The sequence below is a fragment of the Tasmannia lanceolata genome, unplaced genomic scaffold (genome assembly GCF_043159265.1).
Source record: "Tasmannia lanceolata isolate RefF3 unplaced genomic scaffold, GAP_Taslan_0.1 ptg000013l, whole genome shotgun sequence".
Lineage (NCBI taxonomy): Eukaryota > Viridiplantae > Streptophyta > Magnoliopsida > Canellales > Winteraceae > Tasmannia > Tasmannia lanceolata.
The window spans coordinates 31,847,121-31,991,299 of NW_027518690.1; the positions used below are offsets into that span (position 1 = coordinate 31,847,121).

The 144,179-nt window shown below is 39.9% G+C and overlaps 3 protein-coding genes across 3 annotated transcripts in view; 1 reads left to right on the top strand and 2 right to left on the bottom strand.

Moving 5' to 3' along the window:
- LOC143891167 (uncharacterized) overlaps positions 1 to 3,708 on the bottom strand; it is a 3,836-nt gene extending 128 nt beyond the window's left edge. The window contains exons 1-4 of the mRNA XM_077395803.1: positions 1,034 to 3,708; positions 649 to 932; positions 152 to 195; positions 1 to 19 (exon numbers count right to left, since the gene is read on the bottom strand). The exon at positions 1 to 19 is cut by the window's left edge and continues 128 nt beyond it. Of these exons, the coding sequence (XP_077251918.1) occupies positions 1 to 19; positions 152 to 195; positions 649 to 932; positions 1,034 to 3,708 (3,022 nt within the window). The remainder of the gene's footprint in view (positions 20 to 151; positions 196 to 648; positions 933 to 1,033) is intronic.
- Positions 3,709 to 21,748: 18,040 nt separating this feature from the next.
- Positions 21,749 to 48,568, bottom strand: LOC143891168 (uncharacterized). Its single transcript, XM_077395805.1, has 3 exons — positions 48,156 to 48,568; positions 46,744 to 46,925; positions 21,749 to 22,356 (listed from the first exon to the last, which is right to left on the bottom strand). Exons 1-3 carry the CDS (start codon positions 48,566 to 48,568, stop codon positions 21,749 to 21,751), a joined length of 1,203 nt encoding a protein of 400 aa, XP_077251920.1.
- Positions 48,569 to 51,983: 3,415 nt separating this feature from the next.
- Positions 51,984 to 79,089, top strand: LOC143890017 (large ribosomal subunit protein eL14z-like). The gene is made up of 5 exons (XM_077394514.1): positions 51,984 to 52,123; positions 52,227 to 52,328; positions 77,928 to 78,057; positions 78,140 to 78,252; positions 78,852 to 79,089. Exons 1-5 carry the CDS (start codon positions 52,121 to 52,123, stop codon positions 78,906 to 78,908), a joined length of 405 nt encoding a protein of 134 aa, XP_077250629.1. The 5' UTR covers positions 51,984 to 52,120; the 3' UTR covers positions 78,909 to 79,089.
- The last annotated feature ends 65,090 nt before the right edge of the window (positions 79,090 to 144,179 follow it).

Genomic DNA, 144,179 nt, shown 5'->3' on the forward strand with positions numbered 1-144,179 from the left:
TCCTAATCTGATTGTATCCCTAAAACCCATCCATAAAAGATAACAGAGCATGACTAGCTATATTGTCCACCAGAAGATCAATGTTCAGAAGCGGGAAATCGTCCTTCGGACTCGCCCTGTTGAGGTCCCTGAAGTTCACACACATCCTGACCTTTCCGTCCTTTTTGGGCACCGGCACTATATTCGCTAGCCATTCTGGATATTCAACAACTTGAATGAATTTTACTTCTAATAGCTTTTTAACTTCGTCATGAACTTTTAACTCTCATTCTGTTTTAAGTTTTCAGAGTTTTTGCTTCTTTGGCTTCGCGCCAGGGATTAGAGGCAATCGATGCTGGACAATGTCTTCGCTCAATCCCGGCATGTCATCATAAGACCAAGCAAAAACCTCCTTGAACTCCTTAAGTAAAGTGATTAATTCCTCACGCTCTTCGGGAGATAAAGTTTTGCCAATTCATATTTCCCGAATTAAGGTTTCGTCACCAATATTTACGGTTTTAATTTCCTCTTCGAGCGGTCTTGCTCGGCGACTCTCCTCTTGTTGAATCATATGTTTGATTTCAAGGGGAGTTTCGTCGGCATCCTCATCAGAGGGGGAATCTTGATTATCAGTATTAATATTATCAGTTTTAAGAGCAGATTCAGTACTTGAAATGGAAACAGGAGAAACAGAAACAGGAATGTATGTAAAAGAGTCTTTCATTTCATTCATAGAATTGGTTACATCAAGAATAGGATAGCCCACAGCAGGCATTGTATTGGACTCTAACGATGTATTCACAGACTCAACAGACAACTCAACATTGAACTCAGCCAACTGTGGCATATGTGCAGTTGAAGAAATAAACTCATCATCTAAAGTATTCTTGGACTCGACCTTATTAGAAAGAGACTCGTCACCGACTCCGGAACCAAATCGACTTCTACGGTACCTACATCAAAAGAATCGTTAGAATAAAAAAACTCAATATCAGACTGGGAAGTAGACGTGTACTTAGAGACTACTGACTCTTTTGAGGAAACGGGACTATACTGAAAGACTACTCGAGGTAAAACCTGAGAGGTCCAGTTGGTCAAGGGTCCCTCGGCTGGGGTGATTAACTCTACAGGGTTCAGAATGAATGCATCTCTGCCTATCACTGCCACCTCTGATGCTTCGGTCTCACTGCCAACCACTGCTGCCACTGGATATTCAATCTGAAACATGCCATTCAGACAACCTGGCTCTAAAACATCGGCCCAATCAGTTTCCGGTGCTTCCTTAGTAATCCGCACACTCATTGGCGCTTCTGATAACTCCAGGTCAAAGAAAATTTCGAAGCCTGGAAACCTCTGCCCTGTCACATCATCGGTCCATGGCTCAGCAAACCCGCAAAATGAAAAATCTGCCCCCTCTTTTCTGAAAATGCCGTTTCTGATCAGACTGATTGGCCCCATAGGCAATTCTAATCCCCGGCGGCGACACTCAGCCCATTTCAGCATGTATTTTTTCATTTCTTTGACCTCCTGCTCGGTCGGCTCATATCTTAGGCCAAAGAGACCATTGAAAGTTCTGAACACAGGCCACTCAGTAGAGCCTTGATGATATTTGCCCAGCCCTGCGCCTGCAATATAACCCTGTTTACTGATCATCCTGACTACATTCGAGTTGATGCTAGTCAAGAAGAAAACTTCTTCGCCCATGGCTTCTTTCATGGATATGACCGACACCTCCAGTGAAAAACCTGTCAAACTGACATCGGCTTCCTTCCCAACTACGAGCTCCTCCGAAATCTGTCCAATTTCTAAATCTGGGTCACCCTTTACAGTCACTACCCTGTTGTTATGAACAAACTTCAACTTTTGATGAAGGGTAGAAGGGATAACTCCGACCTTATGCAGCCAAGGTCGACCCAATAACAGCAAGAAAGAAGCTTTAATGTCCAATACTTGAAATTCGATGTCAAAGTCTTCTCCCCCAATCTGGATTTCAGTGGCCAGGGTTCCGTTGACATCTTGCAGGGTGCCATCATACGCTAATATACCCTGCTCTGAAGGAATGAAATCCCCGGGCCCAAAGCCCAAAGTTGCGGCAGTACTCAGAGGACAAATATTCAGAGCAGACCCATTGTCGACTAACACTTCGGGTTCCCTCTTCTTGTTGCAGATTACAGTAATTTTGAGTGAACGGGCGTGATCTCTTCCTTCAGGAGGTAAATCATCATCTGTGAAAGATACTGCCTTGGAGGTCCTAGTTACAGCGACTAGGCTTACTAACTCATCGGGAGTGATCTCAGTTGGCACCTGAGCAGCATTCAACTCCTTGAGTACAACCTTCCTGTGCTTAGACGAAGACATAAGTAGGCCCCAAATGGAAACGTTTGCTTGGGTCTTCTTCAGCTGCTTCAACAAATTATCTTCTTCCTCATCTGCACTCGGCCTATTCTGCCCCTGATTCTCAGCTGCTCTTACTGCTGCTGCAGGGTTTTCTGCTCTCAATTCTGCTGGCTTAAACACTCGGCCACCCCGGGTAACATGACGAAGCTCGTCACACTGATCTTTCAATAGAAGTAAATCATCTGCATCCATTCTCAAAACATATAGAATTTCATTCATCTCTTCTTCCTCGAATTCATCCATCCTTAGAACATAAGGAGTTTCCTCTTCCGCCTCAATATCCTCACATCGAAGGACATATGGAGAGGACGCCTCTGCCAAACTAGTGCTGCCCCTCCAGATGGCATAAGACCTTTCTCTTTCCATCTCTTCGATCTCTTCAGGGTCAAACCTTAGGATATAAGGTTCATCAGGAGTGATTGCACAAATGAGAATGGATGGATCAAGAAATGGCTCCTCGACAAAAATGGCGTTCGTCGCAGGAGGAGGAATTGCACGATGATTAGGAAGGGGATTCTGAGTTACATTGGGCCTTTCCACCTCAAGCTTTCCCTTCTCTAACATAGTCTGGAGCGCATGCTTTAAGGCCAGACATCTTTCAGTGAGATGACCCGAATTTCTGTGGTATTCACAATACTGGTCTAATCTCCAATATGGAGGCAACAGGTTAGTTACTGGCCTAATATCAGGTAGTCTGATTTTATTATCCCTTATCAACTTTTTCAGAATCATAGGTAAAGGGTATGGGAGTGGATCAAAGTCCCTCTGAGGTTTCTGCTCTACTGGTGCTGGCGCTGGTCTCGCCACCTCTGTTACAGTCCTGGCCGCTGGGCGAACATAGTTTACGTGGTCAACTTCTTTCTGTACGACCACGGGCCTCTTTCCTTCCCTGATGTCTGATGGAAGTCTGGCCCTCAGACCCTTAGCTATTGCATCCTCAGTCCTCGTCCCGGTCTTAATCAGATGGTCAAAATCGGTGTAAAGCTGAGGGGACATAAAATGGAAATACTGGGGCGACAAACCCTTGATCACTAGCTTGATCTGATCTTCTTCTGATAGCCTCTCGCTTAGCTGGGCAGACTTTCGACGCCAACGATGGATGAAAAAGGTAAAGGTCTCCAGCGGACCTTGCTTTAACTGCTTGAGGTCCCTCTTGGTAACCTCTATTCCTTCCTCCATTGAAAACTGCTCTACAAATTTGTTGGAGATGCTTTGCAAGGTCTTCACCTCTTCGGGCTTTCGACGCAGAAACCACTTCTTCGCCACCCCAGTAAGAGACATTGGAAAGACCCTGGCCATTTGCTCAGGAGCTAGCCCATACTGCTGTGACATCTCAATAAACCACCTCATATGATTCCGGGGATACCCAGTCCCATCATATTTGTCATAATCGGGGGTTTTGAATTTAGGGGGTAAGGTGACTCCGGAGACATTATCAGCTCGGATATATCGAACTGCTTTGGGCCTTGCTGCTTCAAACTTTCCATGTCTTTTGTCAGCATCTCCAATTGATCAGCCACCTGCTTCTCTTTATTATACCGGGCCATATCCCAGGTAAGATTCACCATCATCTCTTAAATTTTAGCTAGCGCATCATTGGGTTCAGCCATTTGGACAGATTCTAGGGATTCAGATGAAGAGGATGCAGATTGCTCAGGTAGGGTTAGCGGTTCAAACTGACGAATGAGTCTAGACGTGGTTGACTGTCTAGACCACGCAGGTTAACTGACACTTGAGGGAGCGATGTTTGCTCAATTTTAGAATCCTGTGCTGAAAATTAACATACTTGATTAAAACGGTAACAATTGAGATAAAGTATTCTGAACCAATAAAGATAAGAGAAAATCATGAATACTATTCCATTGATCAATAGTCAAATTGTAGTTACAATCAAAACATTAATCTTTGTTAACAATTGGATGAAAGTAACTATTTACAATGAAATTTGAAGAAATTAAAATGACAACTTCATGAAAAGGAATCTTCAAAGCTCTCCAATTCGAGTTCTCCGGTTTGTAGGCTCCTCCAGTATTTCTCCCTTCCGAAGTTTAGACGCGAAAGCAGATCTCCTCTGCGTGATTTTGTCTCTCCAAGCAGCTACTATGGATGCAATGAGATCAGGAGTAAGGTTTTCACAGCTAGGTGGTGTGATAACCTTAGGAGTACAAGAGTTTGCAGTAATCTGACGAGGGAAACACAAAGGTGCATAGAAAGATGATTTTTCTAAACCCATAAGATAAACAAATGAGTATGGGTAGGTGCTGGTGATAATTTGTGGACAGGATTGACTCACCCAATGAAATTGGTCTTCCCTTACATTCTGCAGCCAATGGTGCCATTCATTAAGCTGAAGTTGCTTAACCTTTGTCTTCCAAGAATGAAAACTCTTAAGAGTGTACTCAATACTGTTTTGTGGCTGAAGGATAGTGAGTTTCTCACATAGCCACACATATAACAGCTTAGCACAGCCGAAAAAATTATCCTGCACCTTTTTACTAGCAATAAGGTCTAAGCCATAAAAGGTTTCGGCTAGCATTGTAGGGACAGGATTTCTCCCCTCATTTATCTGATCTACTATGGTCAACAAAGTGAAAGGGGCGGCACTAGAGTCTCTGCGAAGGACATGGCGTGCAAAGACAGCAAAGACTAAGGTATTACGTCGACACTCCTGAAAACGGGAGTCAGTAGGATTGACGTTTTTGGAAAACAACTCAATGAGGGTCTGAAATTGCACATTTTTCTCTGTTAAGCAATGCAAAGCTTTCACAACCTTATTTTCGAATAATCTGCGAAAAAGATCATGAGGAGAGTCTATGCTCGAAGGTAGGATCCAAAGTCCCTCAGGAGGAAGCTCTAGCAAGGCACACCAATCTTCAAATACAGGACAAAGTTCAAAAGACCCAAATCGAAAGACATGAAAAACAGGGTCCCAAAATCCAGCAGCTGCTTGAAGAAAATTCCAATTTATATCGCGACTATTCAGATGGGTAAAAGAACTGATGAAACGCTCAGCCACACTCCTTTCTTCACATCTTAACGGAAAAGATTTAACAGTCTCAGCTATCCATTTGTCTAACAAATTATTCGCCATGATCAGACCTAAAATTCAGATATGACAAAGATCAGGAGACAATGGGGGATAACCTTGCATAGACAAATTGTAAGCCCAAGGGTTCCCCATGGGTTCAGTCAATCACCTTGTTTTGATGATTAACAAATACAAATTGATTAGTCGTTTATGGACTGATCAGTTGCCTTGAGTGTTGTGTCTTAGACAGGAACTTGACATGCTTGACATGTCATATCGCCATTACACAATGCAACACAACACATGCTTGAGGATCAACATGCAAAGGAGCTTGAACACATTGGTGGCATCATCCTTGGAAGATGTTAAAGCAAGGAGCTCAAGTGAAGATCCCACAAGCAATCCAAGAACCACATTGAAGATCAAATGAAGATTGGCTCAAGAGTTCATTCAAGAGAGTGTTCAAAAGGGTAGTATGTATCACCTTTCTCTCTTGTGTTTTCTCTTGATCAAGGCACATCTTAAAACCCCTAAAATATGTTTTTCAAAGAGACTAACACACCCTTTAAGGACTTAAATGGATAAGTGAATGGCCATGGTGGTGTACCAACATGTTGGGACCCATATGGCATTCAACACAAGAAAGAACAAAACAGAGTTCCGAAGCAACAACCTGGACCAGCAACTAAATCCTATCAAAACTTATTTAAAACATTTTCAAATATTTTTGAAAATATTTTTAACAGATAGCTCTCATTTTTCTCATATCCGTAGAGTATAAGAACATCAAAATCCGACGAGAAATGAGGGAGATATGAATTTTACAAGTTCAACACTGTTTGCTGGAAACCAGTCTCGGAACTCCGAGAATTATTCTCGGAGCTCCGAGCTCGGAACTCCGAGAAAATTCTCGGAGCTCCGAGAAATGCACCAGGTTCTTAAACTTAAATCTCTGTTTGGTTTCTCGGAACTCCGAGAAACCCTCGGAGCTCCGAGCTCGGAACTCCGAGAAAACTCTCGGAACTCCGAGAAGTGTATTTTCTCAAAAAATTATAGCCGTTGGAGGCCCAACGGCTAGTTGATTTTTTGACCCAGTTTTGACTGTTTTACCCCCCAAACGGTCACATGGAGTTGGGACTTTATATATACCCATTCAAGGGTTTAAAATACAAGATGAACATGTTCCAACCTTAACAAACCCTAGAAACTTATTTGCAACCATTTTTGGGTTAATTTTTCTCACCAATCCATTGTGCCTTGATTTTGGGAAAATCATTTGAGATTGGTTTAGGCTTTCATTTGCAAATTATTTTTTGAGAAAGTGTGTGAGCTACAACTTGTAATCAAGCCTAGTAAGAGGCTAATACTTCTTCTTCTTCTTTATTCGATCGGTGGCAAGGGCATCCGTGTTTAATTCCCTTGGGAGAAAGCGCTTAGAACTCGGCGGAGAAGGAGAGTCATTGTAAAGGTGGAAGGGCATCCTTATCTAATTCCCTTGGAGTGTAAAAGCCTCGGAGCCGGGCGTCGTGGAGGTCTCAATAGTGGAAATCCTCAAGTGCGACCTTGAGTAGAGTGGAGTAGGCCGTTTGCCGAACCACTATAAATCTTTGTGTCACTTGTGTTGGTATTTCTCTATCTTTCTCTCCCTCTCACTTTCTTATTTATTTGTGCTTGCATTCTTACATATTTGGAATTGAGTGAGTAGTTAGCATTTTGGTTTTGATTGAATATTGGTACCTTTGCTAACTAGGCTATAAATCACCTAATTAAGTTTGCTAATCAACAAGGGCTTTTGAACTTATATTAATTTGTAATATTGTTTAAGTTCAACTATTTCAAACTCAATTAAACAAGGGATAAGTCTTGGGTGAAATTTTAGTAAAAGTTTTCAAAAGGTAAAAATTTTATAAACATCCTATTCATCCCCCTCTAGGTTGCCAAACCAAGTCACTACTTGGATTTCAATTGGTATCAGAGCTTGGGCTCTTGATTAAGACCCTAACCGGTTAAGAGTTAAGCGATCTAGTTTTTTGGCAACTTAAAAGATGGGATCTAGACTTCCTATTTTGGATGGTTCGGATTATGGATCGTGGTTGATCCATATGAAGACATACTTAAAAGGTCTAGATAAAGATATGGTAAAGATAATTGAAAATGGATTTATGTTAAATGCTAAATCTAAAGGATTAAATGAATATAATAAAAAATTATCTTTACTAAATACAAAAGCCCTAATTGCAACATGTTGTGCATTACCACCACACGTTTATGAGAAAGTATCCTCTTGTAAAAATGCTAAAAATGTTTTGGACTCTATTGAAAATCTTCAAAATCAAAACATGTGCTTAATGGGATTATCTAATGTAGACCCCGTGGATAATGCCGAATTCACACTTGAAGAACTTGTTGAAAATGTCCAAGAATTACATAAGAAACTTGAAGATCAACTAGCTAAGAATTCAAACTTGAAAAACAATTTAGCTAGTATTCACAAGGAGTTTAGGTCACTGGAAATAGATCATGCACATCTTAGTGAAGAAAATGAAATTTTTAAAAAAGATTTTATTGAACTAAGTAATACCATTGCTTCACTAAGAGAGGAAAATCAACTCCTTAAAGAAGAAGAAGAGAAAATCAAAATGTTTTCATCTCTTGAATCAATGAATTTTAAAACGGAAATCAATGATTTGATAATTAAGAATGAAACATTAAAGTTGGAAAATTACAAACTACAAGAAAGTGTAAAACATAATTGCCATCATGACCATTCTTGTAGATCATCATGTTCATCCCGTCCATCTACCTACTCATATATGTCTTGTGATTTTTGTGGTAGATTTGGACATTACAAATCTAAATGTATGTTTAGATTTGTAAAAAGCAGTAAGTTTGTTTGGGTTAAAAAGGACTTATCACCTAGAGCAAACTTGCTTGGAACCAAGATGGTTTGGGTTCCAAAATCCCCTACTTGAATCACATCATATGATTAGTAGATTTAGGGGTAATGAGCTTAAAATGAAATATCTTTTGATAGATTTGTTTGTGTAGATACCATGTACTTATTCTTGTTTGATTCTCATGTATCTATACGTTCTACTCTAAGTGCACACACTATGATTTAGATCTTATTGCACTTAGTATTCATCCACATTCATGCCACTATAGAATTTAATGTGAAAACCATAATTTGATCCTAATAGAATATACAACCACATCACTTGCCCATGTGTTCAAATTAAATCTACAAGTATATCCTTAGCATTTGAACCCATATTGGTAGTTGCTAGTAATTACATTAAATGATCACATCTTTCTAGCAAAACCAAAGGAAACCCATAGGTTTAAGACTTGAACCTAAATGGTTTTAAAATCCTTGGTCTCTTCCCAAAATTCATAAAAGGATATAATTTGTAAGGAAGTTGAAAATATGCCTAGATTCAATGTATCACTTGAAATGAAAATATCATAGGAATCTAGAATCATATTTGGGCATTTACTCACTTGAGTAAAATTAAAATTCATTAAGGTGGTTGTATACATTAGATTGTGATGGGAATATGTGCCTCCCACACATTTTTGGTTTTCAAGAGGGCTTATGCACCTTGTGCCTAATGCCTTGTCATTTTACATGTGGTTGTGGATGTAGATGTAATGTTTGGACCATGCACATTATGTGTTATGCCCTTTGTGTCCAAACATGGTAGATTATCCATGGAAACCTTGATGATCATATCTTTCTCATAAGGTATACTCTCACCTTCATGAATCATGGATGTCTCTCTAAGACATGGTATTTTATTGACCATTCTCACTATGTCTTAGTCCTATAGAATTGAACTCAAATTGGTATATATATATATATTCTATAGTTATCACCCCTTGTTTGATAATATCTACACGTATGAGATGTTAAACCATTAATTTTAAAAGTCACTCAATTGGTGCCCTTAGCCTTCTTAGATTCTAAGAGGGAGATGGTACATTCACCTTAATTAAAATATCTAATAAATTGGCCTTGTGCCAACATCTCAAACATGAATAGGTATACATTTATATGTGATCTCCCTAGCTAGTTATGTATGTTACATACTTAAGGAAGTAAAGCGTGAATTTGAAAATATGATATCACATTTAGGGGGAGCATGAGCCAAAGATTGAAAATCTTTTGTGCTATGCATGTTTATCATGATGAGCTAAACTATGTCTATCATTTTATCATGATAAACCGACACTTGGAGAGTAAGTGTCATTGTAGCCCAAGGGTTGAGTTTAACTTGGTATCTTTTAGAAAATATATCCAAAAACCTTTGGAGTCTATGCAAGGACATCCCTTTGGATTCATGCATTGCATGATTCATTTTCAAAGGGGGAGCTTAAAGGTCAAGATTTGTCCTTAGTGGCTTATCATATGATACTCAATGTATATATCATTTGGATTATGATAAGTACACCCATTAGGAGCCATGATTGCTCCATATGTGGTTAGTTCGGGCTTGTCTTATGCTCCTAAATTGGTATCATCTAGCATGTGACTGTTTTAAGACAAAAAGCCCATAGCCTAGGACTTAAAGTCATATCTTTTAGGCTTTTAGACTTATCTTGGATGATCTAGATTGGTATCATCTATTCCAAGAATAAGTTTTGATGGCCAAGCATTCAATTGTCATATCTTTGGCCTATTGTGTAATGTCATACCTTGTTTTTATATAAGGCAAATGACAAATACAAAGGGGAGAGATTACCTTTGCTATATTCATGTTTAAAATGACTATAATGACTTGCTTATATAGTTCATTTTTTCATTCCCCACCTATACGTGCTTATATGTTCATACTTTAACAAAAAAAAAAAAACAAAAAAAAAAAGGCTTAAATGTTCATCTTTTTGAATTTTGTGCTCAATCTTGAATATCTTTCTTGTTTCCCATTCATAGGAGAAAATTATACTTTGTAATCTTAATCTCTATGAATTTGATTGCTTATCATGTGTACTTTCACTTGAAAATTTGTATTTTCATGATAAGTTTCACTGTCATGCCATATATCCTAATAGTTGGCCATATTAGGATCAAATGTCCATTTCTATGCATGACAATTTAAGAATATATTTTTAACTTGAAATATATATATTCTTGCTTATCATGATGAGTCTATACTTACACATCACCTCATGATAAGATTCTAATAGGAATTTTAAAAACAAAAGGGGGGCTTATCATGCTAAGTCTAAAACTTGCTTAATTTCTTTCATGATAAGTAAAATATAAGCTTTAACTTGCTAATCTATTACTATATTTTGGGTCATAGGGTAGATTTATATTGGAATTATATATATACTAAGATATACCCTAAAAAGTTGTGCTAAATTTGGAATGTCTCTTTGTTTTTCCAACATAGGCTTGATTTGTTTTGTGTCATTCCTTTCCTATGTTGATTATATCTTATCATGCCATATATACATTAATTTAATTGGTAAATCATGATAAGAAACTAGGGGGAGCATCATATTCTCATTGTATATCTTGATGCTTTATGTATTGTGCTTAAGTGCTTAATTCTTCCTTTTTGCTTATGCCAAAAGGGGGAGAATTTGTATAATTGATTAGATCCATTATCATATGCATTCTTGTATTATACCTTGTTGAATATATCTCATGCATATGTTGAGGGGGAGTAGTCATGATTAAATTGTCCATCTAATCCTCATAAGAGGTTCCTCCCACCTATCTAATCAATTTGGTTTGTCATCATCAAAAAGGGGGAGATTGTAAGCCCAAGGGTTCCCCATGGGTTCAGTCAATCACCTTGTTTTGATGATTAACAAATACAAATTGATTAGTCGTTTATGGACTGATCAGTTGCCTTGAGTGTTGTGTCTTAGACAGGAACTTGACATGCTTGACATGTCATATCGCCATTACACAATGCAACACAACACATGCTTGAGGATCAACATGCAAAGGAGCTTGAACACATTGGTGGCATCATCCTTGGAAGATGTTAAAGCAAGGAGCTCAAGTGAAGATCCCACAAGCAATCCAAGAACCACATTGAAGATCAAATGAAGATTGGCTCAAGAGTTCATTCAAGAGAGTGTTCAAAAGGGTAGTATGTATCACCTTTCTCTCTTGTGTTTTCTCTTGATCAAGGCACATCTTAAAACCCCTAAAATATGTTTTTCAAAGAGACTAACACACCCTTTAAGGACTTAAATGGATAAGTGAATGGCCATGGTGGTGTACCAACATGTTGGGACCCATATGGCATTCAACACAAGAAAGAACAAAACAGAGTTCCGAAGCAACAACCTGGACCAGCAACTAAATCCTATCAAAACTTATTTAAAACATTTTCAAATATTTTTGAAAATATTTTTAACAGATAGCTCTCATTTTTCTCATATCCGTAGAGTATAAGAACATCAAAATCCGACGAGAAATGAGGGAGATATGAATTTTACAAGTTCAACACTGTTTGCTGGAAACCAGTCTCGGAACTCCGAGAATTATTCTCGGAGCTCCGAGCTCGGAACTCCGAGAAAATTCTCGGAGCTCCGAGAAATGCACCAGGTTCTTAAACTTAAATCTCTGTTTGGTTTCTCGGAACTCCGAGAAACCCTCGGAGCTCCGAGCTCGGAACTCCGAGAAAACTCTCAGAACTCCGAGAAGTGTATTTTCTCAAAAAATTATAGCCGTTGGAGGCCCAACGGCTAGTTGATTTTTTGACCCAGTTTTGACTGTTTTACCCCCCAAACGGTCACATGGAGTTGGGACTTTATATATACCCATTCAAGGGTTTAAAATACAAGATGAACATGTTCCAACCTTAACAAACCCTAGAAACTTATTTGCAACCATTTTTGGGTTAATTTTTCTCACCAATCCATTGTGCCTTGATTTTGGGAAAATCATTTGAGATTGGTTTAGGCTTTCATTTGCAAATTATTTTTTGAGAAAGTGTGTGAGCTACAACTTGTAATCAAGCCTAGTAAGAGGCTAATACTTCTTCTTCTTCTTTATTCGATCGGTGGCAAGGGCATCCGTGTTTAATTCCCTTGGGAGAAAGCGCTTAGAACTCGGCGGAGAAGGAGAGTCATTGTAAAGGTGGAAGGGCATCCTTATCTAATTCCCTTGGAGTGTAAAAGCCTCGGAGCCGGGCGTCGTGGAGGTCTCAATAGTGGAAATCCTCAAGTGCGACCTTGAGTAGAGTGGAGTAGGCCGTTTGCCGAACCACTATAAATCTTTGTGTCACTTGTGTTGGTATTTCTCTATCTTTCTCTCCCTCTCACTTTCTTATTTATTTGTGCTTGCATTCTTACATATTTGGAATTGAGTGAGTAGTTAGCATTTTGGTTTTGATTGAATATTGGTACCTTTGCTAACTAGGCTATAAATCACCTAATTAAGTTTGCTAATCAACAAGGGCTTTTGAACTTATATTAATTTGTAATATTGTTTAAGTTCAACTATTTCAAACTCAATTAAACAAGGGATAAGTCTTGGGTGAAATTTTAGTAAAAGTTTTCAAAAGGTAAAAATTTTATAAACATCCTATTCACCCCCCTCTAGGTTGCCAAACCAAGTCACTACTTGGATTTCACAAATGACCAGGGTAATCTGAAAATCAATTACATGAAAAGGATAAAATCTGTGATAATGAATTTTTCATCAAAGATGAGAGGTAGCCCATAGATCAGAAAAATAGACCACGACCATAAGATGACAGAAGTAGGTCATAAACCGGATCTAAATCTGGTGATGAATACCAACAATTGTATGATCAAGAAGATCAGAATGGTAGACCATGGCTATAAGGATAGCGAATGAGCTATTGGCCAGATCTCAAGGAGAAACAGGTATACAGATAAACATATCCTAATGAATAATAGATATACAAATTGAATCTATGACACAACAAAAGAATAGATATACAATCAAAGGGTAACGAATAAATTGTGACCACAAGAGCGACACGTACATGCCACTAGCCTAGTGAGACTAAAAGGATGTAAACACAACTGATCAAACCAGAAGTTCTCACTAAAAATGGGTTCTAAGCTAAATCAAGGCTATATATGGGAATCAAGACAAGGAAAACTGACTCCAAAGAATAGTCATTATGCTCAAAATATGTTGCGAAAAATTCAACAGCATAACGGCTAGACAAGAAAGTCAAGATAAGGTAAACTCATGGTTTAACTAGCAATCATGTTTAACATGTTATGTGAAAAATTCGGCAGCATAACGGCTACACAAGAAAGTCAAGGTAAGGTAAACTCATGGTTTAACTGAGTCTAAAGAATAGCGGTCGTGCTCAAAATATTCTGGATAAAATCCAGCAGCATGACGACGCTAGAAAGGATTCCCACAACTCAACCGAAGGTATATGAATAATGGTGGTAAAATCAATTCATAATCGGTAAACGAAATAGGTTGCCAAAGAAAGGTAAGCAAATGAAGGACTGACCATAGGTGAGAACATATGACAGCGGGTCAAATCCTATAACCAACAGATCAAAGGACAGATCATGGCCAAGGTAATGGCGATCAAAAACCACTGACTAGGTCTAGATCTGAATAACGAATGGATAGAACTGATTGAAAAGAATAAGGAACTCTAACTAAGAGGAGAACCCTAATATATATAATCAATACATATACATATACATGTATATATACACCCTAACCAGGGGCACCAGCCCTAATCTAATCTAACGGAGTCGAGAAAGTCTTGACTCATGACAGACTCGTGAGTGTACTAGGACCGTGCTGTAGCCATATAAAATGAGCTACTCTAGTCTATAAGTAGGACAAAGCTCCTAACTCTAGGCTTCACATGTGTAAGCAACACATGTTCGACCCTATATGAATGCAATATACTTATATAAACACAGGTACTTCCTAGTTGGGTTTCACTAGGTCAGTAAGTATATACATAATATATAAAACAAAGTAGGGCTCCTAACTCAATCTATCGGGTACTATGCGTATGAACTATACTTAATATGTATCACACAAGTACGCCCCATGTTATACATAGTATGCTTCATTGCTCATCGGCTGCTATAGACAAAAGTACGCCCAATGTCTACGGCTGCAGCACCGGCGCATAGCTTGGAAATAGATTCAACAGTACCAACAGGGTGTAATAACATCCCAGTCGGGCACGCATTGAATCTATCCCGTGGAGCCAATAATGAAAAATAATGAAAGACAATGAAAATAAAAAATATGACAATGCATACTGTGCAGTGTGTGAATCCCTTGTTTTAATTGTGCACCTATCTGGTGCCCCTGGATTCTAACGATAGAATTCCCATTTAAAATGATTTTAGCTCAAATTTCACCAAAGTTAATAAAAATGGCATTTTTAAAGAGTTAGGAATTGTTTCAAGAACTCCCCAGCAGAATCGCCAGCCTGTAGACCCCGATCCGAGGACGGTGAGGGAACAAGTCCCTACATCCTCTAGATCTCCACATGTGAAGGAGAGCTCTACCAAGGAACTCTCAAATAGGTGCCACTCTCACAGCATAGCATGAATGGCGATACAAAACGAATGAGATACATCCTGATCCGGAGCCAGGGCTCGAATCCAAGATGTACCTGAAAATAACTCAGAGTCGCCATCCATGGACACGCCATGGAACCAAAAACAAATGCTCTGCTTGAAACAGATAACCACAGATACAGAAGGTCCGTGCCAAATGACGAATGGAGAAGGTCCGAAGAGCACCCCCAATTCGCCCGAGTGTGAACACTTGGTCTCTTATGCCATTTATTTATTAACTTCAAAGAGTTTTAGGAGAAAATCATGTGAAATGGTAACACGCATCTCCGAGAAAAAGCCTATCTGATCATGCATGTCTCGGAGATAAAAATAAGCACACAAAAGAACCGAAATAAATGTCACCTAATGACAGCTAGGTTATGAGTGACATGCCTAACAGGTGTCTAAGTTCTGGTGGACGAACACATGCATGCTACAACTACAGGTATAAGGTCTGCACAAGAAAGTAAGAAAACATAACAAAATATACAACATAACAACACAACGAATCCTAAGACTCTAAACGATTTAGCCAGAGTCCTTCGATGGTCTGATGTTCATCCAAAGAAGCCTACGTATCCCCGCCTCCACGAGAATCAAGGCAACGTAGTTCTTCGCACCTATTCTAAACTATGATGCCTAAGACACCTAGACATCTATCTTAGACTCGATCTAAAAGACCGGACTAGATCTTAAAGCTTCTTCTGTGATTGTTTAAATTCCAATGGATTGTAGATTTTAGGACACCCTATATGCCCTAACTGAATGTAGGTTAGCCCTAACCTAATGCAGGTGGTTCCTACAACCTACGTGTAACTAGGCTGTATGCCCTAAGGAAAACAATAAGATTGCTAACGCATCTTAAACCTAGTCATCAGTCGGCGATCTGAATCGCCAACTGACCGGACGGAAGCGCAACAAACCCTAACTCTAACACAAACACACACAAGCACACAACAAATCAAAGACAAACCCGTTAACTCTAAAAGAAACTCTCTATCTAGGAGAAACTCCTAACTCTAGAGGAAGAGCTTTTTGAAAACAAGGTTTTAAAGAAAAATGGTTAAAGCATTTATTTACAAAGTTTGGCTGGACTTGGGATGAAGATCCCAAGCTGCACTACGTACCTCGTGGAAGAGGATCAAGCCAACGTAGTTCGAAAAGAACTCTCCTAATATGCTCCTAAAACTTTAACACTTTAGATTTTTTAAGGTTTTCAAATGTTTTGTATTTAAAGATATTTCAATGCTTTTTTGGATTTTAAAGCTTTTCCAATGTTTCGGACCTTTAAATGTTTTCACTCTTAAAGGGAATACGCAAGTACAACCACAAACTAGGGCAAAGCCCTAAAGCTAAAGGGGAAAACCCGAACAAGCAACTAGTGTCTCAAAGAGACAATCCACAACAAGAAAGTTAGTGCCCCAAGAACAGAGAAAATAATCTAAGATCCCAAGCAGGGAAGGCTCTATATGACTGAGTTAGTCTCTAATGGAAAAACTCTTAACTAATAACACTAGGGAGGGAGTACAAATGAGTCAGAGACTCTCTAATAACACTACCAAGTCAAAGACTCGCTCTAAAAGAGGAGGCCACTCTAACATGAGGCTAGGTAAGCCTCCTAAAGGGGAAACTCTCTATATGAGACAAGGCTTGTCTCCAAGACACAAATGACGTAAACAAGGGTTCTGATGAGACTGGGCAAGTCTCCTATATACAAAGGAGGGCTCAAAGTATCTCTATCATCGTCCTCACTGCCCTTTCGAGAGAAAGAGCCTTCTAAGACTTAAAGGCACCTGAAAGGAGAAGAAGAGAAAAAGGGTACTATCACAACCAGGTAAGACCCTCTAATGATGGGCTTGGGCTAACGCCTTCATCGCCCCCCACAATGAGGATAAAAAAAGGACACGACCTGAAGTACACTATTAAGAGACTGGGCGAGTCCCTAATAAAAGGGAAGAAGATACAAGGGAACAACTAGCAATTTTATCACATGAAGTAGCGGTAGCAAGGGTATGAACACTTTCCTTCAAGCAAGATAACTTCAACATCATACTTTCATAAGACTCTACGCACAATGGTCTTTTACTGTTATTTCTGAGGTTCTAAAAGAAAATCGCACTAGTTGCATGCTCTAAGTTAAAACCTTACATGCACTTGCTTGCCTCCACGGCTTGATCTTCAACTGGCTTTCTCAAGTACTTTAATCAAATACTTTAATCAAATACTTTCCACTCAAAATTTGCTTTTGAAATCTTAACTTCCAATGGTTGCAATGGTCATAAATTGAAATTACACAGGGCAAAAAGAACTTCAGAAAGAATTTCAGCCCAAAGGCTGTTACAGACCAAGAAAAGAATTTCAGCTCAAAGATTGTTACAGACAAAAAGGTTTTAAAGCAAATGTCATCATGGAAATCACATTCTAATGATAATGAGAGCACCAAATTATTATAACATTCTAATAACAATTAGATTCTCACAATTTCGGCAACAACATCTATCAAATTATTCAACTGGATGAATCTTTTGTACATAAGGAACTGATACAAGGATTCGGGTAAATCACAACATAAAGCATTCCATCAAAAGAAAATGATGGCCTTCTAAACACAAAGAAATGGTAGAATTTCATTAACCTTCCAAAAATGACAACCGAAGCTCATGGCTCACTTCCAGAAATTGCAACCATAGGAGTACAGAGAAACTCAGAATGGAGCCACTCAACTTCTGACTTCTCTAAATTCTAATAAGTATGAAGAAGAAACTGATATAAATGCAGCCCATACAATTCCAGTGGACCAAATACTCTTGAATCCATATAAAACCATCCAAAATATATGCTAAAATACAAGCATGTAGCAGCATCTAATTCGCCTTTCATCAGTAAGGACAAAAATCATTTTCCTCATGTTAAATTTCAAGATAAACATATAATTAACATAGAAAGTAAAGAATAATAACCATAGAACCAAAGGAAAAGATCATATTAGAGTTACCTCCTTGGAATTTAACTCTCTGAGTTATCTCCCTTTCTTTCCTCTGCAATTTTTCCTTGGCTGCAGATCATACATTTCGAATTTGACGAAACTTGCTGATGAAGATCCGATTAAAATCTAACCAGAGAATGGCCAAAATGCAGTCGGAGCTTCAATAGAGGAGGTTGAGGGTTTCGGGTTCGAAATGAAGAAGATAGTAGGCTGATAGCGGATGTGGGGGATTTGGAGAAGATGGTTTGATGGTGGCTGTGAGAGAAGATTTATGGGTTTGGGTAGTAGGGAGATCGAAGTGGGTTTTGGGTGCTTGGGTATGAGAAATGAAGAGAATGGGATCTGTTAGTATGGGTTTCAAAGAGAGTTTCAAAGGGATTGAAGAAAATGGTGAAGATGAATAGAGATGATGGTGGCTGTGATGGTGGTTCGGATTTGCAGAGAAGATGGTGGAATATGTAGGGAGAAGGACGATGGGGATGATCGGAATTAATGGGAGTTGTGACCGGATTCCGGTGAGATTCCCGGAATTAGAAAAAGTTGGTGGTGAGTTTGATAGAGATGGGGTTTTGCCATGGGTGAAGGAGGGTTTAATAGGGATTTAATGGAGGAGGGTTTCAATAGAGGTTGATGAGGAAAATGGAATGGGTTTGAAGGTGGAGGTTTAGGGTTGAATATGGGTTTGATGGTGGACCGAGAGAGAGGGTTTGATGGTGGTGGCCGGCCGGAGTTAATGGAGGTGGGTTTGGAGAAATGGAAATGGTGATTGGAGGTGGTGGTAGAAGGAGGTAGTGATGATGGTCTTTGACTGGAGGGAAGGCGGTTGGATTCCGGTGCGGTTTGGCCGGGGAAGATAGGGGTTTGGCCGGAGATGGTGGCCGGTTAAACGGAGATGGTGGTTGGAATTGGAGCTCCAACAATGGCTGAGAAGAGAGATGAAGTGGCGATGGAGATGGGATTAGGTGGCTGAGATGGAGAAGAAGAGGAAGACGATCGGAGGTGGATGAAGGAGATGGGATGCGGTTTGGATATTAGGGATGCTGTTTTTCCTCCTCCTCTCTCTCTCTTTCTCTGTTAGCCAAAATCAGCCTCTCCTAAAACCCAAGCTCGACGGGCTTTTGTAAGAAAAGGGAAGTGTTAAATCCGACCCCCCCCCCATTTCCTCCAGGACAGCCCATTCGAGTGTATATATAACTGATTCTTTGCACAAGGAGGGGGCGGCCATGTAAAACATACCCAAGGTTAAATGATATATTCGGCTCCCCTTTCATTGCCTCGGACAACCCTTATGGAGTATTTATCACTACCATTTTCGAAGACAAATGTGGTCTTGGGCAATAGCAAGGGGGGAAACATTATGGAAAATATCTCTTTAGAAACTTGATCTCAACCCTTCAAATTCCCTTTATGTTCAAGGGTGGGGATTTAAGGCTCTTTAACCACCTAGGAAGCTTCCTAATATTCCCTTATAACTAATCCTAGTCCTAAACCTCCCTTAAACTAGATTAGGTTTTAATCATTTCTTGAAAAGGAAGAAAGGAATCTTTCTTATTTACGAAATTGCCCTGCCCTCGGATAATACACCCCTAAATTATGTTGTACACTAATCTGCATACCCACATATCCTCCTGGACAGCCCAAAATGGCAAATTTGAACTGGTTTTCCAAATTCCAGCACAACCCCCTTTCTGGCTAAATCTCCACCCTTCTAAACTTGTACCACGACACTTTCTGAGGTTTGATCGCTGGGCAAATTAGCTCAGATTTTGACGAAATTTTATGGGGATTCTAGTGGGACCCTAAGCTAACCTAGAGCACAATTTGGGACCTTAGAACACTAGTTTATTAGGGCAATTATTTAAAACAAAACATGAAAGGGTTCGATCAAAATGGGGTGTCTACAGCCGTCTACATAGAGTTCCCAACTGTTGTCTGGATCTTGCCGGTCGTCTTTGTTTGGATCCATTGGTCCTTCAGGATTCAGGGTCCTTTCCTCATGCTCTTGCCCTCCAAGAGTAGTTGTATTATCCCCTCCTGGAGGAGGTTGAGTGCTTTTTGTGTTGTTCCCGCTTTCCTGTCCCTCGGGCGTAGTTGTATTATCCCCACCCGAGAGTTGTTGAGGGCTTTCCTGTTGTTCTTCTGATCGCATGGGTTGAGTGCATTCCACTACGAAATCGGCCAGGATTTGTGCTTTTATCGCAGGTCGAGGTAAGTACCTGATATCAAATTCACTGAGTTTTACTGCCCATTTGACTAGTCATCCGGAGGTGTCGGGCTTGTGTAGGATTTGCCTCAGTGGTTGGTCGGTCAGCACTTTGATAGTGTGCGCCTGGAAATACGGCCTTAGCTTTCTTACTGCCCTTACCAGTGCATATGCCAGCTTTTCCATTCGGGTATACCTTGTCTCGGTATCGTTCAATACTTTGCTGACGTAGTATACTGGTTTCTGCTGCCTAAGATCTTCTCGAATCAAGACTGCTGACAAGGCTATAGGGCTCACGGACAAGTATACTATCAACTCCTCTCCAAGTTCGGGCTTTGTGAGCAACGGAGGTGAAGAAAGGTACTGCTTTAGCTCTTCGAATGTTGTTTGACATCGGTCGTCCAAGGGGCGGTTTTTATTCCTTCGATAGCCTGAAAGAAAGGAAGGCATCTCTCTGCTGATTTTGACACGAATCTTCCCAATGTTGCAACCATTCCAGTTAGCTTTTGTATTTCTCGGATAGTAGCAGGAGGAGCCAAATCTATAACAGCTTGAACCTTTTCTGGATTGACTTCGATCCCTCTCTGACTGACCATAAATTCGAGGAACTTGCCGGCCGTAACTCCAAAGCCACATTTGGTTGGGTTCAACTTCATTTTATATTCTTTTAAGACCCAAAATGTCTCTTCGAGATCTGAAATGTGATCGACTTTCTTCCTGCTCTTGACGAGCATATCATCTATATATACCTCCATGTTTCTGCCGATCTGGTTTCGAAAAAGCTTGTTGACTAACCTCTGATATGTGGCCCCAGCATTTTTAAGGCTGAAGGGCATGACTCAGTAGCAATATAACCCCTGATCGGTGACGAAGGATGTCCTTGGGATGTCTGCTTCGTACATTCTGATCTGGTTGTATCCTGAAAAGGCATCCATAAATGTTAATAGCTCGTGGCCTGATGTGGAGTCAATAAGCTGGTCAATCCTGGGGAGTGGAAAAATGTCTTTTGGACAAGCCTTATTTAGATCAGTGAAATCTATGCAGATTCTCCACTTTCCGTTGGATTTCTTCACCATCACCACATTAGCTAGCCAATCAGGATATTTGATCTCCTGAATAAACTCCGCACGGGGAAGTTTTCAACCTCTTCTCTGATAGCTTGTCGCTCGGGGGCGAAGTGTCTTTTCTTCTGTTTGATTGGCTTACAAGTTGGGTCCACACTGAGTTTATGGGCACTGACCTCTGGGTCAATACCTGGCATATCCTCCGGAGTCCATGCAAAAACATTGGCGTTGCTTCTGAGAAATTGAATCAACTGACTTTTGACTTCTTCATCTAGCAACGATCCTATTTGCACAGTTTTCTCAGCCTGATCCTTGTACAACTGGATTTGAACAAGTTCTTCCACGGGCTTGTTGACAACAACTTGGGCTTCATCTCGCAAGTTCAGCATTTCAATGGGCATCGCTTCTGGCGACTTTTTCCCCTTAAGAGCAGTGACATAGCATTCTCTAGAGCAAATCTGGTCACCTTTTACTTCACCAAGCCCTCTTGGGGTGATGAATTTCATCTTTTGGTGATAGGCTGAAGGTATCGCTTTCAACAAGTTCTACCCAGGTCTCCCAAGAATTGTGTTATACATTGAAGGCGTGTTTACTTCCAAGAAGTCGACCATTGCGGTAGCTCGCAGCGGCGCGCTCCCTATGAGGACCGGCAGCTCTATAGATCCTACTACCCTGACGACCTCTCCTTCGAACCCATACAATTTCGTGGAGGAAGGCTTCAGGAGGTCATCTTTGATGCCCAGCTGCTTGAAGGTGTGGTAGTATAAGATATCAGCAGAACTTCCATTGTCGACCAGGATTCTTGGCATCTCGAAGTTGGCGATCAACATGGTGATGACGAGGGCGTCATTATGCGGTAAGATCGCATCATTCAGATCAGCATCGGAGAATGAAATTGTGTTATCCGCTTTCAATTTCTTGTCAGGAATGTGCACTAAATTGACTTGGCAAGCATAAGCTCTGCGAGCAACTGAGGAAGTTCCTCCAGCAGCCGGCCTCCCACTATGGTCGTAATGACCCCAGTTGGTTCGAAGGATGGCTCTATTGCTGGAGGACTCGCCCGGGCTGGAGATTTGGCTCGGCTTCCCCGCGACGGCGACCTTTGCAGACTCTTTCTTCTGCCCAGACAGGGAATTCGGGGTTCTCTCCTTTCCTGGCCTCCATTCTCAACATACTTTCTCATATGCCCCCACTTAATGAGTAGTTCAATTTCCTCTTTTAAGTGTCGACACTCGTTGTGGACCCCGATCCGGGAGAGAGGCGGGGAACGAGCCCCCAGCGGCCTCTTGGATCATCCGCGTGAAGGAGAGCTCTACCAAGGAACTCTCAAAACAAAACAAAACTCAGAGTTGCCATCCATGGTATACGGCCATGGATCCTAAAAAAATAAGCTCTGTATGCCATGGATAACCAGAAATGAATGAGTTCGTGCCTAATTACGAATGGAGAAGGTCTGAAGAGCACCCCCAATTCGTCCGAGTGCAAGCACTTGATCTCTTATGTCATTTATTATTAGCTCTAAAGAATTTTAGGTAAAATCATAAGAAATGGGAACAAATATCCCCGAGTGAACATCTACCTAATCATGCATGACTCGGGGATGAAATAATAAGCACACATAAAATAAGATAAAAAATGTGTCACCTAATGACAACTACGTTGTGAGTGACATGCCTAACTGGTGTCTAAGTTCTAGTGGACATACACATGCAAGCTACAGCTAAAGGTATAGGATCAGTACAAGAAAGTAAGAAAACACATCAAAAGATACAATAACAACACAACAAATCCTAAGACTCTAAACGATTTGACCCGAGTCTTTGGATGGTCTGATGTTCATCCAAAGAAGCCTAAGTATCCCCACCTCCACAAGAATCAGAGTCACGTAGTTCTTCGCGCCTATTCTAAGCTAGATGCCTAAGACGCCTAGACCTCTATCCTAGACTCGATCTAAAAGACCGTACTAGTTATTAAAGTTTCTTGTACGATTATTTAAATTCTAGTGAATTGTGAATTTTATGACACCCTATATGCCCTGACTAAATGCAGATTAGCCATAAGCTAATGCAGGTGGTTCTTACAACCTATGTGTAACTAGGCTGTGTTTCCTAAGGAAAATAAATGGTGGACTAGCGTATCCTATTCTAGTCATCAGTCGGCGATGTGGATCGCCAGCTGACCGGACGGAGGCCTTCCTATAACTCTAGGACAGACCCCTAACTCTAAAACAAGCACACAACAAATAAACAATCAAACATCCTATCAAAAAGAAAATCCTAACTCTCAAACTCTTCATCTAGGAGAAACTCCTAACTTTAGAGGAAGATATTTTGAAAACATGGTTTTAAAGGTTTTTGAAGAAGGTTTAAAACATTATTTACAAAAAGTTTGGCTGGACTTGGGATATGGATCCCAAGCTGCACTACGTACCTCGTGGAAGAGGATCAAGCCAACGTAGTTCGAAACACATTCCGAGATAAAGACACTAAACAAGCAAACATGCATGATTCACAAACAAGTAAACTAGCGTGCTCACAAACAGGTACACCAGCGTGGTCACAAACAAGTAAACTAATGTGATCACAAACAAGTACACCAGCGTGGTCACAGACAAGTAAACTAGCATGATCACAAACAAGTGAAACGACAGTCAGATAAAATATGTCTAAAAGGGGTATCTGAAAGACTTGGAAAGTCTTCTAAAATGAAAAGAAAGAAATACTACACAGGATTTAAACAAGATCTCCTAAAAGATGGGCTAGGGATGACTCCTTCATCGCCCTTGCAATGATAACCAGGGTAAGAGTATCCAAAACTTGGTTAATCTTTCTTTAATAAAGGGGGTACAACTTATTAATGGGACCAAGAAGGTCTCCTAAAAGGAAAATTTTTCTAAACAAGACAAAGCTTGCCTTCTGAAGAGGGAAACAAACTATTGAGACAAAGTATGTCTCCTAAAAGGGGAGGCTCCAGCTAGCGCCATCATATCCTTTTGCCATGAATTTCTCACAAATCATGATTAAAACCTTGTACATATCCAATTCAAACCCTTAATACCCAAAAGAGAAAAATAACATCTCCATGACGATTCTCATAAAGGTTGCTAAAATAAGCCAGACCCTATTACAGCTATAATTTAAATTATAGTAACTATTCAGTTACCATTCGAATGAATAAAAGAATAATATATTGAATAGCCATAAAGAATATTATAAAACTAAAGAAACATTATCTTTCTAAAAAAAAAAAATTCGTTAGTCAAAGAAAAAATGGCATGTTTGGCCTACTGATATATGTACTATCAAGCTTTGAAAAGCTCATTAACATATCCTAAAAAAATGATGATAACATCAGACAGAGTAATGCCATTCAAAATAATGGGTTTTACCATTCCATGGGGTTTTGAGAAAAGACCATTTCCTATAAATAAATCGAACCTCTATCCAACAGAACTAAGTATAATTTCTACTATTTTGTAATGACTTTACTAAACTTTTCCAAATAGTTCAGAAGGGAAATAAAATTTAAAATATCTATAAATCAAAACAGTTTATGCAATGAAGTTGAAATAAGGTGATTTTAATGTCATTACTAGAACATCTACATTGTGGCATTAGCTCCACCTTGTTTATTAACTTCCATTTTGTTCACCGCTTATAAAGAGCTAATTTGTCACCTATCAGATAAGGATAATTTGATGCTATCATACTTCTATACAAACTATCATAAACTATCCTGAAGCAAAGGAATGACAAGCTAGCCTTATAAAATTCAAGGAAAATAGAATAAACAATAAAACCAGTAATAACAATAAGATTGGCAATCACTGTAGACCTCCTATTTTACAGCTCATAAGAAATATTTTGAAATTGGCATTTAGAAAATTATAGGAAATCTCATGAACTGAAGGTACAAAAAGAAGAAAAAATCCTAAGATAAGCATTGATTTTCAAAGAAGAATGCAACTCCATTCCATATTATAGCTGAAACTATGTGATTTTAAAAGAATCAACACTACGAAAAAAAACATGTGTAGCGATTTAAATGGACTGTAAATCTAAAAAGAAAATCATTTTCTTCTGTACAAAATTATCTCTGACATTTTGTACTGGACCTATAAATATTATAGTACGATTACTCTATCATAGCTATCCATAAAAAAAATCTTTTAAACTGATGGTATAAACTTTTCTCATTTCACTCATCATATCAATTTCTCTACCATAACATGAAGTAACTGAAGAAAGCATTACAGATGCATTTAATTTTCTGAAAATAACATTGTACAGAACCTAAATAGAGAAGATACACACTACATTCATACTTTAGGCAATCAACAAAAATAAAAGAACAGACCTAAAGCTGAGAGAAATGATTAACCCAATAACCCTGATCTAGGCTATCATTGAAGCCCAAACTTCTTTTAACATAAAAAGAAATAATGACTCTAGAGATAGAGGTACAAATAAATTGATTTTTGTGTTCCTTGACTTTAATAACAGTACTAACTCATATATTAAGTCTCAACAAATAGCATCATATTCATCAAAACTAACCGGACTACGAAGGAATTAAAAACTTGGATATGGGCAGCCATTATCAAAAGGGTGTGATGACTGTCCATGTCAAAAGGGCATGGGGGCTTTCCATATCAAAAATGAGATAGGGGCTTTCCATATCAAAAATGAGATGGGGCTGCTAGTATCAAAATGGAGAGATGACTGCTAATCAAAGTCTACTTTTCATTCTCTTTTGTCATTAAATGTAGGGCAATAAAAATCACAGAAGAAATGTTAAATGCAGAGCACACGAACATTATGCTAGGAATGTAGACATATGAAGCTCCTGACTACTGGTTAAATTATATGGCTTGAACTATAGAAACCTGATCAATGCGAAATAAAATATAAGCAATTAAACAAGGTGAACCAAATAACAGCTATAGGATATACAACTAAATACTACCTTAATCAATGAACACAAGAAATCTCATCAAGCAAATAAAAACACACTTTAATCCCTGATTAAATGAAAACTAAGAAATTTGAAGACAACTTCTACAAAATTTCTTTTATTCTCACAATAACCTTAAACACTTTCAAACTGCAGTTGCTATTTTGTGTTGACAACATCAGAGTTCAGATACATAATTTCGGAATTGCATGTCAACATAATGCAAACTATAGAGAGGGACCTTTCAAAGCAAATTTTGTATTATCATATAAACTAAATAATACTAATATTCCAAATGAGGGAAGATTCTACACCATTATCCAAAACTAATGATGTAGAAATACCCAAAACCTATATTAAATACCCAAAACCTATAACATCAGTGTCCGACATGAGAACAGGTTATATCTAGCTCCTCAAATATAGCAACACTAATTTCATATTAAAATTAAATGATATTATCTTTAATGACATACAAAAAGAAAACATTGATCAACAACCAACTGGGAAAAAGAGGACGAATGTCTGTTATAAACTGATAGAATCCCTTTTTTTTATTACCAGCAAAACAGTTAGATTTCAATATGACTTTTCAATTCAATAGACAAAACTGCAAAATGGCACAATTTTTTTAGGCATAGTCATAAAAAATCTCTTCCTGACCCCCTAGTTGAATCACTCTGATACTCTTCCTTTTTACAATTTCAAACCAGTTTTTTTCTTTTTTTTATGAAACGATATTGAAGAGGTCCTAAAATTTGTAACATCTAAAAACCAAACAAGGAAAACTCTTCTTCCCTATTCCATCTCACACCATTAAAGAGTAACATACTACTCAAATTCAAGAAGTAAAGGCAATGAATGAATAGAGGATAGAAATAGATTCTTACCCAAACGAGTGTTTTTGTTCCGACTGAACTGATCTTGATGTAACTTTCTATGACTATTAATTGAATTGGTGGAGACAGAGCTTGCAATGAGCAAATCTGAGCTTGAAGTGTACAGATCCAAGCTCTTCTTCTTCAAAATCCTTCTCTTTTCTGCAACTATTCTCCAAATCTGGCTTTCTTCTCTTAACACATAATGTTTTAGGTCACAGTTCAAATCAAACAGTTACATATCTCTACTCAATCACAAAGGAGCTCTGAAAATGCTGATTTTGATAGAATCTGAAAATTCTGCTTGGGCAAGGACAAGGTACAAGGCTAAAATTAGCTGGATCTATAGTTCAGAGGTTAAAGAGAAGTGGAGCAATAGTTCTTGAGTTAGAAAGTTAGGGTTTAAAAGGTTGAAGATGAAGTTTGAGTGTCTAACAAGGTGCTTCTTGCTGAACAACAGCCGTGAGAGTTGATGAGATAATAAAGAAAGTAAGATCTGATCGAAGGTTAAACGACCGAAGCTCTGATGAGTTCACCGGAGAAGAAGAAAGGAAGAAAAATAAGGTTTCAGATTTAAGGATTTTCTTCCCTAATTTGTTTTGCTCTGCTAGGGTTTGGGAAAATGAAAGGAGAGTATAGCAGAAAGATACGAAGAACAATTGATAGACCTATAGGAGAATAAGGTGGAAGATAGCAAGAAAATGTCGACCGGAGTCTTGCCGGAGGTGAGAAATTCGCCGGAAAAGGTTAGGGTATGAAGACGAGATCTATTCTCTCTCTCTAAAATCGTCACTCTTTCTCTCTCTAAAAATATCTAACAAACCCTTATTTTCTTTCTTAATGAGAAAGGTTAGCTCTTATTTATAGACTTATTCCCTAATTTTTATGCCCCTTTGATTGACTGGACAACCCTCCCATGCGTATTGGCTCGTGCTTTGATGAATAAAGGGCGGCTCCTGGGTAAAAGCTTTAATGAGATAAATATATATATATATATATATATGTATATAAATCCGTGCTTCTCTGGTTATCCAGGAACACCTTTTTGCAGCAAATTACGCACGTTTTATTCCTCCCAAGCCACTCTCTAGTCTGGATAATACGCTCCCCTTATTCCTACACTATCACACTATACTACCTACTACACTCGTTGACGAAGCAAAAACCGTCGGATTTCAACAAAATTTTAAAGGGATTTAATTGGGATCTTAACCTACACTAGGGTATGATTTGGGACATTAGATCATCTATTTGAAAGATTTTCTAATCAAACTAGGTTCTTAGGGTTCGGTCAAAATGGGGTGTCTACAGATGCCCCTCTTTGGCAGAGCGTGTGTAACGCGCGAATGTCAAAGCTGAACAGACAACACATTTTGATCGACCCGAAAACAAATTTTTGGGTTTTCGATTCAAAATGGTATTCACAAAGGTAATTGTGGACCTCGATCCGAGAGAGGCGGAGGGACGGGCCCCACACTAGTCTCAAGATCATCCACGTGAATGGAGAGTTCTACCAAGGAACTCTCGAAAGAATGTGCCTCTCATAGCATGAGTGGCGATAAAAGGTAAGATACCTCTTGATTCGGGGACTAGCCCAGATTCGAGGCGTACCTTAAACAAAGAAGAGTCGACATCAAAGGAAGTGGGCCAAGGATCCCATACTATGCTCTGTTGCAATGGATAACCAGAGATATAAAAAGAAGGTTCGTGCCTGATTACGAATTTGGAAGGTCCGAAGAACACCTCGTTCGCCCAAGTGCTAGCACCTGGTCTCTTATGCCATTTACTTAATGATTTTGAAGAGTTTTGGGCAAAAGTCATATGAAATGGGAACCAATATCTCCGAGAAGACGTCTATCTAATCATGCATGTGTCGGAGATGAATAATAACCACACATAAAGGAAACGAAATAAATGTCACCTAGGAGTAGCTAGATTCTGAGTGACAAGCCTAAAGAGCTAAGTTATGAGTGTCATACCTAATTGGTGTCTGAGTTCTGATGTGCAAACACATGCATGCTACCGCTAAAGGTATAGAATCAGTACATGAAAGTAAGAAAACACAGCTAAACACACAACACAAATCAATTCTAAACACGACTCGACAAGGTGAATCCTAAAACTCTAATGCAGGACTTGACTCGGACCAAGATGGCCGTCCATCCCAGTTGCTCTACGTATCCCGGCCTCGGGAAGAATCGGAGTCAACGTAGTTAGATGACCTATTCTAAACTAGGATGCCTAACCATCCAGAACCGCTATCCTAGACTCGATCCACTAGACTCGACTGATTTTTAAAGCTTTTTGTACAATTGCTTAAATTCAAGTGAATTGTAATTTTTTTAGGACTCTATATGCCTTAACTAATGCAAGTTGATTAGACTTAAGCTAATGCAGGTGGGCCATACATCCTATGTGTAACTAGGCTGTGCATCCTAAGGAAAACCATGGGCTGGCTATATGCTTCCTAGTTTAGCCATCGGTTCGACTAAATGTCTAACCGATTGACTCGAGGCCTCCTAACTCTAGGGACACTCACACGACAGGACACACCATATCAATACAAATCAGGACAACCTCCTAACTCTAAAACATCCCAAACAACTAGGACAGACTCCTAACTCTAGGGGAAGATCTTTTTGAAAAAGTTTTGAAGATTTTTGTAATTTTGAAAGGTTTGAAATGTTTTATATATATATATATATATATATATATATATATATATTTTAGGTTTGGCTGGACTTGGGATGTGTATCCCAAGCTGCACTACGTACCCTGTGGAAAGGGATCAAGCCAACGTAGTTCGGAACAGAATTCCTAACTACTCTCCTAATGACTCAAGATTTTTGAGATTTTTTATTTTTGAAATGTTTTTCAAGTGTTTTTGAATTTTTGACACAAGAAGACAAATTCCTATCATCATAAGAGTAGGATAGACTCCTGATATCCCGCAAAGATTGGACAGCATCCTATGCTTTGCGGGGCAAATGACAGAATAACAACTTTGCAAGGGTTGGACAGCATCCTATACCTTGCAGGAGTGGATAAAATCACATGACTTGATAAGAGGTTGGACGAAAATCTAACCCCTATGATGATAGGACTGACTCCTGAAAGAAGGACTGACTCTCTAGCTAAGGACAGATTCCTATGCTAAGGACTGACTCTGAAATTAGAAGTTTTAAGAAGGAGGTGCTAATGAGACAAAGTCTGTCTCCAAATGATTTGACTTTTTTTTACTGAGACATAGCTTGTCTCTTTAAAAATTGGTGGGCTCTAGATAACTCTTTCGATCAACTTTTTCCAAATCTCATCAATAGATACGGCCTTATCTAATTCACATTTCATCTCTTTTCTAGCTCCTTCAAACCCCATCTTCTCGTATTCTAATGGACAGCAAGCAGGTATTCTCGCAAATAAGAAATGAAGCATAAAGCTATGGTTATCAGTTATATGAAATTAACATGCCCCAAGCCTTGCAACCAAAGTAAATGACCAAATATACTAGATGAATATACCATTTAGTTCCCATACACTATGGTTTCAATAGCTCAACGAACAAGGCCTTAAATCATGATCAATATGTCTTAAGAGCTATAAGATTGTGTGTATGGAGTCTCGGGATAAAATGAAACTAGAAATGAAGTCTCAACTTTGGCAATGCTTATGATTATAGTGGAGGGGTGCCCATATACGTAGGATATTTGAAAGATAAAAACAACTAAGATTTACTACCCGAAACAAAACTGCAAATATGTTCCCTGTCATTGCTCTACTAAAATGAGTATTCCTTTAAACAAAAAAAACAAATTATAATCAAAGAATGTAATAACCTGCAAGAACAACAACTATGTACTTTTAAACACATAAATTATAAATGAGGCGTGTAGAAACCTACAAAGACATCAATTTTATGACCTTGAACAAACATAAATCATGACTAGAAAGCATAGAAATATACAAAGGCAACAGCTATATGGCTCTAAACAAACATACATCATAGCTGTAAAAAAAAAATCTACAGGACAATCTATTTAAGAGGAAAAAACTGAACTTGTGTAACCTATAGTGTGAACTGTGAAGATGAAAACTGATTTTAGATAATTTGTAGTGTCACAAGTGAAGTGAAGAACCAACTTTGGGCAACTTATAGTGCCACAGGTGATGTAAAAACTGATTTTGGACAACTCAATCCATTTTTACATAGAGATCAAGATGATCTAAATAACTTTAATACTTATACGAACAAGAATAATTGTAACATATCCAATTATGACCAAAGTCATGATAAAGCAAATATCGTCAATCTTGATGTTAAATAATAAGAAACAAACACAGGTTTTTTACTGAATCTATCTCTCAATAAATTGTCCATTCAAAACATTTATAAAATCATTTTCTATACATTCAATAGCTTACAAGCTCAAAACCTCACAATAAGCTTAACTAATTCAGTGTGAACCCCTTTTGATAAAAATAAAAACAATAATAATAATAAAATAAACTAAAAATAAAGAGGCAAACCCTTTAACCATGTGTAAAAGACCTAATAATACTCACTATTGTCTACAAACTTCATTTCTCAATACATCAGCACATATCTATTTGCATCTCAATTCAAACTATTTCATTTATAATTTGCACCAGACACAATAATATCTATCCAAATCAATGATGCATCTAACAGACAGTAGGTGTGTGTATACTCAGAAGTAGTAGGGATACTACTAAGTTCACAAGTTAATTAGAGATCAATGACAAGGTATAAGTTGTAATTTCTAGGTTAACAATACAAATATCAGAACACGGAACAGAGAAGAAAGGAAAAATAAACGTCTTTATGAGCTCTACATATTCCGACCAATCCTATCTCCCATGAACAGAATCTCCACCATTTAACCAAAATAAACTTATCAACATTCCCCTGAATCTAACTTATCCTTTCATTTGGAATAAGCATTTCCAAATCCCTCTACCACAAATACTTACAAATAGTAAACAGTAATGATGAAAAATCTACGCAACTAGTAAACCCATGACGATAAAATACTCCGGTATAAACTACACTCTCATGTCGAATACAATTTTCATCCAAGCTTTTGATTCAAAAGAAAGAATGAATTTAACAGATATTCACATAGATGTGTCCTTGTTCATCATTTTCATTCTTTTTAACACAAAATATGGCTGACTTTGATATTGTTTAAGCATAAGTTAAAACAGTACAGGAGAAGTGAGAACAAAAGGACATTAAAAAATGATAGCGAAATGTCTACTATCTAAGGAAAGCAGATTCTACATGAAGAAAATGACTTTGAACTAACTTTGAAAGAAAGACAGGTTAAACTATCATAATTACGAAGGGCAAGGTGGTTTATTAGAACAATGAGGTGTAATTATCGAGGTGCCTTTTAAGAAAAATGTAACAGCTTCATAGAATCAAAACAAAAAATACTGAATTAAAGAGCAATGTAATTTATTCATTAAACATTCATTACATCATCAAAGAAATTGTATCTAATAATCAAACTAAACATTTCTATAATTTTCCAGAGAGAATCTCAGCACAAGAAGTAAAACAGAGACACAAATCAAGTTTCTGATCATGCTTCAAAAATTATCATGTTATTTTCTGAAAACTTTTTTTAACAGGATCTATAGATTTTAGTTATTGCTAGATCTATAAGTTTAAGAAGAAAAGGAACAAAACTTATTCTATTTTAAATCCACTTGACTATCTTCAGGTAGATGATATAAATCAAGAAAAGAAAATAACAAATAAAAAATAAAAAATTAAGTATTCTGAGGATTAAATTATTCATAAGAACTAAAGAAATACCTCTTTCAATGAAATTTATAAAAGGAAAATGAATCGCTCCTTCTTTAACTTGTCTTGCCTCACCGAAAGCAAAAGAAATGACTAGATCGGAGGCAGATAAGTATAGATCTAAACTTTTCCTTCTTTTCCTCTTATGATTCTTCAATTCTCTTTATCAACAGAGTTAAGATTGTAAAATTCCAGTAGAGTTGCGGAGTTCGATCAGAGAGGATGAAGAACGATCGGAAAAATAATAATAATAAAAAAAACAAATCTAATTTCTCTTTCTGGACTTTCTCTCTCTCTCTCTCTCTCTCTCTCTCTCTCTCTCTCTCAGCAGCTTTTTTTTTTTAGATCTGAAAGTTTCTAACCACTAACAGGTTGAATCTTTAATTTCTATGAAGAAATAACACATAGATCTTAGGTTATCCATAGATTTTGCTTTAGATCGAAAGATTTAGAAGCCTAAGCTAGGTTTATTCAAGACTCAAGGAAGAAAATCGGAAATGAAGATCGGAGAAGAAGAAGGGAGTCAGGGTTCCAGATCTGAAGGATTTAGAATAACAATAGAAAATCGGCAACTTACAATAAGAGGAAAAAAAGGAGAAGCTCTCAGCCGGAACTCCAGCAATCTCACCGGAGAAGGTGATCGGAGAAAACGAACAAAGTTAGGGTTTACACAGAGGAACAGAGGAATGTAAGAGTTTCGAAGTGAAAAGATGAAGGAGATATGCCGATGATAGATTATTCCTACCGGAGAATGTGAACGGCCAGAAAACCTTACCGGAAAATGATCGGGATTTGGAAGAAAATGATCAAAAAAAAACCAGATTTATTCTCTCTCTCTATCTCTGCAAATTTTCTCCCTTTTCTTTTTTTTTAATATGAGAAGACAGATATTTATATCAAAAATCAGATGCGGATATTGGCACTCCTATTTGATGGGAGCGCGGAAAGTTGATATGGTGCGCCCGCATTTTTTTTGTCCTATTCGGCCTAGGTTTGGTCCCATCCAGGATAATCCACCCCCCTTTTGGTTTACATTACGGACACTCTCCCATCTCGTTTGCTAGGCAAACGCGCTCGAAATTCGACGAAATTTTACAGGGACCTTGGTGAGACCCTAACCTACCTTGGGGCAAAATTTGGGGTCTTAAAGCATTGATTTGATAGGGTTTTGCTCAAACAAGAGAGGTTTAGGGTACAGTCAAAATGGGGTGTCTACAGTAGCACAACAAAGATAACACTTAACAAGACTTCTAAGACTGCAGGCAATAAGGAGATGACCTCTCACTGACTCTTGACATGACAACCAATGACATCTCAAAAAGATAACCTCTCTGTAATCCCTTAATTGTGTGATCCACAACAGTTAACAAGGACTTTTATTGAAAACAAATATGCATAAAACACTTCTCCCTCTTCTTCTTTTTTTACTGGTAAATCAAACATCTGGTAAAACACAAATCGAATCACGCAAAGAATAGAATCACACTACAACACACACTTGTATCGATGAATATGGGTTTTTGCTGACAATCAGACCAAATATCATTCAGTCAATTGCCAAAAATGATATCATTAAAAGGGGATGAGCAAGTCTTAACGATCAGACCAAATACTGCTTGGTCAGTCGTCAAAACTAGCTCAAAACAAAAAAAAATAATAACTACACAGACCATTACTAAAAATCCGTCTGTTTAGCCATCCAGATAATCTTGACTCCTCTCTTTCAAGGTAGCGAGTCATCTAAGATTGATATGGTCCTGTGAAAAGGGTTCCATATAAATCCACGCAGATATACCTGACTCCCACTCTCAGTAGGTAGTGGTACATTGCGAAGTGACAATTAGACAGGCCAAAATTTGGCATTTCACTGTAAATTGTCACGGGCGAAGAAGAAAAGACCAGACTCCAAACACACGGAGCTCAATTTTACTGGTAGTTTCTTACTTCTAAAAACTCTCCATGGTTAAAGAAAAGCTCAGACTCCAAACATGCGGAGCTACTTCACCGGAAATTCCTTTAAGAAGAAATCATTTTCAAATAATTTGAGAAAAGACCGGACTCCAAACTTGCAGAGCTGCCTCACCGGAAATTCCTTTCTTCATTAAAACCTTCAAATGAGTAAAGAAAAGACCAGACTCCAAACACACGTAGCTACTGACAATTTCTTCTTAAAACCTTTCAAATGATGGGAAAAATTGCTAAACTCCAAATCACAGAGCCATTGGCGAAAACATTTTTAAAATCTTTCAAAAGGTGAAAGAAAAGACCAACTCCAAATCACAGAGCCATTGGCGAACACATTTTTCAAATCTTTCAAATGGTGAATAAAAGACCAAACTCCAAATCACGGAGCCATTGGCGAAAATAATTTTTTAAATCTTTCAAATGGTGAAAGAAAAGACCAATCTCCAAATCACGGAGCCATTGACGAAAATATTTTTTTAAATCTTTCAAATGGTGAAAGAAAAGACCAATCTCCAAATCACGGAGCCATTGGCGGAAATATTTTTAAAATCTTTCAAATGGTGAAAGAAAAAACCAATCTCTAAATCACGGAGCCATTGACGGAAACATTTTTTAAATCTTTCAAATGGTGAAAGAAAAGACCAAACTCCAAATCAAGGAGCCATTGGCAATATTTTTTTTAAAACCTTCTCAGATGGTGAGAGAAAAGGACCAAACTCCAAATCACGGAGCCATTAGCGAAAATATATACAACATGATGAAAGAAAATACCAAACTCCAAAACACGGAGCCATTGGCAGAAATTTACAAAATGATAAAAGAAAATACCAAACTCCAAAACAGGGAGCCATTGGCAGAAATTTACAAAATGATAAAAGAAAATATCAAACTCCAAAACAGGGAGTCATTGATAGAAATTTACAAAATGATAAAAGAAAATGCCAAACTCCAAATCACGAAGCCATTGGCAGAAATTTACAAAATAATGAAAGAAAATGCCGAACTCCAAATCACGGAGCCAATGGCGAAAATATTTTACCTTATTAAAGGAAAATTCATTGAAGTGATTGAAAAAAGATGACCAACTTTGATCGATTTCACAAGATGAATAAGTCATCCCTTGCAGAGAATGATTGAAAATGCATGATCTTTGCTGAAGATAAAACTCAAGAAACTTGAAGAAATTTTTTGGTATTGACCCTTTTAAAACGAGTGAAAAGCATTTTACTGGGGGTTTGAAGATTGCATGAGCAAATTCTAGACTCCGCTAGGGATAAGATTTTCTGAAAACTTGACTCCAAAAGAAAACAATTTGATTGAAGAGATTGGCCCAAAGATTGTGCTCAAGCTTCTCTAGTTTCCATTTGCTGAGAATACTTATCCCAGTTATCTTTGTGTGTTTGATATCTTTTATGACGCAAGTCATAAAAGATGCCCCTAGTATGATGTGCTTCCATGATAAAAGTCTTAAGAAAGCAAAACCAAGATGAGTAGGAAACTTTTGAATTTATACAGGTTATTTGGTATAGTGGTAAAACCATCTTCACAAAGGCTGAATCTGGAAATTCTCTTTATGTTTCAAGCAGGTCTGAATAAGAAGCTTCATGCCTTTCTTTGATTCCTAAACCAGGATCTACTTCGGATTTTACTTTTCACTTTGGAAGGTGTACACCCATTCTTTCCAGTGCCAAACACTTTAAACTTCAAAAAGAGAACAAATATTGACAAGGAACAGACTCCTAAAGACTTTTTCAAAGAAGAGTTACGATATTCAAGGGACTTGACTCAATTTTGATTCACCTTAGATCAAATGTGTCATCTTTTTATGGTAAGGTTAGCCACCCTCGGAGTAATTTCAAAAATCATGTCAAGAGGTTCTAATTTCCTCCATCAGGATTTCTGTCGTGGTTATTACCCCCTTCGGATTGCTCAGTCTTAATGCCCCTAGTTTAGAAAAATATCAACGTAAGTCTCACTGACACTACTCGGATTCCAAGATCCTACCCTGTTCGGAAACAATTTCTCCATCTAATCAACTTCTCTCTTTGCAAGAAGTTACAACTAATGCCTTACATTTTTCTGGTCTAATAGACCACTCATCTCAACTTTCACCTCGAAAAATCACAACTCAAAACTTTGGAATTCTTCATGACAGAGAAACTCCTTCAGTATCTTATCAACTCACTCTTTGTGGGAAATCTTTGCCCCTGACTGGATTCCTTTCTCAGTTTTTTTTTCAATCCCGTAAACCGCTGCCCTTGCCTTTGCATAAGCCAACACCTTTGGTTATTGACTTAGCAAGTACATGTATCTATCTAGGCCGCCTTTTCAGGTTTTCAACCTAGTGGGTCTTCAGACTCTTATTTTTCTCATTTCTTTCTGTTTTTATTTTCATTTGCCTTGAACCTTTGCTTGTTACACCAGAAGAACTCTCTAAGTAGGCTTGGGTTCAAAATGGTTAGATATCTAAAGTTCTAAGGATTTGGAACGAATTTGGTCTAGCCAGATTACCTACGTACCCCAAAAATGGAGGATCAGGTCCGCGTAGTTCGCTTTGGGGTTTATCAAAGAATGGTTTAGCTTTTAGCTTCAAATTTTGTAAGAGAATAATTGACATTTATTCCAAAGGTTGACCGAACCTGAATAAATCAGGCTACCTACGTACCCCTGAAGAGATGGGGATCAGGTCATAACGTAGTTCAAACTCATAAAAAAAATGGCCCTGGTTCATAATGTGGTTAGAAAAAAAAATTGTTTGATTTGAATTTTTGGCCCAAAGGGTTTACAAACGAATTTTTAAATGTTAGGATTTTGGCTATAAAGGCTCAAACGTCTAAGGATGACCTCCTAGTGTTTTGGCGCACAAGCTCTTTTGCTTAAGGTTCAAAGACTTTGAATATTTTTATCGAGGAGTCTGGCGGTTTTCTGGCAAGACTTTAACCATGGTGCTCCATTCTCTTCTCGAGATCTTGAATTCATGCTCAAGATTCTTCAACTTTCATTTGTCTCCAAATAGTAAAGACGATTCTCAAATGCGATCTATCTAGGGGTGTAAACGAGCCGAGCCGAGCCGAGCTTGGCCAGGCTCGGCTCGACTCGTTAAGCTCAAAGGCTCGGCTCGGGCTCGGCTCGAGCTCGAACAAGGCTCGGGCTGGGCGAGGCTCGCGAGCCGCTCGCGAGCTTTATCGAGCTTGGGTTTATCGAGCTTGCGTTATAAAGTTTAGCACTCGGCAACTGTCGCTAGCAAAAGCAAATTTAAAAAAAGGTAATCATTACAAACAGAAAGTAAACCGAGCTTGCGTTATAAAGTTTAGCACTTGGCAACTGTCGCTAGCAAAAGCAAATAAAAAGAAAAAGTAATCATTACAGACGGAAAGTAAAAGAGCTGAATTATAAAGTTTAAAATGAAAAATTACGAATAAAAGGTTTAAAGTTATTACAATTAAGAAAAAAATACCAAAAAAGGTTAAAAGTTATGACAACTACGGGAAAAAATTAATTTCGATTTTCCACCGCCGTTTGATACGCACCCTCATTACGTTTTTGCAGACGCACCCCAGTACGTTTTTGCAATGATGTTGACACATTTTTGCAATGATGTGACATGACGAGCCTTAACGAGCCGAGCCTGGCCTAACTCGGGCTCGGCTCGTTAAGCTTAACGAGCCGGCTCGGCTCGGCTCGGTAAGGATTCGAGCCGAGCTCGAGCGAGCTTCCGAGCCCGAGCCAAAATTGACACCCTTAGATCTATCTCATTGACTCCATCATCTAGGTCTTTGATATTCCAAAAGAATTGCCATATGGACACATTCCCTTCTCTGTCTTTCTCTCATATTCTAAACATTAAAAATGTTATTTTTCTTGAAATATTCCACCTCAGAATCATAATGAAAATACACAGCCCAATTGTTCTTTTAGGGCTCAAATCTATGACTTCATTTTGAGAAAGTCTTCTCTCACTTCTTCATCAGCTCCATAGGATGTCTGATGTCCATCTCTCTTGAATTTTGCTCTTTGACCCGATGTCTCAAACAAATGGAGTCTTGCTTTGCACCATACCCTGGCATTCACCCGGTTTATCCTTATAGGATCAAGTAAGACTACTATGAACCCCTCTAAATAGGTTTATCAATTCTTCACGCTCCTCGGGACATAAAGTTTTGCCAATCCATCTTTCCTGAGTTTCGGTTTCGATACCACTATCAATAGCTTCGATTTTCTCTTTAAGTAGCTATGCTAGACGCTCTTTCTCTCGTTTGATCATTTTTTAGATCTCAAGGGAAATTTCGTCTACATTCTCATCCGAGAAGGGTGTCTTTGTTTATTTAAACATTAGATCTAAGAATGAATCATAACAATACAGATAACGATGTAATCAAGTATTTATTGAATTGGAAACTTCAAATACATTGATGACTTTAGACGCGCCTCAACGGGCTCTACATCAGACTTAACAGAAGACTGGACATTAACTCAATAAGAAGACTGACAAACACTATATATTCCGAATTATTGATGACACGACTAGACTTACCAACTTTGACACAAGAATTGGTATAAACTCAACAAAAGACAAACTCTGAAAACTGGACACTTCTTCATGAGCAAGAGAGTGGCACTGAAAGTTCTTGGGCGATACACCCTCCTCCATGATAAAGGTATCTACTGAGTTTGATCATGAAGTAGGAATCTCAGAAAGGGTAACCCTACAAGGCCAGGGTTAAGTAAGACAATAAAAGGCTATGTTGGCAATGTAGGGGAAGCAATAGACTGCCTGGATCAAATGTGTCTAGAAATGATTAGTCATTTGAAAGGAAGGTCATTTGCTGAACTTAGACTTTCAAATTGGAAGCACACACTAGATGAATAATCATATGATAAAGATTCTCAACAAATCGATATAAGAGCGCAACCTTAAGCATATCAATTGGTATTTTGAGTCGGAATGTTGGAAAGAGACTGTCTATGAAGGTAAAGGAAGATAGACAGTGATAATATGACCTACACCCATAGGGTCTCAAGGAATTCTCATTCACTCCTTTAAGTCTTCTTTGGTTATGACTGCTCTCTTTTGGACTTGAAAGAATAGGAACAATAAACACTCATAATCTAAATAAGTTTTTGATCTCAGCAATAATCATGCACTCATAGGAAAGATAGACAAGATTTAACCAATCCATTAGCGATCACGATATAAGAATGGTGAATCCGTGATAGAAAATACGGATCAATTCCATGTACAACAAACCAAGGAATAGATTATGGATAAAGAATCAATAATCTAATGATACTCCATAGAATGGATAGATAGGAACAAACAAAAGAATCATGGTAAGGTGAACTCATAGTTTATCACTGCCTTTGAATGATGGCGGTCATACTCAAAAATATTTTAGGTAAAATCTGGCAGCATGACGGCCTTACAAAAGGAATCTCAAAGCTCAACATGAGGGTGGACGAATAGAAGCACAGTATTGTAAGACTCTTAACAAGAGTACTCTCACTCAAATAATGGTGGTAAAATAAGCTCACAATCGGTAAACGGAATATGGTCACTGAAGAAAGGTAATCAAGGAAAAACTAATCATAGTTGATGACATGTGACAATGGGTCGGATCTGACCATCGAAAGATTGAAGAATTGATCATGGCTATTAGAATGATGACTTGAAGGCCATCGATCTGATCATAATTTGAAAAAATGAATAAATTTATTGAATTGAATTAGATAAAGAACCCTAAGTAAAAGGAGATCCCTATAGACATATATACATATATATACCTTAACCAGGGGCATCAACCCTAGTCTAATCTAACGGAGTCAAGGAAGTCTTGACTTAAGACAGATATGTAAGTGTACTAAGACTGCGTTGTAGCCACATAAAGTGAGCTACCCTATTCTATAGAGAGGACAAGGTTTCTAAATCTAGGCTCTACATGTGTAAGCAACACGGTCGTCCTTATATGACTGCAGTACATATATAGCCACATGCGACTCCTAATTGGGTTTTACTAAATCAGCAAATATATTCATGTACATAATATATGTAAAATAAAAATAGGGCTCCAGACTCAATATATAGGGTACTATGCTTATGATCCATACTTTAAATGTATAACACAAGTACGCCTAGTGTTATACATAGTATGCTTCATTGCTCATCGGCTGCTGTAAACACAAGTACGCCTAGTGTTTACGGCTGCAGCACCGGCGCATAGCTTGGAAATAAATACAACAATCCCATCAGGGTAATGACATCCCATCTAGTATGTGCTGTATCTATCTCATTGAGCCAATAAAATCAATGAAAGAAAAAAATAAAAATAAAATAAAGAATATAATAATGCATCCAGTGCAGTGTGTGAATCCCTTGTTTTAAACACCTATTTGGTGCCCCTGGATTCTAAGCGAAAAAAATCTCATTTATAATGATTTTCACCCAAATTTCTTAAAAATAATAAAAATGGCATTTTTATTAGAGTTAGGTAATGTTCTAAGAACTCCCCAGCAGAGTCGCCAGCCTGTGGACCCCGATCCGGGAGAGAGGCGGGGAATGAGCCCCCAGCGGCCTCTTGGATCATCCGCGTGAAGGAGAGCTCTACCAAGGAACTCTCAAAACAAAACAAAACATAGCGTCGCCATCCATGGTATACGGCCATGGATCCTAAAAAAAATATGCTCTGTATGCCATGGATAACCAGAAATGAATGAGTTCGTGCCTAATTACGAATGGAGAAGGTCCGAAGAGCACCCGCAATTCGTCCGAGTGCAAGCACTTGGTCTCTTATGCCATTTATTATTAGCTCTAAAGAATTTTAGGTAAAATCATATGAAATGGGAACAAATATCCCCGAGTGAACATCTACCTAATCATGCATGACTCGGAGATGAAATAATAAGCACACATAAAATAAGATAAAAGATGTGTCACCTAATGACAACTACGTTGTGAGTGACATGCCTAACTGGTGTCTAAGTTCTAGTGGACATACACATGCAAGCTACAGCTAAAGGTATAGGATCAGTACAAGAAAGTAAGAAAACACATCAAAACATACAATAACAACACAACAAATCCTAAGACTCTAAACGATTTGACCCGAGTCTTCGGATGGTCTGATGTTCATCCAAAGAAGCCTACGTATCCCCACCTCCACAAGAATCAGAGTCACGTAGTTCTTCGCGCCTATTCTAAGCTAGATGCCTAAGACGCCTAGACCTCTATCCTAGACTCGATCTAAAAGACCAGACTAGTTATTAAAGTTTCTTGTACGATTATTTAAATTCTAGTGAATTGTGGATTTTATGACACCCTATATGCCCTGACTAAATGCAGATTAGCCCTAAGCTAATGCAGGTGGTTCTTACAACCTATGTGTAACTAGGCTGTGTTTCCTAAGGAAAATAAATGGTGGACTAGCGTATCCTATTCTAGTCATCAGTCGGCGATGTGGATCGCCAGCTGACCGGACGGAGGCGTACCTATAACTCTAGGACAGACCCCTAACTCTAAAACAAGCACACAACAAATAAACAATCAAACATCCTATCAAAAAGAAAATCCTAACTCTCAAACTCTTCATCTAGGAGATACTCCTAACTTTAGAGGAAGATCTTTTGAAAACATGGTTTTAAAGGTTTTTGAAGAAGGTTTAAAATATTATTTACAAAAAGTTTGGCTGGACTTGGGATATGGATCCCAAGCTGCACTACGTACCTCGTGGAAGAGGATCAAGCCAACGTAGTTCGAAACACATTCCGAGATAAAGACACTAAACAAGCAAACATGCATGATTCACAAACAAGTAAACTAGCGTGCTCACAAACAGGTACACCAGCGTGGTCACAAACAAGTAAACTAATGTGATCACAAACAAGTACACCAGCGTGGTCACAGACAAGTAAACTAGCATGATCACAAACAAGTGAAACGGCAGTCAGATAAAATATGTCTAAAAGGGGTATCTGAAAGACTTGGAAAGTCTTCTAAAATGAAGAGAAAGAAATACTACACATGATTTAAACAAGATCTCCTAAAAGATAGGCTAGGGATGACTCCTTCATCGCCCTTGCAATGATAACCAGGGTAAGAGTATCCAAAACTTGGTTAATCTTTTTTTAATAAAGGGGGTACAACTTATTAATGAGACCAAGAAGGTCTCCTAAAAGGAAAATTTTTCTAAACAAGACAAAGCTTGCCTTCTGAAGAAGGAAACAAACTATTGAGACAAAGTATGTCTCCTAAAAGGGGAGGCTCCAGCTAGCGCCATCATATCCTTTTGCCATGAATTTCTCACAAATCATGATTAAAACCTTGTACATCCAATTCAAACCCTTAATACCCAAAAGAGAAAAATAACATCTCCATGAAGATTCTCACAAAGGTTGCTAAAATAAGCCAGACCCTATTACAGCTATAATTTAAATCATAGTAACTATTCAGTTACCATTCGAATGAATAAAAGAACAATATATTGAATAGCCATAAAGAATATTATAAAACGAAAGAAACATTATCTTTCTAAAAAAAAAAAAAAGTCGTTAGTCAAAGGGAAAATGCCATATTTGGCCTACTGATATATGTACTATCAAGCTTTGAAAAGCTCATTAACATATACTAAAAAAATGATAACATCAGACAGAGTACTGTCATTCAAAATAATGGGTTTTACCATTCCATGGAGTTTTGAGAAAAGGCCATTTCCTATAAATAAATCGAACCTCTATCCAACAGAACTAAGTATAATTTCTACTATTTTGTAATGACTTTACTAAACTTTTCCAAATATTTCAGAAGGGAAATAAAATTTAAAATATCTATAAATCAAAACAGTTTATGCAATGAATTTCAAATAAGGTGATTTTAATGTCATTACTAGAACATATACATGGTGGCATTTGCTCCACCTTGTTTATTAAGTTCCATTTTGTTCACCGCTTGTAAAGAGCTAATTTGTCACCTATCAGATAAGGATAATTTGATGCTATCATACTTCTATACAAACTATCATAAACTATCCTGAAGTAAAGGAATGACAAGCTAGCCTTATAAAATTCAAGAAAAACAGAATAAACAATAAAACCAGTAATAACAATAAGATTGGCAATCACTGTAGACCTCCTATTTTACAGCTCATAAGAAATTTTTTGAAATTGGCATTTGGAAAATTATAGGAAATCTCATGAACTGAAGGTACAAAAAGAAGAAGAAATCCTAAGATAAGCATTGATTTTCAAAGAAGAATGCAACTCCATTCCATATTATAGCTGAAACTATGTGATTTTAAAAGAATCAACACTAAGAAAAAAAACCTGTGTAGCGATTAAATGGACTGTAAATCTAAAAAAAAAATTATTTTCTTCTGTACAAAATTATCTCTGACATTTTGTACTGGACCTATAAATATTATAGTATGATTACTCTATCATAGCTATCCATAAAAAAAATCTTTTAAACTGATGGTATAAACTTTTCTCATTTCACTCATCATATCAATTTCTCTACCATAACATGAAGTAACTGAAGAAAGCATTACAGATGCATTTAATTTTCTGAAAATAACATTGTACAGAACCTAAATAGAGAAGATACACACTACATTCATATATTCCATCCTCATTAGCTTTGATAAGTGAATAATAATAAATAAAAAAACTTTGTGTAAACACGTGTGCAGACTTTGAAAGACATGAGCATGGCATCCCTGATATACTGAATGTATTATGACATACAATTGTGCAACCAAGGGAAACATTTTTCCTAATCCGGTTAACAGAAATATATGCTTTAATAAAGCATGCAAGGACCCAACAGAAATAATCTTACAGCTCCCATAGAAGCCACATAACCTTTTCAAAATCAAATCAAATCTTACACTACTCTATTTATCAGTAGTGTAACTCCCTTGAAACAACTACATCAATTTTCATTTCATGCACAATGAAAAAGAACTATAATAATATTCAATTTAGACACAATGAAAAGTAACCACAATAGTTAGTTCAGGATAATGAAAATGAGGCGTAGCATTTTTGTTTTTAGTTCAACACATAGTAAATAACAAATTAAGGACACATATAGTGTCTGAAACATGAAACAATCATTCAATTTTTGATAAGCATTGTAATGAGAAAGCAATTCTATTTGAATATGATAAAAGACATGTTAATGGTCTATGTAAACTTAAATATATGTAAAATACTATCAAAGATATAAATCATTTTCAAAATAATCTTTCAATGACCTTGACTTGGGTGCCCAATCTCAGAAGGAGGGGCTACATTCGAGAATGAATCTCAACTATCCATTTTCAATAGACCAAAAAGTGTAAAACCAAAGGTAAACCAAAGAAAACCAAATTATAACTCATGAACTTGCATGCTTCCAAACTGATGAGTACTTTAGGCAATCAACAAAAATAAAAGAACAGACCTAAAGCTGAGAGAAATGATTAACCCAATAACCCTGATCTAGGCTATCATTGAAGCCCAAACTTCTTTTAACATAAAAGGAAATAATGACTCTAGAGATAGAGGTACAAATAAATGATTTTTTGTGTTCCTTGACTTTAATAACAGTACTAACTCATATATTAAGTCTCAACAAATAGCATCATATTCATCAAAACTAACCGGACTACGAAGGAATTAAAAACTTGGATATGGGCAGCCATTATCAAAAGGGTGTGATGGCTGTCCATGTCAAAAGGGCATGAGGGCTGTCCATATCAAAAATGAGATGGGGGCTTTCCATATCAAAAATGAGATGGGGCTGCTAGTATCAAAATGGGGAGATGACTGCTAATCAAAGTCTACTTTTCATTCTCTTTTGTCATCAAATGTAGGGCAATAAAAATCACAGAAGAAATGTTAAATGCAGAGCACACGAACATTATGCTAGATATGAAGACATATGAAGCTCCTGACTACTGGTTAAATTATATGGCTTGAACTATAGAAACCTGATCATTCAGAAATAAAATATAGGCAATTAAACAAGGTGAACCAAATAACAGCTATAGGATATACAACTAAATACTACCTTAATCAATGAACACAAGAAATCTCTTCAAGCAAATAAAAACACACTTTAATCCCTGATTAAATGAAAACTAAGAAATTTGAGGACAACTTCTACAAAATTTCTTTTATTCTCACAATAACCTTAAACACTTTCAAACTGCAGTTGCTATTTTGTGTTGACAACATCAGAGTTCAGATACATAATTTCGGAATTGCATGTCAACATAATGCAAACTACAGAGAGGGACCTTTCAAAGCAAATTTTGTATTATCATATAAACTAAATAATACTAATATTCCAAATGAGGGCAGATTCTACACCATTATCCAAAACTAATGATGTAGAAATACCCAAAACCTATATTAAATACCCAAAACCTATAACATCAGTGTCCGACATGAGAACAGGTTATATCTAGCTCCTCAAATATAGCAACACTAATTTCATATTAAAATTAAATGATATTATCTTTAATGACATACAAAAAGAAAACATTGATCAACAACCAACTGGGAAAAAGAGGACGAATGTCTGTTATAAACTGATAGAATCCCTTTTTTTTATTGCCAGCAAAACAGTTAGATTTCAATATGACTTTTCAATTCAATAGACAAAACTGCAAAATGGCACAATTTTTAGGCATAGTCATAAAAAACCTCTTCCTGGCCCCCTATTTTAATCACTCTGATACTCTTCCTTTTTACAATTTCAAACCAGTTTTTTTCTTTTTTTTATGAAACGATATTGAACAGGTCCTAAAATTTGTAACATCTAAAAACCAAACAAGGAAAACTCTTCTTCCCTATTCCATCTCATACCATTAAAGAGTAACATACTACTCAAATTCAAGAAGTAAAGGCAATGAATGAATAGAGGATAGAAATAGATTCTTACCTGAACGAGTGTTTTTGTTCCGACTGAACTGATCTTGATGTAACTTTTTATGACTATTAATTGAATTGGTGGAGACAGAGCTTGCAATGAGCAAATCTGAGCTTGAAGTGTACAGATCCAAGCTCTTCTTCTTCAAAATCCTTCTCTTTTCTGCAACTATTCTCCAAATCTGGCTTTCTTCTCTTAACACATAAATGTTTTAGGTCACAGTTCAAATCAAACAGTTACATATCTCTACTCAATCACAAAGGAGCTCTGAAAATGCTGATTTTGATAGAATCTGAAAATTCTGCTTGGGCGAGGACAAGGTACAAGGCTAAAATTAGCCGGATCTATAGTTCAGAGGTTAAAGAGAAGTGGAGCAACAGTTCTTGAGTTAGAAAGTTAGGGTTTAAAAGGTTGAAGATGAAGTTTGAGTGTCTAATAAGGTGCTTCTTGCTGAACAACAGCCGTGAGAGTTGATGAGATAATAAAGAAAGTAAGATCTGATCGAAGGTTAAACGACCGAAGCTCTGATGAGTTCGCCGGAGAAGAAGAAAGGAAGAAAAATAAGGTTTCGGATTTAAGGATTTTCTTCCCTAATTTGTTTTGCTCTGCTAGGGTTTGGGAAAATGAAAGGAGAGTATAGCAGAAAGATACGAAGAACAATTGATAGACCTATAGGAGAATAAGGTGGAAGATAGCAAGAAAATGTCGATCGGAGTCTTGCCGGAGGTGATAAATTTGCCGGAAAAGGTTAGGGTATGAAGACGAGATCTATTCTCTCTCTCTCTCTAAAATCCTCACTCTTTCTCTCTCTAAAAATATCTAACAAACCCTTGTTTTCTTTCTTAATGAGAAAGGTTAGCTCTTATTTATAGACTTATTCCCTAATTTTTATGCCCCTTTAATTGACTGGACAACCCTCCCATGCGTATTGGCTCGTGCTTTGAAGAATAAAGGGCGGTCCCTGGGTAAAAGCTTTAATGGGATAAAAAAAAAAAAATATATATATATATATATATATATATATATGTATATAAATCCGTGCTTTCCTGGTTATCCAGGAACACCTTTTTGCAGCAAATTACCCACGTTTTATTCCTCCCAAGCCACTCTCTAGTCTGGATAATACGCTCCCATTATTCCTACACTATCACACTATACTACCTATTACACTCGTTAACGAAGCAAAAACCGTCGGATTTCGACAAAATTTTAAAGGGATTTAATTGGGATCTTAACCTACACTAGGGTATGATTTGGGACATTAGATAATCTATTTGAAAGATTTTCTAATCAAACTAGGTTCTTAGGGTTCGGTCAAAATGGGGTGTCTACACTCGTTGGTATCGTGCCCGTGGTCCTTGTGATATCTGCAATATTTTGATTTGTCTCTCTTGTTGCTATTAGTAGACATTTTGTCTGGCCACCTGAGGAAGTCTTCATTTGTTATGGCGGCCAGGATTTTGGCCCTGGATGTATTGAGCGGGGTGAAGTTCTCCTCTCTTCGAAGTGGGCTTTTATCCTTTCGGGATGGTCCATCCTCTCGCCTGTGCTTCTGGTTCGATGATTGCCCATTCTTTTCATATTGGCCACTGTATTTACTATTTAGAGCGGCCACTGTGTCCTCTACCGAGATGTATTTTTTAGACTTCGCAATCAGATCGGCCAAGGAAGTTGGCGCCTTTCGCGCTATTGATCGTTTGAAGTCGTCTGACTTAGCTCCCGATAGCAGAGCATTAACGGCTGCCGACGGATCCAGATTAGTTATCTGCAGGGCTTCTTTGTTGAACCGGCGCACAAAGTCTTTTAGAGACTCGTTGTGCTCCTGCCTTAGTGCCATGAGTGATGCGGCCGTCTTCTTGGGTCAACGACTACTCATGAAGTGTTGAACCAAGCTGTCTGCGAGATCGTCGGAGGAGCTAATAGAGTTTTGTTTTAGTCCTACGTACCAATCTTTGGTAGCACCGATCAGAGTGGCTGAGAATACTCTGCACAGGAATCCATCCGAGACCTGATGTAAAAGCATCATGGTCCTGAAGGTCTCCAGATGGTCCACAGGATCAGTTGTCTCATCATATCGGGGGATCAGTGGCATTTGAAAGTCTTGAGGAGTTGGTGCACTTAAGATGGCTTCTGTAAATGGAGGCTTGCTATTAAAAGCCTTGAGGTTGGAATTTTACTTTCTCTGGCCAACTCTTTGATTTGATGATCAATTTCCTCAAGCTTCCGCTCTAGACGCTCGTCTTTCTTATCCTCTTTTCTTTCTCTGCGTCTTTTACGCTCTTGTAGAGGACCAGAAACAGAATCTGATCGACTTTCGGACCTTCTCTTGTGACTCTGGTGCCTTGCTTGTTCTGTGATATTTTTCAGATTTTGTCGCCGGTTTACTAATCTCGACCGGTCCTGTCGACGATTTCGACTTGGCGACGGGGATCGCCCCCGACGTTTATTTATTCCTGCTCATCGAGGGAGATCGCTCACGACTGCGCCTTGAACATCAGTTGGGGGAGCGGAGACGAGACCTGGAGTGGTTGGGTGGTTCTTTGTGCCTATGGGACACTCCTTCTCTTTGCACATGTGGCTCCGGAGACTGTGGACGTGCGAGAGGAGAGTGAGTGAGAATTTTCACTTGCTTAGTTAGATCGGCGACTTGTCGCATCATCTGGTTGAATTGTTCTACCGGGAGCTGAACAACTGGTGCGACCGATCGTTGATCTTCCAGCACTTGGTCTTTTGATTGGACTTCCGCTACGATTTGTGAAGCTAGGCGCCGGCTTCTAGGAGGAGGACAGGGAAGTGGAGGGTCTCTAGGTGGCTGCTGTGAGTGAGCTCCTCGCCCTGATCCCACTCCTCAGCCTGAACCTGCACGGTTGCTCTTCCTGCCTGCCATGTGGGAGATTGGGGATAGCTTTTTGTTCGGGTCCCACAGATGGCGCCAAACTGTTGTGGTTAAAAACAGTCAATGTGATGTGGCAGTTCAAGAAGAGAGAACTTGGCTGGGTTACAATCGGATATTGGAATGGATGTTGATCTGATCGCTTGACAGAGAGGGTCCTGCACTCAGATGAGTCCTGCACAAGGTAGCACCCGGTCAGAAGACCAACCCGGAGTCGTGGCTCCGGATTGGCCCTTCAACACTCAAGTCAGCTTATGATCTCATCTTTGGACCAAAAATAATAATGAATAGTAATTTCTCGGGTTCTGAACCCTTACCTAGTTACCTTTGAGCCTCAGACGGCTATTTATAGTAGGTGGTCAGAGTCGATTTACCTTTTTACCCCTTGCATAGGTGTCGCCCTGTGGTTGGGCGGAGGGTCAACTTTTCCTTTACTTTCTAGGATTAGCTCTTTAATTATTCCCTGATAGCGGGGGTAATTAGGGTATATCACCAGAGGACACGTGTCACTTCCTGGTTGGAGGATCGATCCTGGGTCCCATCATATACCTATCCCAGAAAAAGTGTATGATGTTATTAGCATTATTTTGTATCTTTTATTCCTTTTATCTGATATTATATATGGAACTCTAAAACTGATATTTTTAATTGGATTTGGGTGATACAGAGAAGGTGGTTTTGCTGTGGTTGAACCACCAAACTGTTTAAGGAGCTCTGAGAATGGTGAACATTAATGGTGATATGTTATTTCAGAGGCCTTCTGAAAAGCCACTTTTGGTTTTCTATGCCAGACTAGCAGTGGGGAATGTCGGGTTGTCATTATTCTTTTCTTGCCCATACTTTATATATGTAATAGAAAACACAAAGTGAAGCATATATAAAATTTATAGTTTTTTTTGCTCTTTGCTTGGTGGATGACATTCTCTTTCCGCTTATGAATTCTATTGCTTTCCGGTTGTGGGTAGTGACAACAAGACGAAGCATTACTCCACTAAGTTAGTACACCGTAGTTCGGTGTATATAACTAATTACCCGAGAAGATCATATTCTAGTAGACTAACTGTAGATGATGGTATGTTATATATGAGATCTTATATGGTGGCCGACCGTGTAGATTTAAAGGTCGGAGAGAGAAAACCATCTCTTCCTTGATTTTTAATCCAAGAGAAAGCCCCCCTTTTTACTTTTCCTTGGTTCAGAAATCAAGGGAGCATGTTTTGTCTCTATCCGACCATTACATCCACACGGTCGGTCACCATATAATTCTCGTTATATATAATGCCTTACTTTGTCTTGATGATAAAAAGACGTCTATTGTGGTAAATGTGCTTGGTGATTGGGACCATTTATCTGATGAGTTATAACCGGGCAACTCAGTGTTAGAGGTAAGGTCACTTTTTGGGAATTTTGATTTAGCTTTTAACTTGAGATGGGATCGGGTCAGGTTCGGGTTCATGTCAATTCCAATTCTTTAATGTTTACAAAAGTTCAACCTGATCTGACCCAACCCAAATTGTACCTCTACTCGGTGTGTCTAGGTCCTATGTTGAATGGAGATCTTATTTGCAATACTAAGGCATGCAAATAATCAATGACTTAAAGACATCTTAAATGAGGTCCTTTTCATTAAAGCTTGATCCATGGCAATAGGCCAGACTTGTTGATCCAGAATCATATCTATTCTTGATTTCAATGCTTACCCAAAACTAGAGTCGGAATTGCCATTCCATTTAGGAGGGGAATTAGAATGTGAATACAATGGGATGTCAATACCGATTCCTAATTCCCATAATCCAAACACAACCTAGAGTTTCACCATGATATATAATATGGTGTAACAAATTGTCCATAATCGTGATCGGGCCCCATCCATTTGAAACTACGATTTATTTGAATCTATTCATCTAATAGTAGGCCCACCAATTAAATTATTTGAACCGTTCATTTAATTGCCATATTTTGGATCTCTAAAGTCTAGAGGCCAAAATTTCACCATGTGAACAATCCAACACCTTTGAATTTGGACGGCCAAAAACTATGCGAGGCAAAGGTCCAGATTTTACATCCATCGACAGAATTTATACGATGGGTGGCCGTGAAAACACCTGAAGTCTCAAAAAGTAGGTACGGCCCACTTTTTTTGATGATCCAAACCGTTCATCTGTTTGGGCACAACGTAAATAGGTTGTGCCCCAAAAATCATTTCCATTGGAGGATCCTAACCCTCCGATCTGAACTGATCTGGATATGGAGATTTCCAAAAACCATTTATGGAATCTTCCACAGATCGAGTTTTTGGGCCCTTGGATATCTAATGCCTTACGAGATACACGTATCAACTAAAAGTGGGACCCACTATTTAACACCGCGCATTGCTTGATTTTGTTCACTAGGGCGAGACCTATAAGAGACCCTAGTCCCTTATCCTTCTTCCTTAAATCTTTGCTGAAGGAAGAAACCCTAAACCCCTAATCCTTCCCTCTTTGATCTTCTACTATGGTGGGTTCGGTTGCAGTTTCATCTCCTCTATTTCGGTTTCATTCTGTTTTCTTCATCAAACGTTTTTTTTTTATTCAATGTTTTTGTTTTGCTATGTTTGAAGCCTTTCAAGCGATATGTGGAGATCGGGAGAGTCGCTCTCATGAACTACGGAAAGGATTACGGAAAGCTAGTCGTGATCGTCGATGTTCTCGATCAGAATCGGGTAACTTTTCCTTTCGAATCATCTCTCTTTCTATTCTTAGAATTAGTTGTATCATTTCGTGAAGGACAACAAATTTCTCCAAAAACAGGCCCTACTTTTTCTTTCTTTTGTTTTGCCTGGCATATGAAAATTGATCCAAAATGATTTTTTGCCCATTTGTTCGCGAATATTCAGATTTGGTAAGTTGTGACCATTGAATCATTAGAGGTTTAGATTAGGCTACTAGCTAGATTAGGTAGTTGTGTTAGATGAGGTAATATGGATTAAGATAATCTTCCTCAAATCTTATCATTATCCCTTACCATGTTTATCTCTAAGTGCTTTATTTAAGCAGAGTTGTTGTTAATAGAAACAACGAAGATTAGTTCAATTCTCTATAATTAATTATGCGAAGCTTGGAAAAGAAAATTATTTGAGTTTGAAATGACTTGGTTGATGGTTTGATTATCTCATAAAGACGGATTTTTCTAAAAGATTTTTAGAGCGGCTGTTTTTCTTAGAGATGCTCCAGGGTTCCAGCAATACCAAAAACATACGTAGTGACATATTGTACAAAGTAAAACAATCGGTAAAGCGACCCTTGATTCAATTTGGATTTCTTGGAAAGATAGATCATTTGAGGAACATGTTGGGCGGAAACATGGACGAATTTGAGATATTTCTTATGGGTGGAATTTGTTGATGGTATATGCGAAAAATATGAGCTTCTAGGTTGATTTCAAGAAAATTTGGAGATGTCCCATATATAAATTCGAAGCCAGAAAAACAAAATGTGTAATGCTGCTCTTTAGTCAATTTTAATATCTGGGAAATCTTTAAGAAGGAAAAGATCTTTCTTCAGTTAGTAAAGAGTGGAGGCAACATTGTGAAAACTTTCTTGGACAGCTTCATCAAGATGTCCTATTTTATCATTTACTATGCTATATCAGTTCAATGTTCAATTTTGCAACTCAGCAGATTCTCATCAATGGGTGATGGGATGTGTTGGAGTGAGTGCTGTACTTTTCTCTCATATTTATGCTATTTCGGCCTCTTCATCATTGACATCTTGTGATGTGAGTTCATTATCTTGGGATTGGTGTCAAATGTAGAAACATGCTTGTTTTGATACTAATGCGTTAAATATTTTTTGGTTTCAGGAAAGATCATTATAGCGCACTAGATATCTTCTAGAAATATTGATTTTAAATTTCAACCGAAATCGACATGAAATGATTGAAATGTTTTCGTTTTCATCCACACCAAAACGAAATCTCAATGGATTCGTTCCACTTCATTATTTCAATCGGAATTTCTATTGAAATTCCCGAAATTCGACTTTAATAGTCAAAACAACAAAAAATGTTATGATTTACAAGTTACAACATATAAAGCTATTTTTTCTCAAAACCCAAAAAATCTTGTTTTTGAAAACCCTAAAAAGTTTGGAATTTTTTTCTTGAAAGGTGTTTCTTTGATTTGTTTTTACTAAGGCCCTATTTTTCTATTTGGATTTTTTTTTAGTTTTTAGTAATGCCCCGTTTTTCAACCTTTGATTTGTTGCATTTATAAATCAATTTCCATTCGGCGGATATAAATGTTGCAGATAGTGGTGACATTGCCAATTGCAAAGGTAGAAAACCTTTTAAGATTTTTAATCTTTGCCAACAAGCTTTGTGGCCCATTCTAGTTGAATCTATGGTGTGCGGCTTGCGCCCACTTTTTATTTCCATTTGAAGAGTCCAGTGTATTTCAGATTTCAAAACCTAAGAATCATACAAATGATGAGTCTAAGCACAATAGGGGATATGTTGCATTTCATTTCATTAATGTAGAGAATGATATTTATTAGGCAATATCAATGAACTGCACAATAAAGTAACTATAACTTATGCGTGGGATGTCAGATCGGCATGAGACTGTGGACAAAAAATTGTGTTTACATCAAATTACAAAATTGCCCCTCAATTTCTTAAGTGGGCCTGACTCATAAAAAGGGTTTTTCATGTAAATGGTCCCACATTGGGCCCAAATGAGATGCCCAGTAGGAAGCAACCCATGGGGCCACCAATTCAAGTACAACCCACCACCATCAAACCCAAAAAAGAGGTAGTGGGTCCCAGAGCCACTTACATCACTATACAAAGTGATTGTGGGTAGTTATTGCTTGAAAATGGAGTATATAAGTATTTTTTCTCTTTACTAGGAGATAGAAAACAAGCAAAGATCAGAAAGTGAAAAAAAAAAAGCAAAGCAAGAAGGAAAAGAAGAAAGATCCAGAGAGAGGTAATCAAGAGAAGAAAGACTCTCTATCCACAAAAGCAGTCAAGTACTTGAAGAAAACGCTCCCACGAAGATCAAGCTACCACAAAAGGCCCTTCAGTGGAGGAAATTCACACATCTTCACAGCTGATAAAGCGTGAAGCCTGGAGTGAAGCTCAAACATCTTGAAACTCGAATAACAAGAATCACGCTAGGAAAGCCCTGGTCTTCACCACACTAATCGTTGTCTTCATCAATTCATCGTTAATCAGAGGATTACAGAAAGTTGTGCCACTTTTCTTTTAATTGTAAATTTCTTCGTAATTTGTCCTGAATTTAGTGAATTCATTGAATTTCGCGAAATTTGTGTCGACAAATTTCTTGCACGCCCGGTGGGATGCCTTTCTCCTCTTATCATTCGATCAACTCAACATTCATCTACTTCCAACAACACGCAAATGGCTGTTAGGAATGATGCCGCTTCAACACTAGTTGCTACCTTCAGGGGCAGGAAGATCAACGCACTGAACCCGTCTTCTTCCACCAATACTTCTGCTGGCCCTGTAACTCGCACTAAGACGATGGCGAGACCCTCAACTCATGGAGCCCGTCGACTTCGTCAAAGGGCTACCGATGATGAAAGTTTTCTTCAGTCCATTGACCAAATCAGATCTCTCTAGATCATCTTCAAGTTCGAGGTCATGTGTCGTGTCGAGGACTAGATCTACATCTTCATGAGTGGGATGGATCTACGCTCAAATCCTGGTGTGATGGGATGGATCGACGCTTGAACCCTGGTGATGGCTCAACTCTTATAAGTCCTGTGATTTGAAGATTCTTTTCCTCGACCGCCTTGTTGAGTCATTTGAGTTGATCGACCATGCGGATGACTTGCTGCTCGAGGGCGGTGGTGTCAACCATCATCGCGTGTTGGACGGATATGAGAGAGCTTCCTTTGGACGGGGAGAATGTAGATGTATGTCTGGTCCTCCAACTCGGTACTTGACCTTGAACTTGTAAGAATCTAGAGAGATCTGATTTGGTCCTTAGACTAGAGACAACTTTCTTCATCGGTTACCCCTTTGATGTAGTCGACGGGCTCCATGAGAGAGTCCCGCAATCGTCTTAGCGCGAGTTACAGGGCTAGCTTAAGCGTTGGTGGAAGAAGATGGCCTGGATGCGTTAATCTTCCTGCCCCCGGTTGTAGCAACTGATGTTGAACCGACTTCATTCCTTGTGGCTATTTGCGTATTGTTGGAAGTAAATGAATGTTGATTTGAGTGAAAGATGAGTAGAGAAAGGCGTCCCACCGGACGTGTCAGAGATTTGTTGACACAAATTTTGCAAAATTCAAGAAATTTACTAAATTCAGGACAAATTACAACGAAATTTGTAATTAAAAGAAAAGTGGTACAACTTTCTGTAATCCTTTGATTAAAGATCAATTGATGAAGACAACGATCAATGTGATTAAGTCGATGCCTTTCGCAACATGATTATCGTTCTTCAGTGTTTGAAGATGTTTGAGTAATGTTTGAAGAGTTTCACTCCGGGCTTCGCGCTATATCGGCTGTGAAGATATGCGAATTTCCTCCGGTGAAGGGTCTTTTGTAATGGCTTGATCTTCGTGGGAGAGTTTTCTTCAAGTACTTGTTTGCTTTTGTGGATGAGGAGTTTTTCTTCTCTTGATTAGCATTCTCTCTAGATCTTTCTTGTTTTCCCTCTTGCTTTTTCTTTTTCTTTTTTGCTTTCGTCTCTTTACTTGCTTTCTATCTCCTATAAATGAGAGAAATATGTGCTTATATACTCCATCTTCAAGCAATAACTACCCACAACCACTTTGTATAGTGGTGTAAGTGGTGCTGGGATCCACTACCTCTTTTTTAGGTTTGGTGGTGATGGGTTGTCCTTGAATTGGTGGCCCCTTGGGTTGCTTCTTAGTGGGCCTTCCATTTGGGTCCAATGTGCGATTATTTACATGAAAAACCATTTTTATGTGTAGGGCTACTTAGGAAATTGAGGGCCGATTTTTTAATTTGATGTAGAGACATTTTTTTGGGTCCACAAATGCTCCCCAAGGATGCGATGGTAGGTCGTGTACGTGCGGATTTTACTGTCGCATCTTTTTTCTTTGGAATTTTTTTTTCGAATTTATGTTAAAAAAGGAATTTTGTAATAGTCCTACTCAAATTAAAAACTGACTTTGAGTTGGAGTGGGAGTTAAAGAAGATAATCCTTATATAAGGAATAAAAGACTTCCCTCTTTCACTTGAGGCCTTTTTTGTTGACGGGGAGATCTCGTGTGGAGAGAATACGTCCGTCCGTGTGATCTAAAATTATCTTGCCCTAGACGAATAAAATAATATGGTTACTATTTTTTTGTTTTATTTTTCTTCTTGTTCAATTATCAGAATAGGGACAGATAATCGGATCCCTTCGAGGGAAAATCGTGAATTTCCCACGTGCCCCATTTTAATTGCGTTTCAATCATCTATTTTTTTATTTCTTCCCCTCGTTTTTCAATCTCCGAATTTGGGAACTGTGAAATCAAGTGAAAGCGAGGGTAGAGAGAATGGGAGGACTCTAGCACTCTTTTTTCTTTCTTTTTTTACTGTTTTGCTTTCAATTTCTTTTAAAAAAAGAGACAAAGAGAAGGGAGTCAAGAGAGGGTGGATGGTGACCTGTGGACTCTCTACTTAAACACACACACAGAGAAGGAGAGATGGGGTCATGTACTCCCCACGGCTCACTCTTTTTGTTTGTGTATTTTTTAATTACTTTGTGGAAAAAAGGAAAGATATTGATACATGTGAGAATGAGAGGTATGAAAGAGGAGAGGAGTGAGGAGAGAAGAAAAGTGACGTGAGAGTGAGGGGGACTAAGAGAAAAATAGAAAGTGACAATAGAGAGAAATGGTTAGAGAGAGAGAGAGAGTTAGGGATAAAAAGACGAGAGAGAAAAAGTTAGAGAGTGAAGAGAGAGAGAGGAAGTGACAGTGATAAGAGTGAGAAAAAGTTATAGTGAATAGAGAGAGGAAGTGACTTTGGGCTCTTCCCGCCCAACCCCACTTTTTCATTTTTATTTTTATTTTTATTTTTGTCTTATTCTCACAGCCTCTCCACGTAAGAGAGCCCTTTGTCCTCTTTTTGATTTTATTTTATTTTTGTCTTATTCACGTGGCCTCTCCATGCAAGAGAGAGAGCCATATGGAGTAGAGAGCGATTGGGCAGTGGACACTCCATCGCTCTGTCTCATTTTTTAGTTGCTTTATTTTTTTATTTTTCTTTATTTGATGTAACGGGAGTGAGAAACGTGTGAGGGGAAAATTAAAAGCAAGCGAGAGTTAAAGTTAGTAAGAGAAAGAGAGGTGTGAGAGAGTTGATGTGATGGGAGAGAGTGAAACCAAGAAACAAAAAAGGTTAGAGAGAGAAAAAGGGGTGTGAGAGAGTGGAGACTGGGAAGCGAAGTTGTGGAGTCCCCACACCCAGACCTTTTTTATTTGTTTCTTTGTTTTGTTTCTTTTATTTCCCCTTTCCTTAAAAAACAAAAAAAAGGTAAAAGTGATGTGTGTGAGAGTGGCATATAGAGAGAGAGGTGAGGAAAAGAGATTGCAGAGAGAGAGTGTAGAAGTGGCCTCTCATCCTCTTTTGTTTGTTTATTTATTTTTTTCTTTTCTGTGAAAAAAATATGTAGAGAGAGAGAGTGAGTGATGTGGGGAAGGAAAAAATGCAGAGATATGGTGGGCCACCCCCCTTTTTTATTATCTTTGTACTGTGGACTCTCCACGCTAGGGAGTGGAATGCCCAAACTGTGGACCCTTCATGGCTCACTTCCTCGGTCTCTTTTTTTTTTTTTTCAGTTCATTTTTCCTCTTTTTTTTTTTTTGGGGAAAAAGAGGTTACGAAGAGAAGAGAGACAATACAAGGATGATAAGATAAGACGACACGTAAGAGAGAGAGAAGTTAAAGAGGGAGAAAAGTTGAGAGAAAGGGCAACTTGATGAGAGAGAAAAAGTTAAGGAGAAGAGGGATTCTTGATGAGAGTTGGTGGGTCCCACCCTTTAAATTTTTTTAATTTCCTTTTTTGTTGAGCCGTGGACTCTCCGTGCGCCAACATAAAAGGAAACCATGAGAGCGTTAACGCTGTGGATTGTCCATGCTCTTTTTAAAAACAAACCAAAAGACTCCACTTTTTTATTTTTGAGTATTGGCTATCCATGGTTCTGATTATTCTTCTCTTTGTGTGGACGGTCCACGTCTCCTTATTTTTTTCTTCCTTTCGTTAATAGTCCTTGGGTCTCATTTCTTTTTTCCTCTTTTGCGTGGAGGGCCTATGGGATGTAGGGGATTGCTCACACAGGAGAGCACGTCGACTGCCCACTGGGTGTGTCGTGGACCACCCGCAGGGTATGTCGTGGACTGTCCACGGGGTATGTCGTGGTCTCTGCCGCTGATTAGATTATTTTTTCTTTTTTTCTTTTTGCATACATATGATTGAGTATTAAAGAAATTTTTTATACTGTTTTAGGCGCAGCCGACTGTCTCTAGTGCATCTCCTGGTAATGCATCTTCTCAGGACGGTATTTCAGATCGTGCTATACCCAGTTTGACTAGTCTAGTTGTCCCCATCTTGAGTCGAGAAGGATGGATCCAACTCTTTCGCGATGAGATCTTTGGCATTCAGGGCTTGCTCATTCTCGAGGATCGAGTAAAACATAATAGTGAGGGCAAGGCATGAGAGTTAAGATTTGATGTGTTCGAGCCTACCACAGAGAAGATCGAGATAGAGCGAGACTCAAGTTTTACCATAGCGGCCGCGAGTGAATATCCACGGGCTGAGGATATGTGAGCAGAAGACGTAATCACAAATGCTCGTCCCCCGTCATTATGTCATCCGCCTCATGATGCTATGTCTCCAAATCGCCCTATGCCGCTGATCGTTGAGAAGCTCAGACAGAAGCTGAGCAGGTGGGGATCTAGCCTTGATCCTTGTGGGCAAGTCCAATTTTTGAGCGGGTTTTGGGATTGGACTTTAAATGAATATATGAAGATTGTTGGGATCAAGAAAGTCTCCAAAGAGTTAGTACATGTGATCAATGCTGCCAGATGCAAGTATTGCTTCTGAACCACTTATATCATCCCTTTGTGAGGTGTAGTGTGCTGCACTTTCGTTACAAGTCGAGGCGAAATCGGAATATCCTTATGGGAGATGAAGGAAGTCACAGGTATTTCTATCTTAGGGGAGTATTATGAGGTCGTCCCATCATTCAGTGAGCTGATGGGCGTAGATGGGGTTGACGGACGTCCATTATCTTGCTGGTATCTCTTCAAGGCTTACTGCATCATCGCTTACTATGGTAAAAGCGACCGAGTCACTCATGGGCAATGGTGCGATTTTTGGTACACCGAAACGCTATAATATCTGAATCCTCGGAACTTCAAGGAATAAAAGGATGCGAAGAGTTGTGATTTCCTGAACGGTAAACCAACGAAGAAATGAGTACGCAGACTGGTAAGGTATGTACCCAATAAGCTGACAACACGCACTTTCAAAGGCGATCCGTTCGCACAACTCGGGTTTAAGTAGGATAAGGAAATGGAAGAAGAGGCAGTGACTGCAACATTCTTGAGACTACTCTTATGTCGCTTTATCCTTCCTATAGTGAGTGGAGGTGTCATCCGACCAGGAACCTCTAAGGCAGCGGTTCGAATGGCGTGGCGTGCTACATATAGCCTTGCGGCATCGATAATGGCGAGCCGTCATCGGGGCCTGACAAGTACCTATTATGGCCTTCAATCAAATGGAGAGTTGGCAGTGTCGTCAGTCTATTGTCCTCTCCATTATCTGTTTACTTGGGCGGCAATGCACTTTTCAGGTGGGGTGTTTACGTCAGTCGACAAGGAAGTTGTTCCATTCATCCAAGGCACACATGGACCCTTAGCAAGTTACATGTGGTTTGAGGTGTCCAAGCTACCTCGGAAAATCCTTCGCAGCATGAGGTCTGATAAGTTTTCATTACAGCCGAAGGTGTTCTAGCATTACTGGCACAACACTTCACCTATAATTGATTACAAAGAGCAATCTCTGACTTCACGGAATTCATGATTAGCTGTCGGCCCGCAGTAATGATTTTCCGACATGGGAACATCTACATTGCGGAGATGTATAGCCCACATAGGTTGCTCGCTAGCATGGGTTTCGCCAGAGCTCAAAATGTCTTCCTTGACTTGATGTGTGTTTCCTTCCCTTACTTTGAGAGTACCGAGAGGGAAGGTTACCTGTATCATGTTGACAAAGCTCAAAATGAATGCCTTGATTATCGTAACGGAACCTCAACCAGTGAGGTACCACAGTGTGCAAACACAAAGAGACCATCGAAATCCTTAAGAGGAGGAGATTAGAGGCCTTTGAAGCTTAAGCTTGCACACTTTCAACCGACCAGCGTTTTTTAGTGATTAGACTGAGAGGAGTCTCGTAGAGCCCCAATTGAACAAGTTAGAAGACCACCTGTATTAGAAGAGCAAGATATTAGTTTGGCAATGGAAATGTACCGTCAACAAACGATGGAGCTTAAGCAAGGATTGGCTGAATTCACCATAGATAAAGGTACACGCACAGAACTGACAACTATTGACCGCAGAGGGAGCTGAATCCTCGGTGGCCGGCCTTGACCATGGTGACATTGACATGCCCCCCACATCCAAGAAGAGAGGCAAGTATAACTTTTTTCCATATTTTTTTATTTCTTTTCTTTTATTCATTTTATCACTGAACTTACATTGACGCTCATCATGATCTTTATATGCCCCCTCTCTTTTCTCTCTGTTTTTTTAGATTTTCCTTCTATCCCAGATGCTATACGCATGGAACCGTTTCTAGCAGCCGGGCGAGTTGGCGATTCTGTAGACTTGGTTCACATAGTAGATGACTTGGATTCAACTTATATTTCAGCTTCAGCTGTTCCTCCTGTTGGGGTAGAAGATGTAATGGCACTTGTTGAGGCTTCAAGTGGACATCCTCAAGACGTCGTCGGGCAGGATCGGGTTAATGAAGATGGTGTACGCTGTCAGACAGATATGAAGACTATACATGCACCGTTGCCACCAGCGCCCCTACGTATTTCACCACCAGCGGAATAACGTACCAGACACAACAGAGAGGCGATTCATCTGGGTGGTCTGGATGTCTTTACATTTACTAGATCATACCATCCCGCCTCTACCCGCTCGGTTGTAGACGACTTACTGGATCAAACAATACTCCCCGGTGGCCTCTCTGACGTGTCCGATCCGCTGTCTCGCTGGTGGTGAAAGACGTAGGGGCACTGGTGGCAACGGTGACTGTATAGTCTTCATAGCTGTCTGACTGCGTACACCATCTTCATTAACCGGATCCTGCCCAACGACGTCTTGAGGATGTCCTCCTAAAGCCTCTACAAGGGCTATTACATCTTCTACCCAAGATGAGGAAGAGCTGAAGCTGAAATATAACCTGAATCCAAGTCATCTGCTATGTCATCCAAGTCTATCGTATCGCCAACTCGCCCAGCTGTTGGAAACCGTTCCATGTGTTTCGCATCTGGGAAAAAAGGAAAATCTTAAAAAAGAGAAGAGAGGACATATAAAGATCATGATGTGGGTCAAAACAAGTTCAATGATAAAATGAATAAAAGAAAAGAAAGAAAATATGGAGGAAAGTTATACTTTCTCCTATTCCTCTTCGTGGGGGACATGTTGACGTCACCATGGTCAAGGCCGGCCATCGAGGATCCAGCTCGCTCCGCGGTCAATAGTTGCTGGTTCTATTCGTGTACCGTCATCTTTGGTGGATTCACAGTCTGAGCTAATCCTTGCTCAAGCTCCATCACTCGTTGATGGGACCTTTCCATTGCCAAACCAATCTCTTGCTCTTTTAGTACATATGGTCTTCTAACTTGTTCAGTTGGGGTTGTATGAGAGTCCACTCGGTCTGACCGCTCAGAAACACTGGTCGACTGAATGCGTGCAAGCTTAAGCTTCAAAGGCCTCCGATCTCCCTATTCTCCTAGGAGTTTGGATAGTTCTTTGTGTTCGCACGCTATGGTACCTCACTGGTTGAGGTTCTCTTACGATAATCAAGGCGTTCCTTTTTAGCTTTATCGACATGATACAAGTAACCTTCCCTCTCGCTACTCTTAAGGTTAGGGATGGAAACAGACATGAAGCCAGGGAGGGATTTTTTTTGCTACTAGATTTTATAGCTTTCATCCCGCTAACTGTCATTATCTTTGTTAAACTTAGGCAAGTGGAAGGATTCACCCGTTTCTACCCTCGTAAGAGATAGCCATAAGCTGTACAAGCAAGCCACATCAATTCTCCTATTAAGTGCCAAGAGAGTTCCTGGTATCCTCTGGCAAAACTCATGCTGGCGAGCAAACCTACGTGGGCTATACATCTCTGTAATGCAGATGTTCCCATGTTGGAACATCACTACTCCTGGCTGAAAGCTAATCATAAATTTTCGCAAAGTCAGAGCTTGCTCTTTATTCTCAATTAGAGGTGAAGCGTTTTGCCGCTAATGCTGGAACACATTCGGCTGCTATGAAAACCGATCAAACCTCATGTTGCGAAGGATTTTTAGAAGTAGCTTGGACTCCTCAAACCACATGTAACTTGCTAAGGTTCCTTGTTTGCCTTGGATCAATGGAACAATATTCCTTGTCGACTAACGTAAACACTCCACCTAAAAAATGCGCCTTGGATCAATGGAACAATATTCCTTGTCGACTAACGTAAACTCTCCACCTAAAAAATGCGCCTTGGATCAATGGAACAATATTCCTTGTCGACTAACGCAAACACTCCACCTAAAAAATGCATTGCCCCCAAGTAAACAGATAGTGAATAGGGCAACAGATTGACGACGCTTCCAACTCTCCATTAATTGAAGGCCATAATAGGTACTTGTCAGCCCCGATAGAAGCTCGTCATTAGCGGTGGCACAAGACTGTATGTACCATCCCGTGCCATTTGAACTGCTGCCGTAAACGTTCCTGGTCGGATGACTTCTCCAGTCCCGTTGGAAGGATAAAGCAACATAAGAGATGTACGCGGAATGCTGCAGTAATGGCTTCTCCTTCCACTTCCTTATCCTCCTTAAACCCGAGTTGTGCGAACGGATCGCCTTTGAAAGTTCGTGTTGTTGGCTTCTTGGGGGGATACCTTATCGGTCTGGTTTCTCTTTTCTTTGTCGATTTACCATTCATGTAATCACAACTCTTCGCATCCTTGTATTCCTTGAAGTTTTGAGGATTCAGATATCGTAGCGTTTCAGTGTACCAAAAATCGCACCATTGTTCATGAGTGGCTCGATCGCTTTTGCCGTAGGAATCGATGGTGCAGTACGCCCTTGAAGAGATACTGGCAAGATAATGGACGTCTGTCAACCCCATTTATGCCCATCAGCTTATTAAATAATGGTACAAACTCCTCATAATACTCCCCAAAGATATATAAAGACCGGTGTTTTCCTTCATCTCCGATTAGGATATTCCGACTTCGCCTCGACTTGTGACGAAAGTGTTGGTTCCAGGACACCACACCTCACAAAGGGGTCGATATACGTGGTTCAGAAAGCAATACTCATATTTGGCGGCATTAATCCCATGTACTAACTCCTTGGCGACTTTCTTGCTCCTGACAAGCTTCATATGTTAATTTAAAGTCCAATTCCAAAACCCGCTCAAAAATTGGACTTGCCCACAAGAATTGGGGCCTGATCCCCGCCTGGTCAGCTTCTGTCCGAGCTTCTCGACGGTTAGCGGAGTAGGGCGATTTAGTGCTGTCGAATGATTAGGCAGATGACATAATGCAAGGGACGAGCATTTGTGGTTACGTCTTCTGCTCGTGTATCCTCAGCCTGTGGATATTCACTCACGACCGCTACGTCAAAACTTGAGTCGCGCTCTTTCTCGATCTTCTCTGTGGTAGGCTCGAACACATCAAATCTTAACTCTCGTGCCTTGCCCTCATGTTATGCTTTTACTCGAATCTCGGGAATGAGCAAGCCTTGAATGCCAGAGATTTCGTCGCGAAAAGGTTGGATCCATCATTCTCGACTCAAGATGAGGACGACTTGCCTACGCGAATAGGGTGTAGCGCGATCTGAAATACCGTCATGAGAAGATGCGTTATCAGGAGATGCGCTAGAGATAGTCGGATGTTCCTGAACTAGGATAAAAAATTTCTTTAGTACTTAGTTATATGTATATGAAAAAGAGAAAGAAAACTCTAATCGGGAGTCTCTTCTTGGATAGACCACGACATACCACGTGGACAGTCCTTGACATGCTTCGTGGGCAGAGCATGCCCCCGTGGGCAGTCCACACGCTCTCCTGTGTAGGCAATCGCCTACACCCTGTGGGCCCTCTCTGTAAAAAAACGAAATGAGACATGAGGAATATTCACGAAAGGAAGGAAAAAAAGGAGACATGGACCGTCCACACAAAGAAACCATGGATAGTCCACACTCTAGAATAAAAAAGAGAAGAATCTTTTTGTTTGTTTTTAAAAAGAGCGTGGACAGTCCACTATGTCAATGCTCTCATGGTTTCCTTCTGTGTTGGCGCGTGGAGACTCCACGGCTCAACAAAAATGGAGAGTAAAAAATGGTGAGGGTGGGACCCACAAACTCTCATCAAGAGTCCCTCTTCTCCTTAACTTTTCCTTCTCTCAACGTTTTCTCTCTTTAACCTTTGTCTCTCAACCTTATTTTGCTCTCTTTAACTTCTTTCTCTCTTGCATGTCTTCCTATCTTCTCATCCTTGTATTGTCTCTGTCTTTAATCTACGTAACCCAGTGTGTAGAGTCCACATTAATAAAAAAACATAGAATAAAAAATAAGGGGGTGGGGCCCGCCATATCTCTACCTTTTTTCCTTTCCCACGTCACTCACTCTCTACATCTTCTTTATTTCACTAAAAAGAACAAAAAAATAAAAAATAAACAAACAATAGAGGTTGAGAGGGTGGGGTTGGCACGCCGGCTAGTGTCGTTGGTTTGCTCCCTATAGACGCGAGTTCGAGTCCACTCGGAGTTACTCGATGCACGTGGTTTATGGGTGATTGCGTGCATCCTTAGGGATTAGTCTCGCCCGAAAATGGCGTGGGGATCCCTTATGTCATCAAAAGAACAATAAAAAAAGAGGATGAGAGGACACATCTACACTCCCTCTCTCAATCTCTTTTCCTCACCTCTCTATATCTATCACTTTCACCTTCTTTTGTTTTTTAAGGTAAGGGGAAATAAAGTAAACAAAAAAAAAGAACAAAAAAAAGAAGGTGTGGATGTGGGAACTTTACATTCTCCCTTCCAAATCTCCACTCTCTCACACTCCTCTGTCTCTCTGTCTCTCTTTAACTTTGTCTGTTTCTTGGTTTCACTCTCTCCCATCATATCAATTCTCTCACATCCCTCGTTCTCTCACTAATCATCTACCCCTCTCTCACATTTCTCACTCCCATTACATCAAACAAAGAAAAATAAAACCATAAAAGCAACTAAAAAAAGGAGAGAAAGAGCCGTGGACCCAATCTATCTTTCTACTCCATACAACTCTTCTCTCTCTCTCTCTCTCTCTCTCTCTCGTGGAGAGGCCACATTAATAAGACAAAATAAAATTAGAAAGAGGAAAAATGTATCTCTTACGTGGAGAGGCCGCGAGAATAAGAAAAAAAACAAAAAAACAAAATTGAGGTTGGGCATGGAGCCCACGTTCACTTCCTCTTTACCTTTTTGCTCACTCTTATCTTTTTATCCCCTCCCTCTTCTCTCTAACCATTTATCTCTATTGTCCCTCTTTGTTTATCTCTCTAAGTCCCCCTCACTCTCACGTCACTTTTCTTATTTCCTTACTCATCTCTTCTCTCTCATGCTCACAGGTATAGGTATCCATCTCTTTCCTTTCTTATACAATGTAATAAAAAAACAAAAAAACAAAAAAGAGGAAGTTGTGCTGAGTCCATGACCCCCATCTCTCCCTCTCTCTATTTGCGTGGGGAGTCCACTGGTCACCATCAACCCTCTCTGGACTCTCTTCTCTCTCTCTCTAAAAAAAGTTCAAAGAAAAACAGTAAAAAAAGAAAAAAAAAAGTCGTATACTCATCCCATTCTCTCTCCCTCCTCTCTACTCTCACTTTCCCTTGATTTCACGGTTCTCAAATTCTGAGATTAAAAGAAGAGGGGATGAAATAAAAAAAAATCGATGAACGAAACGCCATTAAAATTAGGGGCACGTGAGAAATTCACGATTCTCCCTCGTAGGGATTCAATGATCTCTCCTTATTCTGATAATTGAACAAGAAAAAAAAATAAAAATAAATACTAACCATGTTATTTTATGTGTGGGGCATGATAGTTTTGATCACACGGACGGCCGTATGCCTTTCACACGAGATCTCCTAACAAAAAAAAAGGCCAAAAGTGAGAGGGAAGTTTTTTATTCCATAAACAAGGCGTATTTTCTTTAATTCGCACTCCAACTCAAAGTCAGTATTTGACTTTGTGTAGGACTCTTACAAAATTCCTTATTTTAACATAAATTCAAAAAAAATTTCTAAAAAGAGAAAGCAAGGATGCGACAGTAAAACCAGCACGTACGCGGTCTGCCATCGCATCCTTAGAGGGCATTTGTGGAGAAAAAAATGTGTCCACATCAAATAACAAAATTGCCCCTCAATTTCCTAAGTGGGCCCTACCTTTTTCATGTAAATGGTCCCACATTGGGCTCAAATGACCATTGAGAAGCAACCCAGGAGGCCACCAATTTAAGGACAGCCCACCACCACCAAACCCAAAAAAGAGGTAGTGGGTCCCAAAACCCTTTAAACCACTATACAAAGTGATTGTGGGTAGTTATTGCTTGAAGATGAAATATAAGCACAATTTTCTCTCTTTTCTAGGAGATAGAAAGCCAACAAAGAGAGGAAAGCAAAAAAAAAAAAAAAACCAAAGCAAGAAGGAAAAAGAAGATCCAGAGAGAATGCTAATCAAGAGAAGAAGAAAAGCTCCTCATCTACAAAACCAATCAAAAACTTGAACAAAACTCTTCTACGAAGATCATTGCCATAACAAAAGGCCCTTTATCGGAAAAAATTCACACATCTTCACAGCCGATGATACGCGAAGCCTGGAGTGAAGCTCAAACATCTTCAGACATCGAAGAAGGAGAATAACGCATTGAAAGCCTTCATCTTCACCGCATTGATCGTTGTCTTCATCAATTGATCGTTAATAAGAGGATTATAGAAAGTTGTGCCACTTTTCTTGTAATTGCAAATTTCTATGTAATTTGTCTTGAATTTAGTGTATTCCTTGAATTTCATGAAATTTGTGTCAGTAGAGACCAATAATACCTCATAACTCTATGTTGTATTGACATAAAGTTGGGGTCCTTGGAGGGGAGAGACTGGTCACTGTATCTTACGCTTCATTGCAGTGTACTTCTTTATTAATTTTTTTGTTCCAGACATGTGCGACAACCATAGTTTCAAAACTCCCTCGCGTCATAGTGGACTCCTTGCATCATTGTGCACTACGGAAAGGATTACGAAAAAGTTAGTCGTGATTATCGATGTTATCGATTAGAATCAGGTTGACTTTTCATCTTTTTTTATAATGATCGTAGATTAAATTGCAGAAAGAAGACCGAGATGGTCAAGATACAAAGAAGAAGAAGAAATAAAACAGAAAATACAAGATTAACTATAAAACATCACGGAGGAAGCAAATCAAACAATGCCAAGGTCTCTTTCGAGACACCATCTCTAGCGACTCTATCGGCTACTTCATTTGCCAAACGACGAACATGCTTAACTTGAATAGATAATGGTTTCATTCAATTGAACATTTCATCAAAGAATCTATCAAATCTCCAAGGGTGGTTATTAAGTGATCCATTTAACCACCTAATAACATTTAATGAGTCCCCTTCTAGTATCACTTTGCCGACTCTTCTCAGCTATTAACTTTAAACCATGATGAGCTGGCCGAACCTTGGCTTCTAATACATCTGCCACCCCAATGGGACCCACAACGGCCCAAAGTACTTCTCCTTGATCATTCTTTAAAACTCCCCCAGTACCTGCCGAACCTTGGTTACCCAAGCTTGATCCATTGAAGTTATGCTTTAGGAAATTTAGAGGAGGCGGTTCCCAATTTTGAGACAATTTTTTAGCTTCATTTCTACACTCTAGCAGATTTCTCTCAATTCTTCCCATAAATCATAAGCAGATACAGAAGAAAATGAGGGTAAGGATCTCACCCAAGCAATTGTTAATGCTATCGCTTTGATGTATAAGAATGCGGGTCCTTTAGAACACCCTTTAAATATTCTCCCATTTCTTTCTTTCCATAGAACCCAAATAGTAGCTAAAAGGGACACATTCCACAATATTTTTCTTTTCTTGTTCCATGGAGCAAACGACCAACCATGAATGAGATCAATAATATTTTCATGAAAAACCCATTGAATACCAAAACAACTCGGGAGCATGCCCCACACTTATCTAGCCACTTTACAATGAAGGAAAAAATGATTTGCTATTTCTCCTGCCTCTATGCATAACGCGCAATGATCCACGGTAATCACTTTCCTCTTTCTTAAGAAGTCAACTGTTTGAATCCTCCCACGTCCAGCTGCCCAACCAAAAGTGCAAACGCTAGGCGGAGCTTGAATTGACCAAACTTTAGCTATCTTTGCAAAGCAGGGCATATCACTAGCTGATAATAGAAAGACTTGACGTAGAAGTCTCCCAAAGAATTCTAGGGAGGTAACGTTCATCCCCTTCATGCTTGATGTAACATTCATTTAATACTGCCGTTTAAACTTTTCATCTTTCTTTCCTTTCTTATATTTGTTTTGTAGAATTATTTATATCATTTCGTGAATGGTAACAAATTTCTCCAAAAACAGTTTGTAGTGTCTCTTTCTTTTGTTTTTGGCCGCCGTTTGAAATAGATCCAAAATGCTTTTTTGCCCATTCGTTTTTCATTATTTCTCTTATTTGGATGGATTTTGTCAGGACTGTTATATCGCGCAGCAGGGCACATTAAGAAAGAAAATTGTGAGTTTGAAATGACTTGGTTGATGGTTTGATTATCTCATAAAAAAGATTTTTCTAAGGTACTGTTTGAATTGTTGGAATTTTCTAGAAAAGTTTGGAAAGGAAATATATTTATAAATTTTTATACCTTTTCTATTTACAAAAAAGATTACTTGAACACCTATTCATTTTTTATCTAGAGGACCTTCAAATTGTGATGATATCCCTCTTAATTCACCATCATATTATTTTCCTCTATACTGAGGAAAGAAAAAATTCGGGCAGTGTTATTCCCTCCACCCTTCCTGGATAAAATCCGCCCCCTTCTACTCTACAGCTGGTACAGCCATTCCAAACCTCTCTCTCTCTCTCTCTCTCTCTCTCTCTCTCTCACACACACACACACACACACACACACACACACACACACACACACACATGCACGCACGCACCGTTGGTGGGCCCAACAATTAATTTGTTGAAATCTTTGAACAAGTTAGGGCCCCGCCCATATTTTTGAAAATGAACTGTACGGTCCACACGATAGGATGATCCAAACCATTCATTTGATGGGCCACAACGTAAATAGGTTGCGCACCAAAATCTCATTTCCATGGGATGATCGCAACCCTCGTAAATACGTTGTGCCCCAAAAATAATTTCCATGGGATGATTGCAACCCTACAATCTAAAAAGGTTTCCATAATATGCAGTTTCTCTTTAGATCGGTGTGCTAGGATCATCATGTGGAAATGAGATTTTGGTGCTGAACCTATTTACGTTGTGGCCATCAAATGAGATTTTGGTGCGCAACCTATTTATGTTGCGGCCATCAAATGAACGGTTTGGATCATCCTATGGTGTGGGTCGTACAGTAACATAAGGCCCAATTGTAGGCCCCACCCATATTTTTCAAAATGAAGTGTACGGTCCACACCATGGGATGATCCAAGCCGTCCATTTGATGGGCCGCAATGTAACTAGGTTCTGCCCCAAAAATCATTTCCATAGGAGGATTGAAATCCTCCGATCTATAAGGTTTCCATAATATACAATTTCTGTTTAGATCGGAGGGCTAGGATCATCATGTGGAAATTGTTTTTGGGACACGACCTATTTACGTTGTGGCCCATCAAATGGACGGTTTGGATCATCCTAAGGTGTGGGCCGTACGATTCATTTTGAAAAATGTAGGTGGGGCACTGGGGCCTACCTTGCTCAAAGATTTAAACAGATTAATTGTTGGGCCCACCAACTGTTCATGGAGAGAGAGAGAGAGAGTAGTTGTACCGGCTGTAGAGTAGAAGGGGGGGGGGGGGATCACAGCCCAAAAATTTTTCTGAGAGATTTTTCTGTCAGAAATGTTTTTCTTGCAATCCAAACAGGGTCTAAAAGATTCGTCGAGGGCCTGGGAGAAGCTCAAGGGTTTAACCAACTAAAAACGTACATAGTGGCATATTGCACGAAGAAAGACATTGGGTAAAAGCGACCCTTGATTCGATTTGGATGTCTTGGAAAGATGGATCATTTGAGTAAATGTTGGACGGAAACATGGATGAATTTGAGATATTTCTTATGGGTGGACTTTGTTGATGGCACATGTGAAAAATATGACCTTCTAGGTTGATTTCTTTGGCATTTTATTGGAAGATATAGGGTTTAGAACAATGAAAAGAGAAGAAAATCCAGAGATGTCCCATATCTAAATTTGAAGTCAGAAAAACAAAATGTATAATGCCACTCCTCTGTAAATTTTAATATTTTGGAAATGTTTAGAAAGGAAAAGATCTTTCTTCTGTTGGTAAGGAGTGGAAAGAACACTGTGAAACCCATCTTGGGCAGGTTAGTCAAGATGCCCTATTTTATCATTTATTACTATGCTACATCAGTTCAATGTTTAATTTTGCAACTCAGCGTATTCTCATCAATAGGTGATGAGCTGTGTTGGAGCGAGTGCTCTACTTTTCTCCCATATTTATTCTATTTTGGCCTTTTCATCGTTGACATCCTGTGATGTGTGAGTTCATTATCTTGGGATTGGTGTCAAATGTAGAAACCTGCTTGTTTTTTATCTTAATGCACTAAAGATTTTTTTGTTTTGTTTTAGGAAAGATGGTTATAGGGCACTAGATATCTTCTAGAAATCATGATTTTAAATGCAACCAAAATCGACATAAAATTATTGAAATGTTTTCGTTTTCATCCACACCAAAATGAAATCTCAATGGATTTGTTCCACTTCATTATTTCGATCGGAGTTTTGACTGAAATTCTCGAAATTCGACCTTAATATTCAAAAACGACAAAAAAGATGTTATGATTTACAGCCTATGTTGCATCAGTACGGATACGAGTGTCGCAATCCGACACGGGTATCGAGTGTCGGATTTGGCAAACCTTGAAAACAGAGATTCGTGGATTCGCCAAACTATTTTAATCAATTCTCAAATTTTATTATTTTACATAATAATATGGTTATAACAGGTGATATAGTTAATATTTTAATAGGTTACGTTGATATAATATTTTAGTTCCATTTAAGAAACCTAATATTATGATGGGTAAAACTTAAAACATATGGTAATTGTAAAGTTGTGCTATTAGTAATCAGAAAAAACGGATAAAGGAGGGAGATAAAAACACAACTTACTTTCATGGGATTGCGAGTGCCAGAAGAAGCAACATGACTGAATCTATCAAGGTGAATGGAGTGCTTAATTCCGATAAAGAAGTTTTCACAAAGGAAATTGTAGATTTCTACAAATGTTTGTACACATCGGAATTGGTCCTTCGTCCTCTCCCTGATGGGGTGGACTTTAAATCATTGGGAGAGCTAGAGAGGAAGAATCTGGAATGGCCTTTTTCTGAGGGGGTTGAGAGGGAACTCTTCTCTTTGGAGAGGGATAAAGCACCTGTCCTGACGGTTTCTGCTTGGCCTTCTTTCAAAGTTGCTGGGAATATGTGAAGGGAGATCTGATGAGAATTTTCAAATAATTCTTTGATAGAATGGAATTGGATCGCGAAACTGGGGCAACATTCTTAGCTTTGAAACCTAATATTAAAGGAGCTTCTTCTGTTATGGAGTTTCGCCCTATAAGTATAGTCCGATGCTTGTATAAGGTTCTAGCCAAGGTGCTTGCAAAAAGGGTACTTCCTCCCATCATCTATGATAGTTAGAGTGCTTTTGTGAGCGAATGACAAATACTCGATTGTTGTGGGCAAATGACAAATACTCGATTGTTCGTTGGTGGCTAATGAAGTTGTGGACTACTACTGTTTGCAAACTAGACATGGAGAAAGCATATGACCGGGTGGAATGGAAGTGTTTGCATTATCTTATGGGTAGAATGGGTTTTGGGTCCAACTGGATGAAGGGATAGAGAGATTTGTACTGTCGGCGTGGTTCTCTATTCTTATCGATGGGGTCCCAAAGGGGTTTTTCAAATTCTCCCTTGGTCTAAGGCAACGTGATCAACTATCTCCTTTTCTTTTTGTCATAGTAGCGGAGACTAAGTAGGTTGATGGATAAGGGAAAGGATTGTGGTTTGGTGGAAGGGTTCAAGATTGGTGACCGTGCGGTTGAAGTCTCACATTCACAGTTTGCCGATGACACCCTTCTCTTTTATCCCCCTGATGTGAGAAGAGTGTTGAATTTAAAAGCCATTCTTTGATGCTATGAGGCAATAACGGGACAACGGTCAAATTTCTCCAAATCAAAAGTGCTTGGAATAAAAGTTGAGGAGGAGACGCTCCTTGGCCTAGCAGGGTTGTTGGGTTGGGAGGTAGACAGTTTTCTCACTTCCTATCTAGGTCTGCCATTGGGGAGGTGAAGCTAAAAAGCATTGCTGGAATCATATTGTTGAGAGCGTGGGCAGAAGACTTGATACATTGAAAGGCATCCTGTCTCGAGGGGTGGCAGTTTTACACTTATCAAAGCAGTGCTGCCTAATATACCCATTTATCAGTTGTCAATTTTTAAATGCCCTGTTAGTGTGGCAATGAAAATTGAACAATTTCAAAGGCGGTTCCTGGGGGTAACTGAGGAAAAGGGATCCCTCTGGTAGCTTGGAAAAAGGTATGCAAACCACTCGAGTGGCGGCCTTACGTTAAGAAGGATAAAGAAAATGAACATAGCCCTTCTAGGAAAAATGTTAAGAAGGATATGTTAAGCAAGACGGGAAGGACAAGAGGGTTTGGATCTGGAATTCATCTGGAGACTTCACTGTGAAATCCTTTTATTTTCAACTAGTTGTATGCCTCGCATCGGCAAAAATTGCCAAAGTGTGGACAATCCAAGTCCGTCCAAGAGTTGGAGTTTTTGGTTGGGCGGCTTGCAGCGGGAGGGTTCAGACGATGGATTTCTTGAGAAAAAGGAAGATGATCATTGTTGATCATTGTGCATTATGTATTGAGGCAGGAGAATCAACAAGCCATCTCTTGCTACATTGTAAAGTGGTGAGACTTGTGTAGGGCAAGTTACTTAGCCGTTTTGGCATTCATTGGGTGTTCCCTGAATCAATTGTGTAGCTTCTACAAAGTTGGTCGTTGGTCCCTTGGAAGAAAAAAAGGGAAGATATTGTAGGATGTCTCCCCCTTAGCCACAATGTGAATCTTATAGAAGGAAAGAAACACCTGACTTTTCAAAGGACATGTGAGAAGTTCAGATTTTCTGTTCATCAAAGTGATAGCCCTCACTATATCGTGGGCGAAATCTCTCCCTGCCTTTGCTTTTGTTTCAGCATATGATCTGTGGGAGGGATGGAAGGAAGTTTGCATGAGCATGGAGGAGAAACAAAAGGTAGCCCAAAATTGGGAACCTCCGCCTGAGGGCTTTCTTAAGCTTAATTTTGATGGCTCTAGCTTCGGCAATCCGGTGCCGGACGGAATAGGGGAGTTGCTCAGAAATGCTCAAGTGGTAATAGTGTGGGCCTTTGCAGCCCTATTTGGGTAGTAGACACATCGGAAGCAGAGGTTCGAGCTTCCCATCAGGGCATTAAATTCCAAGCAGCAAAAGGGTTGAGTCACGTGGTTGTTGAAGGGGATTACTTAAATGTCATTAAGTGGCTTAAGGGATCTCTTAAAACTCCTTGGAGGTTTGATAGTTTTTTCGATGAGATTTCAGATTGTTCTAGATCTTTGGACCTCTGTTTCAAGCATATGTGCCGATCGGAAAATGATGTGGCTGATAGCCTAGCTAGATTGGAGGTTTCGAAAGATAATCTGGCCCCTCTTTGACTCGCTTCCCCATAACATTTTTTGGCTTTTTTCTGTCTTTCATGTATCTCTCTTCATTTTGTACTTTGACCATCTCGGTCCTATCTTTTTGTAATAAATTTGGCGATCATTAAAAAAAAGAAAAACCAGATTGAGATCTAGAAGTGTCTCCGTGAATCTTGAAGTATCTGGAATCCGAGACGTGTCCGGCACCGATTCTTCGTCCAATTAAAAGAATCCGTGTAATAGTGTTTACAACATATAAAGCTATTTTTTGCCAAACCCCATAAAATCTTGCCCTAATATGCTTTAAATTGTAAAAACACTACAAATCAAAGAAACACGTTTTTCAACTTTTTCATGGAATTACTGTTTTGGAAAACACTATAAAATTTGGATTTTTTTGAAAATCCTGTTTTTGAAAACCCTAAAAAGTTTGGAGATTTTTATTCTTAAAATGTGTTTCTTTGTTTTTACTAGGGCCCTATTTTTTTGTTTGGAATATTTTCAGTTTTATTGAGGCCCTGTTTTTCAACCTTTAATTTGTTGCAGTTATAGATCAATTTCCATTCGGATATAAATCTTGCAGATAGTGGTGACATTACCAATTGCAAAGGCAGAAATCTGTTTAAGATTTTTAATCTTTACCAACAAGCTTTGTGGGCTCATCCTAGTTGAATCTAAGGTGCGCATGTTCGCCCACTTTTCATTTCAATGTGAAGAGTCCCGAGAATTTCCTACAAAATGTTTTTCTCCATCAAATTGAAGAATAATTCTTCAAGATTCCTCCGTATTCCAAGCAATAAAAAAGGAGCCATCACTCTGACTTCCGAGGCGTTGGCGTTTGAGAAGCGTCAAAGCCAAATGTGGAGTAGATCAAGCAGAGGTTGCCAATCCCCTCGTTTGGCTTCATAGATGGCTTCTTGGACACAACATATGTTCTCCATGATGCTTCTGTCCTTGATGAAAGCTCCCTTGCGCCTTCCTGGCTGTGAATGAAGTTCTTTCTCCCCAATCTGTTTGCTATGACCTTTGTCGCTGTGGACCCGATTGAAGAGACGGTTGCAGTGTCGGGTGTATCATACATTGGTTGGACTTTCCGAGTCTCGGGGTAGTTGCTCTTCTTTCTGGATTTATATAGGTATTCCTAAAAAAAGAGCATAACGACAGTATGGGTTCCACAAGACGTCTAGTTAGCATTCCCCCTCGGGGGGTTAGGGGGGGCAGTGCTGTATCTGTAATTTCTATATTTGTATTCCTCACAGGAAAGCCGGCACTCGAACAAGTAGGCACGTTCCGCTCTTCTGTCTGATGACAATCGGGAATAGGGGCAGTTTGGTTAAACGTACCATCAAGAGGGATTGTACGTAGAACCTCCATACACCACTCATGAGCAGGGCGTAATAACGCCTGCTTTAATGCATTGGGTAACCAATTTTGTTCGTTTTCGTAATCTCCTGAATTTATTTTTTATCACCATTGATAATCTAGTAACTATGGATATTGGATTTTGGTAAAGGGATGTGTTTTGTTAGTTGCATGTTTCAAGGCAATTTGTTGCGCCTTCATCCCTTGATCGAACCGGATTTAACTAACAAATTACACATCAACTGGCTTGGTCTAAAAAACCAACTGGAAATCCCGCCATTAATTCAACCAATACGCATATGCCAACACCAAAAATGAAAAGTGAAAAAACACAAAACAGATGGATTACAGCGAGGAAGGACACCTAAACTTAAATGATTTTTTTTACAATTCTGGAAACCAGATCTGGGGAACAGCGCCTTTCTTCCCTTCAGTTTCCTTCCATTTGTTCGATCCTGGGAGCCCAGGAGAGAGACCAATAAAATCCAATTAAAAAAAAACAGATCTGAAAAAAAAATTAGGAGAAAATGCTGGGATCTGTTTGGTGCTTGTATAGGTGTTCAAGAAAACTCATTGTAAGAAAGGTGCTGTTTCTCCTCAAATCGAAAGAGAGGAAGAGGGAGATGGAACGGAGCTGGTTGGTTCTTTTGATGCCAGTTGGAAATCTGAAATATGTAAGTGAGTGAGCCACAACAGAGAGAGGGGGAGAGAGTATAGTATATAGTTTATACTATTTAAACTATAGCTTTACTCAATGGTTCATGTACTTTACTTCCATCTTTTTTTTACTAGTAGTATTGAATAGTTTCCAGCTTTTCACAATGGAAGAAACCTTGCTTGAGATTTCAAGTAAGGCTTGCATCGAGAAATGCCTCTTGATTTTGAATTTTGATCTCGCTGGTCTGGAAACTTGAAAAACAAATTTTGGTTAGTTAATTGTAATTATTTACATGGTGAATTGAAATTGCAAATGTACAAAACTGTTGAAAACATGGTGTGCTTGAAATTAGTATGAAATCACTATGGATAAACATGAAGATGTTAATATAATTATGTGTCATTAATATGATACGATTGATCGTCCCTGTAGTTAATAATTTCTCAATGTTTCTTATTGAATTTTATAAAAGAGAAAACATTTAATATTGTATTTTTCTTTTACTTAGCTGTGCTTAATCAATAGTTTCAGATTCTCAGCACGTTCTTTCATGTTTACCAATGGGATTCCTTAGTTTACATGGGAATTTAGTGGCTTGAGATACTTGAAATTAGTTACAAACCAATATGGGACCCTATGATGTAATGTATTGGCATCTTTTGTAACATATCATTTGAAAAAAAAGAAGAGTTAATTGTCTTCTGTTTGATTCTCTTTCTTTTCTATATGCATAGCCTTATAAGTTTCATACCTGTGCCATGGATTCTGTTCATGGCTCTACTAATTTGATTCAACTGTTACCTTGGTGCTAGGAGCATGGGAATTTAGTGCTTTTGAGTTCATGGCATCAAAATTGAGTCCCAGCAATTTCCTTTCAGCCAGGGCATAAGAAAATAGTGCTCTTTTGATTCCTGCCCATAGGACTGAACCAGTCTAGGATGTTTCTAACTACCTTAAGTTCCAACCGATTACTTTAGCTAGAATGTTAAACATAACGTTGGCTGCAATCTAAAATTAGATGATTATGTGGATTTGGCAGGCTCTCATTGATGCACCCGACATGGTGAGATGTCAAATGAATTTCAAGAGGCTTTCACTGACAGATATCAAGATTGATATCCCCAGAATACCAAAAAAGAAGTCTCTTATTTCTGCCATGGAAGCTGCAGGTAAAACATGTCCTCCTTGACAACAAAAAATGACTTAATATATTCCTATTCGTCTACTAACATGAAGTATCAATGATGGTAGATGTTAAGAACAAATGGGAGAACAGCTCATGGGGAAGGAAGCTGATAGTGCAGAAGAAAAGAGCTTCTCTCAATGACTTTGATCGCTTCAAAGTCATGTTGGCGAGGATTAAGGTTTGTAAAATTTCCTTTGTCATCCTCCTTACTTTGGTTAAAATATTCAATTTAATTCAAAACGATTTAACAGATTGGACTTGACCTCACCAAGGATGCAGGTTGAGTTTAATCGAGTACGCAGTTGTACTAAAAAATCTTAATTGACCATTCAAGTAAGTTGTGAGCCCTCGGAAACTTGAAGGCCGTGTTTTGCTACCATGATTTCTTTTCATAGGAATAGTAGTTTACCAAGTGGTGAGAGGGGAATAGGGAGAGGGTTGGAGAGGGAGAGAATTGAGAAGGCAGGAGTAAGGAGATGGTCTGAAGCGGTTGAAAAATAGGAAATAAGAAAAACTCTATTTTTTTTGTAGAGTTGTTCTTTTCCCGGTTTTTTAGCCACTTCTCACTCTCTCACTCATGTCCTCTCAATTCTCTTCATGTTTCCCCCTCCTTGGCCCTACCACCAACTTACTAAACTAATATTCTGTGGAAAAATTTTGATGGCTGCCATACCTGGCCGAAAAGGCAAATAATATCACATTAGCTTTTGTGACTTGGAAACTTCATCTTATGCTTGACAAAATAAAATTACTTATGTGCAATGTTTGTATGCTTAGAGGGGTGGAGCAATCAGGCAAGAACTTGCGAAGCTGAAAAAGCAGGCTGCGTCTTGAAAGTTATCACAATCTCACAATTTTGTTATAAATTTGTCGTACTCATGTGATTTTGGATATGCTTATTTCCATCTAGTTTTGAATAATTTTTGAAATTAGTTACTGTTTTCATCTAGTGCTACTTGGTTCATCTTTTGGGACCCCAATAGACATTTTGTTTATCTCAGAATGTGTTATTTTATAGCTTTGCAACATGCAGAACAGCACACTTATCTATCCTTGCAGAAGGCAGTCACTTTGGATGCACCAAAATTAGGGCTGGCAACGGGGCGGGTCGGGGCCGGATGTTGGGGTCCCCTACCCCTTCCCCTCTGCGGGGAATTTCCCCCCTCCACTTCCCCTCCCCTCTGCGGGGATGGTGGGGAATGCCCCTCACCTCCCCGCGGGGAATATCAATTCCCCTTCCCCTCCCCGCATCTTTCGGGGACAAAATCCCCGCCCTGCCCCGCCCCGCCCCAACATCACCCCCCTCTTTAGTCATTGATACACTAATGCTGGGTGTCCCTAATCAACTTGATGCAATTTCAATATCTAAAAATGTTATAAACTAACAATCGATAGGCTAGCTGTTAATTAAATTAGCAGGAGATTGGTATAAGGAGTTTGTCTTCTCTTCTTTATATATTGATTGAAATGCTGGGTAGCAACGAACGTTCAGATTTTACTTGTTTGCAGTGTTTTTTTACTTGAAGATTTAATCAGATTCATCGCAGATTCATATTCGGTATTTGTGTGTGGACGATGGATGGATGGACCCATTGGACCGACAGTAGCTACTGTTGTTGGATGATGGGATTTCCGCACATTGCTAATTGGATTCGATCCAACTTCAATTTTAGATCAAGTGGTATCATAGCCTGCCACTTAGAGTACCCAACATCCAAAGATCATTAATTTTGGAAAATGTTATGAGCACTACTGTATTCTGATGATCGCACTCCTGACTTTATTAAAAGTAAGGTATGGCCCGCACCATAGGATGATCCAAACCGTCCATTAGATGGTGCACACCCTAAATAGGTTGCGCCCAAAAAATCATTTCCTTAGGTTGATCCTTACCTGCCGATCTGTAGAGGTACTGAATGATCCTATTCCTCTATAGATCGGAGGGTTAGGATCAACCTATGGAAATGATTTTTGGGGCATAACCTATTTAGGGTGTGCCCCATCTAATGGATGGTTTGGATCATCGTATGGTGCGGGCCATACCATACATTTAATAATAAAATGCAATTTATTTTGGCTACCGATGTTGGCACTACGATTTTTTGATAATTGCATGCACTCACTCACTCAGCTTGTCTTTATTATTTCAACATCTGTCAAAAGGTTATTATAGTTCCCAAAATGCTCTCAGAAGCTAATTAAAAGGAAAAGACAAGCTAAGTCTATGTTTGGGGGAATCTTGTAGTCGATTCACAAAGTTTCTAGTAGTTTTCCTAGAAAAAAAACAGTTAAAAATATACAAAAAAATGGCATTGATTAATGGGGCGGGAAGGGGACAACTCCATCCCCTTCCTCTCCCCGCACTGGAGAATTTTAAAAATCCCCTTCCCCTCTCAAATCGGAGAATCCCCGCCCCAAACGGGGCAGATCCCCGCTTTTTCGGGTGAAATTGCCAGCCCTAACCAAAATTGGCCATTGTTGAGAAGTAAGGTTATTTTAATATTATTTTATTTGCAAATGGGTAAGCTCATTTTGGAAATAATCTTATTTAACTTCCAAATCATATCCAAATAAGATGCATAAATTCTTTTTACAGGTATCCAAAATGGCAATTAGTTTGCAGTCCTCTAAATGTTCATTATTGTAGTCTTTCCGTCAAGATTGAATCTATATCTATGCCTGAAAAAAAATTTAATACTCTTTAAGAAGAAAATTCTGTAATCTGCTCCGTTTTGGCCCTTTTTCTGTAATCTGCTCCGGATAGATTGAATCTAATCTCTTTTTGTATTTTGAATTAATTGTTTGGATAGATTTGATTGTTTTAATAGATTTGAATAAGTTTTGATAACATCTATTTTTTGTGATCATGGCATTCTAGATTTATGTTTTGTTTGAGTTTGGAATGTCACGATTTCAGATTTGCATTTAGGATGATACCCAACTATACAGATCTAGGATCAATCACGATTTCAGATTTGCATTTAGTATGATACCCAACTATACAGATCTAGGATCAATCATCAAGAAAAGGAAGATTTGAATGCCCTGGTCCTAGATTTCTAGGGTAGGTTTTAGATTTTTTTGAGAACCCATATTAGGTTGCCCTGGTCCTAGAGTTGAAGTGAAGATTTCAGATTACGTTGAGAACATATTGGGTTGCCTTGGTCCTAGCTTTTTAGTGAAGATTTCAGTTTTCCTTGAGAACCCATGTTAGGTTTGGGAGGGGAAATCTTTTGATTTTGTCTCTGGTCTCGGTCAACCAAGTGTTTCCCTTGGCCCTTGTCTTGATTCACTTATGTTTGATTTTCATTTTTTTTTTGTTATTTATGGATGATTGTGGTAGAATTAAGGGTCTTTATCGGGAAAGTTAAGGGGCCGTTTGGATATGCGAATTTTAGAATCCAGGTTTTTAGTTTTAAAACAGTGTAAAAGAGGGTTCACAATCAAGCTGTTGCATGCTCTCCTGGCGGCGTTTCTTGGATTTTAAGTAAGAAAGCCAGGTTTTAAGAACCTCTCCCCATCATGAGATTCCTAAAACCTGATTTTCTTACTTAAACTCCAAGAAACACTGCCAGAACAGCAGGTAGCAGCTTGATCATGAACCCTCTTTTACGCTGTTTTCAAACTAAAAACTTGGATTCTAAAATCCGTGTATCCAAACGGCCTCTAAATGTTTTTAACTGTTCTTTTACCATTGTGACGTATAGTGGAATTAAAATTGGCAGTATAAGAAATGTTGGAGTGATGTTGGGGTCGTTAGGTCATATATAGCCTTTTTAAAGTAAGAGAAATTATATGATGCCCGACCGTCAAAATAAAGGGCAAAGAGAGAGACAAACCATCTCTCCCTTGATTTTTAATCCAAGAGAAAGCACCGTTTTTTACTTTTCCTTGGTTAAAAAACTGAGGCAGTAGGTTTTGTCTCCTTCCGCCCTTTACATTTTGACGGTCGAGCATCATATAATTTCTCTTAAAATAAATATGATATACCGTGGAGGCTGGATCTGAAGTCGTGGAGGCTGTGGACTTAGATCTGGAGCCGGGGAAAACCGTGAAGGTTGCCGATGGTCGTGAAAGGTCGTGTGGTGGTAGACCTGGAGCCGTGGATAGCTGAAGGGGCGGAATAGCCGGAGCTGGGCTCGAGAAGGCCGGATCTGAAGCCATGGAGGCCGTGAAGTTAGATCTGGAGCTGGGGAAAACTGTGAAGGTTGCTGGTGGCTGTGAAAGGTCGTGCGTAGGGTTGCAACTTGGGCAGGGCGGGTCGGGTTTTCTGAAACCCTACCCTACCCGAGAAACTATCTCGGGTCGGGTCAGGTTTATTTTTGGAAAACCCAGGATTCTTAAACCCGGCCCTACCTGAGGTAGTTTCTTGGGCCGGGTCGGGCTTGGTTGGGTTTTTTCATATCTTCGCCTTTTTTATGACAGCCACTTAAGTTCTTAAACCCAGCCCTATAAAGACATCAATTCAATAATATTTTTAAGAAAATATCACCAAGGTAGCAAGTAACTAGAGAACCTACAACAAACCCCACAATGGATGAGCCATAGCCACATATGGATGAGCCATGGCCCAAAGATTATTCCTTTTTGTTACTGTCAGGCCACATATGGATGAGCCATGGCCCAAAGATCATTGCAGTCTTCATTGTCCAATAGGAAGACATCTATTCCTGATCTTTCTTTGCTTCAAAATAATGTCCATCTGCCTGGTTTTTGCCAAGCCAGACTTTGGTTAACTCTTTTAGAAGGCAAAATAAAAGTTAAAGAGGCCCTTAACAATGAGAAATGCTATGGTGTCCACTGGACAATCCTTTTTTTTTTTTTCCACCCATTAATTTATTGAACACAAGGTTTGTGAAATAGAGGTTCGAAAAGTAAGAAGAGCACCGTGCAAAATTCTCCACAAATTAGAGGATTAGGATGATTTTATGCAGGAGATGAGGCTCATCCATCGTAGCCCCTACTATATGAATGGTAGAAAAATGGAAAATAATAAGAAAAATGAAAAAAAAAAAATCCACCACAAAGAAACCCTAGGATAAAAATCCACCAAACTGCTGAACAGAAAATAGAATATAATCCATACAAACATGCCGGTTCAACCATTCAAACAATCATAAGAACTGAAAAATATATAAATTAAATCAAGATCTAAAAACAAAAGACAAAAAAAAAAAAACAGAGAAAAAAAAAATCAAACATATCTTCATAAGCATCTCTTAATCAATACCTTGTCCTCAAATCCGAATATCTCTTGGAAGATCCGAAGATTTCTTCGAACCCTAAACGCTTCTCGCAAACCCCTGCAGACATGGCAACCAAACCCTAATAAATTGCAGATTTTTCTTTCTCCGAGAGAGAGAGAGAGACCTTAGTTTAAGCTGGAGGCGGTTCAGTTCCCGTCGTTGGTGAGATGAGAGAGGGGAGACGAAGGCGGAAGTTAGAGAGAAAGAGGGGCTAGGGCTAGGAACTAAGGAACTTACGATTGTGGTTTCTCTTTTTCGTTGTTATAACTTATAATATTAAAAAAGGAATAAATGCGGGTTTCTAGGTCGGGCCGGGTTTTCCACTTTTAAAACCGGCCACTCGGGCTTTGGAATATTAAGCCCGGCCCAACTACTTACCCTGACACTTTGAACCCGACCCATGCTTTTTTCGGGCCGGGTTGATGCGGGCTGCGAAAATCCCGACCCAAGTTGCAACCCTAGTCGTGCGGTGCTAGACCTGAAGCCGTGGATGGCTGAAGGGGCGGAATGGCGGAGCTGGGCTCGAGAAGGCCGGGTTTAATGGTGAAAGGGCCGGATCTAGCTAGGGATGATGGAGAAAGTGGGTAGGGGAGTCGTTGGAGGTTGTGGAAAGGGCTGATGTAAGGAAAAGGGTGTTCGGATTCAGGGGAAAAGGAGGAGGTTGGATATGGAGGTGAGGGAGGTTGTGGATAGCGGCAATGAACCTTGTAGGGTTAAGGTTTAAAGGAGGAGGAGGAGGAGGGGAGTTTTAGGGTTGTTAGGTTTAGGGCTGAATGGGGTGGGGAGCATTATAGTCCTTAGGGTTACGGTTTAGGGTTAGGCCTTGGAGTATACTTTTGGATGGGATGATTTTTGGGTTAGCGAAAGTAGGTTTTGGAGCTGATGGTGGAAGGATTTGATATATTTTTAATGGGGAGCCGTCAGTGTTTGGTGGTGGTTCGAGGCGGAGGCCACCGGAGATTGGATGATGATGTTGAGTGGTTGGCTATCGTGCACGGTTAGGGGCGCACAATAGCTCTAGGCCTTCGAGCGGGATCTTTGAAAATCGAATTTGCCAACTAATTGTAGTGGAGAAATCGGTGTAACGTGGCAGGTCACGATCTTGACTTGGGGGGTCCCACAAATATGGTACTTTTTGCTTGATTCGATTCAATTAAGGCTATTCGATTAATGAGTTTCTCTTTTGGGCCAAGGAAAATGCTCCTGGGCAATTCATACTATGTAAATCTAGTGGGACTACTGGTCCCCTTGAAATTTTGCTGGTATGAATATATTTGTCAAATTTTTAAAAAATAAATATAATATAGATTATTGAATGGATTTTTCAACTTTTCTGTTACTAGCCAAACAACAATTATTATATTTCTAGAAAATTGAAGGTCGTCATCCAAACAAGGTAATTAGATTTCCAAGTAAATGAAAGACACCAACCAAATAATATAAATGGATTTAAACATGAGGAAAGTGTTCCTGTTACAAGAAAAAATCCCGATAAATTGAAATAAGTGCTTCTGAGCTACAACCTTTCCGTCAGAAATCTGGGCTTCAATCAAAATGACCGGGTTTTGGCAACTAAGAAATGTCATTCCATTCTTTCCCTTGGATTCCTCTATAGGAACAAGTCCATTCAAAGTGGAGAACGAGCTTATCTGAGCTATAGCTCAAAAACACATGGGGCCCCACATTTTTGGGGGGATCCAAAGCATTCATTTGGAAGGCCCTTCCATGGATAGGGTGTGTACCAAATATCCGAGGCAAGTATTCCTGAGCTATAGCTCAAAAACAAATGTGGCCCCACATTTTTTGGGGGATCCAAAGCATTCATTTGGAATGCCCTTCCACTGAAAGGGTGTGTACCAAAAATCAGCCCTGTATGATCATCCTAAAGCTGCCATTTGTGGAGGGAAAAAATGGGCAGAAACATGAACACCTGTTCATTTTCCCCTCCACCTTTGATGGGAAAATGGGCAGAAACAGAAACATGTGTTCATGTTTCTGCCCATTTTTTCCCTCCACAAATGGCAGGATTAAGATGATCCTATTGGGCTGATTTTTGGTACACAACCTATCCATGGAAGGGCTTTCCAAATGAATACTTTGGATCCCCCAAAAAATGTGGGGCCACATGTGTTTTTGAGCTATAGCTCAGGAACACTTTCCTCTTTAAACATAAATGTTAATTAGATGAAATCAATTTACATCTCTGATGAAATTACAAGCATAAAAATAAGCTCTAACCTTCTTTTGTACAAAATGAAGATATAAAAGCAATCCGACACCTAATCACCCAACACATACCACATGAATATGTGACTTCTCAGATAGTCATCCCCCAATGATTTTTGCATCCCCTTCTAAATTTGTTTTATGTATTTTTGGGAAGAATTTAAATTCCTTTATGTTTTATTTTACCCCTACTCATAAGAGTGTTCCCTTTTATTTTATTTAGATGACAACATTTCTACATTTCAAAAAATAAGCTAAAAATTCAAAAGTGAGATCCGTTTTGGAAAGAGAAAAACATGTCATGCGGATATTTATTGCAACATAGTAAGGAACACAGACACCTTTTATCTTATCGCCCAAACACGCACGGTTCTTCAAAAAGTGGTCTGAAGCCTAATGCCTTTCCTGGTAGAATCAGAGCCCAGATTGCCTCCTCGTGTTTGGTGCAAGGCAGTACACCTCAATCATTCTATTTGCAACCCCATTTTCATTATTTTAGTATTTCTTAATGAGAAAATGGGGCTACATTTAATGCATTTCTTGTTCCCCTTTAATGCATGAGACACTGACGGAATTGCACAAGTAATCCTCGCTTCCTCTCCACGCTTATCTCTATACACATCAAATAAAGGGGATAGCGCTGGCATTTTCAAATAGATGCTGTCGTTATCACGTATAAATGTTGTTTCCCTTATGTAAAGCACGCACAAATTTTAAAGATTGTCTGGAACGTTGCAGGTATTCGATTTGCGTATTAACTCCTTCGGGTCAAGCCACCGGGTACGCCGCCAGAATATCAAATACGCCGCGAGAATTTATGGGTTCCAACACATGTTCAAGCATATCAAGTACGCCGCAGGAATATAGAGTGTGCTGCCTGAGTCTCGAGTATGCCGCCATAATCTTCTGGGTTCAAACACATGTACAAACATATCGAGTACGACACCGGAATCTCGAGTGCGCCACTGGAATCTTGACTACGCCACCAGAATATCTCAAGTACATCAAAATATGTCCACTTGTCAAGGATCCAACGTCTTCTGCTTATGGGTGACAACCAAGATTTAAATGAACCCGAGGTTTTCTGGGGTCAAACACACGTTCAAACCAAACCAAAGCCAGCAGTAAAGAAAGACTTCACCGTTCTATCAAAATCTGTCCTTGACACTGGCGGCCAAGATTAACACGAACCCAAGATTTTTAGGGTTCAAACACATTGAAATGCAAGTGTGGCAGACCAAGAGGGGGGGGGTGAATTGGTCAATTAAAACTTTTGGCTTAATTAGATGTGGTATTAAAAATTAATTCATCAATTAAGCACTAATTAATCTAACCCTTGTTTAAATAAGCAAGACAATCAATTTATGGTTTAGATATTACTTATCATTTATATTCTCTAATCCTAATTCAATAAACCATAATCACAAATAAATGATAGAGATTACCAATCACCAAAAGGAGATAAGAGAAGATGAAGGAAACCACACAAAGATTTATAGTGGTTCAGTTACTAAAAGATCTACTCCGCTATCCAATTACTTGGTCTTTCCTTGGGGTTTTCTCCACTAATGTTGAAAGCTTTACACACGTTTTCTCCACATCCGAAGGGACAAACCCTCTAGCTCCGGATTCTCCTTTCTTATCGGGCCGAATCGTAGACCCTCTTACAATCAAGCTTCTCCTTAAGGCCGAAGCGTAAACCCCTCTAACAACTCCAAGATTCACCTTTCTTACCGGGCTGAATCGGAGACCCTCAATAAAACTTCAAGATTCGCCTTTGTTAACAGGCCGAATCGAAGACCCTCAAGAATGAAGAACAAATGAAAAGAAACTCTCTTAGCCTCTTAATAGGCTTGATACAAAAGTTAAAGCTCTCAAACTCTCCAAAGAAGATAACAAATGTAAAAGCCTATGGAGATCCTCTTGATAAAATGTAAAATGCAAATTCAAAGCATAGAAGAGGAATAACCTTTGATTTGAAACTTTGGGTTCAAAAAGATGTTCAATAATCTTGCAAAAGGTTCAAAGGTTACTTAGATATATTTAGATAGTGTATATAGCCCATTTGAAAATATGACCGTTTGGGGGTAAAACTGTAAAAAACTGGGTGGAAAAAGTCAAGCCCCGCAAGCCCCAACGGCTAGTTTGCCAGACCGGCGGTTGACCGAGCTACGACGGTCGCCCGCCCTTATCGGGCGCACTTTTTTTTATTTTCAAATATCTTACCGTCGCGGTCGACCGACACATGGCAGTTGTCCGGCGAGGACTACCTGTTTGAATAAAAATTTGGCTCAAAAACCTATCTGCGGTCTACCAACCAATGATGGTCGACCGGCCCGACCATGATGGAGTGTTTCTGGATTTCCAGAAACAGCTCCGCGGTCGCCCGGGAAGCCCCGGTCGACCGACCCGCTATGTTTCGACAAGTGCTAGATTTCCAGCCACCTTGCCACGGTCGCCCGAGGAACCCTGGTCGACCGACCCTGTTTGAAAATCCTTTTAACTTATAAAAATTCAGGATCTTGGGCCATGGTCTTTGGGCTTTTTGTCCAAGGTTTTCTAACATATTTTGGGGAGTGTGGATGGTTTTCAAAGATGTTAAATTTAATTATAAAAACCTTTGAAAGTGCAAATACAAATAACAAGAGGACTCCAAATACAATCTAAAGTGTATACCCTTGAGTCTTCTTGGATTGCTTGGCTCCTCAGCACTTTCTTGGACATCTCTGACTTGTGAAAGAACTCTTCGACTTTCTTTTGCTCTTGTGACTTCCTCCATTCCTTGAGCATGTTGAATGGTCTATGAGGGTCACCAACGCTGGTTCATCTCCAAGCTTCTACTGGCACTTGCTAGGCAACTTGTGGGATCTTTGACTTGAGCTCTTGACTTGAACATCTTCCAAGGATGATGTCTCCAATGGAGGTGCAAGCTCTTTGGTTCCTTTGCATATTGATCCGCAAGCCATGTGTTGAGTTGAGTTGTGTAATGGCGATATGACATGTCAAGTTCCTGTCGAAGACATAACACTCAAGGACAACACATTAGTCCATAAAGACTAATCAATTTAGGTTTGCTAGCATCAAAACAAGAAGGTAAAGGTGAATGATTGAACCCATGGGAACCCTTGGGCTTACATTCTCCCCCTTTTTTATGATGGCAAACAAAATTGATTAGGGAGGTAGAAGATATCAAAAGAATAGACATATAAGCATTTAATAATATAACAATAGAGCATAGCTCCCCCTCACTATATGCACAAGTATAATATAATAATATAAAGTTAGAGATGCAAATAGAATATGGACTGCCTAATCAATTCCAAAATTCTCCCCCTTTTGGCAGCAGGAAAAAGGAAGGGCTTTAACAGTGAAAGTTCAAAACATAGTGCCATTATTACTCCCCCTATCTACTTATCATGGATATAAGATGATAAAAGTGAAACACACATGATAAGAACAATCAAATATAGAAATATGAAATGACAGTGTGAAACACTCCTATGTTTGTGGATGGACATAGGTAAATGATATATACTACAAAATACTTATATGACCCATGAAACTAATGATGATATAATAATTAAGCTCATCTAATGCTTATCATAGAGTTTTTACACGAAATACTAAGTACAGTACACGATAAGCATGTTTTTTTTTTGATCTAAAAGATATACATTTTAGTGCAACTAATGGGGCAATGGACATTGTGAGCACATTATAATAGTCCATATAAGTATACAAATGAGACAATTAGGCTCTCTTCCTAAGTATTTGGCATTGGCCTTAGGTAAACCTATAAGGCAAGGCATGACAATACAAAATGGCTAAAGATATGACAATGAGTGATTAGCCAAAGAAACTTATCATGGAAATTAGGTGCAAATAACTTATATTGCACATGATAAGTATATGAGCACAACCAAGATAAGTCTAATGCCTAAGATGATGTGATATTGATGCTCAAGCTAATGGTACTTGCCTTAGATGAGAGATGATCTAAGAAAAGAAGGCATATGACAAGCCCCAAATACAACACATATGGAGCAATAGGGCTCCACATGAGTGTACTTATCATATGTAATGTACTATTCATAACAAACAACATATGATAAGATAGAAATGACAGATATTACATATGTAGCTCTCCCTTTGTTAGAGACTCATGCAAAGTATGAATCCAAAGGGATGTCCAACATAGAGTCACCAAGGGTTTGAGAGGTGAATAATTAAAAAACAACTCTTGGGCTACAACTACATGTTTGCTAAGGACACTCAATTGATATCAAATGAGAGGGTGAGGTATCCTAGCAACACATGCTCCCCCTAACTAAGTGCATATATAGTACATATATATAACAATTCAATGCACATAAGACTTATCATGGTTAAGATGCTGGCAACAAGCCAAAGTAATTAGATGTATTAATTAAAGTGAAGGTACAACCTCCCTCTTAACTAGTAAGAAGGCTAAAAGCACCAATTGAGTAGCTTTTAACTTTAAGGTTTAACATCTTACCATATAGCTAATACCACACAAGGGAAAATACATATATAGAGTACTATACTTTTTATCAAATAAACAACATACCTAGGAGAATGAAATTGACCATCTAAGCAAACAAACCTAGGGCAAGCAACTCTATTTTAGTGTGAGCACAACTAGTTCTTTTAAATTTTCTTATAGAACTAAGCTAGTTGTTATCTTTTTAGGGAATAATCATTTTCGTTTTTATTTTACTGTTCCCTATTAGCTTTTTGATGTGTTTTAATGAATTACGTTCAATTAAATGATTAAGTGTGATTTTCAAAACACATTTCATTTCAATTTTCTCTTTTAAAGCCAATTTATATATATCTCAATTTTGAGTAAACTTTTGGCTTTTTAGGCATAATCTCATGATTTTGAAGATGTTCACAATTATCAATGAACCCATGAGATACACATTCGAGTGTATGATGAAAATGTTTTCAAATGACTCAAACATATAGTGATCTAGTTTGGGAGCCTTTACTATGTTATACATAGATCACATATTTAGGCATAATGTGTATATACATATAAATCACATGCCTCTTATTAAGTGGATTTTAATGATCATAACATTTAAAGATTCCACTTTTGCTTTTAGTTCAAAAAACAAGAATGGTTCAAGTTTTAATCACTTTGTGAACTTATCAATGTCATATGGATCATATTAGATAACCAAATATCACACTCTATAATGACAGTGTATTTTAATGTACACACTTATGTAGATTTTAACTAGATTCTCATTTTTCAAGTGCACATAGGTTTATTGTGAAGGGTTTTAAGATGATCAAGGTTTATTAGCACTTCACATCTTTTAATCAAATTTCACTTGTTTGTTTGATTTATCTGCTTTTTAGACTTATCTCAAAACAAGTGAGAAACATGTCATAAATGAATGATCATATTGAAGCTTATTGACATGACTAGTTCAATGATATTCATGTACATTTCATATACATGTCATATGAATCTCTCATATTGAACTAAGTTTCATAATCCCTTAAAAAAGGTATGAGTTTTGAGTTCAAGGGGATTACATCAAAAGTCAAGGATATTCATGTGTCTAATGAATAATAAACACCTTGGACTAATGAACTAACTTATGAATTTCTTATGATACTTGATTTTGGAAATTCACTAAGTTTTGTATTTTAACCCACCCTTGTTTGTTTAGAGAAGTTTAAGGATTGAGTTACAATAATTTTGCTTTGACTAAATGTTTATGCATTTTTCTTCATTTTCAATTCTTGGTCAATTTCTTCTATGTTTGCTAGAATCACATTATCAACTCTAAAATAAAAAAGACTAGCAATAACAAAATAATACTTAGGAATCTAGCTTGAACCAACTTAAGCTATTCCTTGGGTCAATTTAGGTGCTAAGTGAATGAATAATTTTCAAGCGATATATCAAACACTTAGACCAATGTAGATTATCATACCAATATAAGAGAATACAATTTATTATGCACCATAACATTAGCTTTTAGATATAAATATAATATATCATGTTATCAATGGTATGAACACATATATATATAGGTACATATAGATGAAGCAAGTAAAAAATATGTGTATCTATAATATATTTTCAAAAAGATGTGATCTTTAAGCACAAACCAACTAGATACAAGATTTTTCATCAAAATTGAGTGCAAGGTATCTAAAGATCAAATTTTGAAATAATCTACATTGAAGCACAAATATGAACTAGATATCAACATGAGATATCTAGGGAACCTTTTCCAATAGATATAACAATTGAGACACAATATGGTTACAAGAAAAATAATCAAGAATGTGCACATGTATCTCATATCTTAATATTCAAATTATATTACAATTAAGCACAACCCCTAAATCTACTAAGCATAGAAAATGCTTCAAGTAGGGGGTTTTGGAACCCAAACCATCTTGGGCCCAACCAAGTTTGTGTGATGCGATGAATCTTTTCTAACCCACACAAACTTAGAAAATTTCACAAATCTAAACTTACATTTAGATTTGTGATGACCCAATCTACCACAATAAGTACAATAATAAGAGTTGGTAGATGATGACCAAATAGAGCCACAAAAATGCAAATGAGAACATACATGTTTATCTTTATCTTCTTGTAGTCTTTGGTTTTTCAAAAGAGTTTTTCATTTTCTAATTTCATCTCTTCTATTTTATTTTCAAGATGATCTATTTGATGAGATGAATTAGTTCTTAGTTGTTCTTCATTTTCTTTTAAAAAATTAAATTTTTCAATAAGCTTAATATTTTCATTTTTCAAATCCTACATTTTTGAACTCAGTCAACATTTTTGTTTATCAAAATTTTGTTGAGTTGACCTAATTTTTCATTTTTGGAAACAGTTTCATCAACTTCCATTTTCAAATTTTCAATTTGATTTTGCAAATCGGAAATTGACTTTTTAAAATTATTTTCATTTGCAAAAGAGTTTGAGAAACTTTGTTTTGTCCACAAATATCATTTTCATCAATGGATGCATTAAGACGAACAGTTTTCTCATAGATATTTTCAAGTGTAGTCCAAATTTCTTTTGCATTAACACATGACAAGATTTTTGCAAAAATATCTTTAGAAATTCCAAAACACAATGCAACCATAGCTTTAGAATTAAAAAAAAATATTTTCAAAGCAAGCTTGTTGCATTTTTTAGGCAAGGTGAAGTCTTCTTCAATTATATCCATTATTTCATAATCTAGGGATTTGAGAAAGAACAACATTTTGACTTTCCATGATCCATAGCTTGTTCCATCGAAGAATGCAGGAGCAAGATAAGATTGGCCTTTCTCAAAATCCATAAGGGTTGCCATAGATCTTTTATCTTCTAGAAATTTGATAGTTCAAAAAATCTATATAAGAACCTTAGTTATGATACCAAATAAAATGCAAGTGTGGCTACCCAAGAGGGGGGGTGAATTGGTCAATTAAAACTTTTGGCTTAATTAGATGTGGTATTAAAAATTAATTAGATGTGGTATTTAAATAAGCAAGACAATCAATTTAGGGTTTAGATATTACTTATCATTATATTCCCTAATCCTAATTTAATAAACCATAATCACAAATAAAGGATAAAGATTACCAATCACCAAAAGGAGATAAGAGAAGATAGAGACCACACAAAGATTTATAGTGGTTCGGTCACTAACGTACATACTCCACTATCCAAGTACTTGGTTTTTCCTTGGGATTTTCTCCACTAATGTTGAAAGCTTTACACATGCCTTCTCCACCTCCTAGGGGACAAACCCTCTAGCTCCGGATTCTCCTTTCTTATCGGGCCGAATCGTAGACCCTCTTACGATTGAGCTTCTCCTTAAGGCTGAAGCGTAAACCCCTCTCACAACTCCAAGATTCACCTTTTTTACCGGGCTGAATCGGAGACCCTCAATACAACTTCAAGATTCGTCTTTGTTAACGGTCCGAATCGAAGACCCTCAAGAATGAAGAACAAATGAAAAGAAAAACTCTCTTAGCCTCTTAATAGGCTTGATACAAAAGCTAAAGCTCTCAAACTCTCCAAAGAAGAAAACAAATGTAAAAGCTTATGGAGATCCTCTTGATAAAATGTAAAATGCAAATTCAAAGCATAGAAGAGGAATAACATTTGATTTGAAAGTTTGGGTTCAAAAAGATGTTCAATAATCTTTCAAAAGGTTCAAAAGGTTACTTAGATATGTTTAGATAGTGTATATATAGCCCATTTGAAAATATGACTGTTTGGGGGTAAAACTGTAAAAAACTGGGTTGAAAAGTCAAGCCCCGCAAGCCCCAATGGCTAGTTTGTCAGACCAGGTCGATCGAGCTACGGCGGTCGCCCGTCCTTATCGGGCACACTTTTTTTCTTTTCAAATATCTTACCGTCGCGATCGACAGGCACATGGCAGTCGCCCGACGAGGACTACCTGTTTGAATAAAAAGTTGGCTAAAAAACATATCTGCAGTCGGCCAGCCCGACCATAATGGAGTGTTTCTGGATTTTCAGAAATATCTCCGCGGTCGCCCGGGAAGCCCCAGTCGACCGGCCCGCTATGTTTCGACAAGTGCTGGATTTCTAGCCACCTTGCCGTGGTCGACCGGCCCTGTTGGAAAATCCTTTTTTTAACTTATAAAAATCCAGGGTCTTGGGCCATGGTCTTTGGGCTTTTTGAGCATGTTGAATGGTCCATGAGGGTCACTAATGCTGGTTCATCTCCAAGCTTCTACTGGCACTTGCTAGGCAACTTGTGGGATCTTTGACCTGAGCTCTTAACTTGAACATCTTCCAAGGATGATGTCTCCAATGTAGGTGCAAGCTCTTTGGTTCCTTTGCATCTTGATCCGCAAGCCATGTGTTGAGTTGAGTTGTGTAATGGCGATATGACATGTCAAGTTCCTGTCTAAGACACAACACTCAAGAACAACACATTAGTCCATAAAGACTAATCAATTTAGGTTTGCTAGCATTAAAACAAGAAGGTAAAGGTGAATGATTGAACTCATGGGAACCCTTGGGCTTACACACATGTTCAAATGAACCAAAAGATGGCAATCAGGGTGGCCTTTGTGCAGCACGCCAGCGTGTTAGAGTTAGTGCCCTAAAAACTGGTGTACTTTGCTAATTAGTTAAATAAAAGGTTTCATTTCAGGACATTTATGGGTGTTATTTAATTAATATGTGAGATGTGCTTAATTGTTTTACACATGTTTGTCCTTAGGGAGTAGAGTAGGAATCCCATGCTCAAGGATTCACAGATCTTAGGGAGCAAGGAGATATGAAATTTCGGTTCTTTGCAGACCTTGAAGGTTCCTCGTTGGGGGTAAAGATTGGGCATCTCCTCCTGTACACAACTAGCATCAATCTCGCCTACATGCATGTGTCGTGGAGTAACTTATCTCAGTCACTTGGGTTGTAGACCCTAAGCAAGAAGAGTGGGTGCAATGATGGGATCGCGCACTAAACAAGATCATATTTGGATAGCCTGTGGAAAGGAGATAGTAAGGCTATTCTATTAGACAAGACCTTTTATAGGTCCTTCGACTTGAGGGGTCATATTGATCTGTGGGCCTGTCCTTCTTTCTTGGTCTATCTAATAGTGGTTCTTTTAAGGATCACCTAAGGGTAGTACTAGAATGTTGGTCAAACCTACGAGACTAATAGGCATACCCGGCATGGAATTCTCCGCCCAAATGATTGGGAATCATCTACAGTTTTGGTCAGAATAGTAGGCCAATAAAATAACCTGGCCAGGTGGATTTAATAAAAGGCTTATCAAATGTTTTCCAAAATATATTTTGAAATGATATTTAACAAATGCATTTTCGGGCACAAACTGCTTGATTAAAAGATATACCATGATTGGGCCCAGGAGGTAGTGTGTGTGTCCACCCTCCGTAGGACCCAACTCGGTAGATGTGGAAATGGGAAAGGGACTTGCACATATTTGATGTGATTAGGGGTCTGATGATTCGACGGTTATCTTCAGGATTACGTCTCGATGGTGGCCACTGATCCAATGCGATTGTAGTTTTGAATGCGGAGCAAGATTGTAGTAGGGCCCGCCATTGGGTTCTGCAGGATCGACTGTTAAATCCCTGCAACGATCCCACTCACAACTCGAATGACCCATTTAAATCTATTTTATAGGGGTCCCGCATTTATTTGGTTGCACACACGGACTAGTGTTGTGGCATTTGATGCAAATGGGAGATTTACACAATGCGAATGATGTATATGCACTATGGGACGCATTGGGAATATCAAATTGGTTAAGTATTAACCACAGGGGTATTTTGGAAATTACATAAATATATCATGGAGCTTTGATCCTATTGGATAGGACGGATTTATAATTTGATTTAATTGGGAATTGAATTGGAATTTACAAAGGATTTTAAATTGGATAGTGGAAACCCACATGAGATGAATTTGGGTGGGACTCATAAGTGGGCGCCCCATATATAGTCTCCATATCAATTGTAGATTTAATGTTGTGAACGTTATCTTATTTCTAAAGTGTTAGATGGAAAAGAAAGAAAGAAAAAGCTTGTATGATTGGAAAGAAAGATAAAGGTAATCTTTGACCAAAAATTTTAAAAACAAAAATTAATATAAAATGAACACCCAAGAGAGTTGGGCAATAAGCTACATCTTTTTGGGGTTTCCCATATATTCAGCTTATATGTTCTCATTGTTGACTTTTCTAACATTGACTAGTTCCCATCATTGGGTACTGTTGAAAGCAACTTTTGGGAATTATAAAAAGCAACACACAACATTATTTAAATTATAAGAGCGGATGAATTGGAGTTGCCCGAAGCTACTGGAAAATTATTGACACCCCTTAATTCGTCATCTCTCTCTCTCTCTCTCTCTCTCTCTCTCTCTCTCTGTTTTCAACTTGTTTTGGGTTATGAAATTAAAATGCATTCAACAAGCAAAGCTCCATCATCTTAAAGGTATTTTCCCACATACATATTCTGATTTAGATCAGAATACAATCAAGGACAATTGTTGTTCTATCCCCTTTATGCAAAACAAAGGATTCCATCGGATCAACTTGCGGGTTCGCGGTGTTTGGAACAATCGTGAGCGTTCGAGGAGTAGACCATGCAGAGATGTGGACCCCGATCCCGAGGACGACTGGGCGAGGGACACGAGATCCCACGTCGGTCCTCTAAGATCTCCACAATGTGAAGGAGAGCTCTACCAAGGAACTCTCGAAATGATGCCACTCACAGCATGGGTGGCGATATAAATGAGATACCTCTCGATTCAAGGACCAGCCCGGAACCAAGATGTACCTATAACAAAGAAGAGTCGCCATCCAAGGAAGTAGGCCCTGGATCTCATGAAATACTCTGTTGCAACGGATAACCAGAGATACAAAAATCCGTGCCTGATGACGAATGGGGAAGGTATTAAGCGCCCCCAATTCGCCCAAGTGCAAGCACCTGGTCTCTTATGCCATTTTTAATTAATTTTGAAGAGTTTTGTGCTAAAATCATGTGAAATGGGAACGAGCACCCCCGAAGAAACGTCTATCTAAGCATGCATGACTCGGGGATGGGCAAAAGAAAATAAACATCCAAATCCTAACTCACCGCATCTACTCCTAACCCATCACATCTAGGAAAGCAATAACATCCGCATGCACAACTACAGCTAAGCAAGTAATAGCAGATATGATAAGCAGAAAAGCAGTAAATATCTACAGCTAAGCATGTGAAACTAAACGCACAAGGAATAAGCAAGCTGAAAGTAAACACACAAGGAACCAAAGACGAACACACGATAAACTAAAAGATGTGAGGGAAGAAAGGAACCAGAAAATAGACGGTATGCGCAAACCCAAAATGCCAGGGAAAAGAAAATAGGACATACGATAGACTCAGGGAGTGATTCTAAGGGAATCGAGCTCAGTGATCCAGATCCGCTAAAGATCGGACAAGTCTCGCGATCGTCATAGCCTATCGTTGGGCTCAGCGAGGACAATCCCTGTGAAGGGGCCACGCTACGTCGTCGCCCGTCCAAAAATCCGATAAAACGTCGGAAAACCGATAAAACCGGAAAACCACGATCAAAATCGGAAATGAAATGAAATGAAGGCTCCGAGTGACCTGGCAATCATCATCCTTGCCCATTTTGATTTTTGTTGTGAAAGGTTTGAAAGATTTTTTGGATGTTTGAATGATTTTTTGAAGGGTTTAAATGATTTTATTGAAAAGTTTGACTGAACGTGGGATGACGATCCCAAGCTACCTACGTACCCTGTAGAAAGGGATCAAGCCAACGTAGTTCGACACAGCTTTTCGAAAAACGCTTTTGTTGTTTTCTGATATTTTTTTGGATTTTTGTTATTTTATTTTTATGAGTTTTTATCCGTTTTGATTGAAAGGGGGTTTTGGCTCAAGAGGTTGCCATCCGTCATCGCCTTAACCCGACGAGTGCTCCCAAAATCGATGGGGATCCCGAAATGCAAAGAGAATCCCAAGGGACGTGAGAAGAGCGAACCCGAAGAAGATACCCCGAACCCTGTAAGAATGATGACCATAAAGAAGATGAAACCTGTCATGCTTTGAAAACTGCTCTTCCTCTTTGTTTCAACTGACCTCTTGTAATTGATACTGAGGTTCATAAAAAGCCATGATAACTCGGTACAATCTAAGTGTTTTCCACCTATCCTAGCAATTGCAGGGAACCCATTTCAACTCACGCTATCAAGCAGCCATTGAAACCATTGCCACTCAATCACAATGCAAAGGTGACCAAATCAACTAAAAAGAGAATGTAAGTATGAATCCCAGAGACCAAAGCAACTAAGAAATTCAAAGAACTGAACCGAATGTGAAATTTTAAGAAGGAAAATTAGCAGACACTTTGAATTTAAATGAACAGGACCATGAACAAGTTAAGAAATGGGTTTTCCCGTGAAAGCTCTAGCAGCACATTTTAGTGCACCTCAAATCATTCACTTAGAAAATTAAGACACAGACATAAGGAATATTTACGTTAACAATAAAAAAAAAACACATGGAGGAATTGAGAAGAATGACTCACCTCTGCTGCCAATACACCCCACAAACTGAAATTCCAAATTGGGTCTAAGTCTCTTCGAATCCATAGGAGATTGTGCGACAGCTATAAATTTCGGAAGCGGAGGTTCCGGACGGTGACCTGACCCGACGAAATGGGGTATAGAAATGGGATTGGGGTTTCAATAGCCTAATTGAATGGTGCAGGTGTAAGATGCGATGGAGATGGAGGAGAGATGGGAGATGGAGATGCAGGGAGTGATGGTGGAGTGGCGGCAATGGAGGGGTAGGTCAGAATTAATGGCGGGTTAGAGGAGGTAGGACGCATGTGCTGCAACCGATGGGTTTGGGGATTTTAAAAAAATTGAAAATCTGTTGAGAGATGCTCGTGGAAGTGGAGATGGGGGGTTTGGAGAAGAAGATGATCAGCGGTGGTGGAGAGGGGTTGATGAAGTGGGTTTGGTGATGGTAGTTGTGGTTTTGATGGTGGAGGTTGGTGGTGGCTTGTGGGTTTGGGAGTGGCTGCAACCGATGGGAAAGATGAAGGGGATGATGTTAGAAAAAAGAAAAAAATTGGGATTGGAACGGAGGAGGTGGAGGCAGCTTGGCCGGGTTCCGGGTGGAGGCGATGGGGAGGTTGGGGAAAACGACCCCAAACCTCTCCCTCTCTCTCTCTCTCTCTCTCTCTCTCTCTGTTTCTCTAATCTCTCTCTGTTTTCCCCTTCTTTTCTTTTTTTTTTCTTTTTTTTTGAGGATGGGGGTAGCGGTGGTGGAGGATGGTGGTCGGTTGGAGGTGAAGAAGGGTGGAAGAGGGTTTGCAGAGGTTGGAAATGGAGATGGGTTTTGGGTTTGCGTTTTCGAAGTGGGTTTGTGGTAATCGGTGGTGGCTGGTGGTCGGAGAAGATGGGGGTGGAAGAGGTGGGTTGCAGAGGTTGGAAATGGAGATGAGTTTTGGTAGATGGTTTTAATGGTGGTTGGGGAGAGGAAGTATGTGGCGAGAATGGGGTTTTGAGGGAGGCCGGTGGTGGTGGTGGCAAGATGGAGATGGGTTTTGGGTTTCGGGTTTGAGGTCGGATTCCGGCAAGCTTGCCGGAATCAATGGAGATGGCGGTCTCTCCCTTGATGGCTGCTGTTGATGGAAGTGGAGGTGAAGAGAGGGGGTAGATGGTGGTGAAGGATGGTGGTGGATGACGGTGGTGGTGCCTCGGCTCCCTCTCTCCTCTTCCTCTGGATTTTTTCTTGCGGCTGCCCTCAAAAATCCCTTCTTTCATAAAATAGGGCTCCTTTCTTAAACCCTAATTCGATCCCTTTTGTTAGGGAAATGATATATTCCACCCCCTTTTGTTCCTTGGACAACCCTCTTCAAGTGTATTTATGACTACTCTTTTTAACTACGAGGGGTGGCCTGGGTAGAAAATGGGGGGGGTTAACATTTAGCTCTTATTTGATCACTGCCCATGGGGTTGGTATTAGCACACCCATATTGGATATTTCACCTCCCTCCTGCTTGATTTTGAGATTAAAAAAAACGGATTAGAGTGCAACTTGGGTTAAATTTTCTCAGAGTCGGGTTGGGCTATTAACTTAGGATCATGTCGGGTTCGGATATTTTGGGAAACTTTAAATTTGGTTCCGGACCTTAGGTTTCGGGAACTTGAGACTTGATTCGGGAAGACAGTGAATTCGGTTTCGAGACCCGGATTTCGAGATTTGTTCAATTTTTTTTTGGGAAATTGGGGCTAGGTCAAAATGGGGTGTCTACAGATGCCCCTCTTTGGCAGAGGGTGCTCGTCACACGAATGTCAAAGCGAAAATGACAACGCGTTTTGACCTGCCTTGGAAATTGGTTTAAAGAAGGAAAGAATTAACGAAAATGATTTTGCGAAGGTTGAATTTTTAAAGGGGTCAGATGCCTCAAGGGTCATACTCAGAGTGGATGCCTCAGGGGACTTTGGAAGGAAAGTCTCAGGAGACTTTGGAAAGAATGCCTCAGGATGGCGGATGCCGTGCGAGAACGGGCTTGGATGCCGTATGAGACGGGCTTAGATGCCGTATGAGAACGGGCTTAGATGCCGTATGAGACGGGCTTAGATGCCGTATGAGACGGGCTTATATGCTGTATGAGAACGGGCTCAGATGCCGTATGAGACGGGCTTAGATGCCGTGTAGAAACGGGCTTAGATGCCGTATGAAACGGGCTTAGATGCCGTATGAGACGGGCTTAGATGCCGTGTGAGAACGGCCTTAGATGCCGTATGAGAACGGGCTTAGATGCCGTATGAGAACAGGCTTGGATGCCGTATGAGAACGGGCTTGGATGCCGTATGAGAACGGGCTTAGATGCCGTGTAGAAACGGGCTTGGATGCCGTACGAGACGGGCTTGGATGCCGTACGAGACGGGCTTAGATGCCGTATGAGATGGGCTTAGATGCCGTATGAGAACGGGCTTAGATGCCGTGTAGAAACGGGCTTGGATCCTCTCATAGTAACAAAAGGTGGAATGCAATTAGGCGTAACCCTCACTCACTAATCAAAAGGGAAAGCGCTGTTAGGCGGAACCCTCACGCAGTAACAAGCGATGGAAATTTGTTATGTGGAACCCTCACACAGTAACAAAAGGTGAAATTTTAATTAGGCGGAACCCTCACGCACTAATCAAAAGGGAAAGCGTTGTTATGCGGAACCCTCACGCGGTAAGAAGCGATGGAAATTTGTTATGTGGAACCCTCACACAGTAACAAAAGGTGGAATTTAATTAGGCGGAACCCTCACGCACTAATCACAAGGGAAAGTGTTGTTATGCGGAACCCTCACGCAGTAACAAGCAATGAAAAATTGTTACGTGGAACCCTCACACAGTAACAAAAGGTGGAATTTTAATTAGGCGGAACCCTCACGCACTAATCAAAAGGGAAAGCGTTGTTATGCGGAACCCTCACGCAGTAACAAGCAAAGGAGATTTGTTTGAAGAGTAAAATTCTTATGAAAAAATTGATACTCTCACGCTTTCGATTGATTGATTGATTTGAATTGATTGATTTGGATTGATTTCTTTGGAGATTACTTGTCTCTTGCCGAGAAAATGGGAGTGCGAGTTCCTTGCTGAGGACCGGACTCACATGATTTGCCAGAATTTTGGGTACTGACCCATTTTTGAAAGAATTAAATTTTTGCTGGGAATTGAACGCTTTGAGCAATTGCCAGCGGACTCTCCGGGAAATAGATGTTAGACTCCATTGGGGATTAGCTTTGCTGATGAGCTGATTATGGAGTAGGCTTAGCTGGGGAATTTGGAGGTTTGACTCGAGATGTGCTCGAGCTTCTCTCATCTCAACTTGCTGGAGACATTGGCACTGATTGCCTTTGTGCTTGACATCTTTTATGACGCAAGTCATAAAAGATGCCCCTAGTGTACTTGTGCTTCCATGACAAGAGTCTCAAGGAAAGAACAATGATAGTTGAAAAAAAACATGTCCGGCTTCATGAATGCTTAAGGTTGCATAGGTTTTTTTTTGGATGGAGAGAGTAGGACTATCACCGTGACGGCTGAGTCTAAGAATCTCTTTCTTGCATTGCTCACTTCTGGAGGCTTAAGGTCTCTGGTAGGTTTGAATAAGATAACTCTTGCCCCTTCTGAAACCTAAACCAGGATTTACTCTGAAAAAATTTTAAAATTTTTTTTAGGGCATGCTGCTACTCTTCCAACGCCAGCGACTTCGACTTCAAAGGGAAACGACAACAAATAAATAGGAGAAACGAATTTCAAATGACTCAATCAAAGAAAACTATTACTCTAGAGACTCGACTCATTTTTTTTACTCACTCTTGGATCTTATGTGTTATATGTTTTAGGGTATGGCCTAGCCACTCTAAGAGTATTTCGATTACCGTATCAAGAGGCATTAATCTCCTCCTTCGGTATTTCCTTCATGGTTATTATCCCTTTCAGATTGCTCGGTTTCAATACCCTAGTTTAGAGGAGCGTCAAAATAAGCTTGCTGGCACTCCTTGGACTCTGAGATTTTGCTCCGGTTGAAGGTTCTTTCTTCACCTCATTGATTCGTTCCTTGTGGGAAGTCACTGCCATTGACCAGATTGCCTTTCCAAGTTTTCAACCCGACGGATCGCTTGCCCTATCTTTTGCCTGGATCACCCTTTCAGGTTTTCAGTCCAGCGGGCTTGAGTACCCTGACTTTTGCCTAAGCCGACCTTTTGGTTGTCAACTTAGCGGGTGAATGACCCTAACTTTTGCCTAGGCCGCCCTTTCGGGTTTTCAGCCTAGCGGGGCTTCAGACTCCATCGTTTTTCTCTTTTCTTTCTGCTTTTGCCTCGAACCTTTCCTTGTTCACCAGAAGGACTTTCTAGGTGGGCGTGGGTTCAAAAGGGTTGGATATTTCTTTGGTTCAAACGATTTCGACCAAATTTGGTCTAACCAGATTGCTTACATACCCCAAAAATGGAGGATCAGGTCCGCGTAGTTCGCTTGGGGTTTGGAAAAGAATGATTTAGCTTTTAACACAAAGGTTGACCGAACCTGGAAGACCAGGTTGCCTACGTACCCTGAAGAACTGGGGATCAGGTCTGCGTAGTTCAGAGTTAAAGTGCCCCTGGTTTGCGGGCGCTTGAAAAGAAGGTTTGATTTTGTTAAGGCCCAAAGGAGTTTGCAAAAGGATTTTTTGAATTTGGGATTCTTGGTTTTGAAGGTTCAAACAGCCAATGATGGCCTTCTGGTGTATAGGCTTCTGAAGTGATTGAGGTTCAACGGCTTTGAATGTTTTTCTCTGTTTTTTTTTTCAAGGAGTCTGGCGACATTTCCCGGCAAGACTTCATCTGTACTGCGCAAGCTTGTCTGAAAGAATTCTCACTTGTCTCTGGGATCTTGAATTGATGCTCGGAATTGTACGACTCTGGGTCTTCTTTGTATGCTGAAGATGATTCGAAATTTTTCAATCTATCTTATCAACTCCGCTTCCTGCGATTCTGATATTTCTAAGGAGTTGACGTAGGGGCATGCTCCCTTCTCCTTCTCTTCTCTGGATTCTATCTCTTCTTTTTTTGTTCATTCTTTTTCTCTTCTTTTTTTTGCTTGGATATCGGGGGATGCCCCTACTCCTTGAATGCTCTAACTAGAAATTCCATCGGAATGCACGGCACAAGTATTCTGTTGGGACCCCATGTTCTATGATTGTGACTTTGCTGACCGAAAGTTTTTTTTTCAATCTTTTTACTATCTTCACTTGGTATTTGATGTTCCTCCTTTGAAATTTTGGCTTTTTTGACCTGATGTCAAAAGTTGAAGGAGACTTACATTGAACAGTGCAAGGGCACGATATCGGTTTATCCTCCTAGGACCAAGCAGAACTACTTTGAACCCTCTAAATAGGTTTATCGATTCCTCGCGCTCTTCAGGAGATAAAGTTTTGCCAATCCGTATTTTCCGAGTCTCGGATTTCAATATCACTATCCACAGTTTCGATTTCATCTTCAAGTGGCTTTGCTCGACGCTCTTCCTCTCGCTTGACCATCTTTCAGATCTCGAGGGGAATTTCGTCGCCATCCTCGTCTGAGGAGGGTGTCTTAGTTTGTTTATTAACATTAGATCCAAGAGCGAATAGACAAGAATATGACAACACTGGAATCATATGTTCAATTCATAGAAGATTTCAAGTACATCAGTGATATTTGACACGCCACGATGGGCTCTACACCAAACTCAACAGAGGACTGGACACTGACTCACAATAAGAAAGATCAATGGACACAACATACTCAAGCTTGACATTGACACAATTATTTAGACATACCCACTTTGACAAGAGAGTTGGTATGCAGCCGACAAAGAACGAATTTCAAAGATGTGAGACTTGGTTTTTTTTTCTTTTTGAGGCAATAGACTAGCGCTGGAAGTTCATGGACATCATGCTTTCCTCCATGATGGTGATGACTATGGAGTTCAACCCTGGAATAGGAATCTCGAAAGGGGCGGCTCTTTGGTTTCTGTAGACCTGGCTCAAACTGATTTTCAACACCTAATAATGGCAAGGCTTTCTCTGGCATGATGTTTTCAAGGAGCTCAAGCTCTGACATTTTTTTTAATTTTCCCTTTGCAGTCAATCTACTTCCCAGCCCCAAGGTGGTATAGGTAAAGGTGGTAAGATCTGTGAAGGGTTGAATGAGTTGAATGGTTCCCATGGTGGGTGGAAGAGGTGCAATATGGTTAGGTGCAAGGTTCTCGGAAGCATTTGAGTTCGAGAAGAATGAGGGGATCCCCATCTCTCAGGTCCTGAATTTCATCATAATTTCCCTCATTTCGGCCAGGACGAGACTATCAGTAGACTCAACCATCTGGGCAAGGTGAGAGGAAATAGGTACAGCAGACTAGCTAGACCAAGAAAGTTTAGAGATGGAGAGGTTCTTTTGGGAGATATGATAGGCAACTGGGCAAGTCTCTTATCATGGACAACACAAACATTAGGCTTAGTGAGAAGTAATCACATGGCAATGTAATGTGCAAGTTGAAACAAAAGGTAGCACAAACACATCCTTCCCTTGGCCAAAATCCGACAGCATAATAGCAGTACATGGAGATGTGGTAAGGTAAGCACATGGTTTATCAATAACCCTAAAAGATAATGGTTACACAGGTTTTTGGAGAAAATCTGGCAGCATAACGACTGTACAAGGAGGGTCTCGGCAACCAAGCATAAAGAATACGCCTACAAGGTCAAGATGAAATAGGGCTCTCAGCAAGAACACACTCTGGTAGTAATAATGGCAAGATAGACTCATAATTGGCATGCGGAGCGATCTGATCAAGATCGATCAAAGGATCAAGCTCAGGGAAGATAGATCATGGCTATAAAGATAATGATGTGAAACCAATGATCTGATCATAATCCAAAAGACGGATGGATGGGGAAAATGGATTAGATTAGGAAAGAAAACCTAACTATGAAGCAAGCCCTAATCTAGTAATAAATATATATACATATATATACATCCTAACCAGGGGCACCAGCCCTAAATATAATCCTGCAGAGTCAAGACACTTGACTCAAGACAGACATGTGAGTGTACTAGGACCGCATTGTAGCCACTTAAAGTGAACTACCCTAGTCTAAAAAATAGGATAAAGTCCCTAACTCTAGGATCCACATGTGTAAGCAACACATATGTTCGTCCATAAATGCAAACAAAAGGACCATGCAATATATAGAAAGAGTAATGTCGCGAGGTCCACCTGGCCGGGTGCATAGTTACTTGTATGCTGACTATCGCCCAGCATACGAACTATGTCCGTTTTACACACAAGGTGTCCAGGTGTTGAGATACTAATGGTGCGGTGGTAGTAGAAGGCGGGTATAGCCCTCACGGCTCCTACTTATAGTATCTCTCAGAGAGTAACCTGATAGCACATCCACAGCAGAAAGGTAACCACAAAACAGATAATATATGCAAGGGATGAAAGTGAGTGTGTGAGCCCTTGTTTTATTTTGTATCTATTTGGTGCCCCTGGCATTCTAACGGAAAATGTTCCCATTTGAAATGATTTTAGTCCAAATTTCTTCCAAAATTAGTAAAAATGGCATTTTTACAGAGTTAGGCAATGTTCCAAGAATTCCCCAGCAGAGTCGTCAGCCTGTGGACCCCGATCCCGAGGACGGCTGGGCGAGGGACACGAGATCCCACGTCGGTCCTCTAAGATCTCCACAATGTGAGGGAGAGCTCTACCAAGGAACTCTCGAAATAATGCCACTCAAAACATGGGTGGTGATATAAATGAGATACCTCTCGATTCAAGGACCAGCCCGGAACCAAGATGTACCTATAACAAACAAGAGTCGCCATCCAAGGAAGTAGGCCCTGGATCCCATGAGATACTCTGTTGCAACGGATAACCAGAGATACAAAAGTCCGTGCCTGATAACGAATGGGGAAGGTATTAAGCGCCCCCAATTCGCCCAAGTCCAAGCACCTGGTCTCTTATGCCATTTTTAATTAATTTTGAAGAGTTTTGGGCTAAAATCATGTGAAATGGGAACGAGCACCCCCGAAGAAACGTCTATCTAAGCATGCATGACTCGGGGATGGGCAAAAGAAAATAAACATCCAAATCCTAACTCACCGCATCTACTCCTAACCCATCACATCTAGGAAAGCAATAACATCCGCATGCACAACTACAGCTAAGCAAGTAATAGCAGATATGATAAGCAGAAAAACAGTAAATATCTACAGCTAAGCATGTGAAACTAAATGCACAAGGAATAAGCAAGCTGAAAGTAAACACACAAGGAACCAAAGACGAACACACGATAAACTAAAAGATGTGAGGGAAGAAAGGAATCAGAAAATAGACGGTATGCGCAAACCCAAAATGCCAGGAAAAAGAAAATGGGACATACGATAGACTCAGGGAGCGATTCTAAGGGAATCGAGCTCAGTGATCCTGATCCGCTAAAGATCGGACAAGTCTCGCGATCGTCATAGCCTATCGTTGGGCTCAGCGAGGACAATCCCTGTGAAGGGGCCACGCTACGTCGTCGCCCGTCCAAAAACCCGATAAAACGTCGGAAAACTGATAAAACCGAAAAACCATGATCAAAATCGGAAATGAAATGAAAGGAAGGCTCCGAGTGACCTGGCAATCATCATCCTTGCCCATTTTGATTTTTGTTGTGAAAGGTTTGAAAGATTTTTTGGATGTTTGAATGATTTTTTGAAGGGTTTAAATTATTTTATTGAAAAGTTTGACTGAACGTGGGATGACGATCCCATGCTGCCTACGTACCCTGTAGAAAGTGATCAAGCCAACGTAGTTCGACACAGCTTTTTGAAAAACGCTTTTGTTGTTTTCTGATATTTTTTTGGATTTTTGTTATTTGATTTTATGAGTTTTTATCCGTTTTGATTGAAAGGGGGTTTTGGCTCAAGAGGTTGCCGTCCGTCATCGCCTTAACCCGACGAGTGCTCCCAAAGTCGATGGGGATCCCGAAATGCAAAGAGAATCCCAAGGGACGTGAGAAGAGCGAACCCGAAGAAGATACCCCGAACCCTGTAAGAAATGATGACCATAAAGAAGATGAAACATGTCATGCTTTGAAAACTGCTCTTCCTCTTTGTTTCAACTGACCTCTTGTAATTGATACTGAGGTTCATAAAAAGCCATGATAACTCGGTACAATCTAAGTGTTTTCCACCTATCCTAGCAATTGCAGGGAACCCATTTCAACTCACGCTATCAAGCAGCCATTGAAACCATTGCCACTCAATCACAATGCAAAGGTGACCAAATCAACTAAAAAGAGAATGTAAGTATGAATCCCAGAGACCAAAGCAACTAAGAAATTCAAAGAACTGAACCGAATGTGAAATTTTAAGAAGGAAAATCAGCAGACACTTTGAATTTAAATGAACAGAACCATGAACAAGTTAAGAAATGGGTTTTCCCGTGAAAGCTCTAGCAGCACATTTTAGTGCACCTCAAATCATTCACTTAGAAAATTAAGACACAGACATAAGGAATATTTACGTTAACAATATAAAAAAACACATGGAGGAATTGAGAAGAATGACTCACCTCTGCTGCCAATACACCCCACAAACTGAAATTCCAAATTGGGTCTAAGTCTCTTCGAATCCACAGGAGATTGTGCGACGGCTATAAATTTCGGAAGCGGCGGTTCCGGACGGTGACCTGACTCGACGGAATGGGGTATAGAAATGGGATTGGGGTTTCAATAGCCTAATTGAATGGTGCAGGTGTAAGATGAGATGGAGATGGAGGAGAGATGGGAGATGGAGATGCAGGGAGTGATGGTGGAGTGGCGGCAATGGAGGGGTAGGTCAGAATTAATGGCGGGTTAGAGGAGGTAGGACGCATGTGCTGCAACCGATGGGTTTGGGGATTTTAAAAAAATTGAAAATCTGTTGAGAGATGCTCGTGGAAGTGGAGATGGGGGGTTTGGAGAAGAAGATGATCGGCGGTGGTGGAGAGGGGTTGATGAAGTGGGTTTGGTGATGGTAGTTGTGGTTTCGATGGTGGAGGTTGGTGGTGGCTTGTGGGTTTGGGAGTGGCTGCAACCGATGGGAAAGATGAAGGGGATGATGTTAGAAAAAAGAAAAAAATTGGGATTGGAACGGAGGGGGTGGAGGCGGCTTGGCCGGGTTCCGGGTGGAGGCGATGGGGAGGTTGGGGAAAACAACCCTAAACCTCTCCCTCTCTCTCTCTCTCTCTCTCTCTCTCTCTCTCTCTCTCTCTCTCTCTCTCTCTCTCTGTTTCTCTAATCTCTCTCTGGTTTCCCCTTCTTTTCTTTTTTTTTTCTTTTTTTTTGAGGATGGGGGTAGCGGTGGTGGAGGATGGTGGTCGGTTGGAGGTGAAGAAGGGTGGAAGAGGGTTTGCAGAGGTTGGAAATGGAGATGGGTTTTGGGTTTGGGTTTTCGAAGTGGGTTTGTTGTAATCGGTGGTGGCTGGTGGTCAGAGAAGATGGGGGTGGAAGAGGTGGGTTTCAGAGGTTGGAAATGGAGATGGGTTTTGGTAGATGGTTTTAATGGTGGTTGGGGAGAGGAAGTATGTGGCGAGAATGGGGTTTTGAGGGAGGCCGGTGGTGGTGGTGGCAAGATGGTGATGGGTTTTGGGTTTCGGGTTTGAGGCCGGATTCCGGCAAGCTTGCTGGAATCAATGGAGATGGCGGTCTCTCCCTTGATGGCTGCTGTTGGTGGAAGTGGAGGTGAAGAGAGGGGGTAGATGGTGGTGAAGGGTGGTGGTGGATGACGGTGGTGGTGCCTCGGCTCCCTCTCTCCTCTTCCTCTGGATTTTTCTTGCGGCTGCCCTCAAAAATCCCTTCTTTCATAAAATAGGGCTCCTTTCTTAAACCCTAATTCGATCCCTTTTGTTAGGGAAATGATATATTCCACCCCCTTTTGTTCCTTGGACAACCCTTTTCAAGTGTATTTATGACTACTCTTTTTAACTACGAGGGGTGGCCTGGGTAGAAAATGGGGGGGGGGTTAACATTTAGCTCTTATTTGATCACTGCCCATGGGGTTGGTATTAGCACACCCATATTGGATATTTCACCTCCCTCCTGCTTGATTTTGAGATTAAGAAAAACGGATTAGAGTGCAACTTGGGTTAAATTTTCTCAGAGTCGGGTTGGGCTATTAACTTAGGATCATGTCGGGTTCGGATATTTTGGGAAACTTTAAATTTGGTTCCTGACCTTAGGTTTCGGGAACTTGAGACTTGATTCGGGAAGACAGTGAATTCGGTTTCGGGACCCGATTTCGGGATTTGTTCAATTTTTTTTTGGGAAATTGAGGCTAGGTCAAAATGGGGTGTCTACAAGAGGTTCTTCTTCGCAACAACAGCTGAGGTAATTTATATTTTATATGTTTTATTTAGATCACCATCAAATCATCTAAACACTAGCATTCCTGGGATACGAGCAAAATCAAAGATTTTTTTTGTTCTACGTGATTTTAATTCTGCTGCGCGTAGCAATTTTACTCGGGGGTTACAACCCTTCTAACACAACGTCCCCTGCATTAATGGAGGACGTGAAATGCATTAAATGCAGTGCCATTTTTTCTCGAAGACAATACTAAAATAGAAAAAAAGGTGGCTACAAACAAAATCATACAAGTACTGATTCTATAGGAAGGGCATTAGGGTCTTTCATGGACCATTTTTTGAAGAATCGTGCAAGATGAAAGGTATCCGCGATTCATAATATGTTGCAACGCATTCCGTACTTTTCTCTTTTGGAAATAAAAGTGTTCGGTTTGAGAACTAAAATACCCTTGCAAGGGTTAAATTTTCTAGGTAAATGTCATCCTCACAAAAAGATGTCGTGGCAGTCAAATGAGAGTGAGACCAGCATTAGCCAAAGCCTCTCTGCCCAGCCAATACGGCGCCGGATGATAGTTCTCGGCTTCTCGCCTTCAAAGATACTTGATTGGAGATGATTTTTTCACCCACTAGGATAATGTGCCCCCCTTTTAATGTGAATCACTGAATTGTGGGCGCTTTTTGACGTCAAATCACATTAAAGAGGGCAAAAAAATCTTCGCCATTGATTATTTTGTTGAAAATTTACTCTTGGAATAGGGTTTTTATTAATCATTTTCGAAAATAGAATTCAATGTGATGGATGCATTGCTCTTTCTTGTCTTATTTTCCTAGCATCTATAAAAAAAGGATATAAGTGCATCAATAACCACTAGTCGTGCTCAAAGCTAGCAACCGTTAATTCACTAGTCGTGCTCAAAGCTAGCAACCAAAATTAACGGAGAGGCATGTGCAATGAGACAATTGATCTTGTAGTACATCAACATAGCCTACATGGTCTTGAGCCATTCCATGCCTAAGATAATAGACTATAAAAATCAATCAATGGTTTAATTTTGTCTTTAAAAAACCCTAAACGAGGCATGATGAATTAAGGGCCTTAGATAATCAGATCAAGATTTTCTCAACGGCATTTGGCGAGACTTGTGGCCGAGAGTGGTATTAGTTTAAAACTCATTGCAAAAATCATAATTTAATTCCGCCAAATAAATGGCACCATCCATTCATCATTGTTGGCCTACCCCTAACCCTTGGCAGATTAGGATCAAAATGTGGTTATCTTCTGGATTACGTCTCGATGGTGGCCACTGATCCAATGAGATTGTAGTTTTGACTACGGAGCAAGGTTGCAGTGGGGCCCGCCATTTGGTTCTGCGGATTGACCGTTAAATCCCAGCAACGATCCCACTCACAACTCGAATGACTCGTTTAAATCTATTTGAAAGGGGTCCCGCATTTATTTGGTTGAACGCACGGACTAGTGTCGTGGCATTTGATGCAAATGGAAGATTTACACAATGCGAATGGTGTATGTACACTATGGGACGCATTGGGAATACCAAATTAGTTAAGTATTAACAATAGGGGTATTTTGAAAATTACATAAATATATCATGGAGCTTTGATCCTATTGGATAGGACGGATTTGTAATTTGATTTAATTGGGAATTGAATTGGAAATTACAAAGGATTTTAAATTGGATAGTGGAAAGCCACATGAGACGAATTTGGGTGGGATCCATAAGTGTGCGCCCCATATATAGTCTCCATATCAATTGTAGATTTAATGTTGTGAACGTTATCTTATTTCTAAAGTGTTAGATGACAAAAGAAAGAAAGAAAAAGCTTGTATGAATGGAAAGAAAGATAAATGGAATCTTTGACCAAAACTTTTGGAAACAAAAATTAATATAAAATGGAAACTCTAAGCTACATCTTTTTGGGGTTTGCCATATATTCAGCTTATATCTTCCCATTGTTGACTTTTCTAACATTGACTACTTTCCCATCATTGGGTACTGTGGACCCCGATCCGAGAGAGGCGGGGGAAGGGCCACCCAGAAAGTCTCTAGATCATCCACGTGAAGGAGAGGTCCACCAAGGAACTCTCGAAAGAGTACCCCTCATAGCATGAGCGGCGATGCGAAGTGAGATACCTCTCGATTCGGGGACTAGCCCGGATTCGAGGCGTACCTTAAACAAAGAAAGAGTCGCCATCCAAGGAAGTGGGCCCTGGATCCCATACTATGCTCTGTCGCAACAGATAACCAGAGATACAAAAGGCCCGTGCCTGATGACGAATGGGAAAGGGGTTAGGCGCCCCCAATTCGCCCAAGTGCAAGCACCTGGTCTCTTATGCCATTTATTATTAACCTTGAAGAGTTTTGGGCGAAAATCATGTGAAATGGGAACGAATATCCCCGAGATAACATCTAGCTAATCTTGCATGTCTCGGAGAGGAATAATAAGCACACACACAACGAAATGAAAGACATGCCACCTAAGAATAGCTAGGTTATGAGTGTCATGCCTAATTGGTGTCTAAGTTCTGATGGGCAAATACATGCATGCTAAACCTAAAGGTATAGGGTCTGTACATGAAAGTAGGAAAACACGGCAAAACACACAACACGACACGACTCCACACACGACTCTACACGCCAAACCCTAGAATCTAATGCGATACTTGACTCGGACCAGGATGGCCGTCCATCCCGGCTGCTCTACGTATCCCGGCCTCGGAAAGAATCAGAGTCAACGTAGTTCGGTGGCCTATTCTAAACTACAATGCTTAACCCTCTAGGACCGCTATCTTAGACTCGATCAACTAGACTTGACTAGTTTTTAAAGCTTCTTGTACGATTGCTTCAGTTCAGGTGAATTGTAATTTTTAGGACTCCCTATATGCCCTAACTAATGCAAGTGGGCCTTACACCTTATGTGTGGCTAGGCTGTGCATCCTAAGGAAAACAATGGGATATCTAAATGCATCCCAGTCTAGCCATTGGCTCGACTAAGTGTCTAACCGACCACAACTCGAGGCCTCCTAACTTTAAGGACACTCACATGACAAGACACGGTATATCAACACAATCAGGACAAAGTCCTAACTTTAAGACACCCCAAACGCTTAGGACATACTCCTAACTCTATGGGAAGATCTTTTGAAATTGGTTTGCGAGGTTATTTTGAAGATTTTTTGTATTTTTGGAAGGTTTGAAAGGTTTTGAAGCTATGGAAGTTTTTGAAATTGTGACTGAACTCAGGATGCCAGCTGCAAGCCTGAGCTGCCTACGTACCCCTCAGTTAGGGATCAAGCCATCCGTAGTTTGGATATTTTCTAAACTACGAAGCCTAGGAATATACAAAGACTGACTCTGAAAAATGGAAGGACGAGATCCTAAAAACTCTATGAAGGACGGACAGAATCCTAACTCTATAGAGGGTAGGACAGACTCTTAAACTCTATAGGGGATAGGGCAAACTCCTAAACTCTATCCTTGCAAGACAGAATCCCACAACTCTATGAAGGTAGGACAGAATCCCACGACTCTATGAAGGTCGGACAGACTCCTAACTCTATAGAGGGTAGGACAGACTCCTAAACTCTATAGGGGATAGGGCAGACTCCTAAACTCTATAAGGGAAGGGCAGGACAGAATCCCATGACTTTATGAAGGTAGGAGAGAATCCCACAACTCTATGAAGGTAGGACAGATTCCCATGACTCTATGAGGGTAGGACAAAATCCCACGACTCTATAAAGGTAGGACAGAATCCCATGACAATATGAAGGTAGGACAGACTCCTACGACACTATTAAGGTAGTACAAAATCCCAGGACTCTATGAAGGTAGGACAGAATCCCACGACTCTATGAAGGTAGGACAGACTCTTACGACTCTATAGAGGTAGGACCGAACCCTAAACTCTATGAAAGGCAGGACAGACTCCTAACTCTAAGAGGGTAGGACCGACTCATAACTCTCCCTAAAGAGGAAGAGATCCCTCAACCTGTGAAGGCTCTGATACAGGGAGGGAAGGGGTTGGCTCAGGAAGCATTCCGTCATAGCCTTATCCCGACAGAAATCTAGAGGATTGAAAAGAATTTGATCATAAAACTAAGATGAATCTCAGTTGAAAAGAAAACCTTAGATATTTAGGATAACGACATCTAGTCTATGCAAATTTCCAATGCTAACCAACTTATCCCATGGGATGACACTAATTTATAACCATTTCAAAGCCAAGCAAAATGGACTACAAATGTATTTGATATTTGACGAAGCAAGTAAATGGGCAAGCAAAGTTCTGTATACACTAAGACCAAATAACGATTCAAACACGTATTAATTTTGAATGCATAGGATCAAAGATAAAAGCTCACATTCCTCAAGACATCCTGTAGAGTTTTAAAGCAAAATTTTCTTAAAATCTCACAACTGAGATGCAGAAGTTGAGTTCGACAGCATGACAACTATACTAGGAGGGTCTCTGCAACTAAACATGAAGAGTATGCCGTCATGGTCAAGATAAAGCAGGGCTCTCAGCAAGAACACACACTCCGGTAATGATAATGGCAAGATAGACTCATAATCGACATGCAGAGTACAGCTGATCAGGATCAATAAAAGGATCAAGCTCATGGAAGATAGATCATGGCTAAAAGAGCCAAGCATCTGATGATAATCCACAGAATGGATAGAGAGGAATAATTGATTAGATTATGAAGGAAAACTTAACTAGGAAGTAAACCGTAATCTAATAACAAATATGTATACATATAAATATATCCTAACCAGGGGCACCATCCCTAGTCTAACCTAGCGGAGTCAAGGATGTCTTGACTCAAAATTGTCTGTGAGTGTACTAGGCAACGCAGCGGGTAATCACGGTGTGACTTACCCTTCTACACTACATGGGTAGGCTGACTTCTATCTTAGGCTCACATATGCTAATCGCACATGTTCGTCCTATATGAGTACATATATATAGTGTCCTAGCAATGGTTCCCTAATTTTGGTTCTAAATGGGGAAACTAATATATATATACATAATATAATGAAATGAAAGTAAGGCCCAGGCATATCTGCAGGCTACTATGCATATGACCATACCCTTGATGTATAATGACAGCACACCCAACATTATACAGAGTATGTTCACCGCTCATCGGCTGCTGTAGAACACCAGCACACCTAGTGTCTACGACTGCAGCTCCGGCGCATAGCTTGAAAATAGATATAACGGTTCCCTCATGGTCATGATTTCCCATCTGGTACGCCTCGTATCTATTCCCTGGGGCCAATAATGAAAACAACGAAAGAAATAAAGAATATGACAATGTATGTTGTGCAGTGTGTGAATCCCTCTCTTTATTTACGCACCTACTTGGTACCCCTGGATTTCTAACGATAAAGTTCCCATTTAACTTGGTTTTGAACCAAATTTCTTCAAAAATAATTTAAATGGCATTTTTACAGAGTTAGGCAATGTTTCAAGAAATCCCAAGCAGAGTCGCCAGCCTGTGGATCCCAATCCGAGATAGGCGGGGGAAGGGCCCCCTAGAAAGTCTCTAGATCATCCACGGGAAGGAGGGGTCCACCAAGGAACTCTCGAAAGAGTACCCTTCACAGCATGAACGGCGATGCGAAGTAAGATACCTCTCGATTCAGGGACTAGCCCGGATTCGAGGCGTACCTTAAACAAAGAAAGAGTCGCCATCCAAGGAACTGGGCCTTGGATCCCATACTATGCTCTGTCGCAACAGTTAACCAGAGATATAAAAGGCCCGTGCCTGATGACGAATGGGGAAGGGGTTAGGCGCCCCCAATTTGCCCAAGTGCAAGCACCTGGTCTCTTATGCCATTTATTATTAACCTTGAAGAGTTTTGGGCAAAAATCATGTGAAATGGGAACGAATATCCCTAAGATAACGTCTAGCTAATCATGCATGTCTCGGAGAGGAATAATAAGCACACACAAAAAGAAATGAAAGACATGCCACCTAAGAATAGCTAGGTTATGAGTGTCATGCCTAATTGGTGTCTAAGTTCTGATGGACAAACACATACATGCTAAAGCTAAAGGTATAGGGTCTGTACCTGAAAGTAAGAAAATACAGCAAAACACACAACACAACACAACTCCACACACGACTCGACACGACAAACCCTAGACTCTAATGCGATACTTGATTCGGACCAGGATGGCCGTCCATCCCGGCTGCTCTACGTATCCCGGCCTCGGGAAGAATCAGAGTCAACGTAGTTCGGCGGCCTATTCTAAACTAAAATGCTTAACCCTCTAGGACCGCTATCTTAGACTCGATTAACTAGACCTGACTAGTTTTTGAAGTTGTGACTGAATTCAGGATGCCAGCTGCAAGCCTAAGCTGCAAGCCTGAGCTGCCTACGTACCCTCAGCTAGGGATCAAGCCATCTGTAGTTCGGATATTTTCTAAACTACGAAGCCTAGGAATATACAAAGATTGACTCTGAAAAATGGAAGGACGAGATCCTAAACTCTATGAAGGACGGACAGACTCCAAACTCTATAGAGGGTAGGACAGACTCTTAAACTCTATAGGGGATAGGGCAAACTCCTAAACTCTATCCTTGCAAGACAGAATCCCACAACTCTATGAAGGTAGGACAGAATCCCACGACTCTATGAAGGTCGGACAGACTCCTAACTCTGTAGAGGGTAGGACAGACTCCTAAATTCTATAGGGGATAGGGCAAACACCTAAACAGATAAGGGAAGGGCAGGACAGAATCCCACGACTCTATGAAGGTAGGAGAGAATCCCACGACTGTATGAAGGTAGGACAGAATCCCACGACTCTATGAGGGTAGGACAAAATCCCCCGACTCTATGAAGGTAGGACAGAATCCCACGACTCTATGAGGGTAGGACAAAATCCCCCGACTCTATGAAGGTAGGACAGAATCCCACGACTCTATGAAGGTAGGACAGACTCCTACGACTCTATGAAGGTAGTTGAAAATCCCAGGACTCTATGAAGGTATTACAGAATCCCACGACTCTATGAAGGTAGGACAAACTCTTACGACTCTATAGAGGTAGGACCGAACCCTAAACTCTATGAAAGGCAGGACAGACTCCTAACTCTAAGAGGGTAGGACCGACTCCTAACCCTAAAGAGGAAGAGATCCCTCAACCTGTGAAGGCTCTGATACAGGGAGGGAAGGGGTTGGCTCAGGAAGCATTCCGTGATAGCCTTATCCCGATGGAAATCTAGAGGATTGAAAAGAATTTGATCATAAACACTAAGATGAATCTCAGCTGAAAAGAAAACCTTAGATATTTAGGATAACGACATCTAGTCTATGCAAATTTCCAATGCTAACCAACTTATCCCACGGGATGACACTAATTTATAACCATTTCAAAGCCAAGCAAAATGGACTACAAATGTATTTGATATGCGACGAAGCAAGTAAATGGGCAAGCAAAGTTCTGTATACACTAAGACCAAATAACGATTCAAACACGTATTAATTTTGAATGCATAGGATCAAAGATAAAAGCTCAGATTCCTCAAGACATCCTGAAGAGTTTTAAAGCAAAATTTTCTTAAAATCTCACAACTGAGATGCAGAGGTTGAGTTCAACAGTGAAGAAGAACAATATGGATCACAGAGTCCTCATAATCATGGTCAGGCTAAAATTATCATATATGCCAACATCAGTTGCAAGAATCTTATTGTCTGAAAAACCCAATTGTATTTCCCAACAAAATCTGTGGATTTAATATCCTTTGCAATAGAAATACAGTATGCAGATCATGCCAAAATCAATCATCATATTAGCGGAATTGAACATATACATGCATATGTACACTCCTCATTACCCAAACCGAACCTTTGGAATTTATTAAACAACAAACAAAAGCCTGATGTACTTGGAATCAAAGCAATGGAAATTTCAAGTTCAAGGTAAGCCAACATTTCAGAATGAAGGTACAAAAACCAGACAAAACTAGTGTTTTAAAGGAACCATTTCAACACAAGAAATTTACATTACACTACTTTCGAAGACAAACTAATTCAGAGTCCATTCCTATGGCTAATAATATCTTCAACATTTCCGCTGATAGCATTGGAGTCATGAATTCACTCATAACAGATTAGCATCATTTTTGGCATGCAGTAGGTCGTGTGAAAGGATTACGAGGTTAAACACCAGATGAATCAGCTTATTTCAAAAGGTAACACTGTGCACTGATCATTGAAATTACAACCAGGTTTTAAAATCAAGCATTGATTCATACTACACCTTAAAAGGAACTACTCGAAGAAATTATCAAAATCAAAACAGGATCATACATTCAACCAATAGGCCTCTACCACATTCCGAAAAAGTCTAACCATACAAACAAGGAGACTATGAAGAATCACAAGATCAATTCACATATCTTGAGGAAGACCTACAATATAATCAAAGAAATTGTAGCATAACCATGTAATCAGATCTTCAAACTATTTTTTTTTTACTTCAACCACAATGAACAGGGATTATATGATCAGATCCTTAACATTTCAAAGGCAACTAATATCTCAATCACAAAAACAAATCGGATCAAGGACATGAGATCCACTCTTCGAATTATCTCCATATTTCAAGAAAATCACTATCAGATTATTGTACATGAAGTAAAATTTCGGAAACCAAACAAGAGCAACTTAGAAATTCCTTACACTAACCTTTTCCAAATTAAGTAAAGAAAGAAGAGCAAGTACCTGATGGAAATAGTGGTTTGAGCTGCTGATGTAGAGCTTGATGTTGGTTAGAGTTTTATAAAATAATGGTAGCGGGATCGAATCTGGTTGTAGAAGGGGAAAGAAACGAAGTGGGTTTTGGAATGGGGATTTGTGGCTTTGGTGAGAGCTGCAATCGGTAGTGGAAGGAGATGTCCAAGCAGATTCGCAATGGAGGAGAGTTTAAATGGCTATGAAATGGGAGAATACTCAAATGGGTTTGATGCGGTGGATGGGTTTTGTAGAAGGTGATCGGAGATGGAGGTCGGATTCGGTCGGATGGTGGTCGGAGTTGCAGAGATAGAAGGGGAAGAAGAAGGTGGTTGAGATGGGCTTTAATGGAGGAGGGTGTGATGGGTTTTGAAATGGGTTTGAAGATGAAAATCGAAGTGGGTTTTGAGAGGTGGAGATGGTGGTAGGGGTGGTAGAAAATGGTGGGAGTGGAGGTAATCGGAGGGTTAGAAAAGGGTAAGAGGTGGCTTGGCCGGATTCCGGCAATCCGGCCGGAGAAGATGAAGATGTTGGCCGATGGAGCTTGAGCTCCCTCTCCCTCTTTCTCTGTGATTTCCTTCCCCAAAAATGGAGGAGGGTTTGGGTTAATGGGTTTAGATCTGGAAAAATCAAGGAGATGGGTTTCGGTGGCTAGCAGGTTTCAATGGGGTTTTGATGGTGTGGGAGATGGACAGAGGAGATGGTGGTGGTGATGGTGGTGCCGGCCGAAGTTGGGAGAGGTGGTGGTGATGGTGGTGGCTTGTGGGGGTGGAGAAGAGATGAGGCCGAGATGGAGGTGGCTTGGTAGGAGGTTGGAGGGTGGTCGGAGGATGGGCTCAATGGTCGGATTCCGGCAAGATTGGCGGAATCAATGGAGGTTGGTCGGAGTTTGCAGAGGTTGTGGGTTTAAAAGGTCGAAGAAAAGGGTGGTGGTGGAAGATGGCTGAGGGTGGATGACAAGATCTTGACCCGAAAATGGCTGAGGAACGGTCGGAGATCCGATCCCCTCTTCTCAGCTTCTCTCCCTCTCTTCCTCTGCTTTTTCTCTAATGAGAAAACCTCCCCTCCTCTCTTTTTTTTCTTTGCCCTAATTCGACGAATATAAAGGAAGATGATAAATTCCCCCCCCCCTTATTCTTGCCTCGTACAGCCCCCCCTGTAGTGTTTATATGGTTATTTATTTGTCCAATATGGGGGTGGTCCAAGTAGAAAACAGGGCAAAGATTCTCCTCTCTCTAAATGATCCTAACCCCTTGATTTGATCCAAGGGCCCTTAAGGGATGCTTGCAGCAGAAGCAAAACCAGAATTACAACATCACCCCTCTAAGGTTGGCAAATCACCTTTCTACCAACAGAAATCCCTTATTTTTGCATTTTGATTCTCGCACTATCTCTGCTTGTCTTATTTTATATTTTTCGTCTGATTGCCATGAAATTTTGCAGGGGTATCCTTGAGAACACTAACAATCTCCTGGGGAATTTGTACCCACGAATATGCGCAATAAGATGCTCAAAACGCAATCCTTCTTCTCATTTTGGGTCCACTTTTCAGGAATTTCTTCGACTTCGAGACCTCGACTCTATTTTATGAACTTTTGAGCCTGGTCAAAATGGGGGTGTCTACAGATTCCCCTCTTTGGTAGAGTGTGCTTGTCGAACGAATGCCGAAGCTGAACAGACAGCACATTTTGACGGGCGTAAGGCTTCAAACAAAAGGGATGTAAGGGGATAATGAGATGGATTGACGAGACAGATTCTCATCGTATTAATCGAGAAGAAATGACAAGATGAATTAACGAGACAGATTCTCGTAAAGAAAACTGAGATGGTAAAATAGTTCCTGAAATGGTGATGCAATGGTGAGACAGACTCCCAATAGATGGCGAGACAGACTCTCAATGGATGGCGAGACAGACTCTCAATGGATGGCGAGATAGACTCTCAAGGGGATAGTGAGACAGACTCTCAACTGAAGGACGAGACAGACTCTTGATGGATAGTGAGACAGACTCCCAACTGAAGGACGAGACAAACTCTCGATGGATAGTGAAACAGACTCTCAACTGAAGGACAAGACAGACTCTCGATGGGGTAATGAGACAGACTCTCAAAAGGATAGTGAGACAGACTCTCGATGGGGTAATGATACAGACTCTCAAAAGGATAGTGAGACAGACTCTCAACTGAAGGACGAGACAGACTCTCGATGGGATAATAAAACAGACTCTCAAAAAGATAGAGAGACAGACTCTCAACTGAAGGACGAGACAGACTCTCGATGGGATAATGAGACAGACTCTCAAAAGATATTTTTGTGAGACAGTCTCTCACATGTTGCACAATGGAATGATTAGACAGCCTCTAATTATTTCACTCAGGGATTTAGAGATTACAAAGTGGAATGATTAGACCATAATCATGATCAAACCATTCCAGGATTTGAGAGGACGGCCTCTTGACAGATCAACGAAATAGAATGATTAGACAATCATCATGATCATTCCCGATTTAGGATATGAGAAGACGGCCTCTTGATAGATCAACGAAGCAGAATGATTAGACAATCATCATGAACAAACCATTCCAGGATCTGAAAAGACGGCCTCTTGACAGATCAACAAAGCGGTATGATTAGACAATTATCATGATCAAACCACACCAGGATATGAGAAAACGGCCTCTTGACAGATCAACAAAGCGGAATGATTAGACAATTATCATGATCAAACCACTTTAGGATCTGAGAAGACGGTCTCTTAATAGATCAACAAAGCGGAATGATTAGACAATTATCATGATCAAACCACTTTAGGATCTGAGAAGATGGCCTCTTAACAAATCAACAAAGTGGAATGATTAGACAATTATCATGATCATTCTCAATTTGAAAATTTGACTTGGAAAACGCGTTCAAGTTTCTCAAATCTTGATTTGTTAAGACTGCTATCTCAATTATCATCGCATTCTAGGTATCTTTTATGGCCTGACTTTCATCAGGACATAAAAGATGCCCCCAGTATAATTTCACTTCCAATACAGGAGTCTTAACGAGACTCGAACAGATTCAAGCCTTCTTTCATGAAATTTGGGTTACAAAGATTTTTGCAAGTACAAGAGACTGATTCTCGCTGAAAAGTCTACTACTTTTATGCCAATAGCAGGGATCTCGGGTCTCAAAGGCTCTCCAATGCACAAGAGACCGATTCCGCCTGAAACACCTTCAATTTTCTGTCAGCCGTCAGAATTTCAGGTTACAATGGCTTTCAACTTCACAACAGACTGATTCTGTTCGATACATCTTTAACTTTCTGCCTGCTGCAGGAATCTCAAATGGGTCTGAGAGCTTGCCGCGCTTCTAGACCATGTATAGGTCATTTCATCTTCTGGAGATGCGACCCATTTTCTGGTACCTGTTACCCCAGCTTTTGAAAGGATACTGAATCAAACAGGTCATTTGGGACACACCTGACTTGACTGAGTACATGACTTTGACTTGAAAAAGAATGACCTTGACAACCGCTTGACAAAGGACTCTTGGTGAGTACACAACCGAGTTACGAGACTGACTTTCAAGAAGGACTGAATCTGCTTCTTACTTTGATAATTGTTTTAAGATAGTACAGCTTATCACTCTTAGAATTCTTTGAATACCGTGTTTTAAGGTGATTTCACCTCTTTTCGGTATTTAGTCATGGGTATTATATCCTTTGGATTGCTCGGTTTTAACCCTTAGCTTAGAGGGATATCAAGGGAAGCTTTGCGGGCACTATTCAGACCTTGGAAGTGATGCCGATACAGATATTAAAGCCTCGCTGGCTTCTGAAATTCAATCCTTTAAGAGAAGTAACTGCCATGACCAGATTGCCCTTTTGGGTTTTCAATCCAGCGGACCGCTTGCCTTAATTTTTGCCTGGACCGCCTGCCCTTGCAGGTTTCCCATCCAGCAGGCTCAGCACCCTGATTTTTGCCTAAGCCGCCCTTTCAAGTTTTCAGCTTAACGGGTGAATGATCCTAACTTTTGCCTAGACCGCCCTTGCGGGTTTTCAGTCTAGCGGGTCTAAGACTCCATCATTTTTTTTCTTTTTCTTTCTGTTTCTCTACAAACCTGAGCCTAAGTACACCAGAAGGACTTTTAGGTAGGCTTGGGTCTAAACAGGTTAATCTTTGGTTTGTTTTCATGTATTTGACCGAATCTGGCCCTCTAGACTGCCTACGTATCCTCAAAGAAAATGGGAATCAGGTCCGTGTAGTTCGCCCATTGGGGACTTTGGGTTGAGATTGTTTTGATTTTACTTTTTTTTTTGAGGAGTCTGGCGGCATTTTCTGGCAAAACTTCATCTGCACTGTGCAAGCTAGACTGATTGAATTCCCACTTTGTCTTCGGGATCTTGCACTGATATTCGGGATTCTATGACTCTGGGTCTTCTCTGAATGCTGAAGATGATTTTGAAATTTTCAATCTATTTATCGACTTCGCTTCCTGAGATTCTGACGTTTTGGAGGAGTTGATGTCGGGCATGCTCCCTTCTCCTTTCTTCTCTGGATTCTATCTTTTTTCTCTTTGTTCATTCTTCTTCTTTTTTTCACTTGAAATGCGGGAATGCCCTTACTCTTTGATTACTTTGACTTGAAATTCCATCGGAACGTATAGCCCAAGTATTCTTTTTTGGGGTTCATGCTCTATGCTCATGACTTTGTTGTCCAAAAGTCTTCTCTCAATTTTTCATTAACTTCACTTGATGTCTGGTATTCTTCGTTTGAAATTTTCTCTTTTTCAAACTGATGTCTGAAGCTGAGGGTGACTTACGTTGAACAATGCCAAGGCACGCTTCCGGTTTATCTCATAGGACCAAGCAACACTTCTTTGAACCCTCTAAATAGGTTTATCGATTCCTTGCGCTTTTCGGGAGATAAAATTTTACCGATCCTTATTTCCTGAGTTTCGGATTTTGATACCACTATCCACGGTATCGATTTTATCTTCAAGTGGCTTTGCTCGACTCTCTTCCTCTCGTTTGATCATCTTTCAAATCTCGAGGAGAATTTCATCGGCATCCTCGTCCGAGGAGGGTGTCTTAATTTGTTTATTAACATTACATCCAAGAGTGAACATATAAAAGAATATTGACAACACTGGAATCTGATGTTCATTGCATTGAATGCTTGAAGTACATCAATAATTTTTGACGGGCCACGATGGGCTCTACATCAAATTCAACAAAAGACTGGACACTGGCTCACAATTAGAGACCAACAAACACAACATACTCAGAATTGATATTAACATGATTGGACCTACCAACTTTGACAGGAGAGTTGGTATACACACGACAAAACAAATTTCAAAGATGAGAGCCACTTCGTCGGAGGCACTGGATTGGCGCTGAAAGTTCATGGACAACGTGTCTTCCTTAATGATGATAATGATTGGAGAGATCAACCCTGGAGTTAGAATCTCAGAAGGGACGGTCCTATAATGTCCTATCAACTTGGCTCAAACTGCTCCATTGGCATTTGTGGGATTTTCTCTGGCGTGGTGATGTCTCCTGAATTTCAAGCTCTGACGTATTCCCCTTTCTCTTTGCAATCAATGTACTTCTCAGCCCAAGGGTGGTACAGGTAAAGGGGGTAAGATATATGAAGGGTTAAATGGGTGAAATGGTTCCCATGATGGGTGAAAGAGGTGCAACACGGTTAGGTGCAAGGTTCTCGGAAGCATTTGAGTCAAGAATAATGAAGGGATCCATGTCTATCAAGTCATGGATATCATCATCATCTCTCTCATTTCTGTCAAGACGAGACTTTCAGTATACTCAGCCATCTGGGCAATGTGAGAGGAAATAGGGACAGAAAACTAGCTAGACCAAGCGAGTTTAGAGATGAAAGCTCTTTTGGGGTTGATGGTAGATAAGTGACTAAGACTCCTGTCATGGACACCATAAACACTAGGCACAATGAGAATTAATCACATGGCAATGTAATGTGCAAGTTGAAATAAAAGGCAGCACAAAGACATCCTTCCCTTGGATAAAATCCGACAGTATAACAACTATACATAAAGATGTGGTACGGTAAGTACATGGTTTGTCAATAAGCCTAAAAGGATGATGACCACACTCAAGGTATTTGGAAAAAATTCGGCAGCATAACGGCTATACTAGGAGATGTGGTATGGTAAGCACACGGTTCGTCAACGAACCCAAAAGGATAATGATTACGCTCAAGGGTTCTGAAAAAAATCGACAGCATGACAGCTATACTAGGAGGGTCTCAGCAACTAAACATGAAGAGTATGCCGTCATGGTCAAGATAAAGCAGGGCTCTCAGCAAGAACACACACTCCAGTAATGATAATTGCAAGATAGACTCATAATCGGCATGCAGAGTACAGCTGATAAGGATCAATAAAAAGATCAAGCTCATGGAAGATAGATCATAGCTAAAAGAGCCAAGCATCTGATGATAATCCACAGAATTGATAGAGAGGAATAATTGATTAGATTATGAAGGAAAACTTAACTAGGAAGTAAACCCTAATCTAATAACAAATATGTATACATATAAATATATCCTAACCAGGGGCACCATCCCTAGTCTAACCTAGAGGAGTCAAGGATGTCTTGACTCAAAATTGTCTGTGAGTGTACTAGGCAACACAGGGGTAATCACGGTGTGACTCACTCTTCTACACTACATGGGTAGGCTGACTTCTATCTTAGGCTCACATATGCTAATCGCACATGTTCGTCCTATATGAGTACATATATATAGTGTCCTAGCAAGGGTTCCCTAATTTTGGTTCTAAATGGGGAAACTAATATATATATACATAATATAATGAAATGAAAGTAGGGCCCAGGCATATCTGCAGGCTACTATGCATATGACCATACCCTTGATATATAACGACAGCACACCCAGCATTATACAGAGTATGTTCACCGCTCATCGGCTGCTGTAGAACACCAGCACACCCAGTGTCTACGACTGCAGCTCCGGCGCATAGCTTGGAAATAGATATAACGGTTCCCTCATGGTCATGATTTCCCATCTGGTATGCGTCGTATCTATTCCCTAGGGCCAATAATGAAAACAACGAAAGAAATAAAGAATATGACAATGTATGCTGTGCAGTGTGTGAATCTCTCGTTTTATTTACGCACCTACTTGGTACCCCTGGATTTCTAAAGATAAAGTTCCCATTGAACTTGGTTTTGAACCAAATTTCTTCAAAAATAATTTAAATGGAATTTTTACAGAGTTAGGCAATGTTTCAAGAAATCCCAAGCAGAGTCGCCAACCTGTGGACCCCAATCCGAGATAGGCGGGGGAAGGGCCCCCTAGAAAGTCTCTAGATCATCCACGGGAAGGAGAGGTCCACCAAGGAACTCTCGAAAGAGTATCCCTCACAGCATGAGCGGCGATGCGAAGTGAGATACCTCTCGATTCGGGGACTAGCCCGGATTCGAGGCGTACCTTAAACAAAGAAAGAGTCGCCATCCAAGGAAGTGGGCCCTGGATCCCATACTATGCTCTGTCGCAACAGTTAACCAGAGATACAAAAGGCCCGTGCCTGATGACGAATGGAGAAGGGGTTAGGCGCCCCCAATTCGCCCAAGTGCAAGCACCTGGTCTCTTATGCCATTTATTATTAACCTTGAAGAGTTTTGGGCGAAAATCATGTGAAATGGGAACAAATATCCCCGAGATAACGTATAGCTAATCATGCATGTCTCGGAGAGGAATAATAAGCACACACAAAAAGAAATGAAAGACATGCCACCTAAGAATAGCTAGGTTATGAGTGTCATGCCTAATTGGTGTCTAAGTTCTGATGGACAAACACATACATGCTAAAGCTAAAGGTATAGGGTCTGCAAATGAAAGTAAGAAAATACAGCAAAACACACAGCACAACATGACTCCACACACGACTCGACACGACAAACCCTAGACTCTAATGCGATACATGACTCGGACCAGGATGGCCGTCCATCCCGGCTGCTCTATGTATCCCGGCCTCGGGAAGAATCAGAGTCAACGTAGTTCGGCAGCCTATTCTAAACTACAATGCTTAACCCTCTAAGACCGCTATCTTAGACTCGATCAACTAGACCTGACTAGTTTTTAAAGCTTCTTATACGATTGCTTCAGTTCAGGTGAATTATAATTTTTAGGACTCCCTATATGCCCTAACTAATGCAAGTGGGCCCTACACCCTATGTGTGACTAGGCTGTGCGTCCTAAGGAAAACAATGGGATATCTAAATGCATCCCAGTCTAGCCATCGGCTCGACTAAGTGTCTGACCGAACACAACTCGAGGCCTCCTAACTTTAAGGATACTCACATGACAAGACACAGCATATCAACACAATCAGGACAGACTCCTAACTTTAAGACACCCCAAACGCCTAGGACAGACTCCTATCTCGATGGGAAGATCTTTTGAAAATGGTTTGCGAGGTTATTTTGAAGAATTTTTGTATTTTTTGAAGGTTTGAAAGGTTTTGAAGCTATGGAAGTTTTTGAAGTTATGACTGAATTCAGGATGCCAGCTGCAAGCCTGAGCTGCCTACGTACCCCTCAGCTAGGGATCAAGCCATCTGTAGTTCGGATATTTTCTAAACTACAAAGCCTAAGAATATACAAAGACTGACTCTGAAAAATGGAAGGACGAGATCCTAAACTCTATGAAGGACGGACAGACTCCTAACTCTATAGAGGGTAGGACAGACTCTTAAACTCTATAGGGGATAGGGCAAACTCCTAAAATCTATCCTTGCAAGACAGAATCCCACAACTCTATGAAGGTAGGACAAAATCCCACGACTCTATGAAGGTCGGACAGACTCCTAACTCTATAGTGGGTAGGACAGACTCCTAAATTCTATAGGGGATAGGGCAAACTCCTAAACAGATAAGGAAAGGGCAGGACAGAATCCCACGACTCTATGAAGGTAGGAGAGAATCCCACAACTCTAAGAAGGTAGGACAGAATCCCACGACTCTATGAGGGTAGGACAAAATCCCCCGACTCTATGATGGTAGGACAGAATCCCACGACTCTATGAAGGTAGGACAGACTCCTACGACTCTATGAAGGTAGTTGAAAATCCCAGGACTCTATGAAGGTAGGACAGAATCCCACGACTCTATGAAGGTAGGACAGACTCTTACGACTCTATAGAGGTAGGACCGAACCCTAAACTCTATGAAAGGCAGGACAGACTCCTAACTCTAAGAGGGTAGGACCGACTCCTAACCCTAAAGAGGAAGAGATCCCTCAACCTGTGAAGGCTCTGATACAGGGAGGGAAGGGGTTGGCTCAGGAAGCATTCCGTGATAGCCTTATCCCGATGGAAATCTAGAGGATTGAAAAGAATTTGATCATAAACACTAAGATGAATCTCAGCTGAAAAGAAAACCTTAGATATTTAGGATAACGACATCTAGTCTATGCAAATTTCCAATGCTAACCAACTTATCCCATGGGATGACACTAATTTATAACCATTTCAAAGCCAAGCAAAATGGACTACAAATGTATTTGATATGCGACGAAGCAAGTAAATGGGCAAGCAAAGTTCTGTATACACTAAGACCAAATAACGATTCAAACACGTATTAATTTTGAATGCATAGGATCAAAGATAAAAGCTCACATTCCTCAAGACATCCTGAAGAGTTTTAAAGCAAAATTTTCTTAAAATCTCACAACTGAGATGCAGAGGTTGAGTTCAACAGTGAAGAAGAACAATATGGATCACAGACTCCTCATAATCATGGTCAGGCTAAAATTTTCATATATGCCAACATCAGTTGCAAGAATCTTATTGTCTGAAAAACCCAATTGTATTTCCCAACAAAATCTGTGGATTTAATATCCTTTGCAATAGAAATACAGTATGCAGATCATGCCAAAATCAATCATCATATTAGCGGAATTGAACATATACATGCATATGTACACTCCTCATTACCCAAACCGAACCTTTGGAATTTATTAAACAACAAACAAAAGCCTGATGTACTTGGAATCAAAGCAATGGAAATTTCAAGTTCAAGGTAAGCCAACATTTCAGAATGAAGGTACAAAAACCAGACAAAACTAGTGTTTTAAAGGAACCATTTCAACACAAGAAATTTACATTACACTACTTTCGAAGACAAACTAATTCAGAGTCCATTCCTATGGCTAATAATATCTTCAACATTTCCGCTGATAGCATTGGAGTCATGAATTCACTCATAACAGATTAGCATCATTTTCGGCCTGCAGTAGGCCGTGTAAAAGGATTACGAGGTTAAACACCGAATGAATCAGCTTATTTCAAAAGGCAACACTGTGCACTGATCATCGAAATTACAACCAGGTTTTAAAATCAAGCATTGATTCATACTACACCTTAAAAGGAACTACTCGAAGAAATTATCAAAATCAAAACAGGATCATACATTCAACCAATAGGCCTCTACCACATTCCGAAAAAGTCTAACCATACAAACAAGGAGACTATGAAGAATCACAAGATCAATTCACATATCTTGAGGAAGACCTACAATATAATCAAAGAAATTGTAGCATAACCATGTAATCGGATCTTCAAACTATTTTTTTTTTACTTCAACCACAATGAACAGGGATTATATGATCAGATCCTTAACATTTCAAAGGCAACTAATATCTCAATCACAAAAACAAATCGGATCAAGGACATGAGATCCACTCTTCGAATTATCTCCATATTTCAAGAAAATCACTATCAGATTATTGTACATGAAGTAAAATTTCGGAAACCAAACAAGAGCAACTCAGAAATTCCTTGCACTAACCTTTTCCAAATTAAGTAAAGAAAGAAGAGCAAGTACCTGATGGAAATAGTGGTTTGAGCTGCTGATGTAGAGCTTGATGTTGGTTAGGGTTTTATAAAATAATGGTAGCAGGATCGAATCCGGTTGTAGAAGGGGAAAGAAACGAAGTGGGTTTTGGAATGGGGATTTGTGGCTTTGGTGAGAACTGCAATCGGTAGTGGAAGGAGATGTCCAAGCAGATTCGCAATGGAGGAGGGTTTAAATGGCTATAAAATGGGAGAATACTCAAATGGGTATGATGCGGTGGATGGGTTTTGTAGAAGGTGATCGGAGATGGAGGTCGGATTCGGTCGGATGGTGGTCGGAGTTGCAGAGATGGAAGGGGAAGAAGAAGGTGGTTGAGATGGGCTTTAAAGGAGGAGGGTGTGATGGGTTTTGAAATGGGTTTGAAGATGAAAATCGAAGTGGGTTTTGAGAGGTGGAGATGGTGGTAGAAAATGGTGGGAGTGGAGGTAATCGGAGGGTTAGAAAAGGGTAAGATAGTGGCTTGGCCGGATTCCGGCAATCCGGCTGGAGAAGATGAAGATGTTGGCCGATGGAGCTTGAGCTCCCTCTCCCTCTTTCTCTGTGATTTCCTTCCCCAGAAATGGAGGAGGGTTTGGGTTAATGGGTTTTAGATCTAGGAAAATCAAGGAGATGGGTTTCGGTGGCTAGCAGGTTTCAATGGGGTTTTGATGGTGTGGGAGATGGACAGAGGAGATGGTGGTGGTGATGGTGGTGCCGGCCGAAGTTGGGAGAGGTGGTGGTGATGGTGGTGGCTTGTGGGGGTGGAGAAGAGATGAGGCCGAGATGGAGGTGGCTTGGTAGGAGGTTGGAGGGTGGCCGGAGGATGGGCTCAATGGTCGGATTCCGGCAAGATTGGCGGAATCAATGGAGGTTGGTCGGAGTTAGCAGAGGTTGTGGGTTTAAAAGGTCGAAGAAAGGGTGGTGGTGGAAGATGGCTGAGGGTGGATGACAAGATCTTGACTCGAAAATGGCTGAGGAACGGTCGGAGATCTGATCCCCTCTTCTCAGCTTCTCTCCCTCACTTCCTCTACTTTTTCTCTAATGAGAAAACCTCCCTCCTCTTTTCTTTTTTTTTCTTTGCCCTAATTCGACGAATATAAAGGAAGATGATAAATCCCCCCCTATTCTTGCCTCGTACAGCCCCCCTGTAGTGTATATATGGTTATTTATTTGTCCAATATGGGGGTGGTCCAAGTAGAAAACTGGGCAAAGATTCTCCTCTCTCTAAATGATCCTAACCCCTTGATTTGATCCAAGGGCTATTAAGGGATGCTTGCAGCTGTAGACACCCCATTTTGACCGTACCTTGAGCCTCCCATGTTTAAGCAAAAACCCAACAAAATCTCAGCATTAGGGTCCCAAACTTCGCCTTAGGCTGGATTAGGGTCTCTTCTAACCCCTTGCAGAATTTCATCGAGATCGGGACTCGTTTGCCCAGCAATCGGGCTGAGAGGGTGTGTGTAGTGTAAATAGGGGGTGGCCCACTAGGTTTTTCATTTTACCCTAAAAACCTTGTATTTTAGGAAAAATTCAAGTTATCCAAAGACCCCAAATACCCATGAATACATTTTCAGAAGCCTTAGGATCTCAGAATTGTCTCGGCAAAATTTCAGAAAAATCCACCAAGAAAATTCGAAAAAGACAAGCGGAGTTAGTGCAGTTATCAAACAGTAGGGGGTGAATCATCCGGTCAGGGTCGCACATTTGTGCGCTTATCAATGGTAGTGCCAATATCCGCACATTATTTTTTGATATAAATATCTGCTTAACTTCATTTTCTAAAAAAAAAAAAGAGGAGAGAAATTCGCAGAGAGAGAGTTTTTTTTTTTCCGATCGAGATTTTCCGATCATCTTCCTCATTAAATCCGGCTAGAATCCGGCAATATTCCGGCCGGCTTCTGGTGAATCATTTTCCATCTGCAGAGGGAGAAAATTCGCAGAGGAGAGAAAATTCAGAGAAGAAGAGAGAGAGAAACCCAAATCCGAACCTATGCCTTTTCCGATCCAAGCTTTTCTTCTCAGGCAAGTCTCCGATCGGACTTCTGGTTTTTCTCCGAGAGAGATCTGCGAGCAGAGAAGAGAGAAAGGAGATCTGTGCGAAAAAGGAGAGTGAAGGAAGAGAAAGAAAAGGAGAAATAAGGTTTTTAATCTCGTTCTTCTTCTCCGGTTATCTTGATCGGAGATCCGGCAAGATTCGGCTGTCCGTTTCCTCAGCTGATGGTGTTATTCTCTTCCTCTATTGGTTTTCATCACTATTTTTCATTTTCCCTTTCAAACCTCAATGCTAGCCACGACAAAATCCTAGATCTAGCCCATTTTCTATCAAATCTGCTCTTAACTCCATCGATTCCGGCATCCTTCCCCGGCTACATCCACCGAAGCTCAAATCTGAGAAAGAGACAAAGAGAGAAAAATCTCGTTAAAACCCTAGCCTAGCTTTTTACTCTCTGCTCTCATCTTCTCCGGCCAAAATTCTGATCAAGCTCTGTTTGAGCTCCGGCTGATATTCTCTTTCCGATCGTTTGTTTTCCACTTAGAAATTTAAGATCCGAGCATTACTCTATTAGATCTGAGAAAAGAGAGAGCGACAGAGAGGAAAAGACTTTCCGAACCTCAATCTTCGTTTTCTGATCTTCTTCGATTATCCTCTCCGGTAAATCTTCGATCAGCTAGCTCATCTTCTCCGATCCAATTCATCTTTCTTCTCCGAGCAGATCTGGTCAGATTCTGGTGAATTTCCGATCATCAGGCGACATCTGATCTCGTTTTAACAGGCAAATCAAAGAGTAAAGGTAAGTAAAATATGTTATTTTTCTTCAATTCAATTATTTTCTTTTATTTTCTTTGCGTTTTCTTGATTCTCTAGTTATACCTGCATGTTTCTATTGATTGTGTTGAAAATCATTCGATTCTATGATTATTTATGTGACTGTAAAATGAGGTTTTTTTTTAATTTCATTTATTATAATTATGATTCTGTATTTGTCTTGAGGATTTAGAAATCAGATTTTTCTTTAGCTTTGATAAAGAGGTGAAGAAGAAGTTAATTTCAGTACTTCTTTTAATATATTTTAGATCTTTCCATCTCCGTGAACATCTTTCTTCTCTTTTAGCTTTCTCTTCTAGTTTTGTATTTTTTATTTGTCATTGTCAATTTTAGCATGAGAAGTTCTGTTCCCGAGAGTGATATTTTATTAGGCCATATCTGTGACGCAATGTGAGTTTTCAAAATTTTAGCTTATGAAGGATTAGAAGATATTTGATGACTTTATTTTCTATTTTTTATTTTATGGAAATTATCTGATTTCATTTGTGTATTAATTGCTCCACTTCTAAAGCTGGTTTTATGCGAAATGGAAAAGGATAATACAAATCAGTGTGGTTTTGGAAGGTTTAGTTATGAATATATGACTCTCCTGATAATATGATGTTAAAAGGATAATACTTGTGTTACTACATAGTGAAAGTGTCGTGATAGTGTTGAGCAGCAGTTATCTTTATTGAATGGCTTACAGGCTTGATAGATGTAATGACCAAATATTTAGCTCATGACAAATGTTCTGTACTTAGGTAATTGTATGATAGTCTGCATATTGTTTGGTCTGCGTAATGATGAAGTCAGATTTTTTTTTAGAAGTCCAAGGTAGTTTTCATATCTTGTCATTTTATTCTAGTAATCAAAATTGAGTAGAGTTGGAGATATAGTTAAAGGGGAAATAATGTCTATGACCTGTGAAATCTGTATGCTTTTATACATATCTGAATTCAATAGTAGTTCAGTCATCCTTTGGTTAAATGCTAATGTTATTAGAAATATCATTGGAAAAATTTGTATAAAATATTGAGAATTTATTACTTCTCTTTCATACTAAGTTTTGAGTTAGATTCTGAAGATAAATGGATTGTTCAGGTGAGATTGTCTCAAAGCTTATTATACTCATTCCTTTTTATTTAAATAAATTGTTTAATAGGAAGAAGGAAATCAGATGACTACTCTATTCGATATTATCGACATGAGTACTGCCTGATTTCAAGGCGAGATATAGAAATATTATCATGTGTATATGATATCAGATGATTACTTTAGTATCATATGATTTCATCCCCATATTTGGGTGGTGTTTGTGGTTGGGCATAGAAGTGTTTGATATTGTTTTCTTTTACTTTATTAGGCTATCCAGCGGCTGGTCTGGACTAATTAATGTTGTTTATCATTTTATGATTGCTGTAGATTTTTTTTTATTATTGAAAATTCTTCTTTGTTTAGCACTTGATTTATTTTTATAAGAATAGAATGGAATTTGCGATTATCTAGTAGCCTTTTCTTTTCTCTTTGATAGACTAACACAGTCTTATAAATTTCTGTTAATTTTCTTTAGATACTAGAATCCCCTCTCATTGCAAGGGCGATGAAGGTGATAGCCCAAGCCCATCCTAAGAGACTTGCCCAGTCTTGCTAGCATTTTTCTCTATCTCATCTCTGTGCCTAGGAGGCTTGCCTAGTCTTGTTAGCATTTTTCTCTATCCTACCTCTGTGTCTAAGAGACTTACCCAGTCTCATTCTCTTACTAAACCTCCTCTTTGTGCGTCTTTTGGTTTTGGGAGAACACCCTACTCGGCTTGGCATCATACCCCTACCCTTATGGGTATTGGGTTGCACATTTGTTGCACCCTAGGGCTAGGTAGCTGTCCGGCCCGGCTGAGTGTTTTACCTTTGCCAAATATGCACAAGGTCTCTTTTTCCTTGTTAGCATTTTTCTCTATCCTACCTCTGTGTCTAAGAGACTTACCCAGTCTCATTTTCTTGCTAATCCTCCTCTTTGTGCGTCTTTTGGTTTTGGGAAAACACCCTACTCGGCTTGGCATCATACCCCTACCCTTATGGGTATTGGATTGCACATTTGTTGCACCCTAGGGCTAGGCAGCTGTCCGGCCCGGCTGGGTGTTTTACCTTTGCCAAATATGCATAAGGTCTCTTTTTCTTTATTACTTGTGAGCTTTATCTTAGTTTGATAGTCCACTAGCATAGGAATTCGTCCTTAGTCTAGAGAGTCAGTCCTCTTGTTCAGGAATCAAAGTCTATCATCATAGGGGTTAGGATTCTATCCTACCTTTCGTCAAATCATGTGTTTTTCTATCCACTCTTGCAAGGTATAGGATGCTGTCCAACCCTTGCAGAGTTGTGTTTCTGTTCTTTTCCCCCGCAAAGCATAGGATGCTGTCCAACATTTGCGGGATGTCAGGAGTCTATCCTCCCCTTATGATGATAGGATTCAGTCCTCTTGTGTCAAAAACTCAAAAAAAACACTATAAAACAACCAAAACATCAAAAACATATAAAAAACCGAAAAATCTTGAAAATCTCGAGTCTTTCAGAGTAGTTAGGAAATCTGTTCCGAACTACGTTGGCTTGATCCCTTCCACAGGGTACGTAGTGCAGCTTGGGATCCACATCCCAAGTCCAGCCAAACCTTTAAAAATAAGCATTTTAAATCTTTCAAAATTACAAAAATCTTTCAAAATATTATTTTTTCGAAAGGATCTTCCTCTAGAGTTAGGAGGTTGTCCTAGTTAGAGAGTTTTTGAGTCGGGAGTTGCTCCCTCGTTTGTTGTTTGTTTGTTGTGTGTTTTATTTGTTTGTGTTAGAGTTAGGAGTGAGTCCTAGCTAGGAGATTTACTCCTCCGTCCGGTCAGTTGGCGATCCACATCGCCAATTGATGACTAGGTCTAAGATGCGATAGATCCTACTGTTTTTCTTAGGATATACAGCCTAGCTACACATAGATTATAGGAACCACCTGCATTAGCTTAGGGCGAACCTGCATTTAGTTAGGGCATATAGGGTGTCCTAAAATCTACAATCCATTGGAATTTAAATAATCACACAAGAAGCTTTAAGAACTAGTCCGGTCTTTTAGATCGAGTCTGGGATAGAGGTCTAGATGTCTTAGGCATCATAGCTTAGAATAGGTGCGAAGAACTACGTTGCCTTGATTCTCGTGGAGGCGGGGATACGTAGGCTTCTTTGGATGAACATCAGATCATCTAAAGACTCGGGCCTAGGTATAGATTAGAGTCTTAGGGTTGTATGGTATCGAGTCGTTATCTATGTTTTGCAGTGTTTTCTTACTTTATTGCGCAGACCTTATGCTTTTAGCTGTAGCATGCATGTGTTTGCACGCCAGAACTTAGACACCAATTTAGGTTTGACATTCATAACCTAGTTATTCTCAGGTGACACTTTTATTTCTTTTATGTGTGTTTATTATTCCTCCGAGACATGCATGATTAGATAGACGTCTTCTCGGAGATTTGTGTTCCCATTTCATATGATTTTCGCCCAAAACTCTTCAAAATTATTAAGTAAATGGCATAAGAGACCAGGTGTTTGCACTTGGGCGGATGAGGTGCTCTTTAGACCTTCCGAATTCGTAACCAGGCACGAACCTTATTTTATATCTCTGGTTATCCATTGCAACAGAGCATAGTATGGGATCCAGGGCCCATTTGCTTTTTTCCTTGGATGGCGACTCTTCTTTGTTTAAGGTACGCCTCGAATCTGGGCTAGTCCCCGAATCGAGAGGTATCTCACCTTTTTATCGCCACTCATGCTGTGAGGGGCATTCTTCTTTCGAGAGTTCCTTGGTAGAGCTCTCCATTCACGTGGATGATCCAGAGACTTAGCGCGTGAGGCTCGTCCCTCACCGCCCCCTCTCCCGGATCGGGGTCCACAGGCTGGCGACTCTGCTGGGGAAATCTCTTTCGAGATATTGCCTAACTCTGTTAAAATGCCATTTGTTATTAATTTTGAAGAATTTTGAGCTAAAATCATTATAAATGAGAATTTAATCGCTTGGAATCCAGGGGCACCAAATAGGTGTTTAAAACAAGGGATTCACACACTGCACAGCATACATCATTTTGTTCTTTATTTTCTTTTATTGATTTTTATTATTATTGGCTCCACGGGATAGATATAATGCGTGCCTCATGGGATATCACTATCCAGATGGCGCTGTTGTATCTATTTCCAAGCTATGCGCCAGTGCTGCAGTCGTAAACACTCGGTGTACTTGTGTTTACAGCAGCCGGTGAGCAATGAAGCATACTGTATATAACACTCGGTGTACTTGTGTTATATACATAAAGTATGGATCATATGCATAGTACCTGATATATTGAGTCCGGAGCTCTACTTTCATTTTACATATATTATGTACTTGGATATATTTGTTGATTTAGTAAAACCCAATTAGGATCTGCATGTGCTTATATATATATTGCATTCATATAGGGATGAACATGTGTTGCTTACACATGTTGGAGCCTAGATTTAGGGGCCTTATCCTATTTTTAGACTAGGGTAGCTCACTTTATGTGGCTACAGACGCAGTCCTAGTACACTCACATGTCTGTCTTGAGTCGAGACTTCCTTGACTCCTCTAGATTAGACTAGGGTTGGTGCCCCTGGTTAGGATATATATGTATATATATATATATATATATATATATATCTATATTTTGATTATTAGATTAGAGCCTACTCATTAGTGAGGCTTCCTTATCTAATCAAATTAGTCATATCAGTCCGTTCTTCGGATCTAGACCCGACCAGTGGCTTTTACTTGCCCTCTCATGATCGTGGCCTATCTTTTGCTCTATTCATTGACATTTTTGTCCATATATCTCTTGATTATAAGATCAGGACCTGCTTTGTAGTAGCAATTTCTGGCTTGAATCAATCAGTCGTGTATATTCATCTCTCAGATCTAAACCTGGCTAGTGGCTTATACTTGTCACACTCATAGCTACGGTTTATTCCTTGACCTAGTGATGATAAATTTTACCTGTTTTTATCCTTCAGATTCGAACATCATAGATTCATATTGTATTACTCAAATCGTTGTTCGTTCTGTCTTATATATGGTCGATAGCTTGTCTGCTGTCTCTATGACCATAGTCTATCATTTCTTTTATCTCCTTGATCGTACATTTTGTTGTCCATCTTCCAGACTTAGATCCAGTCTATGATCTACTTTTGTCATTTTATGACCGTGGTCTTTTCTCTGAGTTTCTGATCATCTTTGATCATTAATGAAACATTCGATGTTGCCAATAGTATCTTCATTGTGATTAATTGCTAAGTTTATCCTTATTCCTTGTTTATTCCAAGTTAGTCTCCATTCCCTAATTATTCCATCCTATTCTTTGTGTTTAGGTTAAATTATGGCGAATAATGTGTTGAAAGGCTGGATAAGCGAGACAATTAAGGCTCTTCCGCGAGAATCTTTGGAAAGGAGTATGGATGATCGGTTCATCTGTACTTTCAATCATTTGAGTGTGTCTGATATAAATTGGAAGTTTCTCCAAGCAGCCGCTAGATTCTGGGATCCTAATCTTCATGTTTTTCGATTTGGATCTTTCGAGCTTTGTCCTATATTCGAGGATTGGTGTGCTTTATTAGAGCTCCCAACAGATGGACTGTGGATACAATCTTCGAACATAGATTCCTCTCATTCCATTTTTTGCAAGCTATTCAAAAATCAAACCGTTGATGCACTTTCATGCTTAACGGATACGTGTGTGCAAGTTCAAAACCTCATCACCCTTTTTCTGAAAACGTCGATCCTACTAACTCTCGTTTTCAGAGTTGTCGGCGCAATGCTTTGATTTTTAGTGTCTTTGCACGATATGTCATTCGGAAAAACCCTCGTGTTGCTCCGTTAACCTTGTTAACTGTGGTAGACCAAATTAACAAAGGGAGGAATCTCATTCCTACCATGTTAGCAGAGACCTTTTTGGGACTAGATATTATTGCTTCCCAAAATATCAAAGACAATTTCTGTGGGTGTGTGAAGTTGTTGTATGTCTGGCTTGGTGAAAAATTTCAAATTCTTCAGCGACAAAACCAAAATCCGTATATCCTGAAGAATTTCCGTACATGGAAACCAATAGCCAATCAACCTCAGTCCATCGATGAATGGCACAATTGGTTACAACATGTAGAGGAGAGCCAGTTTCGTTGGGTAAGTCATTCATGTTTCCACGTTTTTACTAGCACTTACCCGCATTCATTTGTTTACCTCATGGGTATCGAGAAATCTTCTTTTTATGCGCCCATGCGAATTCTCCATCAGATTACGGCAATTCCATGTCCTCCCGGAATCATAGTCCCTCCTCTTTGTGAAGATCTCACTCCTGATCTCGTCCGATCCATTGTGGCTGCTTGGGGAAACAAAAATATAGAAAGGAGGTTAGGTTTATCTCGCAAATTCCGACGTGGAGAAATATCGGAAGAGCCCGCAAGCCAGAGAGCTCGGATTGAGGAGCCTTGAAGATCCGTATCATGTTTTTTTATTCTGATTTCTGCATTTCCCATTTTTGTCAGTCTGTTTATCCAGTTGTGATTAGAGATTAATATTTTTCATCCGTTGTAATCACAATTTGAATCTTATTAATGAAAGTGTGTTTTTGTTTCTTTTGTCATTGTTTGATCAAAATAGTTTATCTCGATTATCAAAATTTTAATCTAGTGTTTATATTTCCATATCAGGATTCTTGATTGAGCAACCATTGCTCCTAAGAAAATCCTTGTTTCAAAATCAACTCGGTCCCGTCAGTCCGCTGATTCCAGGCTGAGTCGTTTTTCTTCCTCACCAATTTCTTTTACCTCCCCTGCGTTACCTTTCTCCAATCTTCAGGAAATCCCTTCGCCCGTCCAATTTCCTATTGCACAGATGGCTGAATCTGGAAGTGCTTTGGCTGAGATGAATGAGTTAATGAAGACTATGCTACAGCAAATGAATAATATGAGTGAGGAGATAGCCCGTCTGAAAAATGACAGAGAGTCTACATCCAAAGAGCATGTGGCTCAGCACCCTTCTGTTTTACCTCCTCCCCCTCCTGCAATGGCCCGGCCTGCTGTTTTAAATGTCGAAGACGATATTGATGATGAGCAGTATGCAGAAGAGAATTGTCATCCTAATCTGAATAGAGCCAATGAGGACAGAGCGATGGCGGACAGAATGGATATGTTGGCCCGAGAGGTGGAAAACATAAAATTTCAAGGCCCGAAAAAGTTGAACATGGCCGATTTTATGTTGTATCCAGGAGTCACATTGCCTCCTAGATTCAAAGTTCCAGACATGGATAAATATGATGGGACCGGGTGTCCTCGAAGCCATCTAATGTCAGTTCTTCCGCTTTTACAGCAGCATGGTCTATCTCCGGAGCAGGTTGCTCTCTTATTTCCTCGATCTTTGGTCGGAGTGGCTAAAAAGTGGTTTTTGAGCTTAAAGTCTGAAGAGATCAGAACTCTAGAGAATATTGCAAATAGGTTCGTCGAGCAGTTCTCCATGGAGGAGGGAATCGACGTGACTAAGAGAGATTTGAAGGCTTTGAAGCAGGGCCATAATGAAACTTTTACTTCCTTCATCCGCAGATGGAGAAGGAAAGCCGCGCAAATGACTCATCGTTTGTCAGATGAGGAACAAATCAAAATTGTGGTGAAAAATCTGTCGCCACAATATTATCATCATATGGCTATTCAGTATTTCCTTGATTTTAACCATCTCGTTAAAACTGGGACCCAGATAGAAGATGCATTGGTTAAAGGCCAAAGATCAAGAATTCCATCTGATGTCAGAGAAAGGAAGCGACCTGTGATGGCGCCAAAAGAAGTACATAATGTCAATTATGTCAGGCCGCCGCCCAGGGTAATCACTGAAGTAAGAAGGCCGCCGATGGAGCAGAAGCCTCCTCGTCATTTTGATCCCCTTCCATATTCTTTGTCCGTAGCTTTGAAGAAGCTGTTGAAGGACAGAAAGATCAAGCTACCTGACATTAAACCTCCTCCCAACCCGTTGCCGAGATCCTGGAGAGAGGATCAGTTCTGTGATTATCATCGTAACACTGGCCATATCACTGATAGGTGTTTAGCTTTGAAACACCAAATTCAAAATATGATTGATAGGAAGGAGCTGTCAATCGAGTTACCAAACGTAACTAGAAACCCCCTTCCTACGCATGCAATGCCGCCTCCGCCTTCAGTCAATGTCATTTGTGCTGAAGAGTCTGTCATTGATCCTGCTTCCTTCATATTCGCTATTGAATCTGAAGAGACCTATGTCTGGAAATTTGAAGAAGAAGATCAGTGGGCAGAATCCGAAAGGCCATATGTCTTATCCTGGAATGACCCTGAGGTGGCTGGGCCATCAAACCAATCATACGTTTTTCAGTGTGAAGATGAGGAGAAAGATTCTGAATCTCTATACGTCTTAAGGGTGAGTGATGATGAGGAAGAAGAGATAAAAACCCCATACATCCTTAAGATAGATGATGAAGATCTGTTGCTCTTGAATGATCAATGCGATGAGCTCCGCCACGTCACACGTGGTGGACGAGTCTTTAAGCCAGCTGAACTCAGAGTTGATAATCCAGCTGAGGTTGCAAGAGGAGTTGACAATCAGAAACAGAAACAGAGGCTTGAGGAAGAAGAAGACAATTTGTTGAATCAGCTCAAGAAGACACAAGCTAATGTTTCTATCTGGGGCTTACTGATGGCATCGCCGAAGCACAGACAGGTTGTACTTCGTGAATTGAACTCGTCCCAAGTATCTGTTGAAATTACTCCAGATGAGTTGGTCGGTCTGGTAGCCATGACCAAAGCTTCAAAAGCCTTGTCTTTCTCAGACGAGGATTTGCCGTCAAAAGGAAAGGACCATACTCGTCCTCTCAAAATCACCATATTGTGCAACAGAAAGAAAGTATCAGAGGTGTTAGTAGACAGTGGGTCGGCTCTGAATGTATGTCCTTTGAGTACTGCCACTACTCTGGGGTTTGGGCCTGAAGACTTCATTCCGTCTGAGCAGGGTATACTGGCATATGATGGAACCCGAAGGGATGTAATTGGAACATTGGCTACTGAGATTGTCATCGGAGGAGAAACCTTTGATATTGAATTTCAGGTGTTGGATATCAAGACTTCTTTTTGTCTGTTGCTTGGTCGACCTTGGCTGCACAAGGTTGGAGTTATCCCTTCCACACTTCATCAAAAACTGAAATTCATTCGAAACAACCAGGTGATCACAGTCAAGGGAGATCCCGAGCCAGAAGTCGGACAAATATCTCAAGAGTTTGTTACTGAAAACACAAGAGATATCAGTCTGACAGGATTTTCAGTAGAAGTTTCAGCTATCACTATGAAAGAGGCTATGAGTGAAGAAATTATGTTTCTCTCTAGCACCAATACTCGGGTAGTCAAGATGATGCGCCGATTTGGATATCTCCCAGGGGCAGGTTTGGGAAAGAATATGCAGGGTCTGACTGAGCGGCCAGAGTTAAAAGCATCTGACGGGTTGTTTGGGTTGGGATACAAGCCAACTCGCAAGGAGGTGCAAGAAATGAGATCTTATATGTTCAAATGGGCTGAATGCCGCCGCAAGGGTTTAGAGTTTCCAATGGGACCGTTCAGTATGATCATGAATGGCAGATTCCGAAAAGAGGGAGCTGATTGCCCTCATTACGGTTTTTCAGAGCCATGGTATGATGAGAATGGGGTAAAGCTGCCAGGTCTTGAGATCTTCTTCGCGGATGAACTACCAGTAGACTTTTTCAGTAAGCAGATTGCAGAGGCAGTTGTGACAGAGGAATCAGACTTAGACTGGGTTGAGAATTTTGAGCCAGATTTCTTAGAATCTTTGTTTCAGGTCGAGGCACCAGTCATTGCTATGATTGGAAGAGATGCACCTTTTCTGAACCCAGAAGACTATATCACCCCAGCCGAGGGACTCTGGATAACTGGACCTCACAGGTTATACCCCAAGTAATCTCTCAGTACATTCCAGTCCCTTCAAAAGAGTCAGTTGTTTCAAAGTATGTGTCAGTTTCTGAGTCCGTCCCAGAGTCTGTCATTTCTAACTTTTCTTTTGATGCAGGTACTGTAGAGGTCAGTTCAACCTCTGGAGTGGGTGACGAGTCAGTCCTTGGTGACGTCGAGTCAGAGTTTGAGGACGTATTCATTGATTCTTCGTCTGTGCATATTTCTGGTTGTGTCGATACTGATGTCGACTTATTTTTTCATTCTGTTTCAAAGTCTGTAACGCCTGATGTGGGCGAGTCATCTGATGTAATCATTGATTCTGATGAAATAAAAGACTCTTTTGCTTATATTCTTATACTTGTCTCTTCTGCTGATTCTGCTTCTAAACCTGATCAAGTAAATAATAATAACAATCAAGACTCCCCCTCTAATAAGGAAGCCGACGAAACTCCCCTTGAAATCAAGCATATGATTCAACAAGAGGAGAGTCGCCGAGCTAAACCACTTGAAGAGGAAATTGAAACCGTAAATATCGGTGATGAATCCTTAATTCGGGAAATACGAATTGGCAAAATTTTATCTCCTGAGGAGCGCGAAGAATTAATCACCTTGCTAAAAGAGTTTAAGGAGGTTTTTGCTTGGTCTTATGACGACATGCCAGGATTGAGTGAGGACATTGTCCAACACAAATTACCTCTAATCCCTGGCATTAAGCCGAAGAAGCAAAAACTCTGAAAACTTAAAACAGAATGGGAGTTGAAAGTTCATGACGAGGTTAAGAAACTACTCGAAGTGAAATTCATCGAAGTAGTTGAGTACCCTGAATGGCTTGCAAATATTGTACCGGTGCCCAAGAAGGATGGGAAAGTCAGGATGTGTGTCGATTTCAGAGATCTGAACAAGGCCAGTCCGAAAGATGATTTTTCGCTTCCGAACATTGATCTCCTGGTTGACAATACCGCTGGACATGCACTCTTATCCTTTATGGATGGATTCTCAGGGTACAACCAAATTAAAATGACGCCTGAGGATATGATGAAGACGGCGTTTATTACTCAGTGGGGGACATATTGCTACAAAGTGATGCCGTTTGGTCTCAAGAATGCTGGTGCTACCTATCAGAGGGCTGCGACTACTCTTCTTCATGACATGATTCATAAGGAGGTTGAAGTCTATGTAGATGACATGATAGTCAAAGGCAGGACTCGGCCAGAGCATACAATCGCTTTGAGAAAGTTCTTCGAGCGAATCCAGAAGTTTCAACTTCGCTTGAACCCAAATAAATGTGTATTTGGAGTCACATCAGGAAAGTTACTCGGATTCATGGTCAGCGAGAGAGGAATTGAAGTGGATCCTCAGAAGATCAAGGCTATCCAAGAAATGCAACCACCAAAGACAGAAAAGCAGATTCGTGGATTCCTGGGCAAAGTGCAATATTTGAGGAGATTCATATCTCATTTAACTATGACGTGTGAACCCATCTTCAAGTTATTAAAAAAGAATTCTTCCAAGAAATGGAATGAAGAATGTCAGGAAGCATTTGAAAAGGTCAAGCAATGCTTGTCTTTGCCGCCTGTTCTATCCCCAGTCATTCCTGGTCAACCGTTGTTGATGTATTTGTCCATCACGGATACAGCAATGGGTTGTATGCTTGCTCAGCAAGATGCATGGTCTAAGAAAGAAAAGCCCATTTACTACATTAGCAAGAAAATGCTAGAGTATGAAATCAAATACACTGTCTTGGAAAAG

Coding starts and splice junctions, on each gene's coding strand:
- LOC143890017 (XM_077394514.1), top strand. Junction 52,329..77,927: donor ATGTTCTCGATCAGAATCGG/GTAACTTTTCCT, acceptor TGGATTTGGCAG/GCTCTCATTGATGCACCCGA. Junction 78,253..78,851: donor TCATGTTGGCGAGGATTAAG/GTTTGTAAAATT, acceptor TTGTATGCTTAG/AGGGGTGGAGCAATCAGGCA.
- LOC143891168 (XM_077395805.1), bottom strand. CDS start 48,568: ATGGCACTAAGGCAGGAGCACAACGAGTCTCTAAAAGACTTTGTGCGC. Junction 46,926..48,155: donor ACAAATGAAGACTTCCTCAG/GTGGCCAGACAA, acceptor TTATGTGTTAAG/AGAAGAAAGCCAGATTTGGA. Junction 22,357..46,743: donor GAACAAAAACACTCGTTCAG/GTAAGAATCTAT, acceptor AATGGAGGCCAG/GAAAGGAGAGAACCCCGAAT.